Here is a 121,896-nt window from a genome sequence, read left to right as displayed (position 1 = left end):
GCAGTATGATTGAGATACATTTATTTTTGTAATCAAATGTTTTCTGTCAGTTTAAAGATCTTAGTTTTAAATTAATGCTGGTTTTCCTTTTTACAGATGCATCACTTCCTCCAAAGAAGTACAGTTTTGTCATTTCCAAAAATATGTAATATACTTTGGCGGTAAGTTGGCAATCCATATGGGTTGTGTAATGGGTAAAGAAATAATTGTTGGGTGAATTGCATTGTTAAAGCTATGAGTTATAAACTTAGACTGCAAATAATGTTATTTACTGTAGTACATAGTTGTATGTTTCTGTATAGACTCCATTTTTGCTATTGTGGCATGGAGCTGGACCTAAATATTTGTATTCCGGAAAGCGCAGGGCAAAAGCAAGTTCTTGCTGAAATGGAAAGGTTCACTTTAAGACAGGAAACATAAAAAGAGTCATAAACTTCAACTCGAGGGAACCTCAGAAAATCAGTTCTAAGCCCTCTGAATCCTGAGGCATACAGATGAAGCTTTTACCCTTTATTGTTGACTTTATATGGCAACATGACATTACCTGAAAGTATTGATTTAATTTTGATAGGGTTATGTAAAGCACTTGGCTGTGTAAAGGAAAATTTTAAAATCCAAGTCAGAAATATTTTCCCAGAAGCATATAGGAGAGGGACGATAGCAACAAAATCACTGTATTACAAGATGAAGACTTCATCTGCAAATGTAGACTATGCCATAAATAGTGTACGCCAAAGAAGTGCCCTAAAAGCAATAGAGTTTTATATTTCTCAAAATAATAGTAATCTATTAAGTATGTTGGGAAGGTTCTGAATTGCTTTGCAAATACTGCACTTTGTCAGCTCCTACAAGTGTACAGCCATCGATATATAGCTGTGCTGCACTTGTTCCTCGTTACCAGGCTGAAAAAAATGTTTCAGTGTCTTCTGTTTAATTTTTAGGCATTTGTTTAAATTTTATGCCAGTGGAGAGGAGGAAGTGCCTTGAAATGTTTCTATTTGGAGAGTCAGAAAAGCTTGCTTTTAACAATGTTATTCTTTTGAAAAAACACTGTTGCTAGGTTTCATCATACAAGTATATCACAAATGTGCAGCTGCAGTAAGACAATTAGTAATGAAAAATATCAAGATCCATTTCAACTTGGTAGAAGAGACTTGAAGAATCTGTATGAAGATATTAAAAAGGTAAGGGATTTTGATAACTGTTCTGGGATATTGTAAAGATGTAGACTTTAAAAGTAACCACGACTTAGGAAGGCATTCATTGACAGAATATTCTATGTGCAAAAACAGCTGTCTGAAACCTAAATTGAAGGCAACAAGATCATTATATCTTACAGAACCAGAGTTCAATTTTGTTTTCTCTTGATTTACAAAGGTGGAATATTCATTTGCATTTCCAATTATCGTGAAAAGTAATCTTAAAAACAACTGCAACTTGTATTAAGTGGGGTGAATACATGCAGGAATCTTGTATGTCCATACTGTTTGCTCGCACTAACAGATTAACTTTGTCACTTCTATGCTGATACATTCCTTTCCTTTTTACAGGAATTACTTGTATCTACAGCAGAACTTAGGGAAATGTGTGAATATTACTTTGACGGGAAGGGAAAGGCCTTTCGACCAATGATTGTGGTGCTAATGGCAAGGGCTTGCAACATTCATCATAATAATTCCAGGTGAGTCAATCACCTTTAAGTATATGAACATGTATCTTTCTTTAAACTTGATCATTCCCATATTGCCCCAAAGTGTGTCTAGTAACTTTATGAAAATAAAAAGCACTTCAGCAAAATCTCAATTTAAATTCCACTGTGAGGCTGTATTTTGGTAGTTAGCAGTGTGAAAGGAATTACTGGTTTTGATACATAGTTCAAGTAAAATGGTGGGCCATACTGAATTGTTACTAGTGAATAATGTTGCCAAATTCTGATGTTTGTGAAGATTTCAGTCAGTTAAAGCTTCTTATATAAATACTTTTTTATAAGGTGTGATATGCCTCAAAATCACATAAAAGTATTTTTCATTTGTAAGCATTCCTATAGCTATTAAACTCTTCTCACAGATAAGAGTTCCTGTGCTATGAGAAAAAATTCATTAATTTTTTTCTAATTACACAGAAAAGCCAGTAAGCAGGTTGTATGATTGTATACAGTGTTCTGAGACATGCAGTAAAGTCAGAGAGATTTTACCCTCTAGGATCATGTTTTTAATCCTCTAGCGTGAGATTCTAAGCTTAAAACTGGTATAATCCTCATGTTCTTCAAGATATATGACTTCTGAAGGCAGTTCTAGCAGAGCAAAATCATCATGCTTGCCTTGTACTCTCTGTCATTTCTCTGCACTCATTGCTCTGGCTGATTGCAAATTCTTCTCTCAATGTATTCTTGTCAGTTGTTATGTTTGCGTTTTGAGGAAAGCTGTTAGCTGGAAAGTTTCCTGTATTTTAGCTATACTTCCAGTCTTCTCTGGTATAGAATTTCAAATTTTAAAAGTTTGGTCCCTTGCCAGGACTATTTCTAGGCCACTTTATTAGTCCTAAGGGATTCTCCCTAGCTCTTACAAGTTTTTCCTTCCTAGCAGGTTAGTACCTTGCTAGACTTGATCCGTGTATCAGAGCATGGCATGTGTTTTGCTTGTTGATGTGGTGCGTTTTCCAGTAGAGCAGTGTCTCTTCCCTTCTTCACCTCACCACATGAATATAGCTTTTAAGGAGAAAGAAAAACCTAGTTCGCAAGTGTTGTGCCTTGTATGTGCCAGATCCTCTTGTCTTAGGAAAACATTGTCCAGGTTCGATAACCTTCACTCCAGCCTGATACTGTTCCCTCTTCAGTACTTTTCTTACACTATCTTGGAGGTAACACAAGGAACACAATAGTTTGGAATTCCTCAAGCAAATCAGTGCTGTGACAAAGGGCTTAATATTTTCATGAGCGACCTTTGCATAAAAAACAGGAGTGTGATGATGGCACTTCTTGATGACAAAACTACTCCTGATTCAGAGGATAATTAGATTATCTATGGATAGGATGAAAGAAGCTAGAACAAAAATATCTGAGTAGCACAATAAAATGAAAATGTATGCTTTTTGCTTTGAGGCTTATCAGTGTACCACTAGGGCATAGCCCCCACTATGATTTACAGCCAGCTTGTCTATAAAAAATCTGTGATTCTAGCACGCGTCAATCACAGCGCATCCAGTTGAGCTAAGAAAGTAGTAAGATCATTGTACACAGTTCTTGTGAAATCATCTGCAGCCCTGATACTTATGTTCAAAGGCAGGGGGGAGATGACTCAGTGGCTTTCAGGAAGGATTGCAGGGGTAATCAGGGAGAATGGAGGACTTGTCTCAGAGTCCAAAAGAGCTTGGCTTTTCAAGTACTGCAAAGTGAAGGCCATGGAGGTAGATAACTGCAGTCTACAAATCCATAGGAATAGGAGGAAAAGAGTTCTTTAAGATAGAGAGCAATGTTGGTAAGAGTCATAAACTCAGCATAGAAATTCAGGAGACTTAAGTGGGATAGTGAGTTTTTAGAACATCCTTCTAGTCAGAATAATGGAAGAAGACAGATTTCTCTTATTCTAATATGTAGCATGGCAAAACTATGAGCAAGATTATGTGGTGTATATGCAATACCAAGGAGGCTGGAATTAATATAAGGAGACACCGTATGATGCGATCAGTGAATCAGGTACAAGAAGTAGGCACAGAAGAACTGAATTAGACCTGCAGCTATCTGGCGTACCTGTGCAAAAGTTCTTGTCTCTTATCTCTTTCAAATTTTTGCCTTTACTTGTTCAAGGCATTTTTGGCATATGTGCATGATCACCTGTAAAATATGTTCTTGTACATTTGTTACGCTGTTGTGAAACCCCTGGGACCAGTTTTGAGCTCTGCCCTATACCAGTGAGAAAATTTGATCTCTGGGTGGAAGTGCTGCATGTGTTTAAGGGCAAGTGTGTGTTGCTTGATAGTCAGCTCTTAGCACCAATGCTCTGAGTTAGATATTGGTGTCATTTGACACCTTTTTATATCTCTTACAGTTTTTGCACCTCTGAACTCTGTTTAATGTTTAAAAGCCTTTTAATCTGTGTGTATAGGATAGGCTTGTATAGGAATAGGCTGAGTCTCCATTTCTCTCATGTTGTTTTTAGGATGAAATTCTGAGTAGGAAGAACAGATATGTTTAAACAAAGGAGGAGAATGAAATCTTAGGGTATTTACCTTCCTCTTCTTTGCTTTGTCCTCCTTTCTCTAAATTTATGATTTTATTAAAAATGATGTGTGTTTATGCAAGCATTCAGTGTACTGCTTTTTGGTTCATACATGATGACAAACATCATCTGAGGGTTGGGGAAGCCAAAGAATATTTTGTCTTACTTTGATTGACCACTTACTGTGAGTTGATCCCACTTCAAAAGCAAAAGAAAATGCAGATGAGGTTCTTCAAGCAAGCTGTGTGGTACACCAGCTTCTGAGCTTTAAAACTGTTAATCACTATGTAGTATATAGGAAGTATGTGTACTTCCAGTTCACGTTGGCATTGATTTCATTGTTATTGCTCCTTACAGAAATATTGCTTCTTGGTGACAAATTATTCGTCCAGCTTCTTGCTCTTCATGAGTAAGATTGTACATGCAGAGATGGAAACACTTCACATTTCATAGAATCATAGAATCAGTAAGGTTGGAAGGGACCTCTGGAGATCAGCAGGGTCACCTAGAGCGTGTTAGACAGGGCTGCATCCAGGCAGGCCTTGACTATCTCCAGAGAAGGAGACTCCGCAACCTCTCTGGGCAACCTGTGCCAGTGCTCCATCACTCCCACAGTGAAGAAATTCCCCATCACATTCAGGCAGAACTTCCTGTGCTTCAGTTTCTGCCCATTTCCTCTTGTCCTGTCACATGGGGCAACTGAAAAGAGTTTGTCCCTGTCCCCCTGACATCCTCCCTTCAGATACTTATACACATTGATAAAATCCCCCTCTCAATCTTCACTTCCCATCTTTGCTGCTCTGATGATATAGACCAAAAAAATTCTTACTTTCCATTCTGCTTCTGCTAACTCTTTTTGAGATGTTTTTCCTCCTTCACCTTGTTGAAAGCATTCTTTTTCTCAGTTAATAGTGATTCTTATCTCAGACTTGTTTTTCTCTGAAGCTTTGATTCCCAGTTGTGTAACCAAAGATACTGGCCAGAACATCTGTAGACTAGTATTTTGTATCATGGGGTAGATAACAGATACATCACTGAGGTTGGCCAATTTCCTCTGCTTTCCATCCCCAGCATTTTTTCTTCTGCCTCTGGGGTTGGTTTATCTTGCTACCGTTCCCAACTGTCACATAATTTTCTGGATCCAGCATGCTTTTGTCTGTGTGTGTGTGCGTGCGCGCGCACATGCATGCGCACACAGTAGTAGTAGAAAAGGTATTATCTTCCTTATTTGGCTCTTAAAGTTAGAGGATGCAGCTTTACAAGGTTATAGGTCTTTTGAGGCAGCTTACAGAGACCCCTCTGTTTTTGCAGAGCCCTACCACAGTAGTTGAGACCCCTCAAGTGAATGAGGGGATATTCAGATGGCAGTGCTTACAGTTTGGATGCCTGGACCACTTTTGTTAGGTTTGAGGATGGTTGTTGTTTATAATGCCATCAGTAGGTTAGCTGTCTTTTTCTTGAATAAGGTCACTTTATTGTGGTCACTGCAAGAAAAGTAACTGTTGTATAAGATGATAATAAATCTAAAACATTGTCAAAAGATCAGCATCTAAAACATTCAAATTGTTTTGTGCTAGTATGAGTTTTTTGTTTGTTTTGGAGGGCTTTTTTGATTGCTGGGGGGGGTGGTTGTTTGGGGGTTTTCCCCTTTATGGTCCAAGTGCCGGAAGTCCAACCCTTAGTTCTTATGTCCCCTTTTTAGTGGCTTTTTGTATAATGGTAGCAGCTTGTCTTTGTATGAGAGTGAGAATTGTTTGCAGAGTTTTTTCATGAGATCATGAAAATCCTCTGTTTCACATATCCTTTGACATTTCTTCACATCATGTCTATGGGCATATTTCACAGAATTATCACTTAGCCTGACTGGACTTATGTTACTGTATAGGGTATACTCTCAAGAGGTGTTTGTGAGTAGGAATTTTTATTTGTATTTCTGCAACCAAATTTTAAGAAACTGAGATAAGAAAAGGTCAGAGAGGTACAGAAACCACTCAATAGAGAAAATAGTGAGTACAAAAGATTTTGGGCAGGGGGAAGGGAAATAAATTTCTCAAAATGTTGAAAGAAGTAATTAAATATCATGATCTAACTAGACTCAGTAGAATAATATTTTCTCAAGAGATACAAGGACCTCCTAGAAATATTAGCCCTCTTCCCCTGCCTTCATTCCAAACCAGTTGTCTGAGATGCCTACACTGCACACTTGTTTTCAGCTATTCTGCAGTTCAAACTGTTTTAACACATCCTGTCTCTGTGTTTCCTCTAGTCTGCAATACCCTTCTGCATCATAGACCATAAAAAAACATCCTGGGAATTGTGTTCATAACGCAGTAATCTTGCATGTTCTTTTGCAGGTTTCCTATCTTTACGTTAGCAATATTTTATTATTGGCAAATACATTGCAAATTTCTTCGTTGCAAACTGTAAATACCATTTGTGTTGTTGGAGGATTTTTTCTTCTTTGAAGAGGAAAATTTGGAGGGGAGATTTTTGGCGGGGTTTAGTTCTTTTTGTTTGTTTGTTATACCTGTAAGATCAGCCTTAATCTTGTTCCCTGTGTATGAAACAACTTTTATTATGTGAAAACTCCAGGGTGCTATGAATTTGTAAAAACTTATCATTATCAAGGACATTAAGATTAATATAATGCATGTGCAAATAGAGGAAGCTAGTTATATTTTATATATATATATATATATATATATTTATAAATAGATATCTCCTTGGTGTGTTTTTACTCTGAGAATGACATAAAAATGGCATCTTCCCACTTATTGGACTTGTGGGGATCCATTTATTCATTGACCTGAACTACTGCTACTTTCTGTTTTTGTTTTTCAGGGGAGAAGTAAAGCAAGTAAAAAATGTCAGGGAATGGATATGATCCTGTTTCTTCCCTGTCCTGTGAAACAGGCATGCTCCAATTCAATTCACTACAACCATCTTATGAGAATAATTCTATTACAAAATCTCTTGTCAGTGATGGGAAGATACAAATTAAGTTTGCAGCAATAGTAGTCTAAAAAAACTTTTGGTTAAATTATCACACTTGACCTAAGGTACTAGAAATCAGACACAATAAATATGAGTTTTCCTATGCCATTTTCAGTCACTTGTCAGAGATGAACTGCACCATGAAACAGAACTTTTCAAAACTTGCTTTTGAAATGTCTGTCGTGCTGTCTTCATACTACTGAAGATGTTGATGTGTCTGTGAGTGTTGCCATTTATTGCTACTTCCCAGCAGGAAGTCCCGTCTACTGACATAATTAATGAAAAAGGGATCCCCAAAAAGGAGAGGAATGCATGAAAGAGGCTGGAGACCTTTACAGTTGTATGAAGGTAAGTTCTACTTAGTAAGAATAGTTTTTCTGGAAAACAACTTATTCCAAACTAACATTTGACTAAATTATTAGTGCACAGTAAAATTTACCTGAAAACAACTGTGAAGGTTTCCAGCTCTTATTCTCAGGTTGTTTAGAAGTCACAATTTCATAGCCTGTGAGCTACATCCTGCTATTTTTCAGGATGTAGAACTCCCACTGACAGCAATGTGGAGTTCTGCATAAAAGTAGGTGTCAGAACACAATGTTATGTCAGCAGACTGCAAGATGTTCTTTCATTTTATGATTAATCACTAGATTTTAATAGATGTAGGCAATGCAAGAAGATTTTTAAATTTCCTTCATTTAAGCTGAAATGATTGTTTTCCATGTTTTTTCTTGACTCTTTTTTTGTTCTGCTTGGACATAGGATGATTTGCTCTGTTATCTGTATGCCAGAAGTGAGGTGCCTGGATATCAGAAGGAAGGTTCTTTTGTTTTTGTTTTTTATCCATGTGTGCATGGCTGACTGGGACAGCCATTTCTGGGATCCTGAATACAGTCCTGATGAAAACTGGTAGAAGAAGATAAATACTTGAACAGGGTAGTGGTAGTTAGATACTACGGCAGGTGGTCCTCTGTCTGACCTGGGATGGCTCTTTTGTGTTTGTTTGCCAACCTTCATACCTAGATAATTGTTTCCATGTTCTTCCATTACCCCTTTTCATTTATTTTTTTAAAAAAGTAGGTGTGAACTACTGAGATATGAATCATCAGTATTAGATCATCCCAAAGGCTGAATTTCAGGTGTGAATATTAGGTAGTTAGTGTTTATAGTTGTAAAGTGATTGCAATTTGCAATATCATTCCAGTTTCCTCAGTTTTTTGCAGAACCTGAAGTCATACAGTGTTATCAGTTTAAGACAAAATCCATGAGTTGGTCTTTCAAATATAAAATACAGGTTTCTGTGCCTACTGGTCAGTAGATCCTCCAGCCTGCTGGTTAGTATTGTTAGCCAGCTCTGGAGACTTTGTGATGCTGTGTCTTACTGGTAGAGCAACACAGAGATAAGAAGAACTTTTTTTTTTTTTTAATTTATTTTTTTATTCCTTTCCTGCAGAGCTATATGGCATTCTGTTACTGTCTCTTCTCTAGATGCCAGTCTTCTTGGAATCAAGTATCCTTTATCCTGTGCCATTTAATGCAGTCTGGATTTTGAGGGACCAGAGTCAATAACTGAAGAGTTGTGCAGTACCATTAATGCAGCTATAAATAAATGGGCCTAATAAAGATGGAATCATCCGATTGCATATGCTTTACTAATCTGTTCCAACTTTCTTGTTTCCATAATTACAGGTTTGAAAGATGGAGTCCAGACCATGAAAAAGCTGCAATAGCTGTTCTCATAAGTAATTTTTGTTTCGCTTCAGTGGAGATTTCTTACATCTAAATCACTTAATTATGTGACTTTTCATTTTAGGGAGATGCAAGCAAGCCAGCGCTCTGTGGCCGTAATTGCAGAGATGATCCACACAGCTAGTCTAGTTCATGATGATGTTATTGATGATGCAAATTCTCGGAGAGGAAAAATGACAGTAAATCAAATCTGGGGAGAGAGGAAGGTGAGTTTTCCATTATGTGCAAGATTTGTCTTTGAATTCTGGTAGAACAGAAATACCTAGGCTTTTGTCATATTACTAACAACAGGCCAAGGGCACAGTTCTAGCTTAGTTCAGAGAAGATGTGAAGCAAAGTGTCTGGACTGTGGGTAAGATGGATGGTTCTGAACTTTTGAAAGCTTTAGAAAAGATACAACTGCAGTGTGATTCTTTCTGGTTTTAATTTCACATACAGTTCTCTATAGTGCTGCTGGAGTACTTTGAGCTTGTTTAAACTCATTCAGCACGCTGTAGATTATCCTGTTTCAGTAGTAAACACAAAAAGTTTTTCAGTCAGCATGAGAATTTTTTGAAGTAACTGTTTGAAATAACTCTTTCCAAAAATTTTTATGCTAACTAGTGTGGTACAGAGCTTTTGCTATTATAACTGACTGGCAAATGTCTGAGAGAGGCATTTCTTTGTAGAGCATTATAAGGAAGCTCTTAATTGGAAAATACAAGGAAAGGAGTAAATCACTGGCGCATCAGAACTTGTCATGGCGCTTCAGAGCTGATACGGCATAACACAGCCGAATGGTCAAGTAGAGTGGCAATCTTTAAAGAATCTTAACAGGCAAACACATATTCAGATATTGCATAGAGGGAAGATATTACTTATATAGCAAATAGCTAAACTGTAAGGGATTCAAAAATGGCTCCAATTTAAATATTTGGTTACCTCCTGTTTTGCTCTGTGAGAATGAGAAATGTGCATTTTATGTAGGAAAATGATGTGATGTGACTAGACCTGCCAAATAGAATCCTATTGTCTCTGTGAACATTTACAGGAAAAGACCTTAAACATTTTTTTCAATTATTTATTTATTCTTAGGCTGTTCTAGCTGGTGATTTCATCCTCTCAGCTGCTTCCGTAGCTTTAGCACGAATTGGAAATACAACTATCATCTCTGTTTTAACTCAGGTGATCGAAGATTTGGTGCGTGGTAAGGTCTCTTTCTGTTTTTATCTTCAGATTTGTTTGCCCAAGCAATAAGCCCACAAATAACTCCCATCTGTGCAACTTTTCAGGTGAATTCCTCCAGTTGGGTTCCAAGGAAAATGAAAATGAGAGATTTGCTCACTACCTCGAGAAGACTTTTAAGAAGACTGCAAGTCTTATAGCGAACAGTTGTAAAGCAGTATGTACGTCTGTCCCTTCTAAAGTTAACATACCATACTGTAAGCTTCACAGCTAAACTCCTAATTATTGCTGCTCTTTCTGGAGACACTTCAAAGTAAACCCTTTAAATGGTATTCTGCCAGAATCTAAATGAGTTTGAGATTGTAGATTCTATCCCAATTCAGCAGTGCAGCCTCCAATATTGGTTTTCTTTTTCTTTTTTTTTATGTTTTATATTCATGCACAGATTTATTTTTAACCTCACTTGAATCAAAATAAGGTTCGTTGTGGCTGCCTCTAATTTACAAAATTCTGCAAGCCTGAGCCAGTGTTTTTAATGTCATTTGAAATTTGTTGAGCCTGTCGACTTTATTTATTTATTTAATTTTAGGCTACTTTCACATCTGGTCTCACTCACTGGTGTAGAGAGGGACCTTGAATGAAAGCAGTGGGAAAAAAACAAGTATTTTTTTATATATTCTTATCTAGTATTGCTTAGGAAAAAAAGACATTGTCCTTTGCTATTCATTAAATCATAGGAATTAAATGTGTTTTCACTGGATAAATTAAATCATAGGAATTAAATGTGTTTTCACTGGATAAATTTTAGGTGACTAATCACGTGATTCTGTCTTGTTGTGTTACATTGTAAAAAGAGTATGCACTTGCTGATTTGCCTGGAGTTTTTGATTAGCAATTGGTGGGATCCTACTACATCCAACCCAACTTGTTCTGTTACTTCATTTAAAAAGACTTGTTTCAAGATGATATTCATATCCCCCCCCCCCAAAAAAAAAAATGTTTCTAAACAGTGCAGAAAATGGAGAAGACTGGTAGTAATCTCACCACAGAGAGTTTTATTTTTATTAAAAAAGGAATAGCAGATGCATGCCATAGCAAGGGGGAGTTCTAAGAGAACTGGACTAAAAATATATGCTCATATTAATCATCTTCTTTTGTTCTCAGAGATCTGTTACGTTTGTGCAAAATATAATAGTTGAAAATTGCTTAAATCAAGAAGACTGATAGAACAAAAGACATAAATTTTGTGGGGAGGGAAAATACTTTAATTGCATAAATTCTCCTGGTTGGAAGAAAACTTCAGTCTCGTGGATTGTTCATATAAATGGTAGAATGACACAGTAGAGAATCTCCCTTTGCAATTCTTTGTTTATTGTAGTGGAAAGTTGGGATAATAAGTCACATTATCCTGCTTTCTCAATAAAAATGCGTAAGTTTTTATACTTGTTTTGACAGTCTTCATAAAAGAACATTCATGGATAGAAGAAGGATCACCCTTCCACACCTTATCCCACTTCCCACTCAAATCTTTACAAGAATGAAGGATTTGAGTACTTCCTTCCAGATTGTGTGTAAGATGCTAGTTAACAGGAAGGAAATGTGTTTGTGTTATAAAGAAAAACAAGAGATAGGTCTGGCCTTATGACAAAATCATATTTGTATACAGTGGCAATGGCTTGTATGTACATCTCTCCATCAGTTTCTTTCTGTGTGGATTAGGAGAACTGTGCTGATACTCCTGGCAGTGAGGGTATTTTCAGTGGTTTTGGCCATTAAGGAAAAGGATGGCGTCAGAAGGGTGTTGTGTTATCTGTAACAAAGATGATCGCTAAGATCACCAGTTCTGTCTTGGAAAGAATTCACCTGTATTTCAGTTGGGGATGAACAGTATTCACACCTTGTTTTCAGGGACAAAGCTAAGGAGAGAGATTATTGATGTTCAGAACATTATTTACAGCTTAACAGGCTAGTGTGTCATTGGAAGGAGCTCAGATCTCGTTAATGATAGAAACAAATCAGTGTTTGATTTCCTATGATAAAGACAGTAAAGGTACTACTTGAAAAAAAGATGTCAGACCAATTGAAATCCTGCACTATATGATGCCTTTGAGAAGGCAAACTTAGAATTATGCTAGGAGAGATGCTCCTCAGAAAATCTCTAAGCAAGGTAATGTACAGTATATTAACATTAGTGTATTCACTGCATTGGTATCTTCTGCATTGCCAAAGCATCACTGCACTTGAGTCAAAACTCATTTAAGGTAGAGTGTTATGTACATTAAAAAAATGGCTATTCAAGATGTTAGAGCCACTGCAGTGTCCAGTTTATTTCTACAATAATTCTGCATGGAAGAATTTGTACCGAAGTTACAGTCAAAGTAATATAGTGCAAGAGGAAATGGTGGTATATAGCCCAGAGGGTGACTGAAGCCTTAGTTACGGAAAGGCATTTCTCAGAGAATGTGAGAGGGTGACTCTGGTTCAAGAATTCAGAAGAAATAAAACAGAAGTGGAATTTCCATCAATCATCAGGAAAAATGGAGATGGCAAAATAAGCTTATCAGTTCTTGCAGCCCTTTTTCTTCCTGCTGTAGTGTGAATTCCTAAAGCTGCTTATATTCCACATAGTATACTTTCAGAAGAGGGCTTAAAAACATGCTTGTTTAAGATCAGTGTAAAGTTGCACTAGAAACTCTGGACTTTTATCTCTTAGTGCTTTAGCTTTTATAGCTTTGGGCCTTGATCTTGCAAGCTGATCTACGTAGACATGTCCTTGTATACCTGCATGGAACCCGCCATGGGTAAGGCAAGACTTTGTATGGTCTGCCTTAAGGACAGAAGAAAAGGAATAGTCTGCAGCTCTGTATCTACCTGTGAGCTCTTGCTCAACTATTTTGCAGTTTGGTGTATGCACAGGGGCTTCATCTGAAAAAACACCTGGTATGGAAATAGTGTCGAGGAAAATCAGACATCTTCAGAAATGTTAGAGGCTGGGACACCATCAACAATATTGACTAGCTTGAGGAGGTTCATACAGGCAACAACAAAGTCCTAAAACAGATGTAGGTTCATATCAGTGGCATCAGATATTATGATCAGCCAGTAGATCTTTCATTTTATTTTAAATACAGTAATTTCTTTTTCAATAAACTCTTTGCTAAGAGAGATTAGCATAATCTCTTAGCATCTCTGTTAGCATAATATGGCACGGATTTTCAAGTAGATAATCTTAATTTCTGTAAAAGTACAATTTTTTATAAGCAAGTGCATGTTTAAAATATGAGATATTTGAGAAGAAGACAAATGTATGACAATACAAATTCAGGACAAGAATTCCTCTCTCACATAGGCTTTTATAATCCCTCTTACTAGAGGAGTAATTACTAGAAAAGATTTTAAAGAGACAGGAGGAAGTCAGCAGTGTACCCTGCAGCACTGAAGGCTAGCCACATACATAAATAAATAAATGCCAAGTAGATTGACTTGTTTTATTGAAATCAAAGAACCTTTCTGAAGAATTCTCTGCACTTGATACTAGGAAGGATTTTTGATCATGGTTTAGCAGAGGACGTATCTGAATACTCCAAGATGAATTTCTAATCAACCAGTCATGTCCGAGGAGCTATAGGAAGTACTCAAAGGATGAGTTTTATCACTTACACAGAAATATAATTAAGATGACATTGTTATTCTGATTTGTATTTGTAAATGTATGCTATTATATCAGTATGTCTTCAGTTAGCCAGCCACTCTGAGTGATGCAAGTTTGACTGAGGAAGAGCAGCCCGCCTGCCTGCACCACAGTGAGTGTCCGTATGGGGGCAATAATCTGCAGGAGCGATTTTAGAAATTAGCTCCTAAAGGAACTCCCCAGTAGACAAGACCCTGTCATGTTGCAGGCTTATGATGTGCTCACAGTAAAAGTTGCTCACTGGAGGGGTGATAGGCATATAAAATTCCTATACTTTTTTTTTCTTTTTTGTCTTCAGAGGTGTTCATAGCTTGAAAAGGAGATACAAAGCTCTTTTGCAAAGATGCAAGAATTGGATTTGCATAGAATTGTGCTCTTGTAAAGACATTCTGTAATTCATGCTTCTGTTTTTAAATCCACATATCCTGCTGCAATTCTTTATACAAGTAATGTCTGTGTCCACAGGAAACTGTCTACCTGCAGGTATAGCTCTGCTCTGACTTTCTCATTAAATGAAAAAGCTCTTCTCTTTACACAGCACTTCATCTCCCCATCTACCAACTTTTTTCCCAGCTCCGACTCTTTGCCATTAATGAGGATTTTGAACGGATGTCAAAAACATCCACTTGAACAAAACTGTTTTACTAAATTCCATATTTCAATTCTTTAGACTAAATTTGATGGTTGCTGAAGACTTCATTGAAGCAGGTTAGATGCAGCCTTGATGATCTTGTTTGATTTTTTTTATTACAGAAACAGCCAAAAGTTTGCTAGGCATTGTATAGCAGTAGATGATGTCAGCCTTTGGGGGCAAATACTACCACTTAAGAGACAAGTATCAAAAGGAGGATTAAAGGGCAAGGTATTCCAGTTTGGTAGACACTGGCAACTTTTATTTAAATGCCTTGTAATTCCAGTTCATTCAATATAATGACTTTCAGGACTCTGTGTGATTTGACATAAATTAAGTAGCATCATTTCCCTGCTTTAGTATCTTCTTCTTTATCACAGCATCTTGATTCCTCAGGGCTTACTAGTTATCCATGGATATAGATAGTAACTGGGAGGCTTTCTGGTGTTTAGTTGAATGAAATACATTGACACATGAAACAATCTCTGATCTTGTGCTAATTGCAATGTATTTATTGGAATATATCCTCCAGTACCTAATGTTATTTCTTATTTCCATCTTCATGTTCACCTTCACAGCTCTTCTGGGACTGGTTTTTAGTTCGGGGTTGTTTTTTAATGATCTTACCTTTCAGTACCAATAAAGAGGATTTTTTTTATATATCTAATTTTGTGTTGTGTGGTTTTCTAGCATACATTTTTAGTCTTAAATCAAGTAAAAATGTATCTTCACTCCTTCAGTTAGTTGCAGCAGTTTTGTGTCTGGATTTTTGCCCCCAATCGCTTTATTGAAGGTTAGCATAAAGCAGAATGTTTAAGTATAACCAAATTTGGTAAATTGTTTAATCAATATATAAATCCAAAAGCCTAAGTGTCTTATCTCAAATCTTAACATGTCCTATATTTTAGCTTTGTGAAGTTTATTCATGTCACATAGTCGACTAATTCCTGTATCTAAAATGTTTATTTGTCTGTCTCAGTATAGTGATACTTCTATCTAACTTGGTGTATTTCCTTCGTTCACTATCTTATTTTTCTTTGTCACTAATTAGCTTGCAGAGAAAGGTAGCAAGAGATATCAGCTTATCTTCATGAGAACTTCAGTTTTGGATAGTTAACATCACCCCTAAAAGTAACCTTTCTTATCTCAACTGTCCTCTTAAATTGGGTGCAACACTTCCAGTTTTGTAGCTCTTTTATGAAGCATGTAATGTCCACTTACCTGTTATCTGACCTCCAGTTATCCCATGGCTGATTATATATGTAATAAATTTCATTCCTGTGACCCTGGACTGTAGATGACTACCACTCTGCATATACAATGCAACTATATTTCTTCTCTCTCCATCCTTGCATTATAATTTCTAACTATGATAAATATATAATAAAGCTAATCTCTTTAAAGACTTGAATATATTTTAATACTGCATTGCTGTTCAGTCTTGTTTTTTAATTGGCTTGGCTTTTTGTGTGTATCTACAGAGATAGGCAAGAATGTGCTGCTGATGCAGCTTTTTTTTTTCCCTCTCCCAGATTCCTACTGTACCTACTTGCTATGTCGTACCTAGGGTCAGAGACTAAAGGTGGATGCTAACTACAGCTTTCTGATATTTTTTTTCTTTTCTTTCCTTCTTTTTTTTGTCTCCTTTTCAGGTTTCTATTCTTGGCTGCCCTGATCCCAAAGTTCATGAGATTGCATACCAGTATGGGAAGAATGTTGGCATAGCTTTTCAGGTAGTGTATTCCTCTGCATTTGTTGAATTAATGAGAATATAAAGTTTAAACTTCTGAAAACCATCTTGTGGGCTGTTTAAATCCTTTTTATAAATCTTCTCTTAATGAAGATTGTTCTGTATTTACCTCTCTCTAATAACAAAAAGTTAATCTGTATGTTTATCTCCTTCCAGTTAATAGATGATGTGCTGGATTTTACATCATGTGCTGACCACCTGGGGAAACCAACAACAGCAGACTTGAAGTTGGGATTAGCCACAGGCCCTGTCTTGTTTGCTTGTCGACAGGTGAGTCCATAGGAACTCCTGTCTCCAGAACGAAAGTGTGCATTGCTCTTTTAAAGGGATATTTTTGTAAACTTTAAGTCTAGTCTTTGAATTAATTTAATGTTTTTTTAGATGCTGTTGTATTCTTGAATTCCTTGGCAACAGAGGTTTTGCAGTTGCGTTTTTTCCTTTTTTGTTCTAAAGATTCCTAGGCATTCACAAATAAGAAAAAAACACTAACTGACTTTAAAAGAAGTTATGACCACATGGTTATATGTGGTCATGAAGGTATGACCACGCACAATTAACCAAACTGAGAGGAAACAAAGATGCTTGCTTTCATTCTGTTTGCTGCAATAATACTGTTAGCTATTACGATTGGAAAGTACTGTAGAACCAAAGAAGGAAGGAGTAAACCTTTGAGAAGCTCTAAGCTAACGGGGATCTAATAGTGAAATGGAAAAAATGGAAAAGCAGATCTCCACAAGGAAGCAACATGTTGTCTATACCATCATCTGGAGACTGAGAAGGAAATTGGGATCCACAAACTAGAAAAGATGGGAAGCTTTAGAGAGGGTGCAAACTGAAGTTCAGCTAAGGATTTTTTTAGTTTTCACCAGCATCAGGAGCTTCCATCCTTGCCCCCCCTGCTCAATATGTCTAAGCAGATCAACTCTACAGCACATGCTGAGAGTTCCAGCTTGAACACATGAACATTGCCTGAGCATGTACCAAAGGTCAATACTTTCAAAACCAGCTGGATTTATGCATGTTCTGAGTTGAGAAACAGCTGCCCTTGTGTTAGGCCACTTAAAAGCAGCACTAGCCTTTTGCTGCCATGATTCAAATGTCTAACGTTTGGAGAAGGACAGGTGTTCCAATACTTTTCGTGATGTTTTGTGGAGGTTAGTCCTAAGCAGCTTCCTGTTCATATTCTTTGCTGAGACATCTTGTTCTCCCCAGGCTCTGAATATGGCCCTTTTGCCAAATTTAAACTTTGTACCCATTCTGTGGCCAAATACTTAAAATACCTGCATAGCTTCTAGGTGGGCAACTCTATCCTTCATTGTATTTGGTCCATTTGTCTCTTTTGGTTTCAAGCTTATTAGTTATGGGGCGGGGGAGCTTTCCATTCTTTGCAGTTGTGCTACTAAAGATAAACACATTATTACTTTGAAGAAGAGAAAGGAGTATCATAAATAAGCTTAAAATCAGTCAAGATTTTCAGTGGCTCAAGGATGATTTAAAGGAGTATAAGGAAAACAGAAAGGCCAGCAGCATCCAAAAAGAAATTAAAATTGGTGCTAATCCACAAAAGGGCAAGGACTGATTGGGGCTAAGGAGATTTAGGACTTACAAACCAATGCTTCCAAACAAACTTCTCTGCATGATACATGATTTGTCCAAACTAGTTTTAATGAGAGCTGTAGTTTGTGATCTCTTGTTGGAATTGCTCAGAATTTAACATGGGAAAAGTTTTAAATAGTCTTTCAAAAACATACAACTTTGATTTATTGCTCTTTTTTAAAACCAAAGATTTTGTGGGGGGAGGAAGAATGTACGCATGTGTGTTTCATCATCCTTTGTGCATTTACATGTCTCCCAGAAAAGACAGGAAAGTGAAGAGCATTGGCCACGTAAGAATACAGATTAACAGATGCTGAGAACAATCAACTCCCTGTTCTCTGTGTCCTCATCCCAGCTTGTCTGCAGGATTCATGAACTTGTTCTTGAATCATTATTGCAGAATTTGATCATATGTAGCAGAATCTTATTAGTCATCAGCAACTGGAGGGACTGTCTTAAGGGACAGTGACAGACTCGGGTACAGAAGGAGAATGCAGTTGTGATTTTTCTTTCGTTTACTTTCATAGGAAAAACAAGGACATGCTACAGAGATTTTAAATAGGATTTGGCAGTGAATGGGTGATACTGATTGTCTTGTGGGGTTGACTATTCCAGGTTTTTAAAGCTATGCATCTATTCATCTATTTGGGCTAGCTATCTGACTTTCAAGATTACCTATTGAGTTTTATCAGATAACTAAGAGCTAAGTTCATAACAGAAAAATAGGACAGGAAAGAACTTTGTAAGTTTTATTTTAAAAATTTACTAGTTCTTCATAGGGCAGTTTTGAATACTTCCTCATTTCTATCTTTATGATAGCTGGGAAGCATGTTTCTGCTTTGAAAGATAACCTGGCCACTTTACAAAGTTTTCCATGTTAACCAGAAGGCTTCTTTGCTGACCATTTCCTGCTATATTTTAGAAATTCATAGACCAGCACTATAGATTTATGTGATAAATAAACAAAAGAAGTGCTCTAATCTGGAGTTTTCTCAGCAGACACTTATCTATGCTGTTAGTAAAAGATGTTTCATCTATTTGTATCTGAGAATACAAACTCTTGAGAAAAGGACTTGAAGGTAGTCCAAAATGTGATTGTTAATTGTATGCTGTCTTTTCGCTTGAAATTAATATTACTGCTATCTTACATACCCTTTAATCTATCTGGTAATACTCCTGTCATCTTCTTTACAAATATTCTTCTAGGGTGCTTGGATCTTCAAGTGATAACCTTCTTTACTTCTCCTCTCCCCTCTCTAAAACACATCTGCTTGCATTAGCGTACTGAGGAGTGAGCTTCATACAAAAATGTTTGGGTCAAGTTTAGCTCTATTTATTCAGTATTTAGTAAAGCTCACTCAAGAAAAACTCATTTTTTAAAAGAAATACACAGCAGTTATGCTAATTTTAAAGACATTTTTAAAATAGCACAGCTCATGAATGGCGTTTATTTTTATTGTAAGCATTCCTGTCAAATGCTTATAATTACCTTTTAGATTTGCTCAACTGCTAATAATAGCTTCTCATTAAATGTTTGGGGATTTTTATATCCTTTAGGGCTTAAATATAAAAAGTGCATTCTATATCACTGTAAACATGAATAACATGAACATTGCAATTAAATTGCCATTATATGGGAAGAAAGCTGGAATCTAGAGAAAGCTAAGTCTGAGTCACCAATAAACTCTTAAATGTATCTTCTAAGAGAATACTGCCTGTGAGTAACACAGAAATGTCATGGCAATAAAAAACATTACATGATTATTCCCTACCAACAGTTTTTCAGATATATGGTTTCAGGACTAAAAGCGTGCAGGGAAAACACATCCTTGTCTGTAAGTGCACTGCAGTACAATAATCTAATGAGTTTCAGACAGATGAACAGCTACCTCTTTCCTTTCAAAAGAATTCCTCTACAGAGTAGATCTCTGAAGCTGTGGCCTTAGTTTGTTAATTAAGCATCAAGATTTGTTTCTAGACTGTCTGAAGGAAGGAAGTGCCAGCACATTCACATGGTAGTACAGTGACTTGCTCAGACAACCCACTTCAGTTATCATCTAGCTGATTTATAGGTTATTGATTGTGCAGTACTAACTACACATTCTAAGTGATTGTAAACAAAAATACATTATAGTTATATTTGTTCTCTTGTCACTTACCTTATCTATATTTTCAAATTGAATATCAGATACTTTTATAATGCCATGGCTTGTGTGTGGTTTAGAGATGAAGTTGAGTAGCTGAAAACTGCTAGTTTTGTTTGCATAAACTTTAAGTTGGGCATTACCAGCAGACTTTTGAAGCTGCAAATTAAAATCAAGCCTTGCTCACTGATTTTATTCAAATTTGCTTGAGCTTCAGGTGGACTGCAGTGATTTTTTTGGTCTAGTAATACTTACAGAGTTTTAGATGGATTTGATTGTTTAAACAGCTTTGTTTCTTACTTCAAAAATCTCTAGTCTTTGCTACAAACCTATTTAGTAGGATCTTTCTTCACTTATATCTTAGCTGGATTGTCTCTCTTATTTATAACATAGACAAGTTCTGCGCTATCCTGGGCTTTCTGTATGTAAAACAATGAAAGGCATAAGTGGATACAACAGTCTTATTAAGGGCTTTATTCAGCCTTATAGGCAGAACTCTGCAATACAGTTACCTGTTGTACATGTGGGAGAAAAGGTACTCCTAGGTGTGCTGACACTAGCCATCACTTGTGATGTGGAAATACCTCAACCAGCTTGAGTACACCTGGAAGTACCCACAGCAGAAATTCACACACTGCTCATCTGTTCAACATGATGAAATGGCAGGTGCTAACTTTTGCTACTAACTGGCTACACAGCCTGCCAGTTTTAAATTTTAAAAGCTTGGGCTTTGCTATACAGTGGTCTTATGCAGATTTCATGGGATTAAACCTATTGATGTATCTGTGTTTACTGGTATCTCTAATAACAACAGTGGTCAGGCAAGGCGACTATGTTGTTTTCTTTTTTACCTTAACATGGCAGCAGCTACATGGACAACAGCTCATACACAGTACAAAAACTTCTCCATTTGTGCTTAGTTTCCAGAAATGAATGCTATGATAATGAGACGATTCAGTAAGCCAGGAGATGTTGAACGTGCTCGGAAATATGTACTGCAGGTAAGACTGATATAAAATATTTCATTCCTGAATGCTGTCCCCACTGAAGTCAGGCTGAAATTCACTGCCTCTGAAGTCGACTAACAGGGCTGTATTTTCAAACAGATGTTGAACAGCATGCTACAGATGGTGCCCAGTTAGTACTCCTCAAACTGCTTCACCAGCACAATGTTTTAACAGAAACTTTAGCTACTAGATTGATTAGCCTTTTATTTTTATTTAATGGCATAAAATCCACATAGTAAGCAAAAAGTTTGTGTTTGAAACTCAGTTCCTTTAACTGAAGAGTAGCGGTGTTCAATAATTCTTGTAAGCAGCAAGTAATTACCAGTCAGTCTTATATCTGAAGCACATGGTCTGTATTCGTTTTAACTGAGCCTGGTTTGAAATGAATAATTGTGCAGAGCAAATACATATTTGGTCAGCATAGCAGGGGTTTTTTTATGTCTTGATTTTGTGCATGTGTTTTCTCTCTCTCAACCACTAGTTTCTAGATCGACTGAATAGCATCTGATCGATAGCAGTATTGCTTTATAGTACACTTAAGTTTAGCATATATGAATTTTAGTATTTTGAAGCTTTGGAGAAGAGATGCAAGATTCAAGAAATACAAAATTAATCCCTTTCCTTTATCCTTCAGAATATAATTGTTAAATGTTCAGGCTGCTTACTAACCTTAAAAAACAAAACAACACAACCCTTCACAGTTTAACTAGAAGAGGCAAAGGGCAGGGGGGGAGCTGATCACTTACCCACTGCTTGTGATTGTGTTCTTATGCAAGAGTGACGGTGTGCAGCAAACGACCTACCTCGCCCAGCGCTACTGCCATGAAGCTACAAGAGAGATCAGTAAACTACGGCCATCCCCTGAAAGAGAAGCCCTCATTCAACTGACAGAAATGGTACTCCTGCGAGACAAGTGAGAACTCCTTCCACTTGTTCAGGCAGCTACTTACCAGACTGTGCCTAAATTTACTTTGAAAAGGTTATTTGCTTCCAATATAGGCTACCAAAAACTATTTTTTTAAAAACTTTTTTTTGGAAAATTTTTTTAAAAAAAAGTTTAGTGTTTTATTGTAGGAAGCCGTACAACTCAAAACAAATCAATCTGTGTTGTACAAGTGTTTTAGTGGGAGCTCTTAATGGTGAGGGTTGGGAAGATGTTTACATGTTGATGCATAAAGGCCACAGTAAGAATAAATACAATCAGTGTATCAGAACTGAAGTTGCTTCAAATTTCACTCATGTTTACACTAATAAACAGAGCATGCATGTTTCCATCTGGTAAACTCTTGTGAAAATAGATGGTTTAAATGCTTTCCAGGCTGTTAAACTTAAGTACCACCTGGAATTTCATATATGGGAATGGTTTATTATAAAGACTATGCAGACTTTAGTAAGGTTATACACAAATGAAGTTTTCCACTCCATAGAGAAATACAGGTATGTTAGTGGTTGCTAGTTGTTAGCAATTAACAACATGCAAAATTTGAGATTGCTGCAATTAAGAAAATGAAAGATTCAGTTCAACAGCCAGTCAAGCTTCCATTCTACCAGCTTCCATCACTCATTTATAGAGTGTATTTGATATCCTGTAGAAAAGTACTCTGAAGTCCAAAGGTCATCCCTGTTACAGTAGTTATCCAGTACTACCACTTTCTTTTTCAGATTAAGGCACAGATTTTGCAAAACAGAGAAGTACATCATCTCCAACGCTGCCTGTGGTACCTTAACTCAAAAGGCAAAGTGCTTGTCTCCCCTGCAAGCAAACAAGCAAGCAAGCTCCCCTCCCGTCAAAACCAAAAAAAAACCCCCAAACCAAACTATATCCTATTATAGTTGTTTCCTCTCAGTCGTATCTTAAGGGCAACCTGCTCTCTCTGATGCATTTGGCACATTACCAAGTCCAGATACAGTTTCTATTGAGCAATGTCAGTTATAGACAGTGTCCAACTTACCATATCCAGATAACCAGATTCAATCAAGAACTCTTACTAAAATTAATTTTGGAAGAAAAGAACTTTTAGAGTTTGTGTAAGTAAGTGGGTAATTCAAGTTTCATATCTAATTTATTTGCCCTCTGTCAGTGATAGAGTCAGGTTACAAACATCTGCTTTATGGTACATTGCCTGAGATAACACAACCATGATTTTGCTACGTTAGCATTCCAAACTTATTTGCCAAGCAAACCAACAAAGTAATGGACAAGACCTTTGGTTCACTTTATATATTTATGAATGGAAAAAGTCATAATGTAAATTTACTCATTAAAAAAACTTGGGTACAAATTACACATACATAAGACCACTCATTTTTTGATTCACATGGACACCTTAGACCCAAACAACTCATTGTAATAGACTTTAGTGAGAATACTCCAGGTAAAGATTACAACAAATTGGAAGCATCTTGGATTTTTAAAAAAGTATATTTCAATACATAAGTTTGTATGCATGCTTTAAACAAATATAGTTCAAGAATGAGCAAAGAATCTAAACAAAAAGTAGTATGACCAGCACTAACATTAAACTTCTCATCCAGATTTTAATATGTTAGTCTAACGTAGTGTTAGTTACCATGCTGTACTGAAAAATGTAATGGCACAATCTGAATCACGATTCATTAAATATTATACCCTACTTCCCCAGAATATTTAGGCTGGTCATGAAATTAACAATGCATAAGTAAATAAGTATAACCAGTAATAGACAGTTGCTTGTTTTACAAATTGCCATCAGGTAAGACATACTGTCTCCAGAGACTTAGAGAGAGACGGACGTTCAATCATACCATTAAAACAGTATGGCCTGAAGAAATGGGCACATCTTTTTTGAAACTATATTAAGACAATTCTGTTAGCTTTTAGTTACCCCTTGTAAATAATCATGGTATGACTGAATACAAGACCCAACTTGAAAAGCAAAGGATTTTAATCGGCATAGTGCATGATTGATTCAACATAATTCCCAGGAAACAAGCCAGTTACTCGATTGCAAACTCCTTCATACCAGCCATCATCATTCTTCTTTATCACATAAATGATTGCACCCTCCATAAACGACAGCTCATCATCTTTGTCCTTTGTATAGTCATATATAGCAACAACTGTGGATTGAAGAAGGACAGGTTTAGCAGAGACTAGTGTTAAAATTTCTTGAAGTACAATTTTTTTAAAAGACTACTTAGCTATCCTGGGATTTTCCATAGTGAATAGACATGGTTTTCCTGTTTAACATTAATTTGGGAAAGTGAAATTTCACTTTTCTTATATTATTGGCCACCACTAAGTAGTACGTGGTGACTGCATTGAATGCTCAGTTAAATTTTTGTCCTGGAGAGGTACAGCCCAGTACATGTTTAAAAACTAAATTATGAAATGAAGTATGGACATTTTTGGTCAGCCTACTTCAAATGCCTATAGATCCCTGCACAGGGATCGCTTTATAAGAAAAAACCTAAAGTCATTCTGTAGAACAGTTCTATATAGAAAAAAATTACAAAATGGTCCCTGCAGTTATATAGTATGTACTTCACTGCATGGTTTTATAAATGTAGCTACTGAAAACCACTGTAAGAAATGGATTATTTTCTGCCTTTACTATGGAGTTTCTACATGGTAGTAAGTTTTGGCATTACTTTCAAGGGCAAGTATGAAAGTTACTGTAGGGAAAAGCAGAAGTGAATTTACAGCAACATTTTCTATTTTACAATACCTGCCTATTGGATACACTAGTCTTATCAACCTCCCATTTACTGTGTGCAATTAACAAAGCAGATGTGATCTCCATGAGGAAAGAAAATAGAGCCACCAATAATACAGGAATTAAAAGCTACCACTATGAATACACCAACTTTGAACATCAGCCTTATCCTTCAGAAAAAGTTAACATTATGCAATTGATCAGTTTATTAATAGATTAGAAGGAACTGCTGTATCTCTTCTCAGAAATAACATGTCTTAGTGTTTAGCAAATAATGACACAGTATATCAGTTATTTTCATCTCATGAGCATATCCTGTAGATGGTCCAGCTAGTAGTAAAGATGAAACACAGTAGTTTCTACTGCTGTTGCAAAGAACAGCACACACAATGTGTGGACTAATGCATTTCAGAGAGTTCTGTCTACTACCATACCAGCCAGATCAGGAGAAAACTTGCAACACTATTGTTGACAAACCAGACGTTTTCCTAACACAGGAAACTAAATAGGAAATCAGCATCTCAATAATTCATAGGAAGACACATTTACTATTCAAACTCATATCTCAGCATAGTTATAGGCAGCTGATCTAGAATCACAGTAAGTCTCCAGTGAAGCCTCACTACAATTTACATTTGAAAGGCTGATGATCCACTCTAGCTATCTAATTTGGTGGAATAAACAAACTCAGACTTTCTAGCCTTTTTGCAAAACTATTTCTAGATGATTGCTCAGCAATCCTGGAGTAGCCATAGATAAAGTCCAGCAACTCAGCAGTCCAATTTACATCTGCTTCTTAAAGTGATAGATTTTTTAAATCCTTTCAGTCTAAAGTGCTTGGAGATAATTCAAGATCCTTGCGAAGGAGGATTATAGTTTATCACATTAAGTGCAATTACTTACAAACTAAGAAGAGAACGGTTAGTTTTGACCGAGCAGGGACAACCATTGTTTTCATCACGTTAAAAGTCCTTCATCCTCCCCAGCTACTCCATTAATCCTCTGACACTGTGGTTAATGTGGAGTTGCAATGCTCCCTTACCTTTCTCTATATAGTTTTTAGGTGCCCAAGCAGGATCTCCATCCGCATAGGGATCGCTGTACTGCACAACAGCAGCCTCCTCATCCTCGTAATCCACAGGTGGTGGGGGTGGAGGAGGAGGAGAGTCATCAAACATCGGCATCTCATCGGGAGGTGGTGGTGGGGGAGGAGTCGGACTATCAGCAACTAGAAACGTTTGGAGATTTTTTTTTTTTTAATCAAAAACACTAGGCAGAGGCAAACAAACCTGAGGCTGTAAACTCTAGATAAAAAGGAAAGAGAATGCCACACATAACATGCACTATAATACCATGCACTTGTTAGAGACTTTGTATTAACAACTACAACATACAGCTACGTTTGTTATTAGTGGTCACATCTATGTATAAATGCTACTAGAGTCAAAGCACATGCTGCAGGGTATAAGCTGAACACGAGCAGAGAGGAAAGCTTCCTGCTCGGCCGGCCATGCGCTGGGGCTAGCTGCAGCGGTAGCTAGGGGAGGATTCCGAGCGGCACCCTCTGAGCCAGGCAGCAACAGGCCTCGGGACAGCACCAGCCGTTTTGATGATTTTTAAACAAATCCTTTGCTTATACAATCGCTTTAATTTATTTCTGAACACTGCTTCATTGGATTTCTTCTGGGAGCTAGCTTTAAAGGGGAAAAAAGATCTGGTGTAGATTGAAGAAAAAGAAGAAAAAAAAAAGAAAAAACAAGGGGAGAGACAGGTGCTTGAGATTTAACCAGGTAAAAGGAAGTAAAATAATCCATCTGCAGAAGAAAAGCTTCATACAGGTCCTTATCTTGCAGAAGAGCTTGTGTGTATGCACACATCCAGGATTCAGCTAATGAATGTCAAACTACTGCTCTTGGGGGAATAAAAGTGCTCAAGGAATTAAGGCTATAATCCAAAAAGTCAAATCCCTGCCCTGAGATTTTCCAATCAGCACAGTTACAAGTTGCTTTGGGAAAGGGGAAAAGAAAAGGCATTATGGCATAAACCACTCCTCAAGTAAGTTTATCAAATTAGTGTTCAATAACATTCTGAGCAGCTGGTAGCAGAGTAGAGAGGGAGAACTCAGATGCAAGACACCAAGCCACTCATCCTCTTCCTCAGATCTGTGGTTTCCAAGCCACCACACACGGATCTAGGTCTCAGAGCTATGAAGCCAGAAGTTACTGAAAGGTAGCTACCATCACTACACTCAACTTTGCTATGCAGAGATACAAATTTAATTACAAAAGGTTGAGGAGTCTGCAAATTAGAAACATACAAAGGTTAAAAACTGTGATTCTAGAAAGAATTCAGTTAGAAGGAACAATTAACTGATTTGTTCCAAAATGCATAATGGTTCCCGAGCCCATGCAGGGCAGGTCTCATTTTCAGTTTCTTTCCAAGTTACAGGGTCATAGTTTCAGCACTGACAGCTGCAGAAATGCCATTTTCTGAACCAACATCAGCTCCCTGAAATGCTGTCCTTAGCTGAGGAGAGCTGCTCCAGGGTGTTACTGCTCAGCTACAGGGACCTGCATTTTTCATTGGCAAACAGTGCTCTCAGTTTAAGGAGAGAGCTAAGCTGAAGAGCTAAGAAAGAACAGCACAGCACTGAGTGAAGTTTTAGCTATTGCTGGTTACAGTGGCACTGGAAATTAGGAGTAGAGTTTCTGTTTGCTTTAATACTTTTCATGACTTCTGCCTGGCCACTACTCCAGCAGTAACTAACCTTAGACCCTTCAGCCACATGCCCCTCACAGGGGCGCAAGCACAGCTCCCGCAGCACCGCCGTGTCAGGAGCGGCGGAGGCAGAGGCTGCCCATTAGCCCTGGCACGCAGCTACCTGCCTTGCTCAGCCCACTCCGTCGCCTCAAGCAGCTAATGCTGTTTTCCACCTAAGACCCCAAGCTCCTCTTCCTCATGACGAGCTGAGCTACACTCCCTACAGCTCTGCATCAGTAAGACTGGTTACTGCTGCATTACTGATGCCTCCTCTGCATAGAAGCTCATTTATGCCACTTGGAGACAGACTAACAATTCAAGCCTTTGGCCAGCTGAACACTGTGCTTTGCCCCTATTACTGAATAGCACTCATGGGCAGGAGTCATTAATCCACCACGGACGCATGACACATAAATAAAGCTATTTACGAATGGACTGGTTTTGTGCAGTACTTTTGGCAGATCTTTCACAAAATGTATTTCTCCCCTTAATTTCCATCTACATTTAGAAAAAAATCATATTGAAACAACAATCCTTTGAGATGCTAAGAAATCCTTACCTTCATAAATGCAAAAGACTGTACTTATTCAACAATGAAGTTGCTCATTTGGGGGGGGGAGAGGGGAAGAAAAAGAGGGTAGGAAATGCAAGTGTGAAAACACCAACACAGACCCTAACTGAGATGCAATGCAAAAGCTTCATGTTTTATGGGAAATGTTTAAAACAAATTCAAGTTCACATTTAAACAAGAGGAGAGAATGGAACAGAAAATTAGACAAGTGCCACCCACAGGAAGTATTCCCACTTCTGGGATTTTAACCCAGACATTTCCTTGTTCTGAACTCTAAAACAGGCAAACTCCAGAATAGCATTACCCTTTCCTAGAAAAAAAAAGCATACAGAAAGCCACACTATATGAGAAAAGGTAAAGCAACCATTTTCCTTTTTTTAGTATCTATATTGCTCCAAATTGGACATCTCTTGTGTGTGCTCATACCACTTTTCTTTAAATGGAGACAGCAGATTCCTTTTTAAAGGACTGGGTGTAATAGTACAGCAATTTACATACAATCAGTTGTCTCCAGGCAGTGCACACACTGATGGAAACCCTCTTTAAAGAAGATACCCACAGTTAGGTCACAGGGCGCAGGAAAAAAATGGCTTTGCACAGTTTAAGCCCTTTGCCACAGTCCTCTGAAAGAAGTCCACAGAGCAGATGTATGCATTTGGGAAACAACATCTTGGTAATACAGAAAGAAACGGATTTTCCCATAAAAGACAAGTCTACCCACATCTCCCTAATCCCACTTGCCTGTAGGCTTTTTTTTTTTTTAGATGATAAGGCAGATGAAGGCCTAGCACACTATGCCAAGACCCAACAATGGCCTCAAAAGCCAATTTTGGTGAGTGTATGTGTAGACAGCTTCATGCACTCCTGCTTCCAAAATGAGGCGGCAGCAGCTCAAAGCCATACTCACTATGTAACTTTCAAACTCAAAGGACTATTAAAAGAAAGAAAATAAAAATAAAATTTCCTAGACTGGATCTCAAGCTTTAGCTATTTCTGCCAGTCCCATTCACAAGTCACCTTTAATTTTATTGTTACACACACACAAGCAAGTCTGTCCTTTTCATCTCTGCTCTCCCAAGCGCTGTCTTATCTCCAGGAGGACAACACTTGGAACAATTCAGAAACAAGTGTCAATTTTCTCAAGGTTATCTGCAAATGAAGACATTCCGTAACCTTAATTTCTAGTAGGTGTGTGTCCACCTCTATGCGAATTATGAAAAGGCTTTCCAACACAATTTTCTGGCATACTAGTCTGGACTCTTACAATTTATATAGCATAATACCAAAATATCTTTTTTTGGAATGAGATGCAGAAAGATGCCTTATATCTCTAGAAGAACGCTCACCCACTTAAAGGGTCTACTGGAAGCTGAATGGTAGCAATAGCCAGAACTGAGCGTCCATAAACATATGGGGGAGCATCAGTGCATAGTAGTAGTCACTGAAATCCTAGCATGGTTCCCAAACACTTGAAGAGCGTTTTATACTTATTTCAGACCACATCTACATTGCAATCATTCTGTTACTTGAAGAAATACAAGGTACTCCCTACAGTAAAGGTGTCTCCACATCAGGAGTACTACTTGGCACCTGTGCTAGAAGCAGCTCAATAGGGAAATCTGGCTAGAGAACACAGAAAAGAAACGGGTAATGAAAGGCTGAGGAGGGAAGTATCTGACAAACTCCTTTGTAATGGCACTAGATAATAGAACTGCACATTTTCAGCTGTTTGACTGTACAGCTTCCTAAAAACTACTACAGTATTAGAGTCAATGGATATACAGCATATTTTTACAGTCTACAGAAGCCTTTCTAGCACAAAACTAATCAATTATCCCTGGTAAAAAAAGCCTCAGGAAGGATGATTCAACATGAAATTAATATTATAATTAAGATACATTTTATATCCACACCAAGCAGATGCCACATACTTCACACTGTATTTCTATAATAAAGGTGGAGTTCAGAACTTAAATGGGTCAGTAATAATCATGCATGTATTATAAAATATTGAAGAGTGTGCCCTTCAGCTCCGATAGCATATTGGCACTAGAATGCAAGATGGTATTAGCTTCTGGGAAAGGAAACAAAATAGAGTCTGACTTGCCAGCCATGCATGCTAGAAGAAAGTAGGCTCTACCCTTGAACAGCTCAGCTTGTCCAAACTTACTGTTTTCCTGCACCCTGGCCACGAAGCCTGTGAGAGGTATCTGTGGAGTCAACTGAGGCATAGGGGGAGGGGGTGGAGCAATAGAAACTGGTAGCAACACGCACACACACACACACACCATATCGGGGAAGTCAAACGGACAAAGGAGGAAAAAAAAGGGAACAAACAAAAGCAGCCGTCAGTAACGAGGACCACAAAACAAAATATGTAAACAACAACATGAACACACACACACAGAAGAACCTTCTTCAAGCTTGTTTCCAACAGCTGAATTTGCGTGCAGCCAATTGAGGATCAAAAAGCAGAAGCAGCCCACACGTCTGTCCGAAGGAAAGGCCGCGTCCCCGCTGCGCGGCTGGACGCTGCAGGTGCGCGTGTGAAGGGACGCGCTCTGTTAATTATCTGCACTGACAGCACTTGGGGAGCACACAAAACTGAGTTCTTAAATCCTCCTGCCAAATAAGGATTACTCAAATGCCAGCAGTTGTCTTTAAAATGCGTGCTACTAGGAGCGGATGGAAGGTTTCAGAGGATCCGGGACCCCTCCGGCTACCCAAGGCAGGGAGCTCCGTCACGTGCAGGCAAGCAGCGCTGACAGAGCTGCTTTACGAAGGAAACAACGCTGCGACTCTAGCAGCCACACATCGTGTTCAGGCAGAGGGGACCTGCCACAGTTTCGGTCTGCTGCCATGGGGTGGGCTGGCTTACTATGTTCTTGCTTTGCATAGAGAAGGGACCTTGCTGCTTGTTGGCAGGAGAAGAGATGGGTTTAGAGCAGAATGGAGTTTTACTTTAAATTACTAAACCTTCTGTGGTTAGAGGCACTTGGCAAACTAAGGAGGCTTCAGAGGCTACAGCTGGCTGCACTCGCACGCAGAGCTCCTCGGGAGGCACTCGCAAGCTTGTCTCCTCAACAGCATACACCTATGAGTGCACAGCGAGAGGCAAACACGTAGCACTTGTGCTCAGAGGTGCTGGCTTCACAGCCGAGACGCTCAGGTAGGGAGGAGGCCCGGCGGTGGCCGGGCACGCCGTCCAGTCTCCGCTCTGGCAGGGTATCCCCTCATGGAGGAGAAATACAGTAAGACATCAACTCATTCGATATACCATTCTCCTCCTCAGGACGATTTGTCTTATATGAAAATAGAGAAATTCCAGTGAAGGTGGGAATTCAGCAGTGTAATTCAGTTGGAATCAAATTTGAAAAAGGTTCTATACTTCTAAGTAAGCAACAATTTAAAAAAAAAAGCCATAACTAAGATTAATGTCTGATGAATAAAATGTAACATTTAGTTCAATACAAAACCAATATTTAAAACAACTTTATAGGGGAAACAATCAATAAAAGTGGGCAAATAAACAAGTTTCTCACAAAACTGAGGAAACATCTAAAAAAATAGAACATTTGTTAGCATGAGAAGTAAAATCTTAAGGTAATATGGAACTTAATGTGGAGACAGTAGCATTAGGAAAAAAAAAAGTCAGTAACAGAACAGAAGAAATAGTTTAAAGTAGAAAAACCCATCAAAATACTGCTTAAAAACAGTTTGAAAATCAGTATTTTGAAAACACCAGAGACGCTAGATTAAGGAATAGCACCTGCATTTGAGCAAAAAATTGCTTTGAAAAAAAATGTAGATGCTCAGAAACAGTCACATGCACAGCATTTAAGGCAACTAACTATTTCTAGAAGTCAGGCCCTCTTTATTCAATAGAACACAACTGCTTGAACGGCAAGGGCTTTCTGTTGTTATGACAATTAATTTTGTGGAATAGGAGTGTGGAGGAAAATGAAGGGCTAGTATAGGTGAGAGAGTGGGAGAAAAATTAGTGTTGAAAAAATAGATAGGTGTTGCACTTGCACGTAAGTGGTTTTCTTTTTTTTTTTGACAGAAGTAATACTTCTAGACTACAGAGAAAAAAATCACTTCAGTGTCTTAAATATTTTACATGCATTTTTCTCCTTAAAAGTAAGTACACAACAACACTGTTCCAAAGAGATCTTCAGCTCAAACAGTAACATTTCTTTTTAAAGAAATATCACTCAGTTGACATACTGAAGAACACCACCAAAACCAGTTAGAGCATTATCATTACTTTATGTATATCTGGTCATAAATTTTATGGAAAGAACTTAGGAAGAAATTTGCTGATCTCAATACTGCTTTCCACCAACACTCAAGTATATCCCAGTTTTCAGATCTTTCTGCAGTGAACTTCTTCTTTGTCTTGTTGGGTAGGTAGGATGCTGCTGACTAAAACTAGCTTCCTTGCCCATTCCATCCTTTCCATCACTCATCTCCAGCTATACTACTAGTGTGAGAGCACAGAGAAGGAGTCTGCTAAAAAGAAGAAGCTAAACTCTTCTGTCCCTTCCTTATCACACATAAAATGAAGAACAAAGGAGAAACTTGAACTCAGGAAAAGAACTTAGACAGAGACAGCGATGTGCTGTGTGATGGGCAAAGGTTTGTTAGATGACTGCTGTCCTCGGACAGCCTTCTCTTGCCACTAGGCCAGTAGTGGAGGGAATATATTACAACCAGATTAGGTCTCCTGCAAAAAAAAAGTCTTTAGATTATGTTCTCCAAGCACACCTGAAATGCTAAGTATAATGTACCTATAATTAGATAGGCAATCATAATTTCCTATCATGAGTAACAGCAAACGTCTGAGGAGAAAACAGTATAACTGCACACAGTGCAATCACTGTACAACTTAGAGGAGGAGGTTGTTTGTTTGTTCTTCTGTTTTAGGAAAGAAAGCAATAATCCAATTGATACACTTCATAAATGAATTAAAATGCCATGCATGCTTTTACAATCATTTTGCTCAAAACAGTTTGAGATTTCAGAGCTCAGAAGCTTACTTGAATTTTGGGAATAAAGAGGCCCGCCATTAACATGAGGTTGAGCAGAAAATGGGGCAGTCACAGAAGGATTCCGTCTGTATCCACCAGAAGATGCTGAAGAAGTGGTAGAGTTGTGCCGTGAGATTTGCCTGGTCATTGTGCCATACTGGGAACCAGGAGCTGAACCCGGAGCAGCTGAAAAGCATTAGCCAGAGGAACCAAGGAGAAGACTTAAGCAGAGTATTACATGAGACAGAATGCAGAAAATAGAAAAAAAAGCTCCAGAACATGGGAAATACTTGATTATAGATCTCCAGTACTTTGAGGCCAGTAAAAGGAGATTAATGAAAAACAAATGTCCCTGTTATAATCAATAATGAGAAAAAACACACAAGACATAAAACAACATTCAGATAAAGGACATTTGAGAAATGCTGGGAATTATTTTGACAGACTGGATTGGACTGCAAAATTGAATCAGCTTCCAATAAGCATATCTCAATTATTCTACATGCAATACCCTTTACTGAAGAGCACACAACAAATTCCATATTCTGTTCAAAGCAAGTGTTTTCCATTGTGAACCAGAACTTCTTTCCAATCTGATACAAAAAGATATTCTAATAAAATAACAAAATAAACAACATGAGCTTCAGACACTTGCCACATCTGCTGGTCACATTTGCTAGTTATGCTTTTATATTTATGAAATTTGCACTAACAAAACAGAATCACCAATGCAGGCGGACAGAGACATCACTTATCCTTCAGACCAACATCCATTTTTACCTTCCACATACTTGCTATGCAAAATTCAAAGTTAATAAAACAATTTAAGTTCTCTTTTTGTATTAGTCTCTGGCAGAGATAAAAAAAACACTTTGTAAACTAATGAATCTCACATGCTGAGGTCACAGATTAATGCACAACTTCGCAATTTTAAAATGCAAAAATTGTTTTGCAATAGAATGTTCTGTGATATATCTAGATACATATCTAGATATATGTTTGTACACACACATGAATACACACACATATAAAAATACATACATATATATACATACATACATATGTATATATATGTATACACATACAAATAGTGTGTGACCAGAATTTTGCAGTCTTGAAAAGCTATCCAAAGTCACTTTGCATTTTCTTGTAATGAAGTGAAAGGGTTACATGGGTCAAAGCCTCCAAAGCTAGCTTGATAACAAGAGCAATGAATTTTGTCAACAGTCCCTGATTGGAAAGGGTGTCTTCTGTTTGGTTGGCCTTTTTTTTTTTTTTTTTTAATCTGTCTGTTTTTAAAACTTGCTGCACTTAAATCCCTTCCTCATAGCTGTATGTAAAACTTGAAGCAATTCTTCAAGAATTGTCATTTTTGTATCCTCAAGTTTTCCCATTTGGCATCTGCCTGCAGCACTACAGAATCATTCCCAAGCAACCATGACAGACACTTCTGCTTTTCAGTCATATTCCCAGAGGACAGAATACACACACCGCCCTTCGCATCAACTACCACTTTAAACCAGAGTGCAACTGCAGTGGCTTAGCTTCAACTGCAGGAGTGATGCAGCAGAATACCTATACGCAAGCTGATTTTGAGTTCTTACAGATCAGACTAATTGGAGGTAAGCATCAATGGGAACAGAGATCTGAAGCAACTAGCAGCCTTTTCCCTGTACCTTATGCATGTACCTTCAGAGGCTTTGTCCACAGGAAATTAGTCAATATTAGATTTGTTAAAATAAATAAATAAATAAATGACATCCACAGCCAGCAACAACCCAGTATTATCTTAACACTAAAATCATGTAGGCCCCACTACAGACGACAAACAGCTTCACTAAGTCCATTAGGAAGAACTGATTATTGATTATGCAGCATGATTGCAATCACTTCAGCGCTGACACAAGTCTCACCTATCAGACTGCCCATCGGGAGAGGTGGTGGCAGTGGTGGTGCTGGCGGTGCTCCAGGAGGAGGAGGAACAGAAATGTGTGCTAATAAAATAGTTTACATTCCTGATTAGGGTATAATTTTAAAAATGCAAGTAAGAAAGCACTGCCACTTGAGAGGCTTCCCAAATAAAAAATTCAGCTTCAGTCAACTGATACAAACTCAGACCCTGACCCTACACAGGGTTCTGTACCTGTAGATCTTTATTTCCATAGATTTTAATGGGATGCCAGATGAAAGTAAAATTCATGCCTATTTGTACCACTGCAGAATCAGAAACACCTGGGAAAGAGAAAGGAAAGCCTACATGTGTGTAAGAAAGTGAAGATTTGTAAACTGAGCAATAGGGACTTAAGAGGTGCAACAGCAAAATTACACTACACCAAAACTTCACTATTTTCTTGTGGAAATTAGCTTCAGGTGCTTACAAAAGATGGTGATTGTGTTGGCTTATTATCGAAGATAATAATCCTAATGGCTTAAAATAATGAAGGGTTTTACACATTCTCACCATTCATCATTCTTAAAGAGAAGGGAATATACTTTTGATGTTGAGAGAACCTGCCTTTCTCTTTTTTTAAAAAAAAAAAACTCATGCTATATACACACACATTTTCTCCTGCCTCTCTCAATGATTTCCCTCACATATTAGCAATTTCAGACTCTGATCATAGCATAAGCAATGCTGGTGGATAAACCTGAATTCTACGATTGACTTTTTTTTTATTCCTAGATGATCTTCTCATCACCTTGTGTTTTATTTGAGGTGAAGATTTGTATTTAATTAAAAAGAGAACATGTACATACAATCACTGGCAGATGGTAAAGTTAATAGGCTTTTTCAGAAGACATTTTCCACCAAATTCATACAGAACAGTTGCTGCTGCTTATCAGGGCATCCAGAAATGCCTACTTGTCAACAAGCCTTTAAGAAAATGCACTTGAGCTTTAAAAATATACAGCCCTGTCCTTCCATCTCCTCCCCTTACCCTTGATTATCTTGTGAAACAAGAACAGACAAGGGTGTTTTAACCATCCACTATTCCATGAGTAATTGTTCTGCAAGTACTTCTGCTAAGGAATTAAACCTTCAGATGCCCCTCAGCACTCCTAAGAGATTTCCTGCATAGGACTGTGCTTCAGGACAGTTTCTACCCCATTGTATTCAGTCAAAATCCCTCTGTGAACATAAGCAACTGGTATTACAGCGTAAGGTAACAGGGAAAGAATCCCACATACCTGGTCCAATGGTTGGCGGTGAAGGTGTAGGCACGGCAATGGGAATGCCAATACTGCTGCTTCCACTGTTCTCTCGACTGCCACTTCCTCCACTACTACCGCTTAAAAAAAAAAAAAAAAGAAAAAAAAAGTGAGCACATTAGCACAGTGATTCCTACAAAGGTCTAAAAGTCCCATTTCTGATGTGAGCACTGCTAGCCTAACTCAATTACAGACTGTTGAAAAATCCACAATAAAATGACTGTTTCTACCTACAATCATACGCAGCTAATCGAGGAGGTATTACCCTGCTAAATAAATGGAATTAGCTAAACTGATGTTACCTATGCATGAAATGTCTAATGAAATGCTTTAAAAAATAGAAGAGTAACCACTGAGTTCTAGGCAATGGAGTAACAACACAGGAGTAGTTCTAGGACCTTGCACCAGTTGGGAGTAATAAACTAGGGAGAGAAAGGTTTATGTCTAACTATAAATAATTTCTTTAAATGATATATGTTATTGGCTTAAGGAACCTTTCCTCTACTGGGAATGGAAGTTTAGAATGAGAACTTTTTAACAGCCTTTCTAATCCAAGCTAGTGGTGTAATAATTTTCTGTACGAGCCCCCAATTTTCTATGTACAACAGAAGTTGGTTTCTAAGACAGTCTGAAAAAAAACAGTACAGCCAGGTAGCAGTATGTCTAAGTGCCATTATAAGATATCCAAATTGAAGGTTGGCAATACAGGTTTTTGAAGAAGAATTTAGGAAAGAATCATTAAATAACATTTCTGTGCATGCCTTTTGGAGGCCATTACATCTTTCACTGAGGGGGCTGAAGAAGAATCAAGATTCAGATTGATTCTGTCCTTATTCTTACCCAAAATTATCCAAAGAAACTAATAACAAAGAGAACTAAACAGTCAAGGTGCTCTGAAGCTAAAAACCACTTTCATCCATCCATGCTAATTAAAGAGGACTCAGTGATGTTATAGTTTGTTTACTATTTCTGGGCAGATAGACATCAGTGCTGTCAAAGAGTCAAAAGCAAATCATTCAAATACATCTTCAAAAAATAACATTGTTACAAAAAGAAAATCAGAGATCTAAAATGGAAGCCAAGATAATTCCTTCAAAATTAGTGTACTGTCTGCTGAGGACCTTGATCGTGTCACCATGGTTGCAGCTGAATTTGTAACTTCAGTCTACACAAAAGAATAGCTTGTGAGACAAGAGTAGGGAGTGTTCAAAGTAGCCAGAGTGTTCAAAGTAGCCAGCTAAATAGATTTAACAAGGTCTTCATTACACCAAGATTTATAAGTTTTTTCACTCTGACAGTATTTTGTGAACACCTTATCCAAAATATTCTCTCAAATCCTAAATACTGACCAGCAGCATCTGATTGCTGGGGGAGAGTGGGGTGAAGGAAGCTCTTCAAACAATGAACCATCATCTTACTTTTAGCTGAAGTCTTTGATCCGTATCTTTCCCTGCAGTTTAAGGCTTCTGACAGAAACTGAAGAATCTGAACTCGCTCAAGAAGCACAGAGAAAGCCTTGCATTCCCCAAAGTAATTTACATTTAAAAAGAAGGGGGGGGGGGAAAGCAAGAACAAGCCAAACATACCCAAAACCCTGCTCGTGCTGAACACACATAAAGATAAGGGGATAAATATTACTTTCTACTTCTACCATGCTAGTACCAATTAAAAGCATTAAATTTTAGCCAAAAGAAAGTAATCAACTCTTTCAATATACTACCTTAACCACAGTGTTTCTAATCAAGAGAAATTTCCCCTTGCAATTAGTGGTCTTAAAAACAAACAAAAGAACATTCTATAAAGCCTAAGCATATTTTAGGCTAAAATTAATAATACAGTTTTTAAACCTGTAGGACCCATTTCCACTCCACCTTGCAACTGCATAAATTTTGAAGCTTTATCTATTCTTGGGAAACAAACACTATAGAACAGAATAAATTAATTATATGAAATCAGGTCTCTGCATATGGAGGTATGTTGTTAAATATGAAGTGGCTTCTACAGACTTTAAGTATGTTCCTATATGTTAGGAAAGTCAAACTACACAAATAAATTTTGTTAATGCAGATTGGTGGAATAAGTCACATTTTGCTCCTCAACAAAAAGCCAAACAAGCACAAAGCCTGCAAGCTTCTCCATGATATTAGTGAGCAGCAGCATGCCGGACAGGGAAGAGTTACAGTGAGAAATAACTCACTCTACCTGTGTGTTCTTGGTCTCTGGTTCAGGGAAGCTGTCCTTCCTGGACTGTGCTGACTGCCTAGTCTGGCAGGACTGGTCATATAATCATTAGGGACCGTTGGTGGTTTGACAGGCTCCAGGGTTTTGTAAGGAGTATTTCGCCTGGTCAAGGAAAAAAGATTTGAAGACAAAGATAAAGGATCAGAAGATCAAAAGGATCAAAAGTATACATCTCCTTAAGATGGGAGCGTGCTGAAAGATTCAGAGGACAAATTACATCTGCAATCACCAGTGTTTTTCCTAGTTAGTGTTGTTTAAACTGTGATCAAGTAAACTTGTATCACTTCAGCAGATCTTAAAAGTGCTTCACAGATACACTTCACTGTCTCCATTTTACAGACTGAGAAAGTGAAGCATATAGACTTTCCCAAGGTCACCTAGCAGACTGCATCAAGTCCGAAGTATAGCACGGATCTTTCGAGATCTGTTTACCAGACTCATCATTGCTTTAAGAACAGTGCATTTATTGTGCTGAATTGCAGAGCTCTTCAGTCTCACTAGTAACTAGGAGATCTCCTGCAAGACATGGAATTTGGCAATGGACCAGCTAAGTCAAAAAAAAAAAAAAAAAAAAAGAAAGAAAAAAGAAAAAAAGAAAAAAAGAAAAGAAAAAAATCAAAAAGCACTGGCATTTAATCATTTGTTCAGTTATTGGTTAGAACTCAGCTGGTAGGTTATATTGCCTCATAGTATTCTACGAAACTGACTGACCCAATTTTTATAATATGGAGTGCAACAGTATTAAATTTTAATGACACACTTTAATAATAAAGCCTTTCTTAAAGGAAAAAACAGAAATACCCTAATTGTTTGCATGCACTATGGTGTTTGTAAATTAGTTTGTCTGTATACAGAACTGCAGATGATTTTAATATGCAGAGTGCCACCACCTAGAGTTCTGCCAAAAGAGATCCATCATGGGAAAATAAAGAAATTTTGTATTCCGATTTTAAGAGATAGAGCTCTAAATACTGCCAAATAAAATGATAAGCATGGAAGATTATAAATGTGCTTCCAACAGAAATAACCTTGTAAACTAATGTTTTAATGTTAAGTAGTCTATCTTGGAATACACTGGCAATAGGAATTGTAGCCACTCAGCTCTCTAGTGCCATTTATTATGGCCATGCAATTCAAACATGACGTCTCAAAAGCCAACACCTACGACATCAAGTTCAGCCATGTCTCAGGTTCTCCTTTGTCCTCCTCAACTTCCTTGAAGCAGTAGAGCCAAGTCCCAAGCACAAGAGCAGTCCAAAATCATCTCACTGCTCAAATCCAATCCTATCCGCTGTTTTTCCGTCAGCCTTACACAGAGGAGAAGCACAGCTCTCTTCTGACATGGCCCAGAGCTCCCCAAACCGCCTTCAGCATGGTGCTGATGCCCACTGCCACCAGGGAGAGGGAACGGGGGGCCCAAGGCCTTTCTTCCTCCAGGTCAGGCCCCTTACGGAGGTACGACCACAGCTCTTCCCTCCGTTCAGCTCTGCCAATTCACTCTTTTCCTGTAGTGCTTCCAATCCGAGTACCTAAGCTTTTCAGCCTCTCCCAGATGGGGCGAGGAAAGTCCTGCTTCTGGTAGCTCCTTACTCCTTTCAGTCCGCACTGCTTCTCGCACAGGGCTCCCCCTCGGAGCCCTCCCTCGCACAGCCCTGCCTTAGAGGCACAAGCCATGTAACAAGCAGCACCTACTCCAAGGCCCATGTTACACACCAAGCATGTTCTGATTTTCTAGGCTTATCGCCATTTTCTGAACCAAAGGCAGAATATTAGTAACCTTGCAGTTTCTAGCATTTTTTTCTGCCTATATTAGGGAAAACAGTCACGCCTGTGATATTTCATGCTTTGGCAGAACACGGCTGCTCAAGACAAGAGCTCTACTTCCTGAACAAGAAGGGCAGATAGAAATCTGTTGTGAATCCACATTATTCCTCCCCCTCAGCCAACTGCTGCCTCTCATCAAGCTCATCTGGAAATGACGTTCAGCTGATTAATCCTTATCAGCCAAAGCAACCAAACAGCTCTGGTTCGCTCAGGAGAGAGCATTAAAGCAAGGCAGCTCACCAGTACATCAGTGCTACCGTCTCCCTAGCAAACGTCCAAGAGGACATTAAAGCATTTCCCAGCCTCCCAGGGCTGATAAACAACTCTCTCATCTGGGATCAGAGAGACAACTGGAATAGTGATTGCATGCCCTTGAGCAATGGGAATTTTCACAAAATATGCTGAGGAAACCCCTAGGGTAATTTCTCTCTGGAATACACAATAAACACTGCCATCTTGAAGCAGCAAAGCAGCAAATCTGGATTAGAATCTCTAAGTCTTTTACAAAAGGGGTTTGCTGCTCCTAAATTTTCCTGATTTTCTCTGTTGCTCTTGATCCCCATCCTGTACTGTCTCGTTATTCCAGATTTACTCAGCTCCACGCCTCTCTCAAACAACGTATCTGCAGCCAATACTACCATGCCAGTGCTCAGTCCCCCAAAGCACAAAGTAAAGACCAAGACTGACAAATAGGCAGAAGGGCTTGTTTAGGCTGTCTTTGGGAAGGTGTTGCACAGCTGGACAGACAAAACCACATAAAACATGCTCCAAGCTTTTGAAGTATTAATACTGTGGCTCCAAGCAGTAAGTATTTGCTGGCAAACAAAGTTCAGCAGATTTCACCACCCAAAGGTCTAAAGCAGTTTAGTAGGAATCTTTGTCTCTGGTCACACTGGGACTCAGGAATAGCAAAATTTCTTCATTTAAGAACTAAAAAATGTTCATTCAAATGCATTTGAATGGAAAGAAAAGAATCGGTGTTGCCAATGTGTTCATGATACCACTAATTCTGCTTAGATAATGTAACCAATGTAGAATCAACAGCTATTTTATATTTCAAACAATACAAAGAAACATGACAAAACCTTAACAGCGAAGTCTTTCCCCCATTAAAGTTAAAATATTATTCATATTCTTTTGCATCACTAAAGATTTCTGACGAAATATCAGAAATAACAATAGCATCATCATTTACTCAGAACTGTAAGTCCCTCCCCCATGAAAAGCAGTTCTTTCAAAAAGGGCATCATAAAAATAAGAGTCAGTGCAGCTGAAATGGTTCATAAAAGAAGGAAATTGTGTTATTTCTTAAAGACAGTCATAACTCTCATCCATTCACATATTTAAGAAACACCAACATTAGCACAATTAAAACTTTCTATTACCCAGGCCGGACAAGCAGCCTTCATTCTTACCCCAGAGTTCCCCGGCCTGACATGGGAGGACTTGGTGGTTTTTGTGTAGGCGGATTTGTTCTTGACAAGGTGCCAGTTCTTGCAGGCTGGTTATTTCCATGCTGAAATGAGGGAAAACATGATTTTATTTTTATAACAGGGCAGCTCTATTACTGACTGTGTTTTATTTTTTTTTAAGCGTAAGAATATGAAGTGAGAATTCCCAGACAGCTGTCAAACACTAAGTTTTTAGCTACACACAAGACAGACATCAGTAAATACGAAGAGCTGAAATTTGAGCTCACTGTTATCTTTACTATTAATTTACAACAGACATTGGGAAGCTAGACAACTGACAGGTTCATGCAAAAATCTTTTGTATCCTCGTTTCTTTAAAGTGAAGCCACATTTGCGTTCATCTCAGTTTGAGTGTCAATAATTTAAATAAAACTTTAACACTGACAGCACAATACAGTCAGCATGGGCTAAAGATTTCTCATTTCCCCCTGCTATTTGACTTTCATTCAGATTGTCTGGGAAGTCTCCTGTAAAAAGGTAAGCGAAGGGAATCAAGGCATCTACTGAATTCAGAGCAAAGCACTACATGTGTTAGAGAAATTAATGTATCTATATGTAAATGCACATGTCAATGTATCGCAGATATATTGACACACACTAAACGCTGTAAATAAAAATACAAGTTCAGCATATTTAATCTAAACATCCTATGGAAAGCAGAGGAGAGTATAAGAGAGCGCTAGTTTTCAGTTTTAATGGCTCTGCAGCCTCTACTATCAGTCACATGAGACACTGTGGGTGAAAGGAGAAATAACACTTCTTACCTTGGCTTTTAGCCACTTAACGTTGGCAAAAAAGGGGGGAAAAGGTAGAAATTAATGGCAGATCCATCACAAGTGATAGGACAGGTTAAACTACAGTTAATTACATTTAAAAAATCATTTGTCTACTGATAATTAGCTACATCACTGATGCACTAACAAAGATTTTACTGTCTCACATGACACTATTTTCAATGACTAACTGACCCAGAGAAAAAACACTTGCGTCAAAATTAAATTCAGTCCTCTTCCAGATTTATTTGCAGGTCTCCTCATATGGGCAGTAAATAGCTGAAAAGCCCTTTGATGACCATTAAAGTTCAAACTCTGATCAATGTTATTCCAATGGCAACATATGCTTGAGAATTCATTCATAAAACCACCGTTTCAGTTATATGGTGCAGAATGGTCTTGCCTGTTGTTTTGACACTTAACCTTCATGTGTTTTGAAGAAATCCTAGCTGCCGCACTGAATGGTAAATAAAGATAAAGGGAGTTCTCAGACAGGATGAGCAACAGAGCCTTTCACCTCTCGTTTACTGACTGAAATATAATTCAAGTCAGTAGCACAGTGCTGCTGCTCAAAACTGTGTTGCCAGTGCTCTAATGATTGTTATTCCGAAATTTTAGTCCTTATAATCATGTCATTATATGACTCCATGATTTTTACAGCCCTTCACAATTGCAGAGAAAAAAAGAAGTCATAAAAACATGGCCTCCTAATTCTATGATGAAAATTAATCAAAATAAATCAATCGAAGTTGAGTTTTCTAATTTTATTTAGGGAAAGGCAAGGGGTAGGGCAGAAGGGACAGCCCATTTTTTTGAAGGGAAAGGAGTTAGTTTTACTGATTAAAAAAATACAACCCTAATTGTGTTTTCACAGGCTGTTTGGAAACAAAACGTTAGTTTTGGAACAAATCTGCTAAGCTATAGTTTTTCTAACTGTGGGCCACAAAACTTCTCCCCTTCCCTAAAGGTCCACAGAGTAGCAGTTTTAAGAGGTCCATGAACTCAGAAGAATAATTAAAACATACCATACAGCAAAGTACACATGTGAAATTTCTAACAGGGTCTGCACAACCACTGGAAAACAGTTGGGGTTTACAAATCAAAGGGAGGTTGAAAGCCACTGCCCTCAAATTATTCATATTACAAGAATAGAAACACAAAACCTGTTCCAAAACCCAAATGAGAAAGCTTAGCTGTGGTAAGTAAATTTGAAGGTCATCCCGTTAACTCCCAGTCTGGGCAGAGGCTCATCAGCAGGGTAACAGAATTAAGACATTTCAACCACTTCTGTGCCTGTATACCTATTTCATGGATATACATGAAGGTTCAGCTCCCAGGATGCCAGTGTGGTCTCCCAAACACTGTATTTTTAAATGAGTCTTTTAGCAATGAATTTGTTTTCCCCTCCCAGAGGGGTACATGTTCCTTCCCCTTACTTTCCTCGTTTCCAAGGGCAATGGCATAATGCAAGGAATTTGCTACTTGAAAAGAACAAAAAGTGAAACTGTTGATTCTCTCCAAGCAGCCATAGATAGAAACCTTCCTTTCACGAGCTTAAAAAGGAGGGTGGCATATAAGGCTCCAGGTTTCTACTTAATTTGCCTACCCCAAATATATATAAAATATGTGTGTGTGTGTGTGTGTGTGTGATTTACACATACAAATACATGTATAAATATACGTATCTCCACAAAATTCCCCTGTGCAACACCATCCAACACTTCTGGGGCACCTTTCCACCCCCTCCTCGATCTCTGTTACATTCTGCCTCAGTTGCAGCAACAATGTGAATGCCAGCATCTAGCAGAGTTACAGGAATCTTCACCTTATTTAGAGCCTTTCTAAGCACCGTTTAACGTACTAAACATATCTGGAGTCCACAGCATCTGACCTTTATTCTTATTTCCACCACTGCTTCAAGCAAGCTTGATCTCTTTTGCTACCAAGTAGTTATAGACAAATAAATAGACACATGTACACACACACACACACACCTGCACGCTTCTTTATTGTACAGGAGAAATAGTAACTGTTGTCACACTGCTTTGGATGAGTAAAAAGCTCTGTAAGTGCCCTCTCTGTTGCTATCAATATAAAGAACGGTCTCAAGGCGAGGAAAACACAAAAAGAAGTAGTACAAAGGGAACAGAGATTCTTATAGGAGGGGAACTCCTGATCCAGAAGACAGAAATAAAGGAAGAAAGCAAATGAATTTAAGTAATATGAACTATACAGCTACTTAATCATAGTTAATAAGTTAATTAATTAGGAGAAGACATTTTCTTTTAATTATTGGTTGAGCCTATAAGGGCAATCTTCTATTTCTCAGTTTGAGAAACAAACAAAAAAAAATAGTACTTTATAAGGAATTCAAAGAAAGCTCTGGGAACTTTTTATGCACCAGGGTTTAGACCATGATGTTCTTACAAAAAAGAGGAGAAAAGATGACAGAAAACCAAAAGGAAAAGCAGAGGTATATATAGAACACCAGTAGGTTCAAGTACCTCTCTTTAAATGCCAACAGGCCAAAAAGCTGAAAGGCAGAACACGAACACCTCCAAACAGCCAACTGATCAGTGCTCGGGAAAGTCAGCTTCACCAAGAGGGGCAGAAAGGCAGGCCATAAGGAAGAAAGGAAGTAGGGTGCACTCAGTGTTCACCTCCTGAAGAGGTAAGAGGCTTTAGCAAGAGGATCTATCAAATAGAAGACAGAATGGTGCAAAAGGGACCAAGTTTAGTCAAATGAGAGCACCACGGAGCTCCTGGCATGCACAGGTGACTCCTGTAGAAGCTGCAAGGAGCGTGATTCTCTTCTCTCGTTATTTTCATTATTGTACTCATGGGACACAGTTGTCAGCCAGATACCAGCCTCCTGGACAACATACACATTTAGAACAAAAACATAGTTTGCAGGGGGTATTTGTGATGTCTAGTCAGTGAACTAGACTAGATTAGGACATTCCCAGAAACAAGACAGCACAGTAGGCAGCAGTATGGGTTGGTGAAGGCATTGCAGAGTGGTAAACAGAACTATTTTGCTTTTCCTGGGTAAAACCTTCCAAGTATGAGGCAGCCCAGGACAAAGTGTGAACGGCTGTCATATAGAGACAGCAACCAGTCTCAGAGTCCTGAAATAAGAGTCAACCTCTCTGCATTTTCAAAAGATGACAGCTAGGGTGGTGACATGCCTGCAGGGTTATGACAGCAAGGGAGACCAGGCTGGCTGAGGTCTCAGTGCCAACAGTCAAGGCAATGGGCAAAGCAAGTGCCTGCAAGTGCTACAAAAGGCATTTTTCAAAGAAAAAACGGAAAAAAAAAACACAAACAAAACCAAAAAGGCTACTTCTGTAACTGACACTGGAAATTCAGAGCACTTGGACTGAGTTTCGGCTGTGTCGTTGGATTGGACAAATAGTGTTTTGGGATACTCCAGTGATGACCATAGGTACCACAAAAGATTACTCCCTCCAGCCAACGCATTTTTGTTTCTAATCGGACTGGGCTCAGGGTCCACACACAGTCACTCACAACAAGCTTTGCTAACAAACAGCAATTTTTGAAGCCACAGCAATTCTATTTCTTCTCTCAATATGGAGAAAGGTTATCAGGTTTCAAAAGCTGAGGTGTAAAAAGGAAGACAAGACCCAGCCAATAGGCAGGACAGCAGTACTGTTGGTAGATATTGAGAAAAAAATACAAAGGTGACATCCACAAGGAGATGTCAGGAAGACATGTTGAAATATTAATGTAGACCAAAGATGAGGGTTCTGGAGTCCAGTAGCAGATCTGTAATTTGTCCACAAAACTGACAGTTCAATCTCTATTTGCAGGCAAACACCCTACCCAGAGACAGAGGAAGATAAGAAGCAAAACCAAAAATAGAGTGTTACAGAAGCTTCAAAGAAATTAGAAAGTTGGAAAGGAAGGGTGCAAGGAGAAATAAAAGCCACTTCATGCATGTGGTGGTTTTTGGGCTTGAGGCAAGTGGAAAGCGAACATCAGCTCCTTGTAAGCAACTATGGACTCCATCCACTGGGCTCTGGGCACTTTTGCCTTCCACATGGCTGGTCTCCAGTCAGCCTGCTCAGTTCAGGTAGTCTGAACAGTACAAAAACAATCATCAAGGCAATACTGTAGGGTTGTGTCACCGCAGCCAAAGGGACAAGGTCATGAATGGCAGCAGATTCATGAGTGGTGTGAAAGGGCAGGGTCTGAAGCAATTACAAGTATCTACCAGTAGGCAACGGATGTACAGACATTTGAAGGACTCTGCTGGCTGGCCTCAGGAGGCAGCGCAGCCAGCTAACTATTTCTAGTAGTTTCCATGCCAAGTAACAAGTCATGGGGGAACATTAGTCATGATTCAGAGAACCAGGAAGCTATTATTCAAGTTACAAACTGTGTTCAAAAAACTAAGGCTAGGGACACAGCACATAACTCATATGAGCAAATGTATTTATCAGCACAGAAATATAGAAGCCCACTAGCACACCAGAGACATGGGAGTGAAATCCCGACTGCACTGAAGTCCAAGAAGTTTCTCCTGCACATTTCAGCTATAAACTCTCCAGCTTTGGATCACAGAAATGAATTCTCTATGCATGTTGGCTGTACTTTCATGCTATATGCTGCTTATTATTTCTCCAATTACTGAATTTAAAGAGCTAATTTCACTGTACATCCTGCCATGTCTAGAGTTACTGAAAGCAGTTATTAAAGACCATCCAATATGTATGTTGATCAATGAAAACAACTGCTTAAGAACTGCCCAAGTCCAATCTGCAATAATAAAAAGTGTCTAAACTCAGAACTTTAATACGTATCCATTACATACAAAATCCATTACCTTTGACCAGTAAACATTAATCAACTGCAATAGAGGAAAAAATAAAAACTCCTCTTGATGACTGTTTAGCCCACCTTCCATTCTACATATAAAGGTATATCCTTTATTAGTCATCAGAGAATTACCTGAGATGTCACTACAGAAAGATAACTGGCCATAACACCTTTGAAAACAGTACAATGCATCTACAGCTAGGCAATCCAATTGCCCCACAGGCATCCTCATAGATTTTGCATGAGGATTGCCTCCTGTCTTGTCAGTGGAGCAGCTCTGGAGCACTGCAAGATGACACAATCAGGGCAGGATAAGCAGCTTGTGCATGAAAGTATGGGATGCTTGAGGAAAGGATACAGTAAGGCACAGAGTCCAGAAGGTGGGGACCCTCTATTTCCTTCCAGAAATCAAGATGTAGACTTTGGGAGAGGGGCATGTGTAATCATCAGAGATGCTTTTTTTTTTTTTTTTTTGGAAAGGCAGACTGTACATAGGTGTCAAACACTGAGGATAATACTTACTAACTCTGCGCAGTCTTGATTCATCCCTGAGTCTGTTTCCTTATCAGAAAGGTACAGAAGCCTTTGTTTGCTCTTTATTTCCTTACAGACTATCGTAAGAAATCTTATTTTTAGAAAATTTAGTTTCCAAATACTTTTTTTTCAAAATTGAACATGAGTAGGAAGTCTAAATAGCTTTTCTTTTCCTCTAGTGAAATTTTCTTTCATTACAACATCCTCTAGCATTATTTGTAACCCATTAATTACATTGTCTTCTATTAACATAGTAACTCGATGTAGCCTGACACTATTGCTTGCCTCTCTTTAATTTCTTTTTTCAGTTTTCAAACAGAGCAGGCAAAAATTTCCAAGTCATATTCTACTTTTTATTAAAAGTTTTTACAAATTAAACTGCTACTACCATATAGAAACTGTTTGAGGATGATGGGCAAACTTAATGTTTTTTTCCTCAGCAAGTATTTATACTCTTCTTGCTCAGAGAAAGCTACCTCAGACTCTTGCCTTTAATATTTCAACATTACCCAACCAAAGCATTCAAAAAGCTTCAATATACCTACAATATTTTTTTTTTCTAAAATTAGAAAATAAAGAGGCTGCACACTATCAAGTTTTCTTTTCAACCAGATAGACCTGAAATCTACTTCATATTAGATGACACCAGGCACACTTCTGAATTTCCAGGAGCAAGTGCCCTACAAAAAGCACTTAGTACCAACAACCACAATTAAGAGTTGGGAACAAGAAGAATTACCCTTTCCCCTAGAAAAGCCTTCTTTACTCACAGCAGTATTTACTGTTTAGTCATGATCCCATGAATGATGATGCGACACTGAAATTGGAAACACAACTTTCTTTCAAGAAAGTGTGTCTAACACAGGCTAAAACAAAAGCAAAGAAGGCATGGCTAAGGCTCAAGATCCCGGCTTGCTTAATTTTTTTTTCTCCTGTGAATTATTTAGAAGTTAATACCCAAGTGGCTAACATACAAAATTGTCTTATCCTGAAAGGAAAGCAAGCAATGATTAGGTAGCCTTCTATGCTCACACCAGTATCGCATCTGTGTTTTTGTTTTGCAAATAGAGATGTAAGCATGAAGATCGCAGATGACTGGGGTACGCAGAAAGGTATAAAAATGGTCAAAACAAGACTCACTTCTCTTAACTGATTATTTGGTAAGTTTTGGCTCTAGCCCTATTTTAAGAAAATCCTTCCAGCTTCCATTTCCTTGAGTAATATTTCTGAATGCTTAACTCCTGTTTGACTCCCTTGTCTAGAAAGCTTCTTACAGTTTTATGGAGTGAAATGGAAATATTTCATGGGTAGAAAATTTCAAAATTCTCCTTCAAATACAGCTGAAAAATGCTCAGAGTTCATACAATTTGTTTTAGAAGAACTGTTAGTTTTATATAATAAACATGATCCAATTTCGCTTCAACATTTTATCTCCCCTTACCATAAGGCATCACTTCAATTTCCTGCTTAGCTCCCATCTTACAAATTGCTGCAATTCCACCTGCCTCCTTTTCTTCAAAAAAAAAAAAAAAAAAAAAAAAAGACTATAATAAATTCTAAGGCCAAATTCAGGGCTTTTAAGGCTGCTTCCAAGCTCCTTCCTCCTTCTCTCTCCTCTTAAACTGAGGATTTTCTGTATGAGTAATTGTATTTGACCTATTTATATGCTGGCACGTTACTGTTTTTTTTTCCTCCACAAAAGAAGGGGAAGAGAAGGAAGGAAGTGTTAAAGTAACCCCTACTTAATAGTTTTAAACCAAGATTTTTACAGAGTAAGGTGGCCCCCCACATCACAACAGTTTCTCTGATTTACCAAGAATGACTTCAGCAACATTCCCCCATCCCCAGAGAGTGATAACTGAACATCCATTTAGCAGTCTGGCAAAAACACTTGCCTGTGAGTTTCCTGGAGCCATATACATACAACATTTGTGTAGTGAGGAAAAGCTTGTTACTAGCAAACCAATTTTAAAAACTATTCTGACTTTGACTAATGGTAACCTTGACCTCATATATGTACGTATGCATGTATGTATGTGTGCATATACATATACACACTCATATACATATATATAAATATAAAACATCCATAACACATACATTGACACTTAAGTATAAAAAAAAAATTATGTTCTCATATTTAAGTGTCAATCTATGTGTTATAGTGTATCTGTGTTTTTGACAGTTGCCACAGCAGAAGACAACCAAGGACATGCAGTTGTTCATACTGACAACTCCTCCAGTCAGAATTCAGTATTTTTTTCTCTTCTGAATAAACTGCTTTCTAAGGCTCTAGCGGACACACCAGTATCCATCAGCTTGGTCAAGAACACAAAACAGTCTGAAATCTACTCTAAGAAAATGCTGGATATGCCAGTCTGTAATGCATTTTCTTGTACCCTTCCCCCTAATTCGCAGGTTGAAGAGGCAACACTGACATACCACCACCCTTTACTTGTGCTGACTTCCAGCAGGACCTGACCCAGCTCTCAAGTTATTTGGCTTGAGTTTCTTGAAATAGCACTATCTGCATCTGGGTTTGCAGACAAAACAAGTAACTTCCCTTAGAGTAGGATCTGTGACACACTCCAGGAATCCCAATAATATGCTGGCTAAATACACGGGATTGGGTTACTCGCTATCTCAGTCCAATCTTAAAAGCTTTGTCCAGTGGAGGTCAACATTGATAAAGGTATCATATGGATGACAACTATCTTGAACTGTATACCTGAGGCCTGGCTGGCAGCTTACTTCATTTGTGTAGCAGACACCAACCTTGTCTTTCTCCTCGGTGTTTTATGTCTTACACAGAGAAGTCATAAAACAGACTCATGTAAGTCACCCAGTAAAGAAACAATAGTCAGACATAATTTGTATCTGATTTGTAACAAAACGCTTTTTTTCCTAGAAACTATTTTACCTCTGAACAGACCATTTTTTTAAAATATACAGTTAAATCACTAACAATAAAAAAATCCCGAATATTCACATTAAAAATACTTCCTAAGAGCTGTCTAGTAACAGGTAAACAGTGCATCAGTTTCCCTCCACTAAATGGATAGGATGGATAGATGTTATTAAAATAAAGGCAATAGTACACCTAAAAGCAAGTAGTCACATCAGAAAATGCAATATAGTTTAACTTCATACCAAACATCAGGGTTTACGGATCAAGCAATTGCTTTTTGAGCTTGTATGATGCAACTTGTTCTAAAAACATAAGCTTTGGAGACTATTAATAATTATTCTACTTTTAAAGGGAGTTGTCTGTAATACCTGGCCCCTAGAACATTTAAATGTAGAAACCAACACTTGACACTGGGCTTGTGGATTTTAGGGTTCTGTTTTTCATAGAGCGCTCTCTTCACATGCAGACATTATACTGAGTATTTATCAATTTCTGACTCCAGTGTTTTTAATTTCAAAATAATTCAGGGCAGGTCTTTCAGACTCTTTCACAGGACTGCGTTCCATCCACACTAGCTTAGATTATTAGTGTAAAACAACCCTAAAGGTTACAAGTTTAGATACAGGTTTTGCTAACAACAGAAGAGTTTCAGGTAGTCTATAGCCATTACATTAATTCATAGCTTTAAAGCTGCCATGGGCGAGAACTGCCTTCTAGCCTGTGTTGAAATTCGACTCCTCTGAGCCTTCCCAGGGTCACCAGAATGCAGGAGGCACTCCGCCACTCCACTGTGTTGAATAATTCTGAAAGATCTGGTCCTCAAGAGTTGACTGACTCATATGGCACATGAAGGGCTGATCTAGCTGCTCCACCAACCAACCAGAGCACATTAAGCTTTAGAGGATACACTGGTCTTGAATAAAAGCTTTTTAATGCCATGCAAGGGAAGACTATTGTGAACTGAACATACCTTAAGATCTACTCAGGAAAAATACAAAGCTATTATTTGCTATAAAATATGTCCAGGAAGCAAAGGGTGCTATATTAATTCACTTCAACCGTGACCTTCCAAAGTTAACTTACACATTAACTTACAAGGGCTTTTATTTACAGAGGGAGAGAAACAGCTGCCCAAAAACACAAATGGAAGTGAGACAACAAACATCACTGAGATTTCAATGTCAGCTTAGCTGACTCCCCATCACCAAAGAAAAATAAACTAAAAAAACCCTACCAGTCAGTTTCCCCGCAACTGTCTTCTTAATTTCTCTCAATAACAAAAAGAGATAAGGGGAGTGGCAAAGGCAATTTAATCAGAGGACGAAGGAGTGAGAATTTTAGAAGTCAGTCATGGCTTTTCTGACAAGCCATTACACTAAAGGTATGTCTACAAAAAGTCCATTAAGATCATGAGCCATTGTTTCCAGGCATTGTGACTATTACCAACAGTCACAAGATTATGATAAACATTGTTCAAAAGAAAAATCCGTGTAAAACAATCCATTATGTTATTGAAATGTTTGTACGTGGGTATAACCCATGACCCTTCCTTACCATATCAATAAATCCACTAAATGTTTTAATATCAGTAACAACCCACCGCAACCCTATCCCCTGAGGATTGGAATCCTCAAGTTTCCAGGTGTTCTTACCTTTACACCATGGCCAACATCATCCAGCACCGTGTAGTCTATAGGTTTTCGAATATACCTTACAGGACGTTCCATATTTGCTGGCGCTATGATTTTGTGAGTTCTCGATGTGTTCTTATTGGTCGTCAAAATGCCTATCTCTCTGCGAGCAACCTTTTCTTTATGGATGTCCACGGTCTAGATTGAAAAGAGAGTACAAGTTTCTTTAAGCATTTGCTGTTTTCTTTACAGAGCTAACTAAATATTTAGGCTCTTGCTATTAGACAAAGAGAATTTGAATCAAGTTAATGCTGCTGGAAGTACGCCAGTTTATTGACAAAATGAATTTAACCTGCTTTAATGTTGTTTGCAATAACTGCACTTTTATTTCATTACAATTATACATTACTGCTTTGACACTATAAAGACACTATACAGAAACAGTATTTGCAGACTGACCCTCAACATTCTTATGACCAACAGTAGTAATAAATTACTTCAACTCCACAGCTAGGAAACCTCGACAGACAAGCTAAGCAATTTGCCCTGAGCCCCAGAGGGGGGCTAAGCTTTAGAAGTCTGAGGTAATTTCTTTCAGCAAAGCCATTGGTGTATATCAAAATAACAGTTTGCATAGAGAAGGAACAATTTCAGCACTGAAGCTAGTCATATAATTTCCAACAGCTTTACTAAAAGAATAAAACAGAGCTTTAATGATACCTGTATAAGAAAACAAAATTTACACCCATGCTGAGCACCACTGTTTTATCAGGAAAAAGCTAAAGAGGAAAGGAAAGGTTAGCCCAGTACCTGGTGAACGATCAAACCAAATCACACAGCACAAACATGTCCATCTACATGCAAGATAACCACAGCTAAAACCCCAATTGTGGGAGAACAAGTACAGATCAAGCATCAGATACCAAAATAAGCCCCACCTCTAAGAAGCCTATTTCAAGGTCTGCTTACTGGTCTAGGCAGCTACCAGAACCTCAGTATCTCATTGGAGGAGATATCTAACCTAAACAACCACTCTTCTTCTAAGTGACTTTGACTGAATCTTACAGAGCTACCACATTTTTCCTCCCCACACTGAAGAAAATAATCTTCAGTCCGTAAGCATCAGTTTCTCCAGGACAGACTGTCACAGAAAGAAAGTCAAGAAAGAAAGGAAAAGCCTTGTCTATCAATACCAGTTTGGGTAAGTCTCTAGACATGGCCATCTGCCCTAGCCTAAAAAGGATATTGTGACATGCAGATTTTGTCTAGTGAAGCACAAAGATTCAAAGATGAGGCGTAAAATAACTTTATATTTCACTCTACTTCTATATGAGTCAGGACAATAAAACTAAGAAAGGTAAGGAGACAGTTAGTGACTGTTTCTATGAAAGCCAGCATTCATCGGTCAGAGTTCATTATGAAATGCCTTCAAAGGATGAACTGTTCTTTTTTTGCTTTGAATTTGTGTACATGCTCATAAAATCTTCAATTCTTCTAAGTAAATACAAAAAGAGCTAAAATTCTCCTTAACAGCTTCTGCATATTGCATTGCAGATTGGAAGTGAGGACACAGTGAAGAAGCACCTAAAATCAGCAACATGAAGCAAGCCTGCAGGTTTGCAAAGGGCTCTTTTACTCTAGAAGAGTAAGAAATATGAATAGAAAAACCATCAGTGGAGATTTTTCAGAGAATTGCAAGACATCCACTAACTCAATTCCAAGCAAGTTAATGCAAACATACACAGTTAAAACAAAATTTTGGAGCAAAATTCAGTGTTCTAAATGCTCATGGCTCTGAGAAGCCAAAAAACAAAAAAATCCAAATTAAAGCATCTTACTAAATGAGGTAATCCTATGTATTTGCCTAAATTATACACTTCCTGTCTTTTGGTTAGCTTTCTGAAAGATGAAGAAATATTATTCGAATTTTCTTCTGTATTTTCTTAGATCACCTCTTTGCAATCTGTCTATGCAATCTGAACCATTTTCTTCAATGGATCATTAAAATATCAGGTCACAAACTGTCTTACAGAACTCTGAACTATTTTAGAGAACTCTGTTTTAATAAGATACAACTCTTCACATTTTCTAATAAATGAGGTCTGAATAGGTGAAAAAAATCTTAATTTAGAGTCACCTAAACACCACAGCAATATAGGAGGCAGAGGATAATGTCAGTCTAAGGTACATACTACAATGCTTTAAAACAGGTATGTTAAGCATTACAATACAGTAGGTAAATACATGCATATTGAAATTCATGCTCCTACTTCATTCTCATGGATATAATATGTTGCTATTAAAGAATTCATTTTTTGGGGGGTGGGAGAAGAGGAGGAAGAGGGGGAGAAGGGAGGAACACTTTACAGCACAAAAAGATGCATCTTTTCCTAGCAGGTGGTCCATAAAGGCTGACTTCTCCCTCCAATGAACAATGAAAATTCCATAAATTACTGGAGCAGAGGATAAGAAATTCCAGGAACAGATGCTGTACCATACATGCCTTGGAACATGACTGAAGCAGTCTTACAGCAAATTCTTGTTTATGTAGAAAAAAATCCTTAGAACAGGAAAAGCACATATATTAATTATGTCAGACAGCTTATCCAAAATTAAATACAGAGCAGTGATCTGTAAAGTCTTTCCACAAATCTCAATAACATAAACCAAGGGAGAGAAGACTATCTGTATCACAGCGCAGGGCCAGCAAGTTATGGTACATATGTAAATCTTGAATGGTATGCAGGCGTGTCTGTGCAAGAGATGTATTTCCTGTTCAAAGCAACTGAGAGACTGCAACTCTTACTTACCAGCTCTGGTGCATTGGAAAAAAGGCAATACATTTCCCTGTGCAAAGCAAAGGCTCCCAAACACATGCCTTGCCCAGGCCAACACATTCCTACGAGGCATCCTGCTTCTTCAAGAAGAAATTACTTTCTCTAGCTCCATAAAGACTGCAGGCTAATTGTTACGTGCTCACTAGTCAATTCAAAGCACATAAGAGTTTTTCAATTTAAGTATCTATTTGCTTGATGCTGATATAGAAGTTTAGTGCTTAGTCATAGGCAATATAGTGTTGTTTCTTTGCCTCCAGAAGAGGAAGATGACAACAGCTTTTAGCAGGATAGCATATTTACGCAACCATCCAACAGTTAAAACCTAAGAGAGAAAAGCCACATGTACCAGGTAAGAGCCAAACCAGCCCATTCGCATGGTACCTGGAGCTGTAAGAGTCCACTCTGACACGATAATGAGACCGATAAACAATAGTTAATCTGCAATTTCACACACAAAACCTGTTTCTAAATCTCACAGACGGAGAGGAGCAAATAGGCTGGGTTAACGCAGGTTAACAATCACTAAGAAACAGTCAGACTGACTTCAAGTACACTTGGCCTATGCTGAAAACAAATATCTGGCGCAGTTTAAAAATCTGTGGAATAGAGAAAGGATTCTCACTCCCAGGTAACACAATCCAGCAGGAAAAAAGTCCAGCATTGTACTGTTTTGGGAAGAAGGAGAAGACAACCCTTCTGAAAGCACATATTTCCCAAAAGAAATATCTTTCAGCTAAACCAGCAGACAAAGCCCTTTGCCATTAGGACTGGGTGCTAGGGAACAAGCCAGCTAATCCCAGAAGCATCATCAACCCCCGAGACCGCTAATGGTTAGCTGCCTCCACTCTCTGCTTGTTTCAAAATCATATGGAAGAAACAGTTGATCAACAGGAGGTAGAGTTAAAATTTAACTGTTTGCTTTCTCAGAAGCAGCCTCAAAGCCAAATACAGTAGAACAGTGATACACCAGACAGTTTTTTCTTTTCTCTTCCTTTTCTGTGTTGCAGGTACAGCTCTACGTATGTTGAATAGTATGCAAGATACCCAGGACAAAAAACACTTTCCAAAGATAGAGAATGCAGTATATTTGGCTGAATTGATTTTGGAGTAGCAAAATAATTTAACAGAACCCACATATATGGAGATCACATGTTTAAAAAACAAACAAAAAATTTTTTTAAACCATCTTAATCCAGACCCGCTAAATCTCAAATTTATGAGTCACATATTCACACCAGCAACCACAGCTTCTCTCAATAAATGCAAGCGCAGCTGGCAAAGAATAGAAAAGAAAACATGATTTATCAAATCAACCCAGGTAATCACTACTTCAGACTGTCCTGAAGAACAAGACAACTCACTATACTGAATATCACAGATTTATACCAGGTAAATACTCTTAGATCTGTGTTACATGAACGGATACTCCTGAAATGTTGTACAGGAAAACTCTGCTTCAGGTTTCTCAACTCTTTCTCTTCTCCAGTTCCTCAAGAACCAAGCTGCAGGAGCACTGCTCATCTGGGCAAGGCAACAGGGAAAGCAGAATGCATCATGCTCTGCCTAGGGGTGGAGCAGGAGGCAGTCCAGAGCTAATGGGTAAAGATCAAAGGGCAGGCTAACGAGGTGGACACTGTTGTGTGTGTCTACTACAGGCCACCTGACCAGGAAGAGGAAGTCAATGAGGCCTTCTATAGACAGCTGGAAGTAGCCTCATGACCACAGGCCCTGGTTCTCCTGGGGAACTTCGACCACCCTGACATCTGCTGCAGGGACTACACAGCAAGGCACAAGCAGTCCAGGAGGCTCCTGCAATGCATTGATGATAACTTCTTGTCACAGATGGTGGGGGAGCCTACGAGGAAGAGTGACCTGCTGGACCTTGTCCTAACCAACAAAGAAGAACTGGTTAGAGATGTGAAGGTTGGGGGCAGCCTTGGCTGCAGTGACCATGGTGGAGTTCAGGATCCTGCAGGAAAGAAGTAAGGCAATAAGCAGGATTGCCAGGATCTCCTGGACTTCAGGAGAGAGGACTTTGCACTCTGATTCAGACACCTACTTCGTGGAAGGCCCAAGAAGGAAAGGGGGCCCAGGAGAGCTGGCTAGTATTCAAGCATCACTTCCTCCAAGCTCAAGAGCAGTGCATTCCCAGGAGAAAGAAGTCCAGCAAAGGTGGCAGGAGACCACCATAGATGAGCAAGGAGCTCCTGACAAAAATCCAACAGAAGAGGAAAGCGGAATCCCACACAGAATGTGGAAGAGGGGACAGGCTACTTAGAATTATAGGAATGCAGTCAGAGAATGCAGAGATGCTGTGAGGAAGGCTAAGGCCCAGCTGGAATGGAGTCTGGCAAGGGATGTCAAGGACAACACAAAGGGAATCTTCATCATCAGTATCAAAAGGAAGACTGCGGAAAATGTGGGCCCGCTACTGAATGGGGCGGGGGCCCTGGTGACAAGGGATACAGAGAAGGCAGAATTACTGAATGCCGCCTTTGCTTCAGTCTTCACTGCTAGGGGCAGCCCTCAAGAATCCTGCAGCCTGGATGTGAGGGAGAAAGTCTGGAGAAGGGAAGACTTTCCTTTGGTTGAGGAGGAAAGGATTAGAGACCTTCTGGGCAGGCTAGACATCCACCAATCTATGGGCCCAGATGGGATGCACCCACAGGTACTGAGGGAGCTGGCGGATGTTGTTGCCAAGCCACTCTCCATCACCTTTGAAAGGTCCTGGAGAACTGGAGAGGTGCCTGAGGACTGGAAGAAAGCCAGCGTCACTCCAGTCTTCAAGGAGGACCCAGGCAACTATAGGCCAGTCAGCCTCACCTCCATCCCTGGAAAGGTGATGGAACAGCTCAATCTGGATGTTATCTGCAGGCACATGGAGGGAAAAAAGGTGATCAGGAGTAGCCAGCATGGATTCACCACGGGGAAATTCTGCCTAACCACTTTGATAGCCTTCTCTGATGGCATGACTGGCTGGGGAGACGAGGGCAGAGCAGTGGACGTTGTGTACCTTGACTTGAGCAAGGCTTCTGACACTGTCTCCCATAACAGCCTCCTAGATAAGCTCAGGAAATGTGGGTTAGACGAGTGGACAGTGAGGTGGATTGAGAACTGGCTGAAAGGCAGAGCTCAGAGGGTTGTCTCGAGTACTGTGTCCAGTTCTGGGCTCCCCAGGACAAGAGAGATGCGGAGCTACTGGAGAGAGTCCAGTGTAGGGCTACGAAGGTGATCAGAGGGCTGGAGCATCCGCCCTACGAGGAACGGCTGCGAGAGCTGGGCCTCTTCAGCCTGGGGAAGTGAAGACTGAGGGGGGATCTTATCAATGTATATAAATATCTGAAGGGAGGGTGTCAAGGGGACGGGACTAATCTCTTGTCCTGTCACATGGGACAACTGACAAGAGGCAATGGGCACAAACTGAACCACAGGAAGTTCCACCTGAACGTGAGGGGGAATTTCTTCACTGTGAGAGTGACGGAGCACTGGCAGAGGTTGCCCAGAGAGGTTGTGGAGTCTCCTTCTCTGGAGATCTTCAAGGCCCGCCTGGATGCAACCCTGTCTAACATGCTCTAGGTGACCCTGCTGGAGCAGGACGGTTGGATAAGATGATCTCCAGAGGTCCCTTCCAACCTTACCGATTCTATGATTGTATTAAAGCTCTTTGTTAACTTACCGTAAAGCTGGAAAAAAGCTGCCAGGCTTTTAGGAAGAGTGTATAACAGTTAGGAGAGAGATGACCAACCACCCAGGACTCAACAGTGAGAAGAGTAGCTAACTGAATATAAACAGTAAGCAACAACCTTTCCTCATAATCGCAGTCCAAGACACTGCACAAGAATGAAGGTACAAAGTAAAAACTTTCACTCATGAATTAGGAGATGATGGAAGTCACTCCACTGGCATTTCCTTGTTCTTTCAAAAATTAAAAAAAAAGAACGAATTAACAAATGAAGCACATTAGGCACACACACAAAAGCCTGAAATCATTTTTATTGACAGTTTTTGTGGCTATTTCATGCAGCAGTTTTAAGAACTTATTTTCACATGATGAACCTCCTTCAAACAGATATCCTGAGCTGCATGTCAGCAGCTTTTCTGTTTGGCTCTAAGTTCATAGATACAAGAACGAACATAGGCTCAAACTCCCCATGTCTCCCCACGCTGCAATTTAACAGAAAACAAGGACAAAAGGAAGGCAAAGCAGCTTGTTATCAGCAACAGTCTTCTGCAAATATTGTTTCCCTTTTTCACCCTTTTGGTTTGTGGTTGAATGCAGAGTTTTGGGTGGTGTCTGTTACTAGCAATGTATTTCAAACACGTAAAGCCCTGGTTACCACGTAAACAGCATTATACACATCTAAATACTAGCAAAATAGATCAGAATTACTTTATATGAGCAAAAGTACAGACATAAAATAGCCGTACATGCAGCATGACCTGTTACCGCTTCCCACGCCATCTTCTTAGCATATTTAGTGTTAGCCAGACTTCGAGTCTTTGTATCCTGTTCCGTGCATAGCTGGTGCTGTACTTCCTGACAGTAATCTCTTCAAACCTCTCTTAAGAGTCACTGGCCTTGCTAAAGCTAACATTACTGAAAGCCAATTTAATTGAGAAATTAAAGCATTTCATTCATTTTATATTTGAATGCAGTGAAATTAACCTAAATTTATTCTATTGCTTGGTATGTAAATATAAGAAAAAATGATATTAAAAAGTAGGATTTCTAGTCAGAGATAAGCCCATTGGAACACTAGGTTTGATGTATCAAGTCAGACTAGCAATTTATCAAATACTGTGTCTGCAGAAAGTGAGTCTGACATTACAGAAAATGCTGCACAGAGAAGCAAGTTTCACACTGAACACCGTCAATAAAACTACACAGTCCATGGCAAAGTGAGAGTCCAGAGAAAAGAATCTAATTTCCTTTCCGGACCTCTGGGACAACTGGCTTGATTCCAAGCTTATTTGTTTATGTTTATTTGTTTATGTTTGAACATGAAAAATAAGATCTGTTTTAGCATCTGTAAAAAATGAGCTGCATTTTTTGATTCAGTTGACTACAGTAGTAAAATAAATGGATAATTGAATTCTACAAATTAACAGGACACAAGTTCTATAGGCTTATACACTGAGGCCTTAAACTATAGCACAACTCAAAGGAAACAGAAATTGAGAAGCAAACACTGGAGTGCTTTCACCATCTCCTTCACTGAAAGAGAAACAGAAAAAAACCAAATATCCTTCAAATTTCTTACTCTTCGCAATTTTGTTCCTAGACTCTATTTTAATATTAGCAGTTTTTTTTCATTCTCTAAAACTGTATATTTCATTGTTGTGCTATGTAGATAGCATTAACACAAAAAACTTCCCTGAAATTAAATAATCTGATGTTAAGAACATCAACCTGTTTTGTTTCAGAAATATAATTTTATCTTACTACTATTTCCTTAAAGGAGGCATATTTAATGCAACTTGCCAAATAAATGAGTTAATGAAATAATAATTGTACTGAAGAGATCCTGGACAGCACATTGGATAGGCTACCTGCATGGGTATCATCTGACCTACAAAAAGACAATAAAATCCCCAGGTTCAAGGAGCTCAGCCAGGCAGCTTCTTCAGGGAGAGCACCATTTTACTCTGTCACTTTATGAAAGAAGCTGAAAAGAAAACTTAGTATATTTGACACAGGGAATTGCAGTGAACATATCTGCACTGCAAGAGAAATAATGAGACATTCTGCAGGAAACATCAGTTATAGACTCATGGCACACAAGGCATGAACAAGAACAAATGGGCACAAAGCTTTTTAAAGACACTATATACAATCAGGTATCTACACAATGTTACAAATTACATCTTCCATTAACTCTGATGAAGTGCAAGTAACTTGATGATTTGACTCAATTACAATTACTTATGTACATATCTGACCCCATGAAGACACTGTCCAAGAACCTCAAGAATTGACCTACAGAAATAAAACAAGTCTCTGTCCTTCTTACTTCTACTTACTAAAAATGAAGTAAAAATTTTTAGTAAAAGAAAAGAAGAGCTGTTAAGTAATTGGGCTGTTTCTTCTGCTAATATACTAAAGAGGACTAAGGAGGTTCAGAAATACATATTTGTACTTGGCTCTATCAGCTATAATTTTTCTGAGACTATAAAATTAAAAGCTTTATGAAAATAAATAAATAAATAAAAAGGGATGCTGACTCAGATTTCCTCACACAAATTTAAAATTATTTGTCTACAAACAAGACCACTCACGGATTGCAGTCACAAGGAAAGAGGCACTTTCTCAGTCAGCCAGTCCAAGGGAATCCCAGTACCAAGGAAGCTTAATGGAGACACAGAAAAAGCACCAGTGCAATTGGCACCACTGAACATGGGTACTTGTTTATCCTATAGGTGTCTTCTCCAAGGTATGAGGCTTAACTAGTGTTGACACAACAGTCAGCTCCACTGACAAGAAATAGTTTTAACACTCCCGTCCTGTCCACACACATTATGACTGATGAGACACAATGATCAACTCAGCTGCAGATCAAAACTGGACAGTTTTGAGGGTGTCCGTCTCTTTGCACCCGTATCGACAAAATTTTTAAACTTTGCTCAAAGATTTGATCAAAAGCCTGCTTGAGTCTGAAAATCTAATTTTTCTTCCTGAATTTTCTCTCAGTGATGTTTAAAATAACTCTTAATATCCTAGCTACTTTCCAGCTGTTTGCAACACAAGGCAAGGGAGCTTAACTCTTCCCAATGGCCTTTAGAACGTGTGCTGTAACTATTCATCCAAACTCCGAGAACACATAATGATAAAAAATTAAAAACATGCCATTAAAAAATTTTTTTTTAAATCACCTTCTTCTTGGAGAAAGCTCCAAATTTAAATGACAAAATGAGAAGCCCTCATTAAGTAGAGCACATCACCTTCATAACATCTCACATCAACTGCTCTTTAAAAAGGTAAATCTGTTCAGAGCACAGTCTTAACTTCTATTCTGGCTATGATTTACTAGTCTGGAGTAAGTGCACCCTAACATATTGAGATAATTCCTCTGCTACCTGAAGCTGTTCACTCCTATTCCTATGTACGGTTACCTTGGAGAAATCCTACGCTATTTCAGTTGTTTAGCCTAATGGTAGAAGTGCTGACTTTGTACCAGCCACGAGAACAAATTCTATTTGACTCATTTTTTTAGAACCTGTAACAAACACAGATCAAGACTAATAGTTGGATGACATGATTTCGAAGTGAGCAGAACTGGCTGTATACTTCTCCTTGGGTTAATTGAGCCAAAATGCCACACACTTCTGTCTCCAGGCAGAAAAGCATAAATACCCTCATGTGCTGTCCTCCTTTGTGCTTTCATGGTCCTGACTCTGGGCTGGAAAAAGTTTTGAATTTTATTTCAAAGCACTTCAACACAGATGTGTGGTTAAGTAAACCATTATTTCAGGAACATACAAAAACCTGGAAAGAATTTTGACAGAAATACTGCCCCATTATCAGGGGTTGGTGGGTCATTGTCTACTTCTAAGATAGAAGGCTGATGTATCCTTTCATCATGCCCACTTAGCCAGCATTTCATGCGACTGTATGAGGCTGATGTCCCTAGCTGACATTGAAAAAAAAAAATCTGAAATTACTATACTGGAAACCTTATACTGGTGATCTTTCACTTTCATAGTAAAAAGGTGAAAGTTTCTCTCATCCTAGCCCCTAACAGAGACGAATTCAAGAACATCTATAACTGCCCTTTGGACAGTCACCAAAATCAAGTCTGTTAAACCCACGTCGTGCCAAATTACCATTCAGTGCACAGGAGAAAGCCAGTGTTTGCAACAAGCAAGAGTGTTACTAAGGTGAACTAAAAAAAAAGTAGAGGGGATTTTTTTCAGTTCCTCAGATTCTTTTAAGAATATAAGGGTTTCACGACTATTTCACTGATGCACTCCTACAGTCAAATACATTTTCAGTAAGGCTAGGAGTCAGTTGCCTGAACACGGGTGCCTGGTATCACCTGAGACACCTCAGAATATCCTGCTGTGCCTCCAGCTGCTGCACGAGAAAGGCAGCTCTCCTGCAAGTGCTGGAGTATTTAGGCATCTTGAGTTTCACCTTGTAGGTTTGCCCTTGATATGATGCTGGCAATGCAGAAGGCAACTGAAACAATTTCAGAGTTGTACTTCCCCGCTTGCAAAAGTCAGTAACATTTTCCTGTAGGTCTACAGATAGCAGCTTCTAGATAGAAGTTTCACATACATTCTCTTAGAGTGAGGACAAGTTACAAGAGTAGAGCAGGCTCTCCAGATAAATTCATCCCCTCAAGTCCTGATAAACCAAGCCTCTTAAGGTAAAAGGCTACAGCAGCTGGATGAGCAACGGCTCCTTTAATGTGATATGCCACCTTCCTTTTCCTGCAGACAGGGTTCACAACCAAGAGCTTTTACAGATTAACACAATGAACTAAGGTCAACAACAGACATACGGCAACTTGCGTAGTATATATAAATCTCCAGAGACACCTGAGTGGGAAAGGCAGTAGACAGGACCAGGGCAACAACAACAACAAAAGAAAATATAAAGTCCTATTTCCTGAGATAACATGTACATAATGCACAGTTATTATGTATATACATGCATGCATACATATACACATATATGTATGTGTATATATATTTTATATACATATATACACACACACACATTAACTTCCCAAGTTCTTCCCCTCCCACCCTTGCAAAAAACACCCCCCGACTAGTAGATCCCCTATGCATCCTACCATTCTCGGAGGGGGGGGGGGGGGGCCCGAAGGTATGTTTTTTATTTCAGTTTAGACTGTTCATCATTGAATTTCATAGTTCATGTCTGAATACAGATTATATTTCAGTTTCTCCTATGGAGCTGGCCCTTGATTTAGGACTTTAAATCCTTCTCTCTACACACACTAGCAGATTTTCTCAGATTCTCCTAGCACACTAACAGATTTTCTCACATTCTCCTAGCAACATCCAACAGCACAAAGCAGGCCATACTTCCTGCAAAACTGAACTAAAGAGTCAGAAAAGTTTGAACACATTTTCTGTCTTTACATTAAGTATTTTTCCTCAGATGTCAGAACAAGGGAGGGGGAAGCAGCCACAGGCATCCCATTTACTCAGAATTTTCTGCTTGCAGTATGATTTTAGAGTGTAGAAGCACAGAATATATAACAACAAAGCACAATAAAGTCCACAGCATGTCCGATCCCACGTATTCCTGCATCACTATTAAATTTCTTAAGCTCTAACTAGTTTTGCGGAAGGCAAACTTAATTAAAAATTTGATTTCTGATTAACCAGAGCATGTGTTTGCAAGTGTTAATTATTAATAAATCTTTAAATAAAAAAAAAGTTCTGATACACCGATAAGCCTCATTAAAATCAAGAAGCTGAAAAAAAGAGCTAGAGAAACAGGTTTAAAGTCTTACTGGCCAAAGACAAATACCTCATCTTGGCACCTCCTGCTGGCAAAGTAACAAAACTGGAAACATTTCTTCTTCTGAAAGGAAGACTAGAATTCACCTAGAATTGAATTCAGAAAGACCTAAATTTTCAAAATATGTGTATGTGAAGCTGCACATACACATATACAATAGCACTAAAAAGCAGAGAAGACAGCTCTGTTTAGCAAACTGATTATTTATATATCCCCTTTTCAGAGCACCCTGTTAGCAAACCTACTAAAACCTCCTGCTGCAGAAACTGAGCAGAAGGGGGACACAAGCAAATGGGACATAAGGCAAGGACAGACCGGAGGGGCTGCGAGCGGGTGCATGACATTCTAGGACAAAAATCAGAGCAAAGAAACCAGCCCAGTTGTCCAAGAGCCAGACCTGAATCCATGTTTAATCTGTCTTTCATGTGCCAACTGGAAACAGCAGAACTGCTATGGAGGGTACAGACTCATCCTTCACACAAAATTAATGAGAAGCAGCTTCTCTCACATTACTCTCTAAACGCTTCTTCAGAGCCTGCTCATGCAAGATGCTGAGAACACAAATGGGGCAGCTGGAGGAACTTGGTAAATCTTGCCACTGAAATGCTACCTCATAGAATTGGGCTCTATAAATGAGGAGCATCTGTGAAGGGATTCAAGAGCATCTCATCAAGTCTTTTCCCCAACTGCCGCCTCCTCCAAAGGAAAAGATGATGATGTCAAGATGGAACATAAGGAGAGGAGGTTTGCAGGAGTATCTTTGGGAACAGGGAGAGAGATGTGGGAAGGAAGGCTAGCAGATGGTAACTGAAGACAAATGGAGTTCAAGTCCTACAGTGGAAGAGATTTTTAGTAGATCTGTGGAGGCCCTCCTTACAGAAAGGAAACAGTTAAAGATGAGTATCCTCCCTCCTTTCCTGTTGCATTGGTGAAATGCCAGAAGCACTTTGCTAAAGTTCAAAGAAGCTTTGGAGAAATGGAACTTCAAACATCTGGAGTATGGAGGTCAGACAGCGCTTCAGAAGCAGCTGGCCCTGCACACAGAAGGAAGGCTGTCTGCTGGGACGTCAGTCGATTGAAGGGAAGTGTGGGATGGCTCCGTGGCTAGGAGCAGGAGTCTGGAAAACGGCAGATTGAAGCTCTATTCCTGGCTCTGCCAGACTTCCTGTGCTACACCAAGCAAATCACTTTGCTACTCAGGCCAGTTTCTTCCAGTTACCACCTGCAACAGTTCTAAGAAGAAACAGAGCATAGACAAGCACAAGTAACATTACCATTGGTGCCCGTTCTGAGGACAGTCAAGTCAAACACATTGACAAACATGCCCGTGATTTCTCTGTAAAAGAGCTGCCACCGCTGTTTTTAACTATTGATGAAAATGCAGAAGTGAGTTATGGAGATCACTTCCTATGCTTTGGCAAACACTATCATTCATTTTAATTGCTTGAGCACACCAAATATATATACACTTCAATGAAAAGCGTGTGTGTTCATTATTGTTTTTGAAGCCCTCTGCTATCCTCTGATACATGTTCATGAAGGATGTAACTTGAGTTTTTGCATCTAGCCAACTTTTCTGGTCTTGTGTGTTCAATTGTTAGTTTAATTCCGTTTTCAAAAACAAGTACAACAAACGAACAACAACAACAAAAAAAATCACTAATATAGATTCCTAGGGAAGGACATAGGAAAGGGGAGGCGGGGAGAAGACTTGCAATTGCCTTCTGCCTGCCTCCCAACGCGTATGGCTTTTCACCATCAAAAGTGAAGGGCTGAGGTAGAGAAGAAACTTCTTTGATGCTTTTTCTTCTTCTAACAAATCCGAGAACACTCTGGAATATGCTTTCCAGTATTTACTGGAGATGCAGTTGTGGCTGAGCAACATAAACCACTACTTCATTACTATTACATGGCAGGAAGGACAAACCCAGCTCTGTATCAGACTAAAATCATGTTGCATGGCAAATTAACAACCACCAATCTTCCATTTGAGTTTAATGCTGTATGACATACACCTATCTGAAGGACAGTTCTTTCTTATTCAAGCCTCTCTCTGCCTTTCCTCATCCTCCCTTCACGGAGACATGCGCCCTTGCTAGGGCAGAGGGGATGATAAACACAGTGAAACCCAAATGAGCATTTCAATGATTAACTAATGCCAGGTTAGCAAATTTCCAGAGACAAACTGCTTAAACAGAACCAATGACTTATTAAATAATGATATTTGAAAGGAAGTCAGAAAGGCCAAGATTTGGCAAGCAAGAAAGGAGTTTAAAACAGAAGACATTTCAAGGTAGAAGTGTTCCAAGCATACAATCCTACTGATTGATTCTGACAGACCAACAGTTGGGACATACAGTCATTATAACTTTTTTTTTTTTTTTTTTTTTTTTTTTTTTTTTTTTTTTTTTGCTTTTTAAGACTGAATAGAGAATAGATAAATATTTTTGATCATGCATAGTCAAAATGCTGTGCAAGTGTTTTCCAGTATGTGAAATTAGATTTCAGTTGTTTTGTATTTCATTTTCTCTGGATATTCCTCAAGACATGCATGTATGAATAGGTCTATTTAAAAAAATAACAAATTATGCTTATGGAAGTTCCCCATGAGAGTTTCATAATTTTTAAGTGGCTGACTGAGTCCCTGTTTTCCTTATCGGAAGCAATGTACTTGTCTAGAGTTAAATAAAACATACAAACCTAAATATATTCTTGACTGAAGAAAAGCACAAAGACAGAAAAGCAAAATTAAAAGCTTCTTCAGTAGTTTGGACTCACTAAAGAACCACCATGGGAGTAGAATAAAGTTGTGTGTCGTATGAAAAGCATTTTGTGTGCCAAAAAAAGCAACTTCATAGGAGATGAACATGTGCAATTGCAAAGAGCACTGCAGGTGGCTGAAAAGGATACTATCTAAAAAAAACTGTAAGAAAATAAACTGAACAGCACAAGTTTGAACTTTTAGAAAGTTTGTAAGAGGTAAGGAACTGACAGGCCAGAAAAACAACAAGGCAGAATGTTCATGTCTAAAAACAAAACAACACACACACTCACAAAAAAAATCACACGCACACACCATTTAGTTGCAAACTGGCATTTCAAAATTTGAGGGGAAAAGCATCCAAAGAAGTGAGTTAAGCAGCCTTAGCTTTTTGTACTGTATTTTATCATAATTGCAATAATGAAACATTTTCCAATAATAAAGGTATGCTATGTGGTTGCAATCATTCAGGCAAGCTTAGGAAGTGCAGGTGAGATGAGTGAAGAGTGAATTGAGAACTGACTGAAAGGCAGAGCTCAGAGGGTTGTTAATCAGAGTAGCACAGAGTCTAGTCGGAGGCCTGTAGCCAGCAGTGTCTCGGTGGTGGTGGTGGGGGTACTGTGCTGGGTCCAGTCTTGTTCAACTTATTCAGCGATGGCCTGGATGAAGGGACAGAGTGCACCCTCAGCACTCTGAGCTGTTTACTGATGACACAAAAGTGGGAGGACTGGCTGATACACCAGAAGGCTGTGCTGCCATTCAGAGAGTGCTGGACAGGCTGGAGAGGTGGGCAGAGAGGAACTTCATGAAGTTGAACAAGGGCAAGTGCGGGGAGGGCCCTGCTCCTAGGGAAGGAAAACCCCATGCACAGGTTGGGGGCTGACCTGCTGGAAGGCAGCTCTGTGGAGAAGGATCTGAGTGTCCTGGTGGACAACAAACGGACCATGAGCTAGCAACGAGCCTTTATAGCCAAGGTGGTCAACAGTATCCTAGGCTGCTTTAGGAAGAGTATTACCTGTAGGTCAAAAGAAGTAATCCTTCCGCTCTACTCAGCCCCGGTGATTCCACAGCTGCAGTACTGTGTCCAGTTCTGGACTCCACAATACAAGGGAGACATGGAGCTACTGGAGAAGCCCTGCAAAGGACTACTAAGATGATGAAGGGACTGGAGCATCTCTTATGTGAGGAAAGGCTGAGAGAGTTGGGCCTGTTCAGCCTGGAGAATAGAAGACTGAGGGAAGGGAACCTTATTAATGCATGCAAGAAACTGAAGGGAGGATGTAAAGAGGATGGGGCTAGCCTCTTCTCAGTGGTGCCCAGCAGTAGGATGAGAGGCAATGTGCACAAACTGAGACACAGCAAGTTCAGTTTGAACATAAGGAAAAACTTTCCTGTGAGGGTGACGGAGCACTGGAGCAGGTTACCCAGAGAAGTTGTGGAGTATCTTTCCTTGGAGATATTCAAAAACTGTCTGGACACAATCCTGGGCAACATTCTCTATGTGACCTTGTTTGAACAGGGGGAGGAATGTTGGACTAGATCTCCAGAGGTCCCTTCCAAACTCAACCGCTCTGTGATTCAGTAGATTTATTGCCAATCTCTAAAATAATCAACTGTGCTAAAGAATAAAAATATCCTCATATAGAACATGTTCTAATTTATCATGTAGACCTACTTGATTTTTTCCTGAATTCATTTTTGGATAGGTACTTTTATAAAGAAGATCCCATACACTACAAAGCACACATGCACACACATTCTGTTTCTATGAGCTGTCCTGGATTGACAATCCTGGGACAGATTATCTCTCAAGACATAAAACAGAGGGGAAGCAAGTGAAAGTGATGTACAGTATCCTTTAGCTACCTACCAACATGGTTTTGATTACATTTTATCTCCAATATTGCAGAGGGCTGTGTTATTTCTCTGCCTATTTGATCATACTTCATTTGATGATGGTCACAAAGTAGCTCAGCTAGGAAAGCCTTAGACTGAAGTTCTAAAGGTCCCTGGTTCAAGCCTGGGCTTTAGCAAGGGGGGGGGGGTCCTTGTTGCTGCAACCCTGTCTAACATGCTCTAGGTGACCCTGCTTGAGCAGGGGCGGGGGGTTAGACTAGATCATCTCCAGAGGTCTCTTCCAACCTTACCAATTCTATGACATAAGGTAGTAGGAAATCTGCTGGTTTTCCAGAGAGTCAGCAGTACACTAAAAGTAACCCACAAGTATTAACTAAACAGCCATCAGATGGTACATCTACCGATTTAAGTGAAAGGCTGTGTTTTCTACCATCTCACCTTCCACAAGCAGAGTTTCCCACACGTGAATTTTTCTTCTTTCTTTTCCATAGCACATAAAGGTTGAAGACTGATGTGTATTTTCTCCAGAACAGAACTGTTGAAGTTCTAGATTTTTCAAGATTTTGTACGAATTAAGTCTCTATGACAAACAACTTTGCTGCAACAGTGAGGTGCCCCTTCTCTAGTGGGAAGATAACCAGCAATGGTCACTTTGTTCTTTTCCTCAGTGTTGGTATTATCAGTAAACTAAGATGTCAGAAACAATGCTTAGTCATTATAAGCTCGCTTATAAGAGTTTTCAGTATGCTCATTCACTCTGCAGTTAATCTTTCTTTTGCTTTCAAAATGCAGTTGAAATCTTTATTTTTAATTCCCTAAACTGTACACCAGGCCTCCTTCCCCGCCATCACTGAAAAGTAAGAGTCAGATTTCTCTTATGGAAAGGTTATCACCACACCCCACCAAATCCCTCTTAACAGCCTTTAAAACAGTTTTTCCTCAAAACTAAGTAGTCAAGTCCTTCAGCTTCGTCACTGCTAGTCTTCTGCAAAGGCCCAGTTAGGACAAAAGATGGATACAGATCCACATTAACACCTTCAGGATATTACTGCAGCAAAAGCTCTTCCATTTCACTTCACACTAAAACAACTGGGAACTGACAAAATCCAGGCTTTTGTTTTCAAAGTCAGATACAAAACAAGATAATTCAACCTCCTCTGGTCTCCCCTTCCACAGGTATCACTCAACAGAAGACAAGTTATATGCTTAGAAGCATCATCAACCTTACTAAACACAAACCTCTTGAAATCTCAGCTGTCACAGCATTGTGTGCGCAACTGTATTAAGATAGTCAGGCAAAAAGGAGGGTTAACCAAATTCCCTCACATGTATCATAAGGCAGCAGTTAATATTTTGGACTGAGTGATATAGACTTCATGGCAATCTGGGATATAATACGTAAAAGCAGAAGACAAAACTAAATCACAAGTATGCGTGATGCATACCAGTTTAATAGGGTCAGCATGGGGTGGGGGAAGGACAGGGTAGAGATGGTATGACTAATGCTGATAAACCTCTCTACTGCAATTTTAATTTACAGTACAGAACTTCCTGTTTTTGTTGTGTTTCTGTAAATGGATTTCCCTTCAGCTTTCTACTCTTGGCCACAATAGGTAGGGAAGATTCCTATTATATCTGCTGTGGACATCCACATGGCCTTCACTGTCCTAGTAGCATGCTGCACTTTCTTCACTGAGCTACAAGCTTCTCAGCCAAAATCTTTCTCCTGTCCTATTTCATCCTATGCCCCCAGTGCTGGATGTGTTATCCCACTGCCTTTATAGCAAATTCCTTAGTCTGATTGATCATGCATTCAGAAGAACTGGGTGGTCAATTAGACATTTTCACTGTGCACTTATTAGCATAAAGATTATCCATGATTGCAAATGCTCAGAAACAGGAGGAATGACAACTGTTGCAGATGAGGTGTAGAAAGAAGCCTGCAGAGACAAGCAGATAAACATCTGTAGTTTTCATGATCATGTCTCCAAGGTAACTGATTCCACTGTGTGCGGGAGGAGGGTGGGCGGGTGGGGAAGGCAATGAAACTATCTGGTACAAGAGAATGGCAGCAAATAGTAGTTTGGCTATCTCTTTAGGGTCACTTCAGGCAAAAGTTACATGAACGCTACAATGGTACTGAACAGTGAATTGCTTAAAGCTAACTGAGGAAGGCATATTGGTGCCCTTGCTGAAGGCATCCCAAATACTGGGCAGAAAAGGATTGGGTTAGAAGCCTATGAATTGTACAGCAACATTTTAAGAGGTGTCCTTATGTCTCCATAATAACAAGCACCACTGATTTGTGTATGTCTGACCTTTAATCTGTGCAATATCAGGTAGCTAAATGCACACACACATGTGTGTGTGCAAGAACTACTAAATTCTGGAAGAAATTTAGTTGCCTCGGAAAGAGTCTGGAAATCAATACACTGCCCCATTTACTTTTTTTTTTTTTTTTTTTTTTTTACTTTAGAGTGGCAGGAGGGCATAAAATAGGTTCTTAGGAGGTAAAAGAGCAAGTAAGTACACAATTCAAAGGACTACAAGACAACAGCTGTGCAAACTCCTGCAGCCTACCTCCTCCTTTTTGTTTTGATGAACCCTGGCATTTGTCAATGAGGTCAATGTCCCTTCTGGATTTGTAAGCTGTGTATACTTACCCAACAATAAAGACCGCATTTACTCTCAGAAGTATTAGCAACCATCCACTTGTTTTGAAAACAATAAGAGGAAGAAATCTAGGCAAATGGGCAGGAGAGGAAAAGCAGAGAGGAAAATTGAAACCTTCACTTGAATAAAATCTACAGACTGTTTATCACCTGTTTTTCCTGGATGTTTGCTTAAGCAATTTGTTTGCAGAACCTCTGCTTTCTAAAAATGCATTAGGGAAAATTCACACCAGATTTTCTTCAATCTGTTTTTGCTGATTGGATGATACTCTTAAACAACACTGAACTAGATGACCAGTCATTCTCCAATAATGAACAGTCAGCGACATGTTCTCAATCTCGTTGCAAACAAACATCTCACATGAAAAGCGATCTTTAGAAATATTTGTCAAATAATTTGTTGAAAGAATAAACGCGTCAGCCACACTTACTCTGAGCAATTCACCCAGCTCTAGTAGACAGCATCTCTGAAAAGTTTGTGTTGGCTGAGGAACTACACATTTAATGCAGCCCAGAGAAATATAGTTTCATAAAATGTTGAGATGACCCAAGCTCTTTAAAACTAAGATGCAAGTAACTTAGCACTTTAGTCCACTTAATGCTCCCAGGACCGGAGGTCCAGATGTAAGAAACAAGCTAATTTAGAGTGAAGCCTGATGTTTCTCTGTGCCAGTCATGACACATGCTGCATTGTGGAGGAAATGATTAAAAACAACAAAACTCAAGTGATTTAACTTGAATTTCTCTCAGTGAAAGCTTAGAGAAACCATCCCCTATCTCCTAAAGACTCATTATTAGTTAGTGTTAGCCATAGCTTGTATTGAGAAAAGGGAAACCACATCAGTTTAACAAAAGTACCACAAACATCCCCAGAAGCTTTTTCCAACAGTTTTGGCATGCAGATGCTAGAGTGGCACTAAAGGCTACCACTACATCAGGAACACTTCATAACTGGAATATGCGAAGGACAAGCACTTCCATATTCAGCTGTCTGGCTACTGTCAACAAAAAGGCAGGGTGACATCTGCAGGCCCCATGGATGACCACCATTCATACACCACCAAAACAGATATACTTAATTATATCAATTTAGAAGGAGACTAAAATATATAGTGATGCATAAATGGTAAGCAAACCACCCTCAGGGTGCAGAGAAGGAAAAAGGATGGTTCAGCTTCAGTCAGATTACAGGCTGATAACCCTGCCAGTGCTGTATTACAAACAGTATTGTCACTTAACATTAGATTTAGGGTGTATGGAGAAACTCTGAATCTAAAGATGTTGGCATAACTAATATAGACCAGATAGCTGGGAAAGTCTAATTCATTCCAGGCTGCTCGACAGCATTTCTCTTTACTGTAAGGGCCTATAGTTATATGGAGATAGTGAGTTGCTGAATACAAGTTACAGGTTGTATCTCTCAAATGAATGGTCTCCTCAGTTACTTCAGTGTCTCACCTATCACCACATCAGACAAACAGTGTCTTAAGATAAAGCACCACATTTTCTTGTCCATGTGGGCAGTATTCCAGTTTAACACACACTATCTATCAGTTATTAGGATGGCAAAAATACGTTGTTCATAAAAACTTCAGCAATATCTTTTCTAGCCTAGTTTAGTGGAAGCCTTATCCACAGGGCAACTCATCTCACATTACCATACTGTATCTGGCCTTTGATGCATCTTGCCTACTACCTGTCTCAACAGCATGTGTAAGGAAATGGACTATGATGGATCAGTCCCCCAATCAGTTAAAGATTGATTTGTAGTCTGAAAGCTTATCCAGCATCCTTATCCAGACTGTTTTTAACAAGTTTCAGAAATATATCTTAAAAGATAAACACACATCCGTAAGTTAAATGGAGTGTGTGTGTGTGTATGGGGGGGCTGTTTCTCATATTAAATCAGGCCTTTCAGTCATTATTCGATGTTCCCTTGTTCCTGCATTTTGAAAAGATGGTCCAATCGACCTTTCCCGAGGAGACTGTATGTTTTACAGCTTTCCATCATGACCCCTCTTAACTCCAAGGTTCCTACCATACTTGTTCTCACTTTGTAGAGAGGCCTAACAGCTTTTAGCCACACCCTCTTTGCTCTCATTTTTGCCCCATATAGAAACACGGCAAGGTGTGATGAGATCAAGTCCCTGCTCAGTTGACAAGGTGTTATCTTCTCTTGCAAGCAAGGAACAGCGAAGCCAGTCAGGGAAATTGTAAGCTGTGTTCCAGTCCCCAAGTGATGCCACGCTGAACTGAACTGATGAGTCCATTATAAATAACTGCTCCAAGACAACAACTCAGTGAAGAAGCAAATGCTTTACACATAAATAGATGAAGCTACAGAACCACTATATATTAGCTTTCATGTAAGTGTTTCTTCAGGGAAAAAGTCATACCTATTATCAGATTCGCAAAAACAAAGCAATCAAAAAAAAAAAAAAAAAAAACTATGTCTACGTAGTACTAAAATCTTCATATCCATAAGCTATCATTGTCGTAATTCTTTAATAATATAATCATTTACTAGAATGAGGAATGAATATTAGAAAGAAAAACAACTCTAGTCATCTATTTTCTTAAAATTGAATGAGACAGACATAGTTTTATAACAGTTACTTTACATACTCAGCCTGCATTCCAAATGGAAATGACCAAAAAAGCAAATCATGGCAAATCATGTGACTAGTTATTATTCAAGTTTTGTGTTAGTTCAAAACATATCCTTGTGTTCTCTCAAAAGAGAAGAAGCTTCTATGTATAGTACAGCTTTTGACCAAAAAAATCTGCAATTAGTAGCTTCCCCGCCACATCGCCCCTGTCAATGGCATTAGTAGGAGAGTCAGTTAAGCATCAGCAGTGATCACTAGTGGAAATAAATCAAATATAATCTATATGTTTAGGTGTTCTGCTACAAAATGCATCAGTTAACAGGATTTGACACACACTTTTTCTTTTCATGAAAGGGAAACTGTCCACTTTGCACTCCGTGATCATCCCAGTGATGCACAAGTTCACACTATCCCAAACGGTGCTGGGTGAAGGATATAGCCCTGGTCACATATGACAGGTATTTATTATGATTAACAGAGTTTGATAGGTTTCCAGACTTCACACACACTTTTTCGAGGTCATCAAAAAAATAAAAATAAAATCAGCTGTTCTCTTAAAGCTACTGCTAAGTCATTCATATACCTCCCACGAACAGATCTGCAGTGAATAAATGCTTTTATATATAACCTGTAAGAGGGAATTTTAAAAGACATGTATAACTGAGATACAAATAGGTCCCAAAAGCCTGCTAGTAAAGAGAACAAAGTCAAGTCAGCAGCAGAACAAAAAGTGTTAGAAGGTTACCATCGGCTTATAAAATACTCATGTTTCTTCCATGTAAATCATTACCTGGTTTTCTATTTGCAGATCAACAGTATCTAAGCACTCTTGTCCCCTAGAGTAACCTAACCAGTGGAAAGCACTAAACCATTCCCTCCTGAACCGCACAAGCAGAAGTCCAGCCACAAGCATCCAGTAGCACATGTCCTGATGCTTGAACAGCAGGTCATGAAGAGGGTTAGAGTGATGCAGTGCAACAGAGATGCCAGCTTCAAAATACAGCTGCTTCCACTCTCCTTGTCCTTCCCTATCCTCCAACAGTCAGCTCCAGCCCAGTTAACAAGGAAAACAACGCCCCAAATAGGTGCACTGGACAGCACAGACAACAGTGAGGGACACAACGCACTGGTAGCTGTTTATCTGCTGCTGTGTTAAAACACAAAGTTCTAAAAAATCACCACTTGATACATACCATTTCCTTTTCCCCCTTGCCCTTTTGCCACCAAAATGTTGATAAAGATTGTAAGAAAATCCCAATATAAAACAGAAGCTATTCACATCTGAAGATCACTAGTTTATAGAGACTTGAAATAGACGGAATATTGACTTTGGACAACAATCTAATCAGATGCATCTGAAGAGGAAAAATAAGACTCCTGAAGAGTCTAATATGTGACTTTTGAGCGGGTCAGCGATGCATTTCTTTTTTGTGATCTTTTCCAGAGCTGAGAAATTCATTAAAAATGAGACTGCACAAACACCTTTGACTCTTTTGTTGCACAAAACCATCAGAAAAAGTCTTTCAGAGTAATGTTTACAGTCATGGAATTCTAGTTTTAATTTCAGAAAACAAGAGGCTGCATCAACCCTCTAATTTAGTATTTAATAAGGTATCTAAAGCTTATAGCCAAATACCCCTCCAGCAGGGGAGAGGTTTCAATAGCCTGTAAGTTCCAGAAAACTATACATTCAGACTGTCCTTCTACTAGACTGTGGTATGGGAATCAGCATATGGAAGACTTCATTAGAGCCAACAGCTATGAAGCTTAGCATCCCCACATACACACTACCCAAAAGAGCATCCAAACCCAGAAATCACAAAAAAAGGTGGTAATAATAAACATCAGAAAACTAAAGTTTCTGGCTGAATCTCTTCTTTTACATCAAAGCAACTGCTGTATGGAAATCATACAGGTATTCACTTGGTCATTTCATACCAGCTGTCAGTTATGGGTACTCTTTCATAGATGTACACACTAACTGTGCTAAATATCATGGGAGTTTTAATTCCATCTGCTGAACAACAGAGAATTTCCAGAGATAGTTCCAACAGAGATAGTTCCCTATGTGTATTAATTTGGGGTTATGAAGAAGAGAATTTCTCAACAGAATAGCTGACAAGACAATCTTGAGCAATTTATACATATGAAATAGAAGCTGATATGCAAAAGGTTAACACAGTTTTGATAAGCAGACCAAGTGTGGTACAACTTTTGAGCTGAAGCAGCATCTGAGAGCCTTGGCCTCTACCACAAAGAGTACAGGAAGAACAGGATGTGAAGCAGAGGCCAACGAACGTTCATCACCCAAGGCAAGGTAATCTAAACAAGATGTGCCAGTCTCTTTACTGTATTGGAAACATTTGTGTGTGCTGACAAAGGCAGTCCAAGAGAACCAGACAAAAAGTCATCATCTTTCTAATGCATATGACATTACACAATGTTCTGATTCCTAGAAAACACCTCCTGCTTCTTAACACACTTCTGTGGAAGCACAGAAGTGAAAGCTAGTATGGATGTGGAGTTAATGAGGATTTGTAGACCTGGAGTGACAGTTTCTCCCCTGACTTCTCAGAATTTTGCCTTTCTCCCGTCCCCCCCAACACCATTTAGTTCCTATAGCTTGCGATGCATCTTGCAAGGATGCAGAGTAGCTTTTAGGTTAACTCCAACTACTGCAATGTAGCTGTAGACAGTCACACCAGAGGGTAACTTGTTCTACCTTCCAGGGTGGAAGAGATCTTTCAAAAATCCTGTCTGAACCTGATGAGTTGCAACTTGTGGCTGCTGCCCAGTGCAATCATAGATCATAGAGTGGTAAGGTTGGAAGGGACCTCTGGAGATCATCTAGTCCAACCCTCAGCATAGCCCACATGGGGATGGAACCTGTGACCCTGGCATTAGCAGCACCATGCTCTAACCACCCGAGCTAAACTTGCCCCCATCCCTTTGTTGCACCACCTGCCACTACCAAGAGAAAGAGTAGCTACAAAGATGATTAAAAAGTCACACTCAAGTACTTACAGGCTGCCATTAGATCACCACTACTTTGTCAGACTAAACAAACACAGCTTCCTAAACCTCTTCTAGCAGGCTACACACTCCAGACCCTCACCATCTCAGTAGCTCTCTGCTGGACTCTTTCTCCAGTTTCCCCACACCAATCTTAAACAAGGATACACACTGACACATGAAATTGGCTACAGCATTCCAAGTGAAGCCTTATCACTGCAGAGTAAATAATAATCTCTGCCCTCGATCTGCTGGTCACAGTCTTTCTAATACAGTCCAGCTTTGCTGTTTCCTTTGCCTAGATGGCATTGCACTGTTGGCTCAAACTCAACAAGCTATCCACTTGAAGCCCTGCTCCTACTTGGCAGGACTGCTATTCAGTCAGTCATCCCTTGAGCCTCTACAAATGCATGTGGTTACTTCACCCCATGTGCAGGACCTTGCATCTTGCTGAATTTCCTGAGGATTTGCTGGCTCAGTCCTCAAGTTTCCCTCTGAACTGAAGCTATGTCACTTAGTATTCAAATCATCTGTACTGTAACAAGATAATTTGGGAATTATCCCCCAAATTTGCTAAGGACACACTTTACTTCCTGAATAGCCCCCAAGGAACATTCTTAACAATGTTGTCTCCAGTACTGTCCCTGCTTGTTAGCAGCCAGCAACCAAAAGGTAAGCCATTGCTTACTACTCTGAATCCAGCAGTCCAATTTTTTCCTCCACCTAACAGTACATTTGTCCTTCCCATTATGTTCTTTATGTGTCAGAGATCAAGATCAGAGCTTTAAGCAAAATAACATCCTGTTCCTTTTAAAGAGACAACTTCAGGGTAAGAGTCCCTGACAATTGCCCCTGCAAGCACAGTCACTAGTAAGAGGATCTGGAGAAGTCTCTCTCTCCCATCCATAAGGGTACTGAAGAACTTCACATAATTGCCCGTTCCTCACCACAATCACCCATGTACATCAGCAGATCATTTGTCACATTTTCTGCCCTCTTTCTACTTCTCGTCTTTCAAATGTTAATTTGAACTATGTTGTGATAATATACCACAACCCATGAACACAGTACCTCATTAATCTAAAAGACAGACACACACACACACACACACACAACCTGAGAGAAAACTCTCCCCCACCAATTCAAACTTAAAGCCCCCACTGCAAATGAGCTGCATTATGCCTCCTTAAACACTGGAAGACTCCTGAGCACCCAGCAGCTATTGGACTCTTTCTCCTGGCAAACATCAGCTAGGCTGCTCTTCACTTGCTACTCCTCAGAAGCCCACCCCTTCAAGCCTCAGAACATCTTTGGCAGAGCTTCTCTGAAACCTAGCCCACATCAGTCCTGACTGGTTCCCTACTCAATGAAAAATGCCTAGACATACAGGGTCTGTTAATCACTCATGTATCAACACAGGCTACAGCAGTAAGTTTGGGAAGAAGTTCTATGAGAAAACATAATATAGGTATTCCATTATTGCCACCGACTTTAGTTAGGCGCTATGCCATAGAAACAGAAGACATTTGGCTTTTTGCTAGCATGTACTACTTAAATCACACAGGCAATAAATTAGACATTGATGGTAACAGGTAAGTCTTCTAAACTAATTCAGGGCTTTTTCCAATTTTTAGTTCTAAAAGCTTTCATCTCCTTTAATGCCAACAAAAAGGATGCAGATATTTTCTCACTGAAATTTTTTTTCAGAATTTATTGTTCTGTAATAGCCCTTATTTCACATTAAAGGACAGTTTCAGAGGCTGAAGAAAGCACTAACACTAAATGTTTAAGGGATGCAGTGTTTCCTCATGCAAAAATGTTATCTCTTAAAAAGGAGTCTATTGTTTTATTCATGCTTCAATAGGCATGGACTTAAATACTGAGCTATTTTAAAACTGTTTATGTTGGGGAGAGGGTTGCAACGCCCAACACTGCAGCTGCTAGACATCAGTGCGAGCACTGATCAGTTACATTTTTTCAGTTTTGACAACATAAATGAGGATGACTATCAACTTTTCTCTTCTCTGACAAATCCGTCTCTCTCTCTCTCTCATCTTCCTTCTTAAGCTTGTGGAAATGAAACAACAAAATTTTATCTTAAAGTAGACGTTTCTTAAATTAGTTCTTGTTTCCAGGAGCAGGAGAGAAAGTAAGAACAACCAAGAAACAGACCAAGCCAAAAAACATTTTTTAGAGGGGCAGCTTTCCATTGTCAAAAGTTTTAACTAGAAAAAGTTGAATTTTGAACACCTCCACTACAGAACACTAACTTTCAGAGGCAAGAGGGAGCTGGCTGCGGGTTTTTTGTTTGTTTTTTTAAAGAGTTAACTCTGAAAGAAGTATCGAGAAGTATTGGCTCAGGAACCTAGGCAAAAATCAAAAACGACACAAATGTACTACATAAGTTTAAACATCCAACCAGAATTTCATTTAATACATTTAGAAAATAATGTAATGAAACAAAATGCATTCAGATCACAAGTAGACAGCGTTTTGCCTAATTCATCACCAGGGAATATGAAAAATCCCTTAGTCTATTTAGTAACTGAACTGGAGAATGACCTAAGATACACGATGAACGTCCAGATCTTCATTCCTTTCTCCACCTCAGCATCCAAGGTCCTTCCAACCACCTCCCATTGCAGGATGGCCCTCAGCTACTCCTTTATTCTTTCACCCACCCAGTTCCTACATTCGCTCATCTTCCCTACAAAACCACTACAAAAGAAAATGGTACCTATTTCAGACACCTTACATATTAGATGCTTCAAAGCAAGCAGAACACCTGAGTATCACTGCTCCATCTGTTGTTCTTGGAAAAAACTTTTTTGTCACTGCAACTGGAGGCTATTAGTTATCTTATAACAGAACTGCTGCTCTGTTACAACTCAGCATTTGTGGGCAAGTAAATCACCAGCAATTGCTTGGAGTCACATGGGGCTCAAGTCCTTCCACCACACATAGGTGTTCCATAGGGAAGAACACACCATAATAGGTATCACTGCCTTCACATCCTGTATTGAAACTAGCCAAACTCCTCACCTGAAACTTACTCTCCAAATAAGGCTATTCTCAAGGCAAATATAAAACCAAACTAAAGCACCAAACAAACTGACAGAAATACGCAGTATAACTGTGACTGCTGCAGAAAATTTACAATATGTAGGTTTAAAAATACACATGCCTTAATATTTTAATGAAGCCCTCAAGCTTAGGATGGTCCAAAATACAGTCTAGCTACCTTTTTCTCCAAATCTTGCTTAACAGGATGAGTAGGATCTCTTGTAATGGAAGGGTTTGCAAACTTCTCCAGAACACTAATCAAGTCTCTGCTCTGCCATACCAGATCAGCTTGGAAAGGTCAGATCAGCTTGGCAAAGCTCAAAGTCAACATCAAGGGCTTAAGCCAACAAGCTGAGCTGTATGTACTCAGCTCTGTATCCTAAGGTGCAGTAAGTAACAATGTGACAGGCCACTCCAGACCCTCCGGTTATAGCTGAAAGACGACCATGACTGCAAAAAACATACATGCAGTTGGGCTGGCTTTTATCCAGCAGCCAGAGCAAAAGCCTCTCCTGGAGATGTTCACTGCCAGAATGTGCTCAGAGCAGCCCTTCCTCACCCCTAAGTAATTACTTACCTAAAGCCTCTCTGCTCTCAGCAAAAAAAGCAAAAGCTGAATTCATTTCTTCCCCTCCCCCCCAAAAAAGGCAAGTTTTCCATCTGTACAATTCTGTTCCAGTAGGTAGGCCATACCACTCCATCACCTGACATTTCCTGAGTGCTTTTTTATTAGTGCAGTACCTTCTTTACTGGAAGAAAGTGCTGAGTGGCCACTACTCAAGATAGGCAAACCAGTCATTTAACCTAAAGACTTTCTAGAAAACACACACTGAGAACTGAAAGAGTGTGGGCACTGCGTGGCAGAGGTCTGAGGTAGAACAGAATCTGCCTGCAGATCAGAAGAGCCATAGGATTTACTTCCAGAGTGTTTGTTACCAAAAAAAAAAAAAAAAAAAAGCCTTATCAAACTGTACCTTTCCTCATAGATACCTGCTCTATGTTGCAAAACGCCAAATTGATTAATTGACTGGCAATGCCTCAGAACTGCATTTCTGGGCAATACTTCCTCCATGGAAGTATTAGTTACACTAACTTCCCAGGTACATAAGTAGGTTAGGAATGAAGTCAAACTTATGTTTCCTAGACGCTGAAGTTCCTCAATATAATACACCTTGTCTTACAGACAGACTGGAAGATAGAAATTGTCCAGATGTACCACATACCAACCTGGTCATCATTATGATCTATGCAAAGGATTTACTAAAATTTGTATTTTGAGAGCGAACGCTCATCTCCATGCTTCACTGGCATGAGAAGTCATGACTGATACAGATGGCGAAGAAAAACACTCTGCAGATCTACTGAAATTTAGAAATAGGTCATCAAACAACTGTACAGCAGATTTTTAGGATATGTAATTGAAGCAGTCAAATGAAGACATTTTAAAGCAAATAGATGAGATAGTACGTGTGCATTATTTGCATCTAGTTTAGTTCTATAAAATTAGTCATCAGAAGTTCATTTGTAAACAAGGATTAGTTTCAGGAAAGACCAGTCAGCCAGGGAAACTACAAGTGACCTTGCTAAACACTCCTCAAGAGCTCTACAAAGCACTGATTGTTCAGAGTCTTTAGCAAACAGTCCATGTATCAGGTGACTGAACAGCTTTCAGCATACTGACTTCAATTCAAGCAAAGAACAGTAGAGTGGGTTAACACCTTTTGTTCTACTATCAAAAATTTTGGCTTTTTCCATGATTAGTAATTTCTCAATGGGTCACTGATATTAACAATAATCATTTAACACACTCCAGTTTTCAAACACGTAAGAGAAGATGTGGCAGTATAATAGAACATCTAAAGTTCGTGAAAGGCTTTGGCTATTACTTTGAAAATAGAGGTAGGAGTTCAGTTTGTTCGTATCCCTTACCCAGTCACCTCTTTGTAGGTGGTCATAATCTTAGCATTAAGAAATCAAGAAAAACGCCTGACAGAACAAGAAACTTTTCTCTACAGCAATTTTACTTCTTCCTACTTAACTGTTCTAGTAGCAGGTACTTTTTAAAATATGTGACACAGCTTTTAGCACTGTGTAGATTTTTATAATTACTACATTAACAAATATTTTAGAAATGTTTGTTACTAGTAAGGCCTTTTCACATGCATGAGAATCTTCTCCCTGCTGACATGCTCTAAGCCAACTATTGCATTACCATTTAACAGAAATATTTTAAAAGTCACAATTATTCTATAAGAACAGTAACTAGAGGTTAGCAGGGCCTCCAGGGAGATGGACAGCAGAAACCATACAGAAGTATTCTTTCAAGTATTTGGTATAAGGTGCACCACTAACATAGCACTCTTTGACCAGCAAAGGTTTCAAATTCGGCAGCCACACTGAGGAGTGTTCTAGGTTTAATCCTCAGATTCATTTATGAAACATCTCAAATAGGCACAGGACATAAAGCTAAGCAAAGATGCAATCAAATTTCAGTATGAATACATCACAGTGAACATTGGTTTAAGCCTACTTCAGAACTGCAATGTAAAGGTGAAATGGCTAAGTGAATTCTGTCCCTTCCTTCGCAGAGGTATTGGTGCCCACCTGATTATGAAGACAGCCACTTCTAGCTTGTTAACACAACAGGATTTGGGGGGCTGCATTATCACACAATGAGACAAGTCCTAGATCAGGTACAAGGTAGGCAGTAGCAGTAACTTCCCCCTCTCAGCAGCAGCCAGCTAGAATGAAGCTTCGGCTACAGGAACGCACTGGCCACTGAGAGAAACAGGCCTGCTCCTTCCTATCATCTCTTTCCATGCATTCTCAGCATCAGCTCTAGCAATACTGCAGTTGTTGTGCAAGACAGATCAGTTCAGTTATCCACTTGGCTTGGTTTGGACAGAATTTGTCTTAAACAGGAAGTGGCAAATATGTGAAACTCCTCTTCCTCCCCACACAGTTCACACAGCTTATGAAATTACACCCTGCAAGGGCATGAAAACAAATGAAACCATATTGCCACACCCACAGTAGCATAATACTGCTCACATAGTACTTCTACCTGCGCTTCCTTCAGAAAGAGGGCCTTTCTCTCTCTCCATCCCCCAGCTGCAGCTTCAGATCTTGGGATCTTGCTTTAAATCAAATATAATCCCAGCACTTCTTGAGAAAGGAACTGCTTTATTTTAATCGTGATCTCCATAACAAAATGGCTTTCATAAATATTAAAGCCTTATAGTTTTCTATGATTTTATTCAGAGAATTCAAAGTAGTCAAAATAAACTATCCAGCTCTTTATAATACAAAAAGGCAGACAATGCTCCTTCCAAAACCGTCGATCTTCTGTTAACAAAGAGGTTACCTGGGAGATATGGTTGATGGAAGACTCCATCCTCCGTAGCTGGGATGCTTGGATGTCCAGCAGTTGTAATACATTGTTGGCCAGTGCATTGATCTGATAAGCAACACTGGCTAGAGATTGAGTTGTGTAGGCTTTGGTCTCTTCTAATGCTTTCCTTTTATCTGGAGCCTGTAAGACAAAAGAATGAGAAGCTTGCTCAAGGCCAGAAAAAGTGTGTGCTGGAGGAAGGACGGAAACAAAAAAAGTACAACCTATATTTAGAAAAATCTGTAACCCAGAAGACCTGATTGTGCAGCCAGACAAGGCACTCAATCTGAGTTCACACTAAAGAAATTTTTATAAAAAAGACAAAGAATTTGAAAAATATTTAACCATAATATTATTACATGCCAAGAAACAGTTATTTCAGCAGGAAAACCAAAATTTCATGCTTTTACAGCAGAGTTTCTAGAGTCATCCTTTCTCTTCAGAAGTCTCCAATTCCCCAGAACCATGAAACATAGTTTTTACCACCTCTTAAGAGGTCACACAGCCCAAGCCAATTAAAGGTGGAAAAATATTTTCCCACAGTTGGGCGTCCCCCACTGTACGTGCTTTCTACAAAGCCAACCCACCCACTGTGCCAGCTGCTACTCTCCCCAGTCCAGGACAGGGCGAGCTGAGCATCAGGACGGTAGGCAGAGAAGGCTCCTGTATGCAGGAGTCTGGGTGAAATCATCCCTCTTCACAAGAGAGCCTAATAAACCTTCTCTACAGCTGAGAAAATTCATCTTTAACCAAGAAGACACAAACACATCTGACCCTTTGAAAGGTCAGAAAAGGGCAGAGATTCCTCCTGAAGGAAAATAGAAGGAAAGGGAAGGATCATTTTTGTATCACAACTATAGCTCTGTTGCTTCCTTCCCATTTCCGTTGCTACAGTTAAGCCTTCAATCCTTCTTGAAACAACATTCCTCTAGTAACAGCAGCGAGATTCACACATCTCCTCTCTACCACAGGAAGATGCTTTTTTGTTGAGCATCTGCCTTCTCAAGTTTGTTTGGACAATGAAGCAGGCTGGTTTTTAACATATTCCACCCGTGGCGCTCCCACCTTATTTGCTCAGGCACCAGTAATCCACGACACCAGCTCCTCACTCTGTCCCACCACAGAGTCAGTGAGGCTCACCTCAGCCTCCTCGTCCTTGTTATCCCTCTGTACTGTCCCAAGGCAAGGCCTAGCCTCTTGCTCTTCCCCACCCAGCCCTGCCCAACCTAGCCCTTCCCTATGCAAAGCACAGGCCACACTTGCTGCCTTGAAGGCAGGGTCCCACTCCTGCGCCCCCAGCCAGGTGTGCCAGGCCAGGCAGCAGCCCAACTCCTGCAGCAGGTGCGAACAGAGGAGCCAGACAAGCGGCGCTGCATTAAGCAGGTTACTATCCTCAATCAGCAACTGCTTAGGTCACAGCACTTGAATTGCAGAGCACAAGTCCCATTCTCAGCAGGAGAACGGGAGCTACCAATGCCACCTCCACCCTGAATATACATACACCACTCTGAAGTGCTCCACGATTTGGGAGCTTCCAATATAGACTCTCTACTTCAGCTGTTACTTAACTCACGAACTGCAGCTATCCAGAATTTTCTTTCCCCCCTCCTTGTAGAAAAGGTGCACCGCGCAGGGAAGGATTCTCAGTAGATGAGTCAGTAGTAGCACAGCTTCTTCTGCACTTTATTTATTTGTAGAACATTCTCAGCAACCCAAAGGAAGAATCTGTATTAAACAGTATCTTCCAATTGGACTTCTGTTTATCTTTATTTTCAATTTATTTTAAAAGTACAGGAGACAGTCTTATGCAACATATAGTTACAGTATTAAGCACAGCAGTCAGGAAATAAAAAAATTCAGTTTGCACTCAACTCAGCTCTGTCTTTTCCAGCTTCCATGCACTTAGCTTAAATACTGCCTCAGACTCCATCTCTACATTTTAGCTTAACATCCAGAAGTGTTATATCTGCCTCTGCTTCTAGGGAACTGGAAGGCAAGCCACACACATACATTATAAAGTTGCAGCATGATGGAAGCACAGCAATACAAGCCTTGTCTGCCATTTCAGTTAAAAAAAAAAAAAAAAAAAAGTGAATTCCCCTCACCTAACCAAGAAATTTGGTTCACATATTCATGATTTATAGCGCAGCAGGTTTTTGACACTTACTAGAACAGTAGAACAGTTAGGTAATGCTATCTTTCACAAATTGGTTCACATATAGATACCTTCCATAGCACAAAGCAGCAAGAACAGTTTAATGCAATCTGTTCTCAAAGGAAAGAACAGTTATTGCATGTACTGCCTAAAGCCAGGATGTGTCGAAAACCCCACTTTTACTTCTGAATGTTAACAAATATGCCTTTTAACCAAACAATATTTACATTTCTATCCATCAAAAAACACTACTAAGAGTTATTTTCTTGTTTCAAGAACAAGGACCTGTTGAACAGCTGCTAAAGGTTCAAGAAGCGAGTTTCCCTATGCACCCTGGTTATCCATAGAGGTATTTTAAACTTCAAACCATCAGTGGAAGTGATTTTCAAAACACTATCCTACTAAGTTGGAGCCTTAGGAAACCAACAGATGATTTTTACTTGAACTTCCACCAGTATGGGCAACAGCAAAAGCACAGGTAGCGGTTTCAAAGCTGTCCGAGATAAAAGGCTTAATGAAACAGAAACAGCTAATGAGAAGCCAGTTGCCATAATTCTAACCTTATATTCACTCAAGTGCAGGTCTGTAGCCTTTACTCAAGCAGTTTTCTTAAGAAGTTTCAACAAAATAGTGTTAGGCTGAACACTAACAGGTTACAAGTCACAGCACTCAATTACTGGGTGACCGCGTGCTATCAAATGAGAACTTCAGCTTATAAAAAGCCTTTTTTCCTCTAATGATTTGTTGATCAAATGCCTTGTCCTCATCTGACTAAGCACCTAAAGTTTTAGCTATTTTCCCAAATGACTGTTTTGGCAGCAGGATTAGAAAAACATAGTTGTGATGCTGAATGTATTTTCTGTCCTAGCTGAATTAGGTTAGGGTAATTTTCAAGCTCTGTAAATAACTCAGGCAATTTCATTTTGCAGTTTCCATAACAGTTTCGATTAAAAATAACTTGATATGTAGTAGTTGCCTGCATTGTTTAATTAGGACTGCTGGCACCTGTAAGATAGAAGCTTAAAGCTCTATAGCATGCAAAATGTGTAAGAATCATAGAATCAGTAAGGTTGGAAGGAACCTCTGGAGATCATCTAGTCCAACACCCCCTGCTCCAGCAGGGTCACCTAGAGCATGTTAGACAGGGTTGCATCCAGGTGGGCCTTGAAGATCTCCGGAGAAGGAGACTCCACAACCTCTCTGGGCAACCTCTGCCAGTGCTCCGTCACTCTCACAGTGAAGAAATTCCCCCTCACGCTCAGGCAGAACTTCCTGTGCTTCAATTTCTGCCCATTGCCTCTTGTCCTGGGACAACTGAGAAGAGGTTGTTCCCATCCCCTTGACACCCTCCCTTCAGGTACTTGTACACATTGATAAGATCCCCCCTCAGTCTTCACTTCCCCAGGCTGAAGAGGCCCAGCTCTCACAGACATTCCTCGTAGGGCAGGTGCTCCAGCCCTCTGATCATCTGCGTAGCCCTACACTGGACTCTCTCCAGTAGCTCCACATCTCTCTCGTCCTGGGGAGCCCAGAACTGGACACAGTACTCGAGATGAGGCCTCCCCAGGGCTGAGTAGAGGGGCAGGATCACCTCCCTCCACCTGCTGGCAACACTCTTCCCAGTGCACCCCAGGAGACCATTGGCCTTCCTGGCCACAAGGGCACATTGCTGGCTCATGGTCAACCTGTCATCCACCTGCACTCCCAGGTCCTTCTCTGCAGAGCTGCTCTCCAGAAGGTCAGCCCCCAGCTTGTACTGGTGCCTCGGGTTATTTTTCCCTAGGTGCAGGACTCTGCACTTGCCCTTGTTGAACCTCATGAGGTTCCTCTCCGCCCACTTCTCCAGCCTGTCCAGGTCTCTCTGAATGGCAGCACAGCCCTCAGGTGTGTCAGCCACTCCTCCCAGCTTGGTATCATCCGCAAACTTGCTGAGGGGGCACTGTCCCCAGAAGAGCCTGCCCAGAAGGTCTCTAATCCTTTCCTCCTCAACCAAAGGAAAGTCTTCCCTTCTCCAGACTTTCTCCCTCACGCCAGGCTGCAGGATTCTTGAGGGCTGCCCCTAGCAGTGAAGACTGAAGCAAAGGCGGCATTCAGTAATTCTGCCTTCTCTGTATCCCTTGTCACCAGGGACTCTGCCCCATTCAGTAGCGGGCCCACATTTTCCCCAGTCCTCCTCTTGCTACTGATGTATTTGAAGAAGCCCTTCCTATTGTCCTTGACATCCCTTGCCAGACTCAATTCCAGCTGGGCCTTAGCCTTCCTCGCCGCATCTCTACATACTCTGACTGCATTTCTATAATTCTCCCAAGTAGCCTGTCTCTTCTTCTACATTCTGTGTACTTTCTTCTTCTGCCTGAATTTGGCCAAGAGCTCCTTGCTCACCCATGCAGGTCTCCTGCCCCTTTTGCTGCACTTCTTACTCATAGGGATGCACCACTCTTGAGCTTGGAAGAAGTGATGTTTGAATGAAGAATGAAGCCAAGAGCTATGTAGCAGCAATGAGAGGGAGCAATAAGCTCTCTCTCTCTCTCTCTTTTTAAGCAAAAAAGAGAAGTGGTTTAAATGTTAATGCACGTTTACATTCTTTCAGATACTTCAGTACGATACTTATCTTCAGAATTTTTAAAAGGCACGGTACAAAGGGAATTTTAAACGGCTCGTTTTTCCTAACAGGAGTTGAGAATTACTTTATAATTTTTTATTAAACTACAAAGATGCTGTTGTTTCCCCAGTCTGATATAAGGAGAAGTTTAAGAGCCCTTTAGTAGCAAAATGAAAATTCCTTAAATCTCAATAACATTACAGCTTTTGAAATTTCCCTCTTAAAAAGCAAAAAGCCCACCTGTATTTCTTGTCCACTCTTAAATCATGTGACTAAGGCAAAACTGCAGTTTGACACTGTTTTCACATAATTAGATTTACTACTAAAAAAAGAAAGTCCCTCCTATTATCCAAGCAAGTACACAAAGAAACAGCCAAATTAGCACGGCATTACACACTGCATATCATGTATTCTCATCAAATACAAACCTGCATCATAAAGCTTCCTTACAAATACTGTACATAATTACTATACTGGAGTGAAAACTGACTCCACACTGAAACAATTGCCACAGTAAGGGGAGAATAAGAGCTTATTTACTGATTCCTTAATTCAGCCATGCCTCAAGGTCAAACAATCTGTCCATCATTCAGTAGCTGATCTTTCCAAGTTGCATACAGTCAGCCAATTTTTTTTTCCCCCTCTCCAGACTGCCACCCACACAGGCACATCCCCAAAATCAATGTCTGTGCAGTGTTCAAACTATCTGCTCTTCCAAATTTTCATCTCAGCCAATTCCCATAGTCTTCTAGTTCATGCAGCACACAACTAAATGTACAAGATTCCTCCAAATCACATCAGCTCATGCTGGAAAGCATTTTAGGAAACCAGTCATTCTGTTGCAAACACACTGGTCTCATTATTTTTTCTCTGACTTCTGCTTCCTCTCTCTCTTTCCTCTTCAGTCCTACTTATTGAGCTTGAAATTCCCCATAAGAAAACATGCCCCACTGGAAGAGCTGGCTCCATTTGCCAAGGGTCGGCATGCAGCTCACCAGATCACACCAAGAGATGCAATTCCAGCAGGCATGAATTAGTTTGCCTCTTCAGTGTTTTTCACTTCCATCTGTTGGAATATGTGCAACCTCAGTTATAGAAAAAAGCCCACACACGACAAACTACTAATAGAGCACTGCCCTAAAGCAGCCCAGTAATCACTAAGCTAAACAGAGCTGTTAATTATTCAGGGCCCACTACCTTGTCAGATGCCTAGCATTCTAGGCAAGGGCCTGGTCACTCTGTAATCAAGCTACAGCAACAGATTTACATTGTGTTATATGCTTTTACTATTATTGCCAACGCACACTTAATGAATTCAGCAGTGCACTACATTTGTATTTGCTTCAAAATAACCACAAGATAGTAATTTAGTTTTGTACCTTAGTTGGCTTCCCCACTTAAAAAACAACTTTTCCTGCCTTTCATCAACTGATTAAGAATAAAAATGAGATTCCTACTGTCAGTTACCACGTATACTTAGTAGCCTTTATCACGCATCAGCAAGCACAAGATGCAACTCTTCCACTTAAACTTTAACAATCATGAAGATCAGTAATACAATATTTCCAACAGAAAACTATTCAAGTGTTTTGTTTGATTTGTCATTACTTGTCATTTTGTTTTACTTTTCCATTCCTGAACTTGGGGCCAGGGAGTAAGGGAATTTCTGAAGCTCAAGATTTTAATTACCAAGAGCTTGCAAGCTATTAATAGCAACATATTAGTCACTGAACATATGTATTGCCTACCCAAAGCCTTCTCTCCAGGGGACTGGCAGTCAATCCTTGCACTGATGGTAAAAAGGAACAGACTATCCAACACACCTTTCCCTGCACATAGCAGGGTCAAAAAGATGTATCAAAGTTCTTAATCATCTAAGGCACTGATTGTTGCAGGAGTACAAAGGAAGCTAAGATGGCGAGGCACACAGGGATGCTTAACCATTTACAACAGTTCTAAAACCTGAAATCCCTCATAGCACAGTAACATCCACAATTAAAAACAAGATGATGAGACTTTCAAGTCCGTTCACTCAATAGCAGTTTTTCTTATCTACTGAGGGGGAAATCCTCAATAGAAACAGTCAGAGCAGCATCTCCAATTCAGCTCAACTGAACTTCCAGCAGCTACAAGAAAAAAAAATACATTGGTATGAAATAATACCTAGTCTGTTAAGTTTCTCCAAGATAAGATGAAGTACTCAGCTGCAGCAAATGCAGAAGAACTGGAGGAACTTGAATCTTTTCTCCTCAGGTGAACACCTTGCACAACAAAGCTGACATTTGCACAGGGCACCAGACGATAAAGTAATTGCCACCACAGCAACAGCCACATCACAAGCCACATGCAAGATCCCAGTATGTATCTCTTTAGAAACACTACTTTGACCAAAAAAAAAAAAAAAAAAAAAAAAAAAGGACTGGTCAGCTATTCCATCCCAAAGGTCAAAGCCACGTACCAAATTTTTCCTATTTAGCAGACATATAGAACAGTAGAAAACACTGCTTATGATTTACAAACTCAGCTTCAGACAGGCCCTTCCCCCAAATCCTGTATATGCTACATAATCAGCTAGAAGCAAATCCTTCATTTCCATCAATAATATTCCCCTGACCAGTCCTGAATAGCCTTGATGGCAAATTAGCATTTCTATGGGCTGAGACCAATTTAGCCAATCTGCCTGTGTCCTTGTAGATCTTCTTTAGCTGAAAGCTTTTCATTCTGTTGATTAACTTTAAAATGAAGAGTCTTGATTTTTCTAATAGTTATCTCTTTTGAAGAAGGATAGAGGAAGAAAAATCTCTTCATTAAGGGGAGAAGTTCAATCCAAAATAGAATTTAAGTGACAAGCATATATTATACACACACACACACGTTATATACACCATAATGGTCAAAATTTAGGAGTCTTTGATAGTAAGAAATGCAAGACGAATGTGTACATTAACTAACATTAAAAAAAGCGTGCTAAATTTTCTCTGATATGGACTCATCAGATCCCAGCCCATTCTGGCCTGTATATACACAAGGGATTGTCTTTGAGGTCAAGCTTCTGGTAACTACCTCACTTTCATACATGTTTTTACTTCAACTCACTCCATAAGATGTAGCATCTGCAATACTCTGATGCAAGTTTAATAGGTCTGTAAAGGAAGATAGAAGTAGCTTTAAAAAATGATTATTTTACAGTAAATAACTCCCCACCCACCCCACCCCCCAAAAAAAACCCTAAGGAATTCCATTTTAATCCATGCCATGAACACTATAGCAAGAAACTAATCTATCCAATGGGAGAGCAATTCACAAAGCAATGTCGACTCTGACAGATGGAGCCTGGGAAGATATGTGCCAGCTGCTCTGTTAGCAGCATTTTCTGCCCAACACAGCAAATAGCGTTCATGTTGGCTCTGGACTAAACTATTCCCCTTATTAAAAAACAAAACCCTATATATATTGTTGAAAGCAAACTTTTCATTTCTCCTGCCAAATCCAACAGAGGAGATGTCACAGTAAACATACACGTTGGCACAACACATTGTTAATATTTCAGTTATAGTCTGTGCACACAACGAAATAGCATGCAACACTGAACGAAAACGACAGAAGCAGACGTGCCCACGTGTCATTTTCACACAAACCTCGCACATCCAATGAATAAGACTTCAAAAGGCTGCATATGCAGCAAGCCTAACAAATTTGGTCTACTGGGTCTTATTTTCTGTTTTACATAATTTAGACAACATAAGCTCCAGGGCAGAAACCGTATCTTCCAGTTCAGCAAAGCACTACACATTAGCATTTACAGTTGCTTCAAAACTCTTTCCTATTTGCTTGCAGTGTCTATGATTTACCTCATGACATCAGTTGATTACCCAAATTTCTTCAGAGCCAACAAAGTGACACTTGACTCTGGGGATACTACCCACAGTTTAAAATACTAATTCCATCCTCAGTTTACCAGACAATAAAAAGAGCCCTTTGCACTTCTCCAGCAATTTTACTTCTTTAACACTAATCAAACCACCCAGCACTTTGGAGCATATGAATGTTACAGCCTGCTAGATAACCGATAACATGGGATTAAAGAACTTATGTTCCAAGAACTTTGATATCATTTGTTTCCTTATACACTGTCCTTGGAATATTGATCTTTCGTTTTCTGTTACTAATGGGGCTTGAAATTAAAATTGTTTTCTGTTTACTTTGCCTATGTTATAACATTACCCATAATTTTTAGCTCATCTAACAAGACAGGCTCACTAGTATGTTCAAGAACCAGAGAAGAGTAAGGTAGAGAACCATTCTTTTTTTGTTTTTTTTTTTTTTTTTGTTTTTTTGTTTTTTTGTTTTTTTTTTGTTTTTTTTTGTTTTTTTTTGTTTTGGTGGGAGGGGGGAGGTGAGGGTAATAGGAGGAAGGAAAAGCTTTTATCAGTTTCATTAATATCTTCCTTGTCACATAGTGGTAGCAATGCAGAACCTAACTGGAGTGAATAATTAAGGACTGGGTGGGTTCTCAAGTCATGCAAGCCTTTGATCTGAGACAACTCAGAGCATCAGTTTTGGGGCAAAGCTCTCTGGCTCATACTGTATGAAAAATAAACATTTATCATAATAATAATGACAACAGTTTCTTCTCAGAATTTTATTTGCCTCTTCAGTTTGCTCTCAAAGAATGGAACTTGCACACTCAAAAGTTATCATTTGGTTTTGATAAATCAGACTGAAGGAGTAAGTCTAGACTATTACAGTAAATCTGTATCTGAAGACACGCAACGTGCTAAAATTCTATGTCCTTTTTATTAGTGAGCTGCCAACATTATCTCTCATTCCAGATCCTCTCCCCCTAGTCCTCCCCATCCTCCTTGCAGGCCTGGAGGCACACCAGACAGCACTGAGCAGGCAAGGTTAAAACCACATGGATTTAGCATAAAGGATCGAATTACAGTGTCACCTCACTTGACCGTGTTCAGGTATCACAGATTACATTTCAACATTGCTCTGACCCCATACAACAGGGTAGCCTCAACTACTGTGAGACAGCTACGTATTAAAGATCAGTATCTGCAAAAGGGTTCATTCAAAAGCAAGCAGGCTCAAAGCTATGCTCTGCCAGGCAATGGCATCCTCCGTATGCAAGGGATATCTCAAGACAGAAGGGATGGAAGGGGGAAGGAGGCATGGAAGTCATCAGCACACCTCTTAAGCTCCAGCATGAATCTCAAGGCATTAAAACATAGAGCCAAGAATTATTCAGGCCTTCCAAAGTCCAGCAAACACAGACTGCAAAGATATTCTAATCCAGAGAGAGTTCCCTTGTTTGAGAGTCACTATTGACACTCAGCCTCCAAAACAGAAGCTATCCAGATATTACAGTTAAGGCAGTTCCCAAACATCCAAGTATTTTGAAAGCAAAGAAGAAAATAGCGACCATTCAAGTGTGAACTTCTCACCAGTAGTTCACAAAGCATTACTTTTTGAATGCAAAGTAATTTCACAAAATACTTTGAATTACTTTGTGAATGCACTGGAATGCATTACTGCTCACAAAGCACTACTTCGTAATGCTACGTTCTCAATTTAGGTTTTCTTTGATTTGAACAAATATCAAATGTAGTAGCCACGTAGTGCACACCTAACCATAATTAAAAATTCACTCATCTTTGTGGCCTACAAATATTTTTATATATTTAGTTCATATGCCTTATTATTTTCTTTTCCCCAAATGACCCAATTTCTGCTTCTCTTCTTTCTTAAAGAGACCATGTCTGAAAAACAAGGGATTTGACAGATTTGAGGTTTGTTAAAAAAAATTTTTTTGAACAGTAAAAAAACTTTCTCAGATCTAGAGGTTCTTTACAGAATAAACATCTCTTAGTTACAATACTATAAAAATGAGAGTCTCCCTGGGATGGAATTACTGTAGATTGCTTAGAGCTTCAATGATCAATATATTCACTCCATCATGAGACCATCCCACAGCCTGTGCAGATCCCCCAGCATTGGTACAACGTGCCTGGCCCCAGAACCCAGTGGATCTCTCAGCTTGACAGTAATTTTTTTCCCCCTGCGAGGCATAGCCACATACAGCAAACAGGCTCTACAGGGATCTCATGGTAATAAAGTAATGGACTGCAATAGGAGGACTGATTGCTTTTACAAGAACTGGCAGATAAGTGAAGAAAATCAACCTAGTTTCTATCCAGTCACATTAACAGTCACTAACATTGCTTAGGCTTTTGAGTACTCTTGGAGCTGACTGTATACTTTATTATCTGATGGAGCTTGTGAGCACCTTGTCGCCCAGCTTGCTAGAGCACCGGGGAGGACACAGCAGTGGAGCAGCCCATGGGGGCAGGGCACCCTGGCATAGCCAACTGCTTTAAACTTGTGATGGCCTCTCCCCGCTGCGAGACGGGCAGAGGAAGGAGTCCAAGCAAACTGTGGGCCAATTAAATCCGCTGACATGGTTTAGCTACCATGGATAAGATTCTTACTAGGATGTAATCAGAAGCAAACAAGGCTGGGACTGGAATAACTACATTTTAGAAGCTTCACTTGAAATTGGTTAATTTAAAACAGCAAAAAGTGGCTGAGTCCATAGCAAAAAACGTTATACCCTAAGAACATACTCTCAATTTCACTAAAGAACAAACAGTATTTATATGCTAATGAAATCCTTCATAAACAGGGGGACAAAAGAGAGAAAGCTTCTTATCAAGTACAGTGTAAACACTGAAGACATATCCAAAGCAAACCTGGAGAATGATCTTTTTACATCTCCTCTCCTAACTAGCTCTCATAAGAGAAAGCATGATTTCCAGCTTCTCACCTTGTCATCTTTGAAAGGAAATAGGAAAAAAAAAAAAAAAAAAAAAAAAAAAAAAAAACTTTTCTATTCTAAACCACCACAGAAATTCATTCTCCTAATCACCAAAGAAGGATTTTCTTATCATCATGAAGGGTTGCATTTTCCACATCCATTATCCACAGCGATGATGTTATTTTCCTTGTCTCAACTTCTGCAGTTTTCAGTTTGCATTTAGTCGCTTTCTGAGGATGTAAGAAGGTAAATGAGTATCTTTTGCTCATTATTTATAGTCTCCATTTGCATAATTCCTTCACAACTGCTCCATTAAACACCTCTTCTCCTCTGAGGCCAATTTTAAAGGGCTTCCTGCTTTATGACACTGACAGGTATGACTCACAGTATTCCCGCATTCACTTCCCCAGGCCTAGTGGAGTACTACTTACAGCCAGTAAGTATCCACTTCAGTTCATACTCCTCCCCTACCAATGGTGCTGCAGTAACCTCTAGCAGCAAGCTGTAAAAAAACTAAAGCTACTTCTCTAGCATTCAGCTACAGACAGCATGCAAAAATAAATTGTATTTGCGCTTATTGCTGTCCTTCTGCTACCATGTCACAGGGAGCATGACAGAGTGGCTGAACAGGGACATGAAGAGAAGGAAGGTTACAAACTCTGCTGGGGACAAACTGACTGGAGCTCTCAGAAAGGAAAAAAAAATAAAAATCTTGGGGGGTCCTAGTGGACAAGTTGACCATGAACCAGCAGTGTGCCTTTGCAGTAAAGAAGGTCAACAGCCTCCTAGGCTGCATTAGGCAAAGGGTTACCAACAAGCTCAGAGAGGGGATCCTTGTCCTCTACTCAGCACTCATGAAACATCTGGAGCACTGGGTCCACTCCTTGGCTCCCCAGTACAAGACAGACATAGACCTGCTGGAGCAAGTCTGGCAAAGTGTCACAAAGATGATTACAAACTCTTCTCAGTGGTGCCCAGTGACAGGATGAGAAACAACGGCCACAAATTGCAATGTAGAAAAGCTTAAGGGTTTTAATTGTAAGGGTGATCCAACACCAAACAAGGTTGCAAAGTCTCCATCCTTAGAGATGCCCAAAACCTGACTGGATACTGTTCAGAGCAACCTAATCTAGGTGATCCTACATTGAGCAGAGACTGGACTAGATTACCTCTAAAGGTGCCTTCCAACCTCAGCAATTCTGTGAGCTCTCCATCTTCCTGTGCCTTTAACCCTAACAGTAATTTACACATTTAAGAACCCCAATCTGCTTTTGAACCATACCCCACATCAGTGTCATTTAATGTTAGTAAGGCAGTAAGTTATTCAACATAGAGTATTCCTTATTAAATCTTAAATCCTTCCCATGCCTGAGAAACAAGCTTGAAGCCCCCATACCTTCCACATTCAGGACCAAACCCAACTTTTCTCTCCTCAGCTGAGTATCACACACAGAGCCATATGAAAATTAGCAGTAACTTTTCTACTTTGCTCAATCTTCAGGTACCATATACCTGCATCCTTGGCTTCCCTCCCCAGTAATCAAGTCTCTTTCATAATTACAACAAATGCCCCTCTCAACCTCCGAACACTCAATATTCACTGCACAAAACTGACAATTGCCAGAAGCAGATTTTATAGCTCTTGTTCATGGACAGCAGGTTTCAAAAGGAGCTTGTGCTAGAAAGCTTTCCACTGACTGTTATTCTTCTCCATCAGTTTAAAGGACAGATTGACAAAGAGGAATGAAATACACATCTAGAAATGACACAGCCACTATTCAAGCAACATAAGACTTCTCACTTTGTAAGAAGCATTGTATGATCCCAAGCTTCAACTACACCTATAGCAACAACAATTTTCTCCAGCTTTCAAGTGTAAAGACATCTTAGAAATTAGACATAAATAATCTGTTGCCATTTAAGATAACATATGCTCATAATGCCCTCAGACAAGTCTCAGGACTACTACAGCAACCAGATCATTTCAGTGCTGGGAGAACAGAATATGCTGCAGCTAGAAACACACCCACAGTATTTGAAGAGAGCCTTTCAGAGTCAAACACTTCCAAATCGGACATATTTTATCTAATGCAACTCTAACCCAGGAGTTTGCACTGCAAAAAGAACAGCTCTTCCCAGAGATTTAGAAATCTTGCAAGTCAGCCAGCATGTCAAAAGCCAAACAATCCCCAGACAGGTCTCCAAGGATCTTGCCAACATAAGTGTACTGATACATCATGGCCATGGAGGCTACATTGTATAAAAAATCCTTCAGGATTAGGCTCAACCCTGTTTTGTCAATACACATGTATTAGCACATGGGTACAGAACACTATTTCCCCCGACAGCACTACCTCTTCCCTACTGCTAAGAGATTCAAAGTTCTCCAAGTAAAGCTTTATTAAGCTTTGATCCTCATTGGCCTCACACTAACAAAAGGATCATCTTCCTAAACAAGGCAGACTTCTCATAAAGGAAAAGCCCAACTACATATATTTGAGAGGCCTCTTAAAGAGGTTTACTAGCAAAGAAAAACATCAGCGTCTCATTGCACACAGCATCCCCTTAGCTGTCTTCCGTTTTCTCTGTACCCTACTCTCATCACGATACCCCCAGGTGGTTACAGTCCTCCTCATAGCCAAGGGCTTGGTCTCAGCTCTGGGCTGTTAAAGATAAACTGAAAGTCTTGGTAGCTGCTGGTTTATGTGACGAACTATTATTCAAACCCATGGTACCAGAAACTACTTGTCTGAAAGACATCATGAAAGAAATAGCTGCATAATTTTAAATACAATTCAGTAAAATATGCAGTTAAATAACAGATTAATTAAAATAAACAGGCAAGGGAAAAGAGGTTTTCAGATGAGATCTAAAATGAGACTGAAAGTCAACAAGGCAGGTAGAGAGAGGAAGCCTCTTTTAGAGGCAGAAGCTATGATGAGAACCCTCTTGCATTAATGGAACAAAAGAGAAGGTTGACAGCATTTGGTGGCAGTAGAACAGCACAAATGAGACAATAGGTCTAGGAGATGGTCTGCAGCAAGCAGATAGGAGGCTTCAGCAAGGAGAAGAAAACCAGCAATTTCACACTGACATCACAAATCAGGAGAAGCACCTGGAAACAAAGAGAAGTGTTTTCATTTGTTTTATGTACATGAAAAGACAAGTCATGGCATGGCGTTCTGCAACTACTCAGACATTATTGCATTAGTCAGATGAAACTGCATGGACACTCTATTCTTGTCTATTTGTTTTCCCCTGATATTTTTACTTATCTTGCACTCCAGAAAATATAAAGTTGCTGCATGGAGACTACATTTCAAGTATAAAGTCCAATATGATGCTCAGCTGACAGTGGCTGTAGCAGAACAAGTATCAGTTGGCAGAGTCACTGACCCTATGATACAGAAAGGAGATCAGAGGATAAAACTGAAAATATGCAAATAGTGAAAGATTAGCTGGAGAGAGGTGGTGAAAAAAATCCACTTGCTTGATAGGTATAGCTTGGAAGAAATGTTATCTTGTGAAATACAGGCGTGAAAGAAGCCAGAAGAATCTCCACCTCAATTTTCTTACAAGGATACAAACAAAAATTGTTGTGGCTTTAGTAAACAAGCCATTTTTATTGGAACTATTTATAATATTAGACCACTCAATAAGAACATTACAGTCAACTCTGAGGATGTCAAATCAGCATTTGTTTATCAAGTTTCTCCTGCCCAAGTACTTAGAGGCCTCCCTGCTTTCTTACAAAAGTAATAGGACACAATATTTTACTCTGATCCGTCCCCAAGGTTTAAAATAAAATTAGAAAAAAAAAAATATAGATTCTCTTATCCATGAGTTCTTTACCTGTTCATCACTATAGTATTAGTCTTCTATAACAGCACATGAAGAAACACATTTGTTCTTCTGCTGGAGAAAGAGTATATATACTTGATTGTTTGGGGTTTTTTGGAGAGGGAGAAAAGAGACTGTTCCACAAATGTAAGTGCTATCTTAACCTAAGAGGTACATTAACACAAGATAAACATATTCTGCATGCAAAAAGAAAGTAAGCAGCAGCTCTTCATTCTTGGAGAATGAATTTCATCCTGGCCCTAAGAAAGCTGTATCGTAGGGCAAGAGATACAACCTTTACCGTTCTTAGCAAATGTTCCACCATGCCAGAAAATGCAAGATGCCGTCTATTTTCTGTAACAGTTACAAAGTGACTTCATTACAGGAGAGGCCCAAACTGCAATAAGTTTTGATTTTCAGATCCCATTCCAGTTTGCCAAATCAGCTGATCTAGATTCTCAGACAAGAATATTATTAAAAAATAAAGTCCTCTTGTAAACAATCTTTTTCAGATTAAAACTAGTTTGTTTTGTCAGATTAGACACCAAGAAGCTGTTATTGACTACCAACTTCAACTCATGTTCATACAGAATGTTGATTTTATAAGTTGCATATTGAAACGCTGTGGTTACATTTTGTTCCTAGTTGAACTCGTCTTGCAGGGGTTTTTTCCTCCTTTCTAAAGTATCTGTATCATAGTAACAAATCTACACTCTGTCAGGAAGCACTCTTACATTAACAGTTCCTGTTAACGGTATTAAGGATTTGCATAAGCAATGAGTAATGTTGTTTGAATAAAATCAGAAAGAGGTGGCATTTACATCTTTACTAACCTGGGGGGAGAGGGGTAAGAGAAGAGGGGAGAAAAAAGTATGTGCTCCCTCTAATACCAAGAGGGGAACTTTAAAGCTCTGCTTTCATTTGCTGTATGATAAATGGATTCCTCAAAGAGACCAACTGTTTTAAGTGCTGTATCTTTTATTTCACTGCCTGGCACTAAGCAGACAAAATACTTGGCTGAGCCCCTAAAGCACAGTCAGCAGAGCCTGCTGACAGGCTAAGGGTGAAGGAAAGTCACCTGCTCTGATGGGGAGCACACCGCAACCTGTTCTCCACAGCACAGAGGTCTCAGCCTCCAGGGGCCCTGTGCAAGTTTGGAGCTGCACAGGGGTGTTTCTGCAATCCACAGACTGTCTTGTCTGCAGCAGTTGCCAAACCAACAGGGCCAAGAAAAGGGAAGAACCGCAGTGAGGCACTATACTTATACAAATTCTGCAGTTATTTCCCTTTTTCTAGGGGTGGAGGGAAAGGGAGGATCCTTGTGACCAAGCCCACTCATCTCTGTCCCTGATGCCCAGACTGGCACGGAGCAGACAGGAAATTAAGTCAGGGGAATACCGTCCTCAGTAATACAAATACTAAGAGCAGGAATGCTGCACTTCGTAGTCAGCCTGCTTGGGTAATTTGGAACGAGTTTCAGCACTGAGTAACTGAGGACCCACAAGTCATTTCCAACTGAGTAACAACAAATAAAAACCACACCATGATCCTTTTGCCTAGAAGTTATTAATTAAGGACCCTCTCACCCCTCAAGGGGGCCCTGCTATATCCAAACTTTGCCTACACAGCTACTACCCTGCTGGTCTGCAGATAAACAAGATTTCAGTCATCAGAACTATCAAACACAGAGGGTTTTCATGAAGGAGAAAGGAGTGGTATCTTCTAGTGCCTCTGCCTGGACAGTGATACCCATGAGCATTTAAAGAGAGACAGTATTGTGAGCATTATATAACACCAGAATTTTACAGAACAACCTGAAAACTAGCATTTAAAGGTTCTATGAGAACAGATATGTAAAGCTTTTTAAAAGTACTTGGTACTAATGAGCTTAATGATAGTTTCAGATGCATGTTTTCCCAAAGGTTTCATTCCACTATCTCACCATATTTTTGAGAAAATGCAGTTGTTGCTATGCCACAGTACAACCAAGGCAATTTGAAATAAATAAATAAATAAATAAATGGGGGGGGGGAGAAGCTCAGAACAATTAGGTTCTGTTCCCAAATCTGACAGCACGTCCCCATACGACCTTTCACTAGTCAGTTATAAACTCCATGCCTCCATTTGCATTTCTGTAAAATGAAGACAGTTCAACATACTAAAAGATGTTGGGAAGCAGCACAAGTTTTTTGTTTCAGGGTTTGTTTTTCTACTGCTAAACTTACACTGGTAGCTCAGATACTAACAGCAGCTCAGCCCTCAGAGGCACAATGCTTCCTATTTGTTCGCAGGCTGCTCTTGTCTCCTTTACAGTGTGATCCTCTTACAAGTCATCCTAAATGCATAGCTTCTCTACTTACTACAAAAGTTGCTCACTGCAACAAGCTCCCCTAGATTTGGGAGGAACAAAATATTGGACACAACTCCCTCTTACACATCTCCCTCTCTTCACTCCAACAATTCCAAAAGCTGGGCCTAGCGAGCACAGCAAAGAGCAAGGATCATGCTTTAATATACATTGACAAGAAACCACCTGCAAACTTCTTCATTCATAGAATCACAGAATTGGTAAGGTTGGAAGGGACCTCTGGAGATCATCTAGTCCAACCTCCCTGCTCCAGCAGGGTCACCTAGAGCATGTTAGACAGGGTTGCATTCAGGCGGGCCTTGAAGATCTCCAGAAAAGGAGACTCCACCACCTCTCTGGGCAGCCTGTGCCAGTGCACCGTCACTCTCACAGTGAAGAAATTCCCCCTCACGTTCTGGTGGAACTTCCTGTGCTTCAGTTTCTGCCCATCACCTCTTGTCCTGTCACACGGGACAACTGAAAAGAGTTTGGCCCTGTCCCCATGACACCCTCCCTTCAGGTACTTAAGAGACATTGATAAGATCCCTCCTCAGTCTTCTCTTCCCCAGGCTACAATTCCAACACATTTGTAAAAGGAAAGGAGTGGCAACACTTCTGTGGAAGAAGCAGCATCCACGTGTAACAGCTTAATACAGTCCACTCTGCCTCTTCCAATTACAGTACACCGTGCCAACAATCATCTGCTGAAGTACTAATGGGAAATGGAGTTGTAAAAGCAGCTGACCTCTCACTAGCTTCTTAAACTGAATGCACAAAAAGAAATCAAATGAAACATTTCAAATTTGGACACGGAACTGCCATACTTTAAGATAAGCTTCCTGTATACGCCGTGTAATCAGCTGCCAATTCAGGGAAGTTGTACTATTGTCTTATTGCTGCTTTAGGGCTAAATATTTGGTTTATTTTCCAAAACACAGACAACTCAATGGCACAGAAGAAATACAAGTCTAAGCCATCAACTGAATCTGAAATGACCTTTTTTTTTAAAAAAAAAAAATACAGAACAACCAATGCCTTTCATATTGATGGCAAACTTCTGCTTAACCTACTTTAAAAAAAAAGTTCGAAGCATAAGCTAATGCCTTTCCTTAATAAAGGCAGAGTATGATTTATACCTATGAAGGACAGTAGATAGTATAACCACATTTTATCTGTTTGCTTTTAGTTCTGTAATTTTATAATACCAGAATATAATTTTGGTGATATGGAAAGTGGACTGGTTTAATTTGCTTTTTTCTGTAAAATGTTCCAAATAAAGCACTGAAATCAAAAATTCACTGTATTTACTCTCACAATACAAACTAATCTATCTATGGACATAAAAGCATGCAAGTTCTCACAGCACATAAAAGACTTACATTAGTGACAGTAGGCAGTTTATCCTTTTAAAGCTGGTCATTTCCTGAATTAAACGCTCTGAGTGAACTTCTCTGTACTAAACTAAGCTAAGCCATGTTCCATACTTCACGCAAATAGGTTGCGTGCCGCATCAGTTACCACCCCTCTAGAAAAAAAAACCCAAATTACTTTCTTTTCAATATATACTATCTGTTGTATGAGAGGTGCAGAATGTCGTAACTATCAAAGGGAGATTCTTCTGTCAGTACTTGAAAATTACATCAGGACTTGTGAAACTTCATATGCAGCATGCTCCTCAGCATCACACCATGAATTTTTCCATCAGCTGGAAAGACACTTTCAGTTTCCTATAGTAGTGGTCAAACTGGAGTCTGTTCCTGCTTTTGTCCGTTCTATTCAGAACAGCTTGTTTAGTTGACTGTTTAGTTTCCATATACCACCTGGAAGCTACAGGAAGAAATAACACCACCAGCAAACACAAATTTAAGCAATGCAGTGCTTACTTCCTTAAAACGTCTTTGACTCAATTTATTTTCCAAAACTGCTAATGCTACCCACTGGAGACCACCAAGATCACAATTTACACAAATGATTTGTATTCCGAGTTGTTCATTTAGAGAGTCTCACAGTCACATTAAAATCACATTTTAGCTAAAAAAAATTAGTAATGAATCTTCCCAAGTGGTCTAGATGCAAACGATGCATTTGTCTAGGCATAAACAAGATCACAGGAGAAGGCCAATTTAAATAGTAGGGCAGAGTTGTAAGCAGTGTTTGATAGAAGAGGCATCTCTGTGCTACACCAGGCACCCTAAGTTGTTCAAAAGAAAGTCACCAGCACAGTCACATTGGAAACACTGGTTTCCTACGTCACTTAACTCTTCATAAGCTTACTGTAAACAAATTTATTAAAAACTACAATTAATTCAATCCAGCCTGGAAACTCACTGGTGGATTTCTCTAGAAGTCACTATTTTCAACTGAAGAGTCACAACTGGAATTGTGAATATTGTAACTCTACATGTTACTTCTGTACTACTGCCGATAAAGTTTTCCTAGAGTTTGGGATACTGATGATAATGCAGTACCTCAGAAATTCTTCACGAGTACCTTCAGTTTTATGCTCTAGCACTTCAGATATCCTTTCACCATTCCACACTCCCCAAAAGCAGTAGCCACAGATTTTATTTGGGGACAAGAGGATTTGGGGAAAGGCATAAGGCCTTGGAAAGTATATTTGTATAGAACCTATGAAAAAGTTCCCGCTATTTCTAGTAGAAGATAATAATAGTGGGAAGAGGAGAGGTGGAACTATAAAGGCAGCCTACTTAAAAGCAAACGTCTACATTACTAAGACTGCAGAGTCATTCCAGTATTCTAAAGTGTCCTCTCCCCCCCCCCCCCCCCCGAAAAAAGAAAGAAAGAAGGAAAACGTAATTTCTCAGTGTTTTTTAAAAAATAAACTTATTTCCAGAGAGAAAACCATGCTGCCAGCTGAAGATTTAAGACTCAAAACCTGTTTTTCAAAACTGTTGAGAGTTTAAGTCTCTGATCTAAAAGAAAATAAGAATAATTTTCTACTCACCTGTACTCACTTTCTACTCACTAAGTTTCTATCCAGAAACATAATATTTTAAACATAAATGTAAATTAAGTACATTGTTATAGTTATCTATACATTTTTTTTCCTTTAGTCAAAGCCTAAATCCCCACAAACAGCATCACATCCTTTTATTGCTGTTTCTGCACTTCGGTTTCCCTTCTCTTTTTTTCTGTCTCCTTTTGTCCCTCCTCCCCCTAAAACTGCCACCATACTGTAATTTCCTTTTAGCACTGTAGATCTTAAGAAATAAATAAATAAACAAACAAGAAGACCAAACCACATAACTTACTTGCTCTGCTTCTCCCGGATTCTTTTTCCTTCCTATCAGATAAACCTTCTAGATAACAATGGTCTGGAGGGCAAATTGCGTTACTGCCTGGAATTCTAATTTATTTACCATTTGCCCTAGCAGAAACTGCTTCCCACTTTGCCAAGAACAGTGATTTTCAGCATGAAAGCTCAAATGCTCTTCTGTCATCTTTCATGAACATTTTAGCAAAAGGATGCTTACTGTCATGGAGGTGGGGGAAATTGTTGAGTTTTTTTTATTATTATATTTATTAAAGGAATCCATAAAAACATTGAAGATAAATTTTCTTGGAAAATCTGGGAAGACTATTAACTTCACCAGAATTACTCCCAGTAGTTGAAGTAAAATCAGCAAAAGTGATAGAGAAGAAAAAAATAAAAAATAAAAGACACAAGATTCATATCTTTTCAGATACAAAAATATAGTGTGAATACAGCAAAACCTTTTTGGAGGAAGAAAAGGAACTGAACAGCTTAGTATTCACATGAAAAGGAATTACATTTTTTGCTAAAGTGAACAAAGAATTCAAAAAAAACCTCTGTAATATCAAGAGTTTTGAGTAAAAAGTGTTACTACTATTATAAATTGTTAATACCAGCACACACAATAGTGAAACCTGTTCCATCCAGACATAATAACGCAGAGGTGACATGATAAGTTTTTGTACTGAGGAGCACACAGTCCTTCCCATACAAAGAGAGCAAGTTATCCAGACTCGGAGCTATCCAGAGAGGCCGGCCTGAGTCAGTCAAATGCTGTAAGATAAATTATGATGCATGTGGTGCTTCTGAACTATTTTAACTCTCACTTAAGATATAGATTCTCTTTTGAGAGATTTTTTTTTAAAAAAAATGCTCTCTGATACATTGACTATTAGTTGCCAGTTCAGTTATATTAAATACAAACAGTTCATGTTTTGTGTTGGTTAAGCCTCTTCCTCTTTCCTCCTTTCCCATCCCACACCACATACACTCCCAATCCTCATAACCCAGAATCCTGTGTCATATTGCCTAATCCTGCAGCGGCACCACCACAGCCACTGGAAGTCTAATCTGTTCAGGAGTCCAACTGGAGAGCAGATGGCATTGCACAAAGTGATGATTTAAAAAAAAACAAAAAAAAAAAAAAAAAAAAAAAAAAACTCCACCAGACATTTAGAAAAATAGCTTTTATCGATACATTTGCCATTTTCACCGAGTTGAGTTTGAACTGTGCACCATGCAAGTTAGGTATACATTCTTCAAAGCTGCTGCTTAACCTCTTGTTAGGAATTTTAGAACTTCAGCTTCCTTCCAAATAGGATAAACACAGCTGTACACAGATAAACCACACACTGTACCAATTCCATATCCAATTGACCTTGATATTGAGGTGAAAACAAGCTAGGGAAGAAAAAAAGAAAAAGAAAAAGAAAAAAAAACACACTCCTCACAAACAAACAGATGAGAACTAGCTTAAATATTTTTTGCTTATTTGAAAAAGAAAAGGTAAGTTTTTAGGGCCCTGAAGAAAATGATGTGACTGAAGATTCTCTGTAACTTTCTGACATAGGGAAAAAAAAAAGAAATCAGGAGACAGGTCACAACTTGTGCTGTAATTACTATACTCATGTATTTGTCATATTTCCCATGAGTAAAACCAAATGAACCTCGCCTCTTAGAAGCATTTATATCAGCAGCTTTTTTGGGGTGGAGCAAACAAGTCCAAAGAGTAAATACACATTAACTCTTATTGCCTCATATACCAAAATAAAAAGGGTCTTAAAAATACTGCTTTTTAATGCAGCTTCAAATCCAAATTATCAACATAAGCTCATGTTCCAAAAAAAAAAAATTAAAATAAAATAAAAAAGATTTCAGTACAACTCATTACAGTTATTACAGCTGGTTTTCAAGTTTGCTGTTCCATTATTAAGAACAGTAAGCTTACCAGCAACAACAGATGCCAAAGATTATACAACTGTAATAATATGAATTAAGTACTCATTATAGGTAGTCTAGTATTACATTCAACAAGTCAGCCTTACAAGCTGTCTAGTAAGTAGTGTAATTTAATTGCTTTTTCTTTCATTTCTTTTTTTCTAGAGCAAAAATGTTTAATTTGAGCATCCCTTGGTAGTTTTGCATCCACATCAGTACGCATACATATCCAGATTTACATCTCACCTTAAATGCTGCAAAGCTAAGCCACCAGGAAATGAAATAAATCAAAGTGCACTTAAAGTAGCTTCACAAAAATAGACTTAAGGCCAAGCAGCACTGGCAAGCTACAGTGAAAATAAATAAATAAAAACCTACACCGACTGCTGTAGACAAGCTGCAACCAATGGAGCCTCTTCCAGCAAGAGATACCCGGCCTAAAATTATTGTCATAGGATGCTGGAATCGCGAAGCCTCCCAGAGGCACCGATTGCCATTTTGAAACACCACATCGCGCTCGCGCACCAGCGCAGCCTCCTGCTCCCACGAGCCGCTCGCTCCTTCTGGCCGCCCCAGCCGGCGGCGGCGCAAGGCGATTCCCGCGGCCGCGGCCCGCGCCTCGCTGCGGGACTTCCAGGGCGCACCCCGCGGACGGGCCCGCCGCGCGCGACGCCCCCACGCGCGGACCCCGCGCGCCGAGGCGCGGCGCCGCCCGCCGCCTCAGCCCGCGCCCCGCGGCACCGGCCGCCCCCGAGGGAGCCGCGCCGCCGCGGGGCGAGCGGAAGCCCGAGACACCGGCCGGCTCTGACCCGGCCACGCGGGGCGGCTCGCGGCCCCGCTCCCCCCCCACCCAGGGAGGTCTCCGGGATGTGACTCATAATAAATAAATACACACACACACACAAAAAAAAAAAAAAAAAAAAAAAAAGAGGAGGGAGGGACACACCCTCCGAGCCGGACTGACATAATACCCCCCCACACACACACACCCCGGAGCGGGGGCGCGGAAAACCCGGTCATTTTGCGAGAAAAGTTAAAGGAAAAAGCAAATCCGGGGGAACGGCAGAGCGGCGGGCAGGGAGCCGCGGCGGGGGCGGGCAGGGAGCCGCCGCCGCCCCCCTCCCCCCGAGGCGGCCCCGGCCCCGGCCCCGGCCGCCGCCCGCCCCGGAGAGCCTCGCCAGCCCGCCCCGCCGCCAGCCTCCGCGCCGCGGAGCGGAGCGGAGCGCCGCGCGGGCGCTGCCCCGCCGCCCCTCACCTGGATGTAGTTGTTCTCGCAGTAGTCGGCGACCCGCGTGAGGTTCTGGTAGCTCTCGAGCAGAGCCCGCTTGCCAGACGGGATCTCCTCCTCTAGCAACATCTGCAACTCTGCCATTTTCCACCCCTCCGCATCGCTTCCTCCTCCGTTAAAGCGGCAGCGCCGAGCCCGCAGCCCGCCTGGTATTGTGGGATTCCGCCGCGCCTCGCTTCCGTGCGCCCTCGCTTTCCCCACCCATCCTCCCCCCTCGCGGAGAGGCGGGGGAAGCAGGAGGAGGGAAAAAAAAATAAATAAATAAGGGGGAAAAAAACCGCCGTGCAAAGGAAGCTGGGAAGCGTAGGCGCCGCTGCCCGCGCCGGGCGCCTGCGCCGCGGGGCGGCCGGGCCGCGGGGGCGCCCGGGGGCGGCCGCGGCCTGTGTCGCCGGCGTGGCCGCGGTGGGGCCGCGCCCGCCGGTGCCTCTCAGAGCCCCTCTGCAGCACCTCCTTCCCGCGGCGCCGTTCACGCACCGTCTCCCCCAGAGAACCAGGCCCAGCAGAGCCGCCCGGGCCGGGCCGGGCCGGGCCGGGCCGAGCGGGGCAGAGGGCCGTTCAGACCGCCCCACGTAGGCATAGCTAGTCCGGGGGGAACTCGGTTCACAGGCGGCCCTCCCACGCGGAGGGGAAAACGTTAAGTCTAAGCCGTGTTGGCTTGTTCTTTTTTCTTTACTTGAAAGCCTGTCCAGAAGTGACAATTCACAATTAGCATTTATCTAGTTTTGGTATCAAAAGGAGAACCTAAATACTTATCTGAGATGAACACTTTATTCGTGGCACTCTCTTGCCCTAGTTGTTAATCATTGTTCAGGCCTTTGTCCGATAGCTGTTGAAAAGATATGGTAGATAAGGGGTCAGTGACTCTTCAGTAAAATCTCTGCATTTTTTTTAAAAAAGTAAAATCCTGTTTTTATGTTTATACCAGAAAGGAGCCAATAATAGCAGGTGGCTTCTGTGCTGAGAAGTCCAAGCCTGTCTTCCAGTAAGTAGCATGCCCAAAAAGGAGCTGTTTTCTAGACGTATTATTTATGCCTTGGCTTTGCTTGCTTTCTGTACACACTTACAAACATAACTGGGGCCAGGCTTTGCATTTTAGTCATCGTCCCAGAGAAACCCACAGCAATGAAATGTCAATGTATTTGGGAACACTCTCAGACACATCCTAGTAAGAGCAGACTGCCTTAAATTACAACACAATCCTGTGGTATTCTGCACGTTAACCATCCACTGGCGTCCTTTCTGTGTAGTACTGAAAACCGTTCGGGGCACGATCCTTTGGCAAACCGGCTTACCTAAGTCAAGACGGAGGGAGGAAAAATCTATCTGCCTCCCCCTCAGAGGTCGGCAGACTCCAGCATCTCAGTCTAGAACCATGGACCTGAGCAGAAATGGCAGTGAGCCTGGGAAGGTCTTTGCTACTGGAGTTACAAAAGCCCCACTTAGATGGAGAACAGTGAGAGAGGTACACGGAGAGGCATTCCAGTGCAGTCTGGGGCAATGGAGAAAGGAGCTGGTACAACGCTTGCTGTGGGATAGAGATGCATGTACCTTGCCCTGCTGGTTAATTCGTTTGGCAATTCAGCAAAATTGTTTCCGAAGTGGTTTCAATAACTCTCTTTAGGACAGAATATAATTTCCAAGCAAACATTTTATTTGGGATTTTAAGTGTCATTTTGATATAAAATGACTTAATTTGATATGCAACAGTATTGAAATATAGACAAGCCTCTAATGGGTCCCAGGGCAAATGTGATAAGAAACCGTCTTAAGCATTGACTTCTCCTTGTTTCTAGCTATAATACAAAGACAAAATTGATTTCTCCTTTCAGTCTGGCTGCAAATTACTTAATAGACCCATTGGCTTGGATGAGTTTGTAATTGCCTGCAGATCACAAACTGACTTCATGGAAGCTGTTAACATTCTCAAATGTAGCACAGTTGGTGGTGGTTCTTCAAATGCTGTTGCTGCCCCTGTATCAAGAGTTGGCAGATATTTGGGGTCTTGAACATCAACTTCTTTCAATGTGAGAAAAATCAGCTATGTGTATTTTGCTAAATGCATTGTACAAACAAGCACTTCAGCAGGCAAACAAGCCCTAAAAGCAGGCAAACAATCCCTAAAAGCAGAACAGCTAGCTGAGCAGGGGCAGTGTTGTCCCCCAGGAAATACACCCACCTCAAATGGTAGATCAGAGGCTCCAGATGTTCATACAGCTCCGTTTCCTCCATGGATCTCTACCCAAAAGGCCTTGCATAAACCCCCAAACTACCAACCTTTCTCAAAGTATGTTTGCAACCCAAGAGGAGTTTGGAAGACTGCATCAAAGAGCGCCATCTTGTGACATCTGCTACAGCACTTTTTGTAGCCTTACTTGCACAGCCAGGGTTTAACTGATTCATTGCAGATAGACCTATTGCAGGTACAGAAACATCACAGCTGGCTCCACACTGAGCTAGGTCAACTTCACCAGAACTTTTTAACTTAGTGCCATAGAACCATGGATATATTGCTGCTTGGCCAGGCTAGATGAGAGACACTAGGAAACAGGGAGTAGATGTGCTCAACTAGATCAGCAGGCCTTATTAGGTCCTGTTCCATGCTAGCCCTCTGGGCTTCAGAATGGTTCTGTGGAGCAACACTTGAGTGTCTTTACAGTGTGTTACTTATGTCTCAGGTTCTCAAGGGATTATTGGCTCAGATGCACTAGACCGAAGCTGGCTCCATGAACATGTGTGGTGTGTACACCAAGCAATTCCCAAGGACCTGAAAGCACAGAGACATTCAGGTAGCTATACAAGAACTTGCCAAATTTAGCAGAACCAGCACTGAGTCAGAGACAATAAACTCTTGGACCTAAATTGACCTTTTCTGAAGACATCGGTGTGTGTCTGAACTGCATTCACCAGAGCGTCCCTCAGAAACTGTTTTATGCTGGGTTTTGAATTATCACACTTCCCCATAGCTCCAGACAGCGAACTGTTGATTAGAATGGAAAGTTAACTAACTTGGTCAAGATTCATGTAATTATGCAAGAGCAGTGGGAGTAAAACATGATTTTCCTCACTGGGGTGGCTGGACTGGTAGACAAAACAAAATGTAATGACGCTCTTCAAGTTCCATCCAAGTGATCACCAGAATGAGATCGCATTCCGCGTAAAGTGTGCTTATGCACCTCTCTGTGTCTCAACTGTCCATCTGAACTTCACTCTTCCTTCAGTGGGCATGGTGGTCTCCAGTGGCAATACTGTCCTCCTGCAACATAATTCATTCCTGACTAGGACAGAAATATGTGACTGTCTTCTAAATGTGCCCACCTGTAGCATCAAAGCAACTTGTCTTGAACTGTAGTATATGTATTTCTGTAACTGTCTATTCTGTTTTCTAGGCCACAGATTGATGTCTGTCTTTGTTTTTCCCTTGGGAACAGTACTTACTTCAGTAATGTTGATTGGAAAATAACCTGGACTGTTTCTCAACTGGTTCAGTTCCTGATCCAGTTGTTTAGCCACACCTTTTGGTGTGCTTTTGACCAGTGCAATGTAGAGGGAGATGAGGGATCTGAGGGGGTGGCTGGAAGCACGGAGGACACAGTGCCTCTTGAGATCAGCTATGTCAGCTCTACTCCCAAATGCCAAGCCTTGTGGTCTTATCAGAAATTTTTTATTGATCACTGTGCTATAGTTACAGAAGTGCAGCTGTACTAGGACAATCCTGCATGGATAGTTATCAGAATTTCTTTTTTTCTGGGACAAAAAAAGAGGCTTTTTCAGTGTCTTTTATTCCAAATTAGAAGTAACTGCCCAAGAAGCTACAGAGCTGTATTGGTTTGCCTTCCTATGCTTTAGATCTAGCGCACAGAGATTTACTTAAGAAGTAAAATAATTAAAATATCAATATAGTTAATTATCATCACAGGGTATCTGAGTGTTGGAGAGATGAATGGAGTTGTTCCTGCTTCTCAGAGATAATTTGCCAAGCTCTCTGCATTCTCTTGGGCATCTCTGCGTGTGCTTTTCTCAATTAATATTTTTAAGCTTTTCCATCATAGCTGTATCAACCAGAGACATTCCCTCCCTCCTCGCCGTGAAGGCAGAGCTGTTCGGAGCTGGCGTGCCGTGGGGCTGCGTCCCGGCGCTCGGAGGCCGCCTGCTTGGGGCCTGGAGCCCGCTCTGCGGACTCCTTGCCACTCGTGCTGCCAGTTGCTAGGCAGCTGAGGCAGCAGGAGAGCTCTGCCACCACAGAGCGAGCACACGCCAGCCACGCTTCGCTCGGCAGCCTAAGCCACCGGAGAGCGCAAAAACAGATCCAGAACTGCTGCACAAAAATAAACAGCTCTACTGTATTTTGATGTGACCTTTCTCCTCTAACGTATTTTCACCTGCAGGTTTTGCCTTCTGTCTCAACCTCATTTTTCATACAACTCTCTCCCCTTCATCCCACCTGCATGCTTATCCTTGCTCCTGACCAGTGCTCTGATCTCAACAGTCCTTCCTTTTCTTTCATCCCAACTGTCCTTTTACTTAAACTGTCACCTCAGTTGTTCCCCTTCCTGCTCTGCTACAGCCTCTGTTCCTTTGGTCTCTTTTATTTTGGTTTTCTTTCATTTTTCTCAGCTTAGCCTCTGGCCACCAGATTGCCTCCTGACTTTGCTTTTCCATTTCCATTACACCAAAAACCTCCTCCCATATCTTCCCTTCCCAGCTTTGCCCATCAGAGCCCTCTGCTGCCATCACTCCCAGCTACTCATCACAAGAAGGCACATCCCCTAAAATGCTGCATACAAAGAAGAAGGAGGCATCCATGGGTGTAACAGCATGGGAAAAGTGGAGAACGAGGACATAGGTGATGGAGCATAGATAGATGGAACCTCAAGAAACTTTATTTCTTTCTACCTAGTCCTAAACCAGGTAACAAGGGTATTATGTGACAAATGTCAGGATGGCCCACTTCTTACCCCAGTAACAAATGAGCCTAAACAATTATAAAAACATTGTGAGAAAGGGATGGCTTTAAAGCAGCCATTCTGATGCTTTTGGTGGGTTTTTGGCACAGATGATTTTCTGACTATGATCCTTTTCATTAGACAGTTCTTTTCAGCCTTCTTTTTTTTTAATGGCTTTGTGGGGTATCAGTGTGAAAAGAATCATCCCACTGCAAGGAATACACACTGAGTGGCAGTCAGCTTTCTAAATAGACTCATGCAGGTTTGGCCCATCATTAGAGGGTTCATTGGAATTTCCTGCTGAAATAGTTGTTTGTTGGAGGATACCAATTCTTTAAAACAGAGTATTTTCTTTGCTCTGTACATATGAAACAAAACTTTCACAGGGAAAGGTTTCTCTCCCTCCTTAGAGCTTCTGGGCAAAGCCAGAAAGAGCAATAACCAGGTAATAATCAGTGAAAGGAAGTATAGCAGACCCAACATCAAGTCTCCAGCTTCCCTGACTGAAAACGGACACTGGAAGGTGGATGCTGTATGTCAGCAGTGTCCTATTCAATTACCTCTTCTGGAGTGAGCACCCATAGTAGGAAGAAGACACCTCTTAAATGCTTGAGAAATGTTTTGATGTCTCAAAACAGCATTAGCACCATTTCTGTTCTCACGGTTTGTACCTCTTGGTAAAAGCTATGAGAATAGCATGAATGAAAATGTTCCAGAGTGTAATGCATATGCATATAGAGCCATCCTGGGCTGAGTGGGACTTATTGGCCCAGACATTATTTCCAAGGTCATCATGAACATAAGTGCCTCCTCGGGATGCAGAGCCTAAGATGGCTCTGCAAATTCATGCAACACTGCAAACAATGTCTTCAGATCACTGGCTAGTGCTGAACCCGGACTTAATAAGCTCTCCTTGACTATGTACAGAACTGAAGTGTCTCTAGTGTTCCCTGGAACATCTCTAATAATCATTTTATCCTGTTTTTTCTCTTCTCCATCATTTCCCAGTCTCCCATTACCCCAGATATATCTCTCTACATCCAGACTGTAGAATAACATCATCTAGCTTTTTTATGCATCTCAAAATTGATTAGTCTCCTTTTATGGCTATACCTAACTGCAGCCTCTAGTGTAATTTATCTTCTATCTTCAATGCTAAGTTTGTCTACATTAATGAGATGAGGAGAACCTAGGAAATGGTAAATGTCTTTGTTTAAATTCTCAGTGTTAGAGCTAACATTTGATCTCTACAGATTTTTGAAAAACATTATTTTATCAATTTAAATTATGTATGTATATCCATTTCCATGCTAAATACAAAGAAATCAAAGACTCTGCAGAAGATTCTTAAAATAATTCAAAACTTTAAAAGAATATAGTAGTGTAAAGATAGATTAATTGGACAACTGCAATTTTTCATTGTATTTGAGGAAATGTGAGCATGGATAGGAATTACTTTTATATACTTCCTATTTAAAAGATTGCTGGTTTTGTGAACCCCACAGTTTTTTGATGCAAATTAAAATAATTCATATTCTGCACTGATTAATTGCTATGCCTTTTTTGCATTTAAGTATATACTTCATTGAATTTCAGCTTTCCATCATAAAACAGAAAAGAAAAAATAATTAAAAGATAACATCATGTTACTACAGAAATAGAGTGCTATTTTCCCAATAAAAAATAAATATTCAACAGCAATTCTGCAATGTTAATATTTCTCAGCACAATACTAGGATGGCAAAATAAATCACAGCATAATAGTAAGTAATTTTTTTTCATTAAGTGAAAACACATTGCGGATATTGGGTCTGTTCCAGCTCCCAGTGAAACAGCAAAGCTTCCACTGGAAGCAAGCTTGAATCTATGGAGTTTGGCTTCATTTGAAAAGGAATATCTTCAATAGGCATTGAAGCCAAAAGAAGTGGGATTGGAGGCATACTGACCCTCAGATGCAGTTATCTACCAGAAAATCATCTCCACACAAAGATAACATTGACATCCTCCTTGGTATTGTCCCGGTCAGAGTCCAAACAAAGACTGTGCAGATAATGAGAGTAAAAAGTCATTACATATAGACTGAGGCTATTCTCTGTTGGGAACATTTAAAAATAAATCAGCCCATTTAGTGCAACCCAACAGAATTTAAGGGGTAAGCACTGGCTATTCAGAATAAATAGATTTTTTTCTTTCCTATTCCTTTTCATTACATAACAGGAACAATCTCTTATGCCTATGAGATCGATTACATGTCTCAGACTTGGTTTAGATATTAATCAATCTCAGCAACCACTTACTGTTTCCTGTAGCATGATGCAGTAAAAATTGTCCTTTAATTACCACAAATGAAAGTTACCTGCAATAAAAGCGAATATATACCACTGGAAAAGGAGTTGGTTCAGAGGGCAGCAAATGCAAATATGAACTATCTTTATGATGCATAGGCACAATTAGAAGTGAATATGTAAATTACTGTTGGCAGCTTCCTGCTATGCTCAGCAATTTGATGTCAACATTAGCTGTGAATGTTTCAATTTATTTGGTCATAACCATAATAATCCCACAGTGTTTTTTTGGCCAGAGTGTTTCCTCAAAAGCTGGGATTTTTAAATGCCATCACCTGATAAATACATAATTATTCTGTATTAAACGTGATTCTAACAGTCTTTAAAAGAATTCTGAGTATGGAGTGGGCTAATTATACTTGCCATCTCTTTTCTTTATGTAATGGAACTGTCTGCCACTTCATTCTATATATGGTATGTGTATAGTACTTCTCAAAATTTCTTTGGTTTGTATGGTGGAGTCTGTCTAGATTTTTGCAGCAATAGAAGACATCTGAAAACTAGATATATTTATCCACAAAGTAAGAAAAAATTGGCTAGATTTATTTAATGCTATTTTGACTGCGAAAGAGATCAAGTTGATGTTGTATGCAGAAGATGTATAGTAGACAGCTCACTGCATGTGAAATTTGTAGTTAAAATTGCCTGGATCTTTCCCTTGTAATGCCTTGCTTTCAGTTGCTTATATCTCTGACAGTCTTATTTTAGCCATAATAGCACATACTTCTATTTCAGACTTCTTTTTTCTTCAAGGATTTTATGAGAAGGAAATAAGGAAAAATATATTCCATTGAATCCATTAGAAATATTTCAGACAAGAAGTTAAAGCTTCAGCAGCTCTGTATTTTGAATGAAGACTTTGCAATTTGGCAGGAGAATCTCTGTAATTTCTGGGACATATCTGCTGCTTTTCCTGAGAAAATCTGACATTTGCTTAATTCATAAGTTTCTGATAGCTACATATTTGCATACACTCAGTAGAGATTTTTTAGAGCTTACATACATTCACTGAGGAATGGGGCTACTCTGATGATGTTACACTGGGCACTGCAAGGTATTTTCTCTGCATTTGTTTTTCCTGAATACACAGAGCCACTGTGATGGGATAGTGGCACAGAGGGATTATATCTCCTGTGTTCTATGTATCCCTAGCTCCTGGCACTGGCATGTAGATGATTATTTGTATAGTTGGCCTAAAAGGTTCCTTATTTCAGATAAAATAATTTAGTATTCAAATGCTTTCTTATCCTGTATTACAAAAAGAGCAGCAAATTTGACACTAGAGTACCTCTTTCAAAGACATTACTTCTTCATAACTGAAAAAGCCTCATTTCAGTTAACTCTTTTAGTGTTATTTACAATAGCTTCATGATAATTATATAGCCTATTATAACAATAGAATTCCTGTAATATGATTTTCCATTACAGTTTGTGATGGATGTAAATTACATCAATATGTAACATAAGCCTATAGTGTAAGTTATTCAGCTGCTGCAGTTCAAGCTGGTGTTGGTTGAAGTACTGGCAAGTCGGTCATAAACCCTGCTGCGTCCTAACATGGGCGCTGCTGGTCACAGCACACTAGCACTGTGGTGATAGCTACTAACTGTTCTTTTGGCATATGGCAGGGACCAACATTTTCTGGATCAGAGTATCACTTATTTTTACCCCTTAGGCAATATCTGCAGAAGTTAGCAAAAAACTATGATAATATTGTGTATACCAAAAAGAATATTGATGGGGAAAGCCTAGTAGGACATCCAGTCTGTCTCTTGAGTATGGCAAATTGTTTCCTGAACTTCATAGTCCAACACTTTATGCTTTCTAATTTTAAATATCCCTACTGAAAATGGCCCGGAGCTTCCAATACATCGACTGTCAGACTGCTGCACAGCCCAGAATGGTAGTGCACAACTTTTAAAATACTAAGGGTCACCCTCTCATATGACTTTTCACAGATTTTCATACAAATGTACTCTTTGAAGGTTTAGTGCAGCCACAAGGGAATATATTTATTTATAAGGGACATGGATTAGAGCAACAATCATAGCAATTCATGTTTAATCCATTGTTTACACTTATTCACAAAAAAGATACTATAACTTACTCTGTCCAGTGTAAAATCATTTTAAATTAAAAATTATTAATCAAATAAATGGTAGGGTTTTGAATCAAAGTAATTCACAAACTACAAAAGATAAAATAAATAAAAAGGCTTCTTCATTATGAAATAAGGGTTTTCCTGTGCAGGATAGTACTGAAGACAATTGTAACAACTTCAATTTCAGAATATTGGCAAGCTTTTTTTTTTTTTTTTTTTTTTTTTTTTTTTTTTTTTTTTGCCAGTTTGCCTCCAAAAAGCAGACCTCTAATAACATTTATCTTCTGAAAGTGTGCTAGAAAAGTTAAAATGATGAAAGAATGTGTTTTACCCTTCATCTGGCATGTATTGATTAAAGCAATACACTGTGGTTCTACGTAATAGTGATTAAAACAGGTAGAAGTTAAGGCATGCTATTTATTGCTGATCCTATTTGATAGAACTCATATTTCTTAAACTTCTCTGTTGCATAGTAGGAAGAGATTTAGTTACAAGAGGTTTCTTCACATAATAATCTGAAAGCTAAATTCAGGAAACAAAGACAAAATATAGATCTCACACTAGCTGGAGAGCTGGTATGCATGGTATTTCTTCCTTCTTTTTACTATCCCTGACATTTAGAAATCTCTGTTTTGATTTTAAATGATATTACTCATTCAGCAATTAATCCAGGATGATTTAACATGTATTTTCCTACCAATTAAAGTTACTTGGTTTTGCTCAACCATTTCTCAACATCACACCTGTTTAGAAGACAGGACAGAAACTTGTTTTCTATGAAATATACTGTATTATTCAGGGAGGGCCACATTACATGAATGAAATGAAGTCAAAGTGGGATGAAAGAATCAATTCTACATAGCTGCCTAATCCGGATGCTTAGGACACACCTGACTTCTGTGTGGGTGTGAACAAACAAGTATGTCTACATTGTAAATACAAAAGCAGCAGTAAATTAAAAAAAAAAAAAAAAAAAAGTGTGCTCCAGCAGGCCAGAAATCCCAGATACTATATTGCCAAAGTGCTGTTGGCTGAGCTGCAAGAGACCAGCTCTTTGCTATGGTACAGTATAAGAAACGGCTGGGACAACATGAATTACACCGTGAGCACGGAGGTTTGCTGAAACAACTACACCCATGCGAGAGGCTTGTGCTGGCACCGTTCTGCAGCCAAGGCTCAGCCCTCCTCCCACAGCCCCACCGAGAGAAATCTATGGACAGAACTTGGTCAGGATTTTTAAACTGTTCTACCTCTCTGGGTTTATTCTGGCTGAAATGGGTAGAGGAGCATTTGTAAGAGCAGCTCCAGAGGCAGAGCAGAGAGGCAGTAACCAGCAGCTGTGGGTACGCAGAGCTCATAACTCTTTGGCCATCTCAGAAGTAGCTGGCAGGGAATGTGTGAGTGCAGCCCGAGTTCATGGACAGAGATTTAAAGATATATTTACTTTACTAAATTGTAATTTAACACATCGTTATTTAACTCTGTTGGTTAAAAGGGCGAAAAACTTGAAAATTAGTCATTTTCATCTATTTTGTTTTTAATTCCCAGCCTTTGACTAAAAGGTGACTTCAGCTTCGCTGTAGAGTTGACACCCTTGTTCAAGCACCATTCTGCTCTTTCGAATAGTGCCTGATCTGTGAGCTAATCTGATAAATGAAGACATTTTGTGCACACATGGTATGCATTTCAAAGAGCTTCAGCGTGTTAGCAAACTTCTGAATATGGTGGACCCCACAAGGAAGCACATAATTTGAGGCACATGAGAAGGAGCCAGAGACTGGAGGAAGAGAGATGTCCCATTTAGAATGACTGAACATGCATCACAGAGCTGCTTTCTCAAGTGGGCATTAGCTTTCCTTTTCTTTTAATACAACTATTTTAAGTAACTTTGTTTTCTCAGGGCATTCTCCTCCCTTTTCAATAATGTAAAATACCCAGGTTCATTGATTTTGGGAATGATCCTGGTTCTTTGTACACCCAAATTTCCCATTTCAAGAAGTGTAGGAAAAAATCATATTTGCAATATCTAAGGTAAAAATACAATCACTTTATAAGTTTTGTGCACATTCTTTGTTATCATTGATTCTCTATTCCTGTTATGCTCCAGATTCTTTAATGAAATATATCATAACGATGCTTTAGTGATGCAGGCAGCAGCATCCAGCAAACACAAAACTCTTTCACAATGATTTAAAAAGATATCCGCCTGAGAGGCCTAGCGTAGATTCAAACCTGAGTCAAGAAATAAGAGTAATAGCAGGTAGCAGAAAGAAAACACAAGGCCAGAATCCATGAAAACCGGGGACCCCGTACTACAAGGGCTGAATGTTACTATTTCAAAATCAGTGGGTTGCTCAAGTGGTGAATTTGAACATGTGCAGGATCACAGACCTAGCTCAACAACTTTTTTTGTCTTTGAAAGACATGTGTTTGGGCTGTGGTTACAATGGTTTAATCTGTGAATTGTGCATGTCTCTCATTCCTTCCTCTCCTTCCCCCATCTCCCAAAGCAGATGTGGATCTGTTTCTATGGAGGAAAGGGGGAGCTATGGTGTGAGTGGCATAGGAAGGTGTATGCAGCCAGGAGGGCACCCCAGGGCCACTTGAGCCCCAGCAGAGCACAGCTAATCCCAGGAGGAAAGGAATCTTTAATCTCTTTACAATATAATTGCTAATAATGTATTGATCAATGTCATATATGTCATCACTGCTTTATAAATTAGGTACATACAAGTGTATGTATATGTAGCTGTTCATTGCATTGTTGCCTCTATTGTAAGACGGAAATTTGTTTATAAATTTTCTCTAAAGCATTAAATATTTTTGAACCTTTTTGAAAAATAAGTTAGTGCATAGTGTCAACATGACATTTATCATGACATAGAAAGTTTGACCTTGAGATAGATAGCCTTATCACTCTAAACCTTTAGTTTTTAATTTTTAACCTTGAAAGATTTCCTGAGTTGACATTTCATAGAGGCAGTAAAGCAGGAAAGACATTTTGGTGTTTTGCAAATCAAAATGCTAAAAGAATTACCATGCAGAAGATGAGAAAGCACACAAAGTTATTCTTGAAGATAGTCTAGAAAAATAAGTGAAAAACTGCCAACAACCCCTCTTACAAAAAATCATAAACAGAATAGAGCTGTTTGTAATGCATGATTTGATAAGATAATAGACAGATATTTTTGCCCAAAGTTCAAACAAGTCAAAAGTAATCCACAAATAAATTTGTAGCTTCTTTAAAAAAAAAATCTTTAGAAATTCAGAACCCCTCCCACTTGCAGAATTTTGAATGGACAGTGAAACAGTAAAATACCAGAACGGACAGAGCAACAGAAAGTGATCCTTAGTCACAGTGTTTAAAACTCAGTATTTGGTTTACATCAAAAGGAAGATCAAGGGAGATCTAATTATCTGCAGATTCTAAATTTAGACATTCTTAAATCAGCATGTCCAGATTAGTCCCATACATGAGTTTTAAAAGAGCCAGAAAAGAGCATTAGGGATGGTTAATATTCATTTTCAGTCAGTTTTCAAACCCTAGGAAGTTCCAGAGAACTGAAAGAAAGCAAAGGTTGTGCCAATATTGAAAAAAAAAGATAAATAGCCATTGTAGTCCTATCAACTTAATATTCATTCTTAGTATACAGCAGAATGACTGATAGGTGATTTCATTAAGAAAGAATTAAAAAAAGATAATTTAATTAATGAAAGCAATATGAATATACAGAGAAGTATATATATATTCAAGGTAACTCAATATCCTTTTCTGTGAGAATATAAGTTTGATAAATAAATATAACTGTCTTGTAGAAATGTATTTAGACTTCTTTAAAACATCTGACTTTTCACCAAATTTTGATTGAGAAACTACAATAAAACTTAATTAAATGACAGGAAATCATTATGGTGCAGACTAAATCAAAAACTGGCTGACAGACTTCAGTCATCGTCATAAGGAAGGGTGTAAGTCTTGACCCTGTTGCTTAATTTATTTTGAATAATCTACAAGAAAACATTAAAACCATTACTGATAAAGTTTTCAGAGAGCACAGTAATTTGGGGAATGATAAGAATTAAGAAAACAGATAGACATGACAGAACAATCCGGTGAGCTAGG

At 39.6% G+C, this 121,896-nt stretch overlaps 2 protein-coding genes across 7 annotated transcripts; one reads left to right on the top strand and one right to left on the bottom strand.

Annotated features, from left to right (window-relative positions):
• The first annotated feature begins 1,599 nt into the window (after positions 1-1,599).
• Positions 1,600-22,223, top strand: PDSS1 (decaprenyl diphosphate synthase subunit 1). Its single transcript, XM_062569011.1, has 9 exons — positions 1,600-1,681; positions 7,465-7,559; positions 9,022-9,163; positions 10,032-10,143; positions 10,229-10,338; positions 16,096-16,176; positions 16,350-16,463; positions 20,854-20,934; positions 21,717-22,223. Exons 3-9 carry the CDS (start codon positions 9,026-9,028, stop codon positions 21,855-21,857), a joined length of 777 nt encoding a protein of 258 aa, XP_062424995.1. The 5' UTR covers positions 1,600-1,681; positions 7,465-7,559; positions 9,022-9,025; the 3' UTR covers positions 21,858-22,223.
• A 923-nt stretch (positions 22,224-23,146) lies between these two features.
• On the bottom strand, positions 23,147-108,588 carry ABI1 (abl interactor 1). 6 transcript variants are annotated; one of them, XM_062569009.1, is made up of 12 exons: positions 108,352-108,588; positions 84,094-84,261; positions 52,450-52,626; positions 42,508-42,522; positions 41,687-41,787; positions 38,409-38,549; positions 36,186-36,286; positions 34,910-34,990; positions 33,006-33,182; positions 30,137-30,223; positions 25,678-25,863; positions 23,147-24,039 (listed from the first exon to the last, which is right to left on the bottom strand). In XM_062569009.1, the coding sequence occupies exons 1-12, from the start codon at positions 108,466-108,468 to the stop codon at positions 23,864-23,866; spliced, it is 1,527 nt and encodes a 508-aa protein (XP_062424993.1). In that variant the 5' UTR covers positions 108,469-108,588; the 3' UTR covers positions 23,147-23,863. The 6 variants fall into 6 exon arrangements, with proteins under 6 accessions (XP_062424993.1, XP_062424991.1, XP_062424994.1 ...); XM_062569007.1 differs by lacking the exon at positions 34,910-34,990; XM_062569010.1 differs by lacking the exon at positions 30,137-30,223 and having other exon boundaries at positions 108,352-108,547.
• Between the last annotated feature and the right edge of the window lie 13,308 nt (positions 108,589-121,896).

The sequence above is a fragment of the Rhea pennata genome, chromosome 2 (assembly GCF_028389875.1).
Source record: "Rhea pennata isolate bPtePen1 chromosome 2, bPtePen1.pri, whole genome shotgun sequence".
In the NCBI taxonomy this organism is placed as follows: domain Eukaryota; kingdom Metazoa; phylum Chordata; class Aves; order Rheiformes; family Rheidae; genus Rhea; species Rhea pennata.
This window is presented reverse-complemented; position numbering and strand designations above follow the sequence as displayed.

Bases quoted from the DNA above. Each gene is read 5' to 3' on its own strand.
- PDSS1 (XM_062569011.1), top strand. From the start codon at position 9,026: ATGCAAGCAAGCCAGCGCTCTGTGGCCGTAATTGCAGAGATGATCCAC. The intron at 10,339-16,095 runs GTATGTACGTCT...TCTCCTTTTCAG, and splicing joins TAGCGAACAGTTGTAAAGCA to GTTTCTATTCTTGGCTGCCC. The intron at 20,935-21,716 runs GTAAGACTGATA...TTCTTATGCAAG, and splicing joins CTCGGAAATATGTACTGCAG to AGTGACGGTGTGCAGCAAAC.
- ABI1 (XM_062569009.1), bottom strand. From the start codon at position 108,468: ATGGCAGAGTTGCAGATGTTGCTAGAGGAGGAGATCCCGTCTGGCAAG. The intron at 52,627-84,093 runs GTAACCTCTTTG...TTTTCAATCTAG, and splicing joins CCATCAACCATATCTCCCAG to ACCGTGGACATCCATAAAGA. The intron at 33,183-34,909 runs GTGAGACTTGTG...AATGCTTTTCAG, and splicing joins CCCGATGGGCAGTCTGATAG to CTGCTCCGGGTTCAGCTCCT.